The sequence below is a fragment of the Schistocerca nitens genome, chromosome 4 (genome assembly GCF_023898315.1).
Source record: "Schistocerca nitens isolate TAMUIC-IGC-003100 chromosome 4, iqSchNite1.1, whole genome shotgun sequence".
Taxonomy (NCBI): domain Eukaryota; kingdom Metazoa; phylum Arthropoda; class Insecta; order Orthoptera; family Acrididae; genus Schistocerca; species Schistocerca nitens.
This window is the reverse complement of record NC_064617.1, coordinates 980636905-980755717: the sequence shown is the minus strand read 5'-3', so window position 1 is coordinate 980755717 and position 118813 is coordinate 980636905. Positions and strand designations below refer to the sequence as shown.

The 118813-nt window shown below is 42.3% G+C and overlaps 1 protein-coding gene across 1 annotated transcript; it reads right to left on the bottom strand.

Moving 5' to 3' along the window:
* Positions 1–31384: 31384 nt before the first annotated feature.
* Positions 31385–86173, bottom strand: LOC126253691 (troponin C, isoallergen Bla g 6.0101-like). The gene is made up of 6 exons (XM_049955218.1): positions 86048–86173; positions 78299–78326; positions 69288–69431; positions 60343–60462; positions 54907–55038; positions 31385–31639 (listed from the first exon to the last, which is right to left on the bottom strand). Exons 1-6 carry the CDS (start codon positions 86048–86050, stop codon positions 31611–31613), a joined length of 456 nt encoding a protein of 151 aa, XP_049811175.1. The 5' UTR covers positions 86051–86173; the 3' UTR covers positions 31385–31610.
* Between the last annotated feature and the right edge of the window lie 32640 nt (positions 86174–118813).

Genomic DNA, 118813 nt, shown 5'->3' with positions numbered 1-118813 from the left:
AATAATTATCAAAATCTGAACTGTCAAGTCATCCAAAATTCTAGTTGGGAAACCACACTCTTTGTTATACTTCTCAATTGCTCACGATCCCACTTTGTTTATGAACTGGAAACTCTAATATTCACGAGAAACTGCTCTGAAATTAACCTGAACCGACAATATTGTGTATATATTCTCCGAAACTTCAAAAACATCAAAGACAATATCTGAAAGGAATTAGAAAAAGTGAAAAAAAAATTTCGTGAATCACACACAATACAGTTAATAATTGCATGAACACTGGGGGGTTGGGGGGGGTGTTCACCATACATCTACCCACTTTTGAGTATAACCAGTGTCTCTTAATACTACGACTCGTAGCAATACAATACCAAAAACTTTTATTACTGGGTAAACAGTCCCTACGTGATTTGACAGCTGACATTTATAAATCACGCTCACGTCAGGAAATGCACCAATACGGGAATAGCGGCTTTTACGTCATTGGCCAGAACGCAAGCAATTATGGCGGTCGCCGTAATTTTCGCGCGACGCCATATTTCGCGACAAAATACTCTTATTATCACATGTCTAGTCTCATAAAACTACATAAAATAACTACAATAATTTTGACATGCAAGGAGAATTAGTTCTAATGAGAGGAAGAAGTTTATATTTACTGGTGTTTCAACAATGACTACCAGGCAACTTTTAATTCACTGATTGTAGTTTTATTTTCGTTAGCAGAAAGCAAACATAAACTAAACAAAGAATTTATCTGAATAGTCTGTAATTCTTATACTTTTAATAGAGAAAGAAAGTTTCTAGGTCAGGGGATAGAGTTCGGCGAAATCTCTTAACTTTTTGTTGCACACGAAGCGTTGCGTTGGGCAGCACGATGTCGGCGGGTTACGATGATGAGAGCAGGATACGGGCAGTTCCGCTAGTTAATCTTCTCCGGCGAAACGCAAATAAAGTTCCGGCACAGCTGTATCATTAACCCCGTGGTGATTAACAAACCACAAGACGCTAGTATACGAACGCTGTTGACATGTCCTCTCTTTCAAAGCACATTACGTAGACATCGCTCGTTTTTACACTTTATGCACTGTCCGTGACGCTATCGTTCATAATTACACGTTTCGTCACATTCATATAGTGTTAGTTCATAGAATTGTTCTTGAGTGAGAAGCACACCGTAAAAAATGTCCACTCTGTTCTCGCATTTCACACTTCGACAACGTCACGATAGCCATTTATATTGCACAATTAATTAAAGTCTTCACTTTCACGACTTGATAGAATGTGATAGACAACAGTTCCACCAACCAAAACCAATAACAGCAAAGTTCATTCGCGTAAAAGCACTGTTCGTGTCGGCCACAACAAAGTATTGTTAGCGGTACTTTCACAGTCCGGTTTATTTGCTCTTAAAGTTCGCTGGCGATGGCATTACATACCGCAGTGGTAAAGAGAATTGACAATCTGATAGTTCGGTATCACTGTCCATACAATTACGTATGCTTTTCATGAAACGCAGTACTATTTTCCCGCGCACGCTTCACAGACACCATCCACCATCCTCTCTACTGCACAACAACATTTCGACTATCGATATCACTATCGCTGTCCCCTGTCTATAGATGTTATATCGTTATCGTAAATTACAGGGTGTTTCAAAAATGACCGGTATATTTGAAACGGCAGTAAAAACTAAACGAGCAGCGATAGAAATACACCGTTTGTTGCAATATGCTTGGGACAACAGTACATTTTCAGGCAGACAAACTTTCGAAATTACAGTAGTTACAATTTTCAACAACAGATGGCGCTGCAAGTGATGTGAAAGATATAGAAGACAACGCAGTCTGTGGGTGCGCCATTCTGTACGTCATCTTTCTGCTGTAAGCGTGTGCTGTTCACAACGTGCAAGTGTGCTGTAGACAACATGGTTTATTCCTTAGAACAGAGGATTTTTCTGGTGTTGGAATTCCACCGCCTAGAACACAGTGTTGTTGCAACAAGACGAAGTTTTCAACGGAGGTTTAATGTAACCAAAGGACCGAAAAGCGATACAATAAAGGATCTGTTTGAAAAATTTCAACGGACTGGGAACGTGACGGATGAACGTGCTGGAAAGGTAGGGCGACCGAGTACGGCAACCACAGAGGGCAACGCGCAGCTAGTGCAGCAGGTGATCCGACAGCGGCCTCGGGTTTCCGTTCGCCGTGTTGTAGCTGCGGTCCAAATGATGCCAACGTCCACGTATCGTCTCATGCGCCAGAGTTTACACCTCTATCCATACAAAATTCAAACGCGGCAACCCCTCAGCGCCGCTACCATTGCTGCACGAGAGACATTCGCTAACGATATAGTGCACAGCATTGATGTCGGCGATATGCATGTGGGCAGCATTTGGTTTACTGACGAAGCTTATTTTTACCTGGACGGCTTCGTCAATAAACAGAACTGGCGCATATGGGGAACCGAAAAGCCCCATGTTGCAGTCCCATCGTCCCTGCATCCTCAAAAAGTACTGGTCTTGGCCGCCATTTCTTCCAAAGGAATCATTGGCCCATTTTTCAGATCCGAAACGATTACTGCATCACGCTATCTGGACATTCTTCGTGAATTTGTGGCGGTACAAACTGCCTTAGACGACACTGCGAACACCTCGTGGTTTATGCAAGATGGTGCCCGGCCACATCGCACGGCCGACGTCTTTAATCTCCTGAATGAATATTTCGATGATCGTGTGATTGCTTTGGGCTATCCGAAACATACAGGAGGCGGCGTGGATTGGCCTCCCTATTCGCCAGACATGAACCCCTGTGACTTCTTTCTGTGGGGACTCTTGAAAGACCAGGTGTACCGCCAGAATCCAGAAACAATTGAACAGCTGAAGCAGTACATCTCATCTGCATGTGAAGCCATTCCGCCAGACACGTTGTCAAAGGTTTCGGGTAATTTCATTCAGAGACTACGCCATATTATTGCTACGCGTGGTGGATATGTGGAAAATATCGTACTATAGAGTTTCCCAGACCGCAGCGCCATCTGTTGTTGAAAATTGTAACTACTGTAATTTCGAAAGTTTGTCTGCCTGAAAATGTACTGTTGTCCCAAGCATATTGCAACAAACAGTGTATTTCTATCGCTGCTCGTTTAGTTTTTATTGCCGTTTCAAATATACCGGTCATTTTTGAAACACCCTGTACATAAACCTTTATAAATGTTATTGACTGCATTTTTCACAATTAATAATATTTCAAAAGAGAACTTTACAAACTTTACCACAGGTACAAAGCAAGAAACATATTTATCCATTGGCAAACGAAATAATCACAATTACAGCTTTACATTTTAAAAACCACAGTAGAATGTTACATAATCACAATTAGAAATACCCATATGAACAAAAGAAAAAGAATAGAAATCTAAAGAAATTCACGAAAAAAATGTTATATGCGTAATTAACAATGCCTTCACAGTACCCAGGCAGCTTTGGAAATTTTTTCGAAGTTTACGTGTGTACATAAACTTCCCCGTTTCTCTGTATGCAAAAATAATTAAGTTGAATGTCTGCAGATCCACATCAAAATAATGATATACAGGGCGTTTCCGCAAGACCGGGCAATAATTTAACAGCACATACAGGATGCTCCACTGAACAATTTAGGGTAGGGAACCTAGGGGTCGGAGAAGAGAGCTTAAGGAAATAATAGGAATAAATTTACATTAGTGCGTACTTTCTTATTTCCATTAATTAAAGTTAACTGTAAATACCATCACTGACACACTGAACATACCATTTGTACAGTATCTTACAAAATGTTCTGAAACTGACGGCTGTCAACCCCAATGCAAGCACGTCATCGGTGAAAAAATTTCTGATGCACCCTGCCACACATCCCTGTCGTGCTTCAAACCACATCACAGGCAGCTACAATTCTGTCAAATAATTCCATCTCCGTATCCAATGGAGTCCCATACACAAGTGACTGTAGATATCCCCATAGAAAATGATCAAGGGGATTCTGGGCAGGTGACCTCGCAGGCCTTCTAATAGGGTCTCCCCTTCAAATCCAGCGACCAGGAAATACAGCATTGAGATGGTTGAGGACATCCACACTGAAGTGAGGCGGTGCTCCATGGTGTTGAACGCAAATCCTCTCACGAGCAGAAAACGTTACGTTCTCCAACAACTCAGGTAGAACAGAGCCACCTTGGGGCCAAATAAAGTAAACAAAACCTGCAGCATGACTTTCTAGTAATCAGGCTCGACCGCCTTGTTTCTTTGCAGGAAATAAACAACGCACATGTAAATAAACAGCACACTGTGTGTAAACTTGCACGCATGTTAGTTGTAAATAAGCCGGAAAATAGTAATGCTAGACAAAGCGGTAGACGAGTATACTTCCATATCTCTTTAAGGGGCTCCGGAAAGGCTCAAAATCATGAAAAGTTCAATTTTTACTTTTTTGCGTTTTCTGAATCTGCAGACTATTACCTTTTAATAGATATATAATTTATTCAATTCCGAAGACTACAACATTTTTAAATTTTTCTTGAAATGTGTTCTACATGGGCGTGACCCACTGTGGCGCTGTTAAACTGCTGTCAAATGGTGTTATTATTAACGTCCGTGTTCATCAGGTACATTTTAGTGATGTGAGATAAAGTATGTGTTGTGGCTAACCTGTGATGGTTCAATATATATCGCTGGTGTGATTGTCGATTGTTTCATGTTTAATTACTCTGTCGTTATCTCGAAAATATTCGTAATTAATTCTGTTTCTTGAGTCTCTGTTTTGTTGAAGTGTAATAATGAGTAAAAGTAAAGTTATTAGAAATCCTCTGAAGGCTTTTAAGAAAGGGAGAAATGTTGGAAAGCCAAAGGTATGTGTTATTACTGTAAACAATAAAGACGATAACCAAGTGAGTGAAACTAACCTCTCAAGTACACCTGCCCATAGCAGTCAAAGTGCGAAAGAAAATACTTCACAGAAGAAGCTTGGTTCAATGAGTGAAAACTATGAATGTTTTATGGGCGAATCGGATGTGAATGAAATATTTGATATGTCGGTTCTCAAAGGAATGTTTTCAAACTGTGTAAGATGTATTAATTGTACTGAAGTTGGTCTGGAACTCTCCATAATAAAGCACGTAGGACTTGCTAGTGAAATACAACTGAAATGTGATAAGTGTTCATACATGACCACCTTTTGGAACAGTGTTGCAGTAACTGCAACTGAAGAAAATGGTAGCAAAATCTACGAACACAACAACGAGCGATGCTTGCTTTAGACAAGGAACGCCTTCGGGCTGCAGACAGGGCTGTAAAGAGTCTAGAAATACAAGCAAGAGTAAACAGGAGGAGGAACAAGAGGAAGCTGGAGGAGGCGTTTGCAGAGGATGAAGATAATCCATCCTATGGACCTGGAATGCACTAAAAAGTTAATCCAATCTTTGTCGCTCGATTCCCAAAACTTTTATTTTCTCATACTAATTACATGCTTTCTAAGGATCTTCCAAACATATTTGTTTCAAACTTTCAGTAAATGTTACACACTACCTTCTGCATAATTTAACACAGCCTTTTTCCAAAAAACTTTATATTTTTGAATATATAAATAAAAAATTGCAAAAAAATGCTGTGAATTTTCATTACAATTGAAAAAAAATCATCTTTAATAACTGAACTAAAATTTTGTAAAATCCCTGTGTTAAGTTGTAGCCCATATTCCAATAAATAATCCGTAAAAAGTTCAACTTCCTACCTCAAATACTTTGTGAGGAAAGATGTAATTTATAAGCGTTATTTTAACATTGCAAGTATAGGGCGTTCCGGAGCCCCTTAAGGTGGCTTCTACCACCCCAGCTTCCCTTCCTCAAATTTTTCAGTGAAGCATTCTTTGTGTCCTGTTACATTTTTGCACGCTCTTACGGAAACACCCTGTATATTGAAATGTGCGATTCCACTCTTCAGTATTCATTTCAAGATTTGAATGTAAGGTAAATTGTTCATTTGTGTGTCCGTATTGTCCGTAGTTGCTTTACAATATCCGAGGGTATTTTCGTTCTGTCGTTGCAACTTCAAGAAAATGCGTGTTTTTTTTCTCCAGACGCGTTTCGCTTTATTGAGGTAAAGCATCATCTGTGGTCTGAAATTAAAGATATTTACAATGTGATTTGTCTTTAAAATCGAAAAACAGTTTTTACTTACGGTATTTCCTCTTGGTTTCTCCGCTACATCGGGAAATGCCGTCTGCTAGCAAGTCTTTGATGTTTTTCTTCATGAGACACTGATACTTGTAGTCTAATTTTTAGTTGCTCAGCAGAACTATGCATTTCTTATGTTTTACACAGCTGCACAGATTGTGAAAAATATGCATTGGAATGACTGGCAGGACGTTAGAGACAAGATATAAAGAACATGTCGGAAGATTTAAATATAGTACAAACCATTCAACATTTGGAGATCATCTAAAACAAGAATATCATACACCAAGCAATATCGAAAGAGAAGTGAACATCGTAAGAATCTGTAAAGACAGACACGTCCTCTCTTTCCAAGAAAATTTCTAAATATACAAGTCATTAACACAAAATAAACAGTTGCTCAATGAGGAAATAAATATTGGAAACCAGACACCATATAAAATAACTGAAGAAATTACAGGACAAAGAAATGAGCCTTTTCAATCCTTCACCCTCTCCCAATTCCCCCCCATTTCACTTCACTTCTTGCTCCTTACCTTCTCCTCCAACTCACACTCCATCACACTACTATACACTTACGACACTCGTTATGTCTTCCTCCTCTCCCACCAAAAAAGTACCTCCCCATCACTACTTCACTTCTCATACACAATATTAAATAGAATTACATATATACAACTAACTAAAATAAAAAAGTATAGGTCGTAGATAAACCAGTGGCAATGTTATGTTGACAACACTACAAAACACAAACCACAATACACACTTAGTCGTATAAAAATTAACAGAAAACAATGGTGTGCGAAAAAGTGTTTGATTGGTCGACGTACTGCTATAGATGTGTGAAATCTTATGGGACCTAACTGCTAAGGTCATCAGTCCCTAAGCTTACACACTACTTAACCTAAATTATCCTAAGGACAAAAACACACACCCATGCCCGAAGGAGGACTCGAACCTCCGCCGGGACCAGCCGACGTACTGCTCTTGGCTACTCATAACAGATATGTCATATGGCATTTGTACATATTTGGATTTTCACAGGTTTACTCATTGCTAGCGTAAACTGCACCAATTCACACAGTCTTCAATTTCTTGTCTCAGCCAACGATAGGGCTACAAACATTTGATACGGTTTTCAAGTACATGACCATAATTTTAAGCGATGTTTAAAGGAAATATAATCGCATTTTCTTAGACTAGGTGACAATGGAGATATAAAAAAACTGGTAACTTTTGCTTACCATTACTCTTTGCTGACACGCGGTATCATACACTCCTGGAAATTGAAATAAGAACACCGTGAATTCATTGTCCCAGGAAGGGGAAACTTTATTGACACATTCCTGGGGTCAGATACATCACATGATCACACTGACAGAACCACAGGCACATAGACACAGGCAACAGAGCATGCACAATGTCGGCACTAGTACAGTGTATATCCACCTTTCGCAGCAATGCAGGCTGCTATTCTCCCATGGAGACGATCGTAGAGATGCTGGATGTAGTCCTGTGGAACGGCTTGCCATGCCATTTCCACCTGGCGCCTCAGTTGGACCAGCGTTCGTGCTGGACGTGCAGACCGCGTGAGACGACGCTTCATCCAGTCCCAAACATGCTCAATGGGGGACAGATCCGGAGATCTTGCTGGCCAGGGTAGTTGACTTACACCTTCTAGAGCACGTTGGGTGGCACGGGATACATGCGGACGTGCATTGTCCTGTTGGAACAGCAAGTTCCCTTGCCGGTCTAGGAATGGTAGAACGATGGGTTCGATGACGGTTTGGATGTACCGTGCACTATTCAGTGTCCCCTCGACGATCACCAGTGGTGTACGGCCAGTGTAGGAGATCGCTCCCCACACCATGATGCCGGGTGTTGGCCCTGTGTGCCTCGGTCGTATGCAGTCCTGATTGTGGCGCTCACCTGCACGGCGCCAAACACGCATACGACCATCATTGGCACCAAGGCAGAAGCGAATCTCATCGCTGAAGACGACACGTCTCCATTCGTCCCTCCATTCACGCCTGTCGCGACACCACTGGAGGCGGGCTGCACGATGTTGGGGCGTGAGCGGAAGAGGGCCTAACGGTGTGTGGGACCGTAGCCCAGCTTCATGGAGACGGTTGCGAATGGTCCTCGCCGATACCCCAGGAGCAACAGTGTCCCTTATTTGCTGGGAAGTGGCGGTGCGGTCCCCTACGGCACTGCGTAGGATCCTACGGTCTTGGCGTGCATCCGTGCGTCGCTGCGGTCCGGTCCCAGGTCGACGGGCACGTGCACCTTCCGCCGACCACTGGCGACAACATCGATGTACTGTGGAGACCTCACGCCCCACGTGTTGAGCAATTCGGCGGTACGTCCACCCGGCCTCCCGCATGCCCACTATACGCCCTCGCTCAAAGTCCGTCAACTGCACATACGGTTCACGTCCACGCTGTCGCGGCATGCTACCAGTGTTAAAGACTGCGATGGAGCTCCGTATGTCACGGCAAACTGGCTGACACTGACGGCGGCGGTGCACAAATGCTGCGCAGCTAGCGCCATTCGACGGCCAACACCGCGGTTCCTGGTGTGTCCGCTGTGCCGTGCGTGTGATCATTGCTTGTACAGCCCTCTCGCAGTGTCCGGAGCAAGTATGGTGGGTCTGACACACCGGTGTCAATGTGTTCTTTTTTCCATTTCCAGGAGTGTATTTTGTGGTAACTCCACAAACTTACAGGAAGTTGTTACGGAGCAGATGCATGTAACAAGACTCATTTGTGATGTAAATTCAGGAGAAACCTATTCAAAGAATTGTATATACTAACTACTGTTCCTCTGTATATTTACTTCTTAATAATGATTGTTTAAGTAACATGTCTCTTTTTGCAACTAATAGCTTAGTTCACAATTTCAATGCTGGGAATAAAAACAATCTACATAAAGACTTGAATTCGCCTACTTTGGTGCAAGAAGGGGCCTAATATTCAGTAACATATATTTTCAATGAGCAGCAAGCGTTTGTGATGTGCTTAGTGTCAGACGAAGCACAGTTTTAACAGTGCTCGAAAGACGTTTTGCTGGCCAGGTCCTGCTCCGTAGATGAATGACTTAACACAAACTGTTAGACGAATTTAGGCAACAATACCTAATAGATTACATTTTTTTATAAAATTTAGTTGCAGTAGTCAGGCAATTAGGTACTTTTGCATGTGATCGATATATTAAAAATGTATGTTTATGTTTCGTTCTGATATTATATTAATGATCACCATGCAAAGATAAGGGAAATTAGAGCTCGTACCGAGGCGTTCAGACAGTCGTTTTTCCCTCGCGCGATCCGCGAGTGGAACAGAGGGAAGGGGGGAAATGACTTCGGCGCGAATTGTGCCCTCCGCCACATACAGCTTAGTGGCTAGCGGTGTATATATGTAGATGTAGATGTAGAATTATGTAAATATTAGACATTTCAACTTAACAGCTTCGAACTAAAGATCAGCGAAACGAGTATTAGATAAAATTTCTAAAAGTGTTTGATTATGTTTTCTGACATGTTCCACAACTACGGGGATCCCTTCATCTTTGGGTCCATGAAATGCAAAATGCACCTAATCTAATGTAAACAATTGACTCACATTGAGAAATTTAAATAAAATGTGATAAATGTATTTAAACATGAAAGTCTCTGTAACCGGCTTTCGCGAGTCCTTGTTATTTCCATGTGTTATGGATATCATAGCTGCTGATCGGTACGAGGAGAGACCATCCATCGAGTTCATTGTACTGACTCGAGAAACAAGTAAACATTCCTCTAGACTTGTAGGCTATGTCATTCTCTCTCCGCGCTTCACATTCCCTTGAAGAAACCTGTCTTCTTTCCGTAGAAGCACGAATAGAAAAAAGACTGTATGTCGGCAATAGTATCGATTACTATACGAAGACTTTTCCAGATATGACGGCCGTGGAATTTCAGTTGTCAACAGTGATCAATGACGAGATATGTGGGACAAACAGGCAGTAAAAAGGAAGTTGGGGCATTTTTAAAAAATGCTATAACATGAGAGTCGCGGAATGTACAGGAGAGATGGTCGCCCTAGTCAACGACGTTTGGCAGACCGCTGTCACATCTGCGTTTAACATCTTTTTATCACTCAAAGTCCCCAGCCACTCCTTCTTTCCAGTTACTGCGAAAATTCATGACAGAAACTCCGCCATACGTGCGACGAATGTTCGATGTTGTGTGCGTGGAGGCGTCGTACAGTTTATTGTCTCCTATTTGTGTAGGAGAACGGCCTGCAGCTCTAAGTTTAGACAGATTAATGTCCGCTTCGCCCCATTGAGAAAGCGTCAGTCGGAAGCTGTGCAATGAGTTTGGTCAATACCTGGAGTACAGCCATGAGACGCGCCCCTCTATTTAGAGGCGGCTGTTGCTGTTCACGGACCACTCAGTCGGCAGCACTCGCTCCGTCAAGGTACCCATCAACACACTGCCACGCAACGAGCAGTATGTTGTTTCAGTAAATGGGTTGGTTGGGTTGTTTGGCGGAAGAGACCAAACAGCGAGGTCATCGGACATCGGATTAGGGAAGGACGGGGAAGGAAGTTGGCTGTGCCCTTTCAAAGGAACCATCCCGGCATTTGCCTGGAGCGATTTAGGGAAATCACGGAAAACCTACATCAGGATGGCCGGACGCGGGACTGAACCGTCGTTCTCCCGAATGCGAGTCCAGTGTGCTAACCACTGCGCCACCTCGCTCGGTGTGTTTCAGTAAATGACGACTTCCAGTGCAGTCAGAGATAGCAAAGTGAGTCCAGACAGTAGCATTTTTCGTGGATAAGCTATCGTCAGTCGTTCCGCCATTGCGTATCTCGTGCATCCGGAATGAAAATTTGTGGTCGGATTTCCTGCTTTTGGCAATCAGACGCCTTACCATTAGGCTAAGTACGTCAGTTGGCGTGGCATAAACTTTCAATGTAGAGATGGGCAAACTGAAACACTTAACTGTTTCGAAACAAATGAAACAGTACAATGTAATGTTTCGATACGCTGTTTCGAAACAGTGAAACAGTTTGTGTTTAGTAATCTAATAAACCTACACATTTTATCATCTCGAATGTCTACTGTATAAGTATGTCCACATAAACATAAATGAGGTGCGAGAGCGCTAATCATATCGCAGAAAGTGTGAAACTATCACTTGGGCGTCTTGGCAGTTTCGTATTTCCTGCAGCAAATGCGCTGCTTTCGTGTGGTGTGACTTTCATACTTTTCAATTGGCTGAGGACAGTCATAGCTGAAGGCAGAAGAACCACCACGAACGGAACTGGAGGTGGGAGCAAACTGCAGAAACAACGGATATGCTACTGGGATTCCCACATTCCGTTAGTATGGGTAATATACCCATCCTGCTAATTTCCATGCACACAAAGGGTATCGAATAAATCACAAAATATAACAGAAAAAAAATTTGTCTTTCATGGTGTTTCGAACCCAGCCCTTCCCGTTCACCACTACACTATCAGTGATATGTCAAACAGATTGCTTGCAATTATACCTACATCAGATTTATGTATATGTCTAATAACTGTCACTCTACGCCTTTTTTTATTCAGAATGTTGTAGGCTTACTTGCGTTTCTTAATACGATTACTGTACATGAAAAGAGAAGCGTATGTTATAAAAAAAGTGTAATTTAATCGAATGATTTTCACATATTTATTATTTTGAATATGAGTAGTATGCGTTGTTTTATTGTTTGGGTAGTGTTTATAAAGCAGATGTTACGCCATTTCGTAATAGGACAGTCAGCTAGAAACGAAGCTTTATTTTCGGATATATTAAGCTTCATTCTATTGCTTGTCAAAAATATTTCGCCACTCTTGAAAGTGTTTCATTAAGTGTTATGTTGTGTTTCAGTATCTGTGCCGAGCCCGAATCTCGTACGACACAGAGCGGAATGAAACATCACTGTTTCGATACAATTAGTCCATTCCAAGCGCAGATGGGACCGCTACGGTCGCAGGTTCGAATCCTGCCTCGGGCATGGATGTTTGTGATGTCCTTAGGTTAGTTAGGTTTAACTAGTTCTAAGTTCTAGGGGACTAATGACCTCAGCAGTTGAGTCCCATAGTGCTCAGAGCCATTTGAACCATTTGAACCAAGCGCAGATGGACTGAAACAGCCTTATTTTGAAACAACGATACAGTTCATGTGTCTGGCTCGAGATCGAATCTGGTGCGGTTATCCGAGACAGGGGCGGAATGAAACACTACTGTTTCGAAACAGTGAACCACAGCCGTTCCAAAACACTGAAACAGGTCCGCGTATCGATACACTGTATCGAAACATAGAAACAGTGGCCAAGTCTATTTCAATGTATAAGAATACCTACCAGTTGTACCGGAGACAGACATTCGCTGAGCGTTATCGTGTTGGCAATGCGACTCTTACAACTCAAGCGCGCGGAAGTTTCTCTAGTCAGCTGAGAACGGGAAATCGAGTGTGGAAGAGTGAGCCAGTACGTCACGTTGTGAGGAGAGATAGGCATAATACCAAGTATAAGAAAGTCATATTGAATACTGTGAATATTAAAAGTGAAATAAATATCCACGGGAAGTGAGAAGAATAGCAGGTAGAAGATTATTTAAGAATTTAGTGCAGAGGTATCATAAGAAGTCATTGAGAAACAGCGTTCACATTTAAGTGGCTCACGTGTTTGTGATTAATAATCGCGTGTGCGTGATGAGAAGCGGTCATTGTGCTGTAAGAGGTTTCAACTGTAACAATCGTCTTTTGTATTATTTATTTCTACATTGTTTGCAATTCGCCAGCACGTCTCAAAGACTATTCACTGTTTTCGTCTGCTAGGGAACTCACATCTCCAGTTGTATAGTCGAGCGTATCTTCAAAAAAATGGTTCAAATGGCTCTGAGCACTATGGGACTTAACTGCTGAGGTCATCAGTCCCCTAGAACTTAGAACTACTTAAACCTAACTAATCTAAGGACATCAAACACATCCATGCCCGAGGCAGGTTTCGAATCTGCGACCGTAGCGGTCGCGCGGTTCCAGACTGTAGCGCCTAGAACCGCTCGGCCACTCCGACCGGCTCAACTTACAACATGATAACTTACATTGCGTGGGCGAGGGCCACTTGTTAACTATTGTCGGGCCCGTGTGTGGCATCGCCGTTATATGTAAAATGGAGTAAGTTGGTTGTGTGAAGTTAACGTAAACAGTCTGGTCAGATGCATTCTAACACATGGCTCTGAGCACTATGGGACTTAACATCTATGGTCATCAGTCCCCTAGAACTTAGAACTACTTAAACCTAACTAACCTAAGGACATCACACAACACCCAGTCATCACGAGGCAGAGAGAAAATCCCTGACCCCGCCGGGAATCGAACCCGGGAACCCGGGCGTGGGAAGCGAGAACGCTACATGCATTCTAAGATCAAACAGCAAGATATAGCATTTCTTGTTGATAGAGTCAGAGCCCTGGCGTTACGCTCTTGCGTTGAAACTACTTCATGAAATCTTATATAAAGCTATGTGATACAGAAAACACAAATATCACTAAACGATGGCATATATCCGCCACTTTTTCGGGCGTTCACACATAAAAGTCTAAAAAACATACGCAGTTACAAAACTAATTTTAAAGGGACATAATAAATAAAATTACAAGTTATAAATGGCACATAAATCCGTAAAACACATGTTATGTAGATAACAGGTTATTAATAGCATTAAAACTTACCTATGATAACGTTATTAAACATAACATTTATTTGTGGTGGCACAGTTCCTCTTACATTTACGACTATTTGAGTGCACTGTGCAGAGAGGAAGGTGTTTACAAGATACAGCTCCATTTACAAAGCCCAAATTTGCTACATATACGTATTTTGTGCATCAAACTTTTTGTGCATCAAACTCTTTTGTACATATAACAAGGAATCACGGAGTAAAAATACATTGAATATAGGGATTTTTGTGCTGTTGCTGCCACTGTTGAATGATCCGCCGGGTTAAGGCGGAATGACATATTTCTCCATCAGACTTCACAAGGGTTTAAATGTGCTTCGTATCAAAGACCATTGGATTCTATGTACTTCTAGTAGCTACTAGAATATTTCAGTGCTTTCTAATTATACTAATGAAACTGACTACAATGCGAATGTTTGTTTTGTTTCTAGAGCTGATCATACAAAAATTATGCACCTTTCGTAAATGTTTGCACAAAACTTACTGCTTCACGAAAACAATGCAGAATAGTATACGTTTACAGATATTAAACTGTTGTAGACTTTTGGCTGCGATTTTCATTACGAATTAAATATGTTTCTCGATAAGTATCGGCGGTTTCATTTCAGATATTTAAGTTTCTGAGATAGACTAATTGGTCAAATTTGAAGCGCAATTAATTACCCGCAGTTAAGCATCTCGGATAACAGTTTTAGATAATGACAAACGAGTTGCAATAAACGATTTACATAAATCTCAGATTAGAATGACATTAATTACGACTTGAAATCTTCTTCGGCAAGATGACTATCGTGGTATATTAAAACCGAAACACGACAGCTAACTTAACTGATGGATAGCTGGAGTGTCAGATGCCAATACGTCATTCATATAAACGAAGTGTGAGGTCGTTATTGGGACGGAAGAGTGTGTAACTGCAGAACAAATCTACGACCACCTGCTGGAAGGAGGAACGAATTACACACCCACAAAACAACGAGAGTGGTACTACGTTTTACAGGGCTCAAGCGCAGTATTTCTACATCTACATCTACATGGTTACTCTGCAATTCACACTTAAGTGCCTGGCAGAGGGTACATCGCACCATTTTCATACTACTTCTCTACCATTCCACTCTTGAATGGCGAGTGGGAAAAAGGAACACCTAAATCTTTCCGTTCGAGCTTTGATTTCTCTTATTTTATTATGATGATCTTCTCTCCCAACGTAGGTGGGTGTCAACAAAATATTTACGCATTCGGAAGAGAAAATTGGTGATTGAAATTTCGTAAATAGATCTCGCCGCTAAGAAAACCGCCTTTTTTCAGTGACTGCCACCCCAAGTCGCCTATCGTATCAGTGACTCCTTTACCGCTATTGCGCGATAACACGAAACGAGCTGCCCTTCTTTGCACTTTTTCGATGTCCTCCGTCAATCCTACCTGGTAAAGATCCCACACCGCGCAGCAATATTCCAGCAGAGGACGGACAAGTGTAATGTAGGCTGTCTCTTTAGTGGGTTTGTCGCATCTTCTAAGTGTTCTACCAACAAAGCGCAGTATTTTTTTTGCCATCCGCACAACATTATCTATGTCGTCTTTCCAGCTTAAGTTGCTGATAATTTTAATTCCTAGGTATGAGTCGAGAGACATGGAAGGGAAGCAGTGGTTGGGAAGGGAGTGAGACAGGGTTGTAGCCTCTCCCCGATGTTATTCAATCTGTATATTGAGCAAGCAGTAAAGGAAACAAAAGAAAAATGCGGAGTAAGAATTAACATCCATGAAGAAGAAATAAAAACTTCGAGGTTCGCCGATGACATTGTAATTCTGTCAGAGACAGCAAAGGACTTGGAAGAGCGGTTGAACGGAATGGACAGTGTCTTGAAAGGAGGATATAAGATGAACATCAACAAAAGCAAAACGAGGATAATGGAATGTAGTCGAATTAAGTCGGGTAATGCTGAGGGAATTAGATTAGGAAATGAGACACTTAAAGTAGTAAAGAAGTTTTGCTACTTGGGGACAAAATAACTGATGATGGTCGAAGTAGACAGGATATGAAATGTAGACTGGCAATGGCAAGGAAAGCGTTTCTGAAGAAGAGAAATATGTTGACCTCGAGCATAGATTTAAGTGTCAGGAAGTCATTTCTGAAAGTATTTGTATGGAGTGTAGCCATGTACGGAAGTGAAACATGGACGATAAATAGTTTGGACAAGAAGAGGATAGAAGCTTTCGCAATGTGGTGTTACAGAAGAATGCTGAAGATTAGATGGGTAGATCACGTAACTAATGAGGAGGTATTGAATAGGATTGGAGAGAAGAGAAATTTGTGGCACAACTTGACTAGAAGAAGGGATCGGTTGGTAGGACATATTCTGAGGCATCAAGGGATCAGCAATTTAGTGTTGGATGGCAGTGTGGAGGGTAAAAATCGTAGAGGGAGACCAAGAGATGAATACACTAAACAGATTCAGAAGGATGTAGGCTGCAGTAAGTACTGGGAGATGAAGAAGCTTGCACAGGATAGAGTGGCATGGAGAGTTGCATCAAACCAGTCTCAGGACTGAAGACCACAACAAGAACAGGTATTTAGTCGAATTGACAGCCCTTAGACTTGTGCGATTTATCATATACCCAAAATTTATCGGATTCTATTAGCACCCATGTGGATGACCTCGCACTTTTCTTTGTTTAGTGCTTTTAGTGCCAATTGCCACTTTTCGCAAAATACAGAAATTCTCTCTAGATCATTTTGTAATTGGAATTGATCGGCTGATGATTTTACTAGACGGTAAATTACAGCGTCATTTGCAAACATTCTAAGGGGGCTGCTCAGATTATCACCTAGATCATTTATATAAATCAGGAACAGCAGAGGGCCTATGACACTACCTTGCGGAACGCCAGATATCACTTCTGTTCTGCTCGATGATAAACCGCCTATCACTACGAACTGTGATCTCACTGAGAGGAAATCACGAATCCAGTCACACAACTGAGACGATACTCCATATGCACGCAATTTGGTTAATAGTCGCTTGTGAGGAACGTTATCAAAAGCCTTCTGGAAATCTAGGAATATGGAATCGATCTGAGATCCCTTGTCGACAGCACTCATTACTTCATGGGAATAAAGAGCTAGCTGTGTTGCACAAGAACGATATTTTATGAATCCGTGTTGGTTATGTATCAATAAGTCATTTTCTTCAAGGTGATTCATAATGGCCGGCCACGGTGGTCGTGCGGTTCTAGGCGCTCCAGTCCGGAGCCGCGCTGCTGCTACGGTCGCAGGTTCGAATCCTGCCTCGGGCATGGATGTGTGTGATGTCCTTAGGTTAGTTAGGTTTAATTAGTTCTACGTTCTAGGGGACTGATGACCACAGCAGTTGAGTCCCATAGTGCTCCGAGCCATTTGAACCATTTGATTCATAATGTTCGAGTACAGTGTATGTTACAAAATGCTACTAAACATTGAGGTCAGTGATATGGCTCTGTAATTCAGTGGATTGCTCCTATTTCCTTTCCTGAATATTGGTGTGACCTGTGCTACTTTCCAGTCTTTAGGAACAGACCTTTCGTCAAGTGAGCGGTTGTATATGATTGTTAAGAAAGGCGCTATTGTGTCTGCATACTCTGAAAGGAACCTGATTGGTATACCATCTGGACCGGAAGACTTGCCTTTCTTAAGTGATTTGAGTTGTTTCGCAACATCTAATATATCTTCTTTTATGTCACGGATGCTAACAGGTTTTGTGGTTTCGAATTCTGGAATATTTACTTCGTCTTCTTTCGTGAAGGAATTACGGAAAACTGTGTTTAGTAACTCCGCTTTAGTGGCGCCATCATCGGTAACATTTCCATCACTATCGCGCAGTGACGGTATTGACTGTTTTTTGACACTGGTGTACTTTACATAAGACCAGAATGTCTTTGGGTTTTCTACGATATTTTGAGACCACATTTCATTGCGGAAAAACTATTAAAAACATCTCGCATTGATGTACACACTAAATTTCGAGCTTCCGTCATTTTGTTGAAACTTGCTATACACTTTGAACATTTTCTCCTGAATAATCCTACAGATTGATCTTGTGGAAAAGTAATATTGCCCTCTGTTGAACACTAAATGTCCTGCAGAATATTACTTGATTTTAGCTTTGATTATGGTACCACAGGTGGTGTGCATCAAATATGCTCCTAAATGACGTTTTTACAATTCACTTGTCATAGCAACCTGATTTGTAAATAGCATATACGAGGGCAGTTCAATAAGTAATGCAACACATTTTTTTTCTCGGCCAATTTTGGTTGAAAAAACCGGAAATTTCTTGTGGAATATTTTCAAACATTCCCGCTTTGTCTCGTATAGTTTCATTGACTTCCGACAGGTGGCAGCGCTGTACGGAGCTGTTAAAATGGCGTCTGTAACGGATGTGCGTTGCAAACAACGGGCAGTGATCGAGTTTCTTTTGGCGGAAAACCAGGGCATCTCAGATATTCATAGGCGCTTGCAGAATGTCTACGGTGATCTGGCAGTGGACAAAAGCACGGTGAGTCGTTGGGCAAAGCGTGTGTCATCATCGCCGCAAGGTCAAGCAAGACTGTCTGATCTCCCGGGTGCGGGCCGGCCGTGCACAGCTGTGACTCCTGCAATGGCGGAGCGTGCGAACACACTCGTTCGAGATGATCGGCGGATCACCATCAAACAACTCAGTGCTCAACTTGACATCTCTGTTGGTAGTGGTGTCACAATTGTTCACCAGTTGGGATATTCAAAGGTTTGTTCCCGCTGGGTCCCTCGTTGTCTAACCGAACACCATAAAGAGCAAAGGAGAACCATCTGTGCGGAATTGCTTGCTCGTCATGTGACTGAGGGTGACAAATTCTTGTCAAAGATTGTAACAGGCGATGAAACATGGGTTCATCACTTGGAACCTGAAACAAAACGGCAATCAATGGAGTGGCGCCACACCCACTCCCCTACCAAGAAAAAGTTTAAAGCCATATCCTCAGCCGGTAAAGTCATGGTTACAGTCTTCTGGGACGCTGAAGGGGTTATTCTGTTCGATGTCCTCCCCATGGTCAAACGATCAACTCTGAAGTGTATTGTGCTACTCTTCAGAAATTGAAGAAACGACTTCAGCGTGTTCGTAGGCACAAAAATCAGAACGAACTTCTCCTTCTTCATGACAACGCAAGACCTCACACAAGTCTTCGCACGCGAGAGGAGCTCACAAAACTTCAGTGGACTGTTCTTCCTCATGCACCCTACAGCCCCGATCTCGCACCGTCGGATTTCCATATGTTTGGCCCAATGAAGGACGCAATCCGTGGGACGCACTACGCGGATGATGAAGAAGTTATTGATGCAGTACGACGTTGGCTCCGACATCGACATCGACCAGTGGAATGGTACCGTGCAGGCATACAGGCCCTCATTTCAAGGTGGCGTAAGGCCGTAGCATTGAATGGAGATTACGTTGAAAAGTAGTGTTGTGTAGCTAAAAGATTGGGGAATAACCTGGTGTATTTCAATGCTGAATAAAACAACCCCTGTTTCAGAAAAAAATGTGTTGCATTACTTATTGAACTGCCCTCGTATTTGCGTCACAACGGAAAAAAGTTTTGATTCACAAGTCACTACCGTATTACGCCCTCCTCCAAATTTGTTCAGGTGGCTTTACAACACAACAATCTGCGTATGTGTACTAATACCACAACGTAGGTTAATTTTTGATACGTTCAGCATTCACGATATTGCTCATGATTCACTCTCCTTCTCCTTCTCTTCTCTCTTTCCGTTTCTCTCTGTCATCAAGCGAGAAGTTAAAGTGGATTCACCTTTATGTCGTCCATGATGCAACCAGGCGCCGTAACACTGTTTCAAAGCCGAGTTCCCACAGGAAGTGTCGTCATACCTTTCACAGTAGGACATTCGGCTCACACCCACTCACAAATGCTACATCCTGCAGTGATGTCGCAGAATGGCACGTTGAATTGCAGCATAATGAATTGAGATTGCCTGTAGCAGTGAATTCACGCACAGTTAAATTAATCATTTGGAGGCAATCGTGTGAATAAGACATACCAGCTTAACCATTTTCATAACTTCAGGTAGTAGGACCAACACATCTCGAACATTGCGTAGAATTGGTGAAATACGTACTTGCTCAGAATAGCAACTATTCTACATTAGTCACAGGTGCGATGATGAAGCTTATTTTACGGATGCTAGTTATTTTAGGAGGCATTTTAGTCAAACATTAAAATACACGACTTCGGGGGACGCTGGTTAGGGCGAGCAGGCTCTTTTGGGTGGCTAACGCATATTCCTGATTTACGCCCTTTACCCTTTCGCTTTGGGGTCATGTCAGGAGTGTGGCGTACATCATTCCGATTGCCACAACAGCAGACTTAATATTCCGGATCAACTATCCGTTTCATGACGTGAAACCGAAAACTTGCCATGTGTAACGCCGGAAATGCAAATGCATATCCTCCTATTTCCATCTATTGTACTATAATTTTTTTTCCTTGGTTTGCTACCTCAAGATATGACATTTCTGTCTCTTTATATATTGTAATTGTTTTACTGTTTGTATATATATATATATATATATATATATATATATATATATATATATATATATATATATATATATATATGCATTTATGTTGGTCTGTTTTGTGAATATTATTTGTATTTATACGCTGGGTCTGGCCTATGGAAAACTATGCTGTCGAACGAATACATCGATAGGTCGTGTGGAGAACCAAAGTGTTTAGGATCTTTGGTAGTGTTAACTCTGCCGCGTGGAGCGCGGGCAGAGCATGGGAGAGTCTGGCTGGAGTAGCGAGTGGAGCAGGTGTGTTGTGTGAAGCTTCCGCGAGTTGCCACGCTTTCGGGGTTTGGCAGCATGTAATTGCGCTCGACTTGCGATGATGGTTTCTGACATGGTGTCGCGGACGGGAAGCATTAGCTGGCGCACATCAAGAGCCCGTTTCGTCTGGTGACAGTGTCGAGAAGAAGGCGCGCCAACATCCAGCTTCTGCAACAGCGACGGCCGACAAAGAGTGACTGTCGCCACCTCCTCGATCGACGGCTTCAAACCTTCAATCAACCAACAAGGAAGACTGGAAGCACGTAAAGTTTTAGAACTGTATGGCAGACCTCAGCTTTTCAAACTTTTAAAATTGTTGCATCACAAAATTACAGCTACTTAGCATGAACCTTTGTTGCTCATTGTCCCAATTGCATTACCAAGCAGGGTCCCTTCCTTTTCCGGAATGAACCCGAGTGTCGTTCAAATTCAGACGCCAGCATTAAAATACAATCATTCCATTTCACTACTTTAATTTCAAAGTTCAGTTAAAGTATTCATAGCTGGCTACAATTCTTAGATTACAAAAGCACAAATTAAGAGTGCTAGTTTTGTTACCATATTTTAGCTTACCTGTGACTGCAGCTCAGCTTGGTACGTACTAAATTTTACCAATGTTAATTGTTCAGAATCATTTAATTCAAGTTCAAAGTTAAATCTCTTATTTCTAAATTGCGTAGATTCAAGTAGCTTTTGAAATGATTGTTGAGGTAGTGCAAGACTAACCGTATTTTACTGAATTTCGATGTGCTTGAGAAAGAAAGCTCACTATTAATTTCAGTCACTAAATTAACTTTCAATTTTCCGGTTTTATTAATTCTTTTGCTAAATTAAGTCAGAGTGTAGCGAAATTTATTACTTCTGACAAACTGTCAGTTTTCACACTACACGTGTCAACCTCCAGTTGCCACGCTTCTAGTGCTAATTATATGTGTAATAACCTTTCTTGTTCAGTTACTATAGTAATTGTCCATAGGACTGGCGACCGTAATTTTCCCCAAATATCTAATTACCGCTAGTTAATTGTTAACGTAACGGCCGCACATTTACTTCCTTTATTAACTTTACCCCTTTTCAAAATTAATTTCCACCAGTTTCATTTGTATTTTTCCTTTCATTTAGATGTAACCCTTTCCTCCCTCTTTACCGACAGATTAACTTCGGTGACGATTGCTATTCCCAAATTTCCATTAGGTACACGCGGTTTAATATTTTCACTGTCATTAAGGTCGATAAGTGAGGGGGAGGTTACACATGCTTGGCAGAGTGGAACTGTCATTGCTGTGAAGGTATCAGGTATGTAATGGCGCTCCAGGCAGACTGAATATCCGTTGCAAATTTATTCAAACAAGCGTGTACTAAAATGTAATACGTTCACAGTTGTTAATCATACCACCAGTGTAGTTTGGAGCCCACCTGGAATCTCTCTCCACCTTTTGACGTTGCCAGCGGTGTTCGTCAGAGCCGTCGCCCATCCCCTGTAAGGACGAGAGGTGGATCGTTCGCGAACGAAAGAGTCCAAAGGGGCTTTTCACTGAATTGAACGAAAAGACCGAGGCGCCTCCTGAGACTTAAGGTTCCTCTTAGTTTTCAAGTTTGGCTTCTTGTGGTGTACCCTAGTTTGGTTTCTTTGCACAAAAAATTAATTGTGCAAAATTTCGGATCAGTACGAAAAGTGGAAGTGGTGCCTCTCCATTTCAAAAATCGTGGAATGGCGTAAAATCGTATTTACTTTTTATCTCGAAAATATTGTTCAGAAGTAGCTTTATAACAAAATAATTTTTGTGATTTCAACTTAACTATTACTGTATTTGTGCATTAACTTCAGTAATACAACCTATAAAGCTACAATTTACTAACCGTGTCAGGCAAATACGATGTGAAAATCACATTTTATTTTAAGCATACTTATTCTTCGATAAAATTTCTTTGCTCTGGAACCTTGAGGGAATACTCAGATAAAACCTAAAATATATATACTGTAGCTTCTGTTCCTCGTTGTTTGTTGTAAATCATTTGTTACTGTTTTCCATGAGCTTGGCGCCTGTCTGAGCCGGATGATTTGCAACGTTTAGTTCAACAACTAGATGCAGGCCGTTAGTGACATCTTAATTTTCATGTCACCGTGAAGAATCTGTCTTAAGGAACTCATCATTCAACTTGAATCTGTTTAAACATGCCCTGTTATGTCACATAAGTCATAATGTTTGGGGTTTAATCGATACCTACTTGAATCCTTAAGTATTTACTTCTGTTGGTTCTGCTTAATGATTCAGTCTAGTGACAGTTTTCATTTTTAATTTAGAAGATTAAGGCGAGAGAACAGGAGACAGGAACCATAAACGATTTTTCAATTTCTCTAATGCCACAAGCCGCGTAACACTTTTTACGACCCTATACAGGGTGGTCAATTGATCGTGACCGGGCCAAATATCTCACGAAATAAGCGTCAAACGAAAAAACTACAAAGAACGAAACTTGTCTAGCTTGAAGGGGGAAACCAGATGGCGCTATGGTTGACCCGCTAGATAGCCCTTGCCATAGGTCAAACGGATATCAACTGCGTTTTTTTAAATAGGAACCCCCATTTTTTATTACATATTCGTTTAGTACGTAAAGAAATATGAATGTTTTAGTTGTACCATTTTTTCCGCTTTGTGATAGATGGCGCTGTAATAGTCACAAACGTATAAGTACGTGCTATCACGTAACATTCCGCCAGTGCGGACGGTATTTGCTTTGTGATACATTACCCGTGTTAAAATAGACCGTTTACCAATTGCGGAAAAGGTCGATATCGTGTTGATGTATGGCTATTGTGATCAAAATGCCCAACGGGCGTGTGCTATGTATGTTGCTCGGTATCCTGGACGACATCATCCAAGTGTCCGGACCGTTCGCCGGATAGTTACGTTATTTAAGGAAACAGGAAGTGTTCAGCCACATGTGAAAAGTCAACCACGACCTGCAGCAAATGATGATGCCCAAGTAGGTGTTTTAGCTGCTGTCGCAGCTAATCCGCACATCACTAGCAGACAATCGGGAATCTCAAAAACGTCGGTGTTGACAATGCTACATCAACATCGATTGCACCTGTACCATATTTCTACGCACCAGGAATTGCATGGCGACGACTTTCAACGTCGTGTACAGTTCTGCCACTGGGCACAAGAGAAGTTAAGGGACGATGACAGATTTTTTTGCACGCGTTCTATTTAGCGACGAAGCGCCATTCACCAACAGCGGTAACGTAAACAGGCATAATATGCACTATTGGCCAACGGAAAATCCACGATGGCTGCGACAAGTGGAACATCAGCGACCTTGGAGGGTTAATGTATGGTGCGGCATTATGGGAGGAAGGATAATTGGCCCCCATTTTATCGATGGCAATCTAAATGGTGCAATGTATGCTGATTTCCTACGTAATGTTCTACCGATGTTACTACAAGATGTTTCAGTGCATGACAGAATGGCGATGTACTTCCAACATGACGGATGTCCGGCACATAGCTCGCGTGCGGTTGAAGCGGTATTGAATAGCATATTTCATGACAGCTGGATTGGTCGTCGAAGCAGCATACCATGGCCCGCACGTTCACCGGATCTGACGTCCCCGGATTTCTTTCTGTGGGGAAAGTTGAAGGATGTTTGCTATCGTGATCCACCGACAACGCCTGTCAACATGCGTCAGCGCACTGTCAATGCATGTGCGAACGTTACGGAAGGCGAACTACTCGCTGTTGAGAGGAATGTCGTTACACGTACTGCCAAATGCATTGAGGTCGACGGACATCATTTTGAGCATTAATTTTATTAATGTGGTACTTAGAGGTAATCATGTTATGACAGCATGCGTTCTCAGAAATGATAAGTTGACAAAGGTACATGTATCACATTGGAACAACCGAAATAAAATGTTCAAACGTACCTACGTCCTGTATTTTAATTTAAGAAACCTGCCTGTTACCAACTGTTGGTCTAAAATTGTGAGCCGTATGTTTGTGCTATTACAGCGCCATCTATCACAAAGCGAAAAAAGTGGTCCAACTAAAACATTCATATTTCCTTACGTACTACACGAATATGTAATAAAAATGGGGGTTCCTATTTTTAAAAAACGCAGTTGATATCCATTTGAGCTATGGCAGCGCCATCTAGCGGGCCAACCATAGCGCCATCTGGTTTCCCCCTTCAAGCTAGACACAACGTAGTGTGTAGTTTTTGTAGTTTTTCTTTTGACGCTTATTTCGTGAGGTATTTGACCCGGTCACGATCAATGGACCACCCTGTATATTTGAAACAATCCTGAAATCCAAATATGGATCTCTGGCTTCTGTAGCGGCACATTATTATGTTTCGACGCACGTACCGGCAAGGAAAATACGAATAGAACAAAATGCAGTTTGTTCTCGTGGTCGTAATACAATTTGATAAGGCAACATAAACGTTTTCGATACATATACGTTTTCACCATCCACCTTGCATAATGGATCCCCTTGGAGTACGAAAAGATAGTCCATGAGATGGTTCTTGTTCGAGATAGTTCGCAGTTTTTTAAAAAAATATCGCAATCTATCAATATAATCATTTCATGCGTGTTATACCTGCAAAGTATGTATGAGAGATATTTTTCCAAAATGTTTCTAATTAAAACACACACATCTCTAAAAGTGGTCATATTTTATGGTGTTGTGAAAGAAAGTAATGATGGAACTAAAAAGCCACTCAGCGCGAGTTTCATGGATAGTTCCTGCTCTTTTCCGTAGTAAGTTAAACGATCGAAATATGAGTAAAATTATGAGCATGAACTAGTGAACTTTAATTGCCTCTTATTTTGAAATACATTTGTGTAACATTTCTATTTTAAGTACATTAATACGTATTTAGTAAATTGTTGAATTTCGTATTCGTTTCACTCTCGTCTGTTAATGGCTGCCTGCGACCGCTCAGAAGTTCTTTTTCTCTAAGAAATGATGGCTGATGGCATATCGTGGCGCCCCTTTCAGCTTGTGACTGATCAAAAAGTTATTACCTTTTTCGACTGCAGAGATCTTCAAAGTCATGATCTATGCTATGTCCCGATGGTTTTCGGAAAAAAAGAGCGTTGTTGCATTTCGCTTGAGGAGTTTCGACGATCTCCGAGCATATTTATGTAGTTGGCCCCGTTTCTTATACAATGCTTCTAATTTCAGTACGCAATTTCTTTGCTCTTGTGTCGGAAGTCGTGATTTTGTAAACCCTCACTTCACACGCAGATAGTATGACACTTTGATGTGTACCTAATTTACACACCCACACATTGTTAAAGAAAACTATTATTGTTGAATTGATAGATGACGTTTAACTTTCAGCTGTTTCACGCTAGTAAAGCAGACGCGACTATATAGTGCCTATTATTTTCTATAAACTAACGGAAAACGAAGACACTGGTACTTGCTACGATCACGAGCTTACCTCGAAAGTGAATGACGGCTGCGATGGTCAGTGCTGGGTCGTAAGCAAGTTCCATAATCCGTAATTTCCGTTCAGCCTGCTCTGGCCTCCCCTTTACTGTCTTTCGTTCACTAGCCCGTCGTGTCAGCCGATAAACTTGATACTTTCTAAAGATGCACTCTGCTAAGCAAATCGAAGTAAACAACCTGTCTATGTAATCTGTCGTGCAGAAGTAATAGTTGTAGGTATTCGATATTTTTTATGGAAATTTATCTAAAATCCATGTAGCGTGCATAATTAGATAAAAAAGAGCGGTGAACGAATTAAAATGAACGTCTTCAACTTTTGTAGTCCTGTCTTCCTCAGTTACGTGTAATATTACGGTATATTGATAATCTTTACTTATGGACCGTCTGACAGCAACTGAATAAAACACATTTTTAGTGCCATACGCGTTTCGCCTTTATTTTCTGTAAGGCATCATCAGTGGCCTGGAATATGTACATATGTTTGCTATTTAATTTACATTTTGGTCACTGTACCTATAGGTTATAAACAGTTCTGGTGGTTGGTATTGGTTGGTATTTTCTATTAAGTAGTAATATTTTGAACTGTACTTACAGGTTGCGTGGACGATTGCCTACATATTACGCTCCTGCTGCATTCTTGGTGTTGTTCTGCTTCTTATGAATGCCAATTCGCGGTTTTTCCCCACATTCCACAGCACTATCAACTGAACACTTCTTTCGATGCAAAAAAAAAAAAGAGTTATATGACAATTTCCCGCGCAGTACAACATCTGACCACTTTCACTTGCAAAGGTCCCACAAAACGATATGTACTACTCGACCAGTCCTCCAATTCAAGACGCACAATGGGGCTGCTTTCGTCTTCTGTCTGACGGCATGTCGCAGGTATACGTGGCCTCTCCGACTCCTTCACAGTGATATCTGAAAGTCTGACGCTGTCGACACTCCTTATAATCCCTACCAGGTTTGATACCAACGTTAAACAAGAGCAACACTAACGCATTCAGGTGGCTGTTCTATGTTTCACAGAGCACTGCAGCTCTAATCATTTATGTACAAGGTGTACAACTTTGCTTCCGCCGTTTGCCGATATGTGGCGACAGTGGTAAGTAGCGGTCGAAAGAAAAGGATCGCAATTAGCTTGGACCTCGGTCAACATAACCTCATTCAGACATTAGTTGATTTGTGTCTGCATCATAAAGTTGTTCTTGATTGAAATTGTCAGTTTACGAGCCTAATTCTCGTCATTTGCGAGAGGTGTTACTGTTTTGTTTCAGTATGAAGAAAACAGCGGCTGAGTCTCGTCGAACGCTCTCAAGTACGTATGGTGGTTGCTGTTGTGGTCTTCAGTCCTGAGACTGGTTTGATGCAGCTCTCCATGCTACTCTATCCTGTGCGAGCTTCTCCATCTCCCAGTACCTACTGCAACCTACATCCTTCTGAATCTGCTTAGTGTAGCACCACATTTCGAAAGCTTCTATTCTCTTCTTGTCCAAACTATTTATCGTCCATGTTTCACTTCCATACATGGCTACACTCCATACAAATACTTTCAGAAACGACTTCCTGACACTTAAATCTATACTCGATGTTAACAAATTTCTCTTCTTCAGAAACGCTTTCCTTGCCATTGCCAGTCTACATTTTATATCCTCTCTACTTCGACCATCATCAGTTATTTTGCTCCCCAAATAGCAAAACTCCTTAACTCCTTTACTACTTTAAGTGTCTCATTTCCTAATCTAATTCCCTCAGCATCACCCGACTTCATTCGACTACATTCCATTATCCTCGTTTTGCTTTTGTTGATGTTCGTCTTATGTCCTCCTTTCAAGACGCTATCCATTCCGTTCAACTGCTCTTCCAAGTCCTTTGCTGTCTCTGACAGAATTACAATGTCATCGGCGAACCTCAAAGTTTTTATTTCTTCTCCATGGATTTTAATACCTACTCCGAATTTTTCTTTTGTTTCCTTTACTGCTTGCTCAATATACAGATTGAATAACATCGGGGAGAGGCTACAACCCTGTCTCACTCCCTTCCCAACAACTGTTTCCCTTTCATGTCCCTCGACTCTTATAACTGCCATCTGGTTTCTGTACAAATTGTAAATAGCCTTTCGCTCCCTGTATTTTACCCCTGCCACCTTCAGAATTTGAAAGAGAGTATTCCAGACAACATTGTCAAAAGCTTTCTCTAAGTCTACAAATGCTAGAAACGTAGGTTTGCCTTTCCTTAATCTTTCTTCTAAGATAAGTCGTAAGGTCAGTATTCACTGACGTGTTCCAGTATTTCTACGGAATCCGAACTGATCTTCCCCGAAGTCGGCTTCTACTAGTTTTTCCATTCGTCTGTAAAGAATTCGCGTTAGTATTTTGCAGCTGTGGCTTATTAAACTGACTGTTCTGTAATTTTCACATCTGTCAACACCTGCTTACTTTGGGATTGGAATTATTGTATTCTTCTTGAGGTCTGAGGGTATTTCGCCTGTCTCATACATCTTGCTCACCAGATGGTAGAGTTTTGTCAGGACTGGCTCTCCCAAGGCCGTCAGTAGTTCCAATGGAATGTTGTCTACTCCGGGAGCCTTGTTTCGACTCAGGTCTTTCAGTGCTCTGTCAAACTCTTCACGCAGTATCGTATCTCCCATTTCATCTTCATCTACATCCTCTTCCATTTCCATAATATTGTCCTCAAGTACATCGCCCTTATATAGACCCTCTATATACTCCTTCCACCTTTCTGCTTTCCCTTCTTTGCTTAGAACTGGGTTTCCATCTGAGCTCTTGATGTTCATACAAGTGGTTCTCTTATCTCCAAAGGTCTCTTTAATTTTCCTGTAGGCAGTATTTATCTTACCCCTAGTGAGATAAGACTCTACATCCTTACATTTGTCCTCTAGCCATCCCTGCTTAGCCATTTTGCACTTCCCGTCGATCTCATTTTTGAGACGTTTGTATTCCTTTTTGCCTGCTTCATTTACTGAATTTTTATAATTTCTCCTTTCATCAATTAAATTCAATATTTCTTCTGTTACCCAAGGATTTCTACTAGCACTCGTCTTTTTACCTACTTGATCCTCTGCTGCCTTCAGTATTTCATTCCTCAAAGCTACCCATTCTTCTTCTACTGTATTTCTTTCCCCCATTCCTGTCAATTGTTCCCTTATGCTCTCCCTGAAACTCTGTACAACCTCTGGTTCTTTCAGTTTATCCAGGTCCCATCTCCTTAAGTTCCCACCTTTTTGCAGTTTCTTCAGTTTTAATCTACAGGTCATAACCAATAGATTGTGGTCAGAGTCCACATCTGCCCCTGGAAATGTCTTACAATTTAAAACCTGGTTCCTAAATCTCTGTATTACCATTATATAATGTGATACCTTTTAGTATCTCCAGGGTTCTTCCATGTATACAACCTTCTTTTATGATTCTTAAACCAAGTGTTAGCTATGATTAAGTTATGCTCTGTGCAAAATTCTACCAGACGGCTTCCTCTTTCATTTCTCTCCCCCAATCCATATTTACCCACTACGTTTCCTTCTCTCCCTTTTCCTACTCTCGACTTCCAGTCACCCATGACTATTAAATTTTCGTCTCCCTTCACTACCTGAATAATTTCTTTTATCTCGTCATACATTTCATCAATTTCTTCATCATCTGCAGAGCTAGTTGGCATATAAACTTGTTCTACTGTAGTAGGTGTGGGCTTCGTATCTATCTTGGCCACAATAATGCGTTCACTATGCTGTTTGTAGTAGCTTACCCGCATTCGTATTTTCCTATTCATTATTAAACCTACTCCTGCATTACCCCTATTTGATTTTGTGTTTATAACCCTGTAGTCACCTGACCAGAAGTCAGGTAAGGACGCTATTAGTGAAAGAACGTGTCGTGAGTGGTTTCAACGCTTGAAGAACGGTGATTTTAACATCGTAAACTGGCATAGTGGTGGAAGAGAGAATGTTTTGGAAGATGCAGAATTGGAGACATTACTGAGTGAAGACTCGCGTCAAACTCAAGAAGAATTGGCACGATTAGTGGGAGTGACACAGCGAGGCATTTCAAAACGTCTCAAGGCTATGGGCATGAACTTTAGTCACGTGTGAGCTGAAATCAAGAGACGTTCAACGGCGTTTACGTGTTTGTGAAAAGTTGCAGGCAATAACGGAAGGGATTTCTGCATCGCATTGTGACCGGAGACGAAAAATGGCTTAATTACGATAACCCTAAACGAAACAGTCATAGGGATATACCGACCATGCTTCCACGTCGTCGGCCAAACCGAATATTCGCGACTCCAAGATCACGCTCTGCATTTGGTGGGACCAGCTCGGCGTGGTGTACTATGAGGTGTTAAAACCAAGTCAAACAATCACAGGTGCTCGTTATCCAACGCAATTAATGCGTCTGAGCAGAGCATTTAAAGACGAACGGCCGCAGTACAGCGAGAGGCACGATAAAGTGATTTTGCAGCACGACAACGCTCGACCCCACGTTTCAAAAGAGGTCAAAACGTACTTGGAAACGTAAAATGAGAAGTCCTAACCCACCCGCCGTATTCTCCAGACATTACTCCCTGTGACTATCACCTGATTAGATCAATGACGCATGGCCTGGCTGACCAACACTTCCGATCTCATGAAGAAGTCACTGATTGGATCGATTCGTGGATCGCTTCAAAAGATGAACAAGTTTTTCGAAGCGGGATTCGTACACTGCCCGAAACATGGGAGAAGGTAGTGGTCAGCGATGGAAACAACTTTTAATGATACATGTGTAACCAGTCTGTTTCATTAAAGCCCCAAATGTTGGGGAAAAAACGGCGGAAGCAAAGTTGTACACCTTGTATACTGTCTGCTTCACGTCAGGCAGTATAGTCAGAAAACATCCCTGAATAACCTCCGAAATTTTGTCAGCGGAATTTTGGTTCAGCATGTGTATCGTTAACTAGATTACAGTGTTATCCCAACACACACATGTCCATTTTTTGTCGAGTCCTCGAAACAATCTGCCAGAATATTTTTTCCAAATACAAACTGGTGACAATACCCAAACTCGAAGCTTCACCCAATTTGGTCAAGAAATGAAACGAAGAGCAATTTAAATTTACAAAATTTATTTTAATAATGTTGTGAGTAATACAGCTGTACACCGGGGCACCGTGGTCACCGCAGAAGAGGTAGCTAAGAGGCTCACATGACATCCAAAACCAAGTGTTGAGAAGAGGACGGTAGCGACGCGGAGGGGGCCGAGCCACTGGTAGGCGGGGCGGGTCGTAACGTGGCGTGACGTGATTGGCGCTGCCCGCAGCGCCTCCAACACCTCCTACTCTCCGGTCATCACCTCCATGAACTCTGCAACAAAGCACAAAAAACATGAGCAGTAGTTCCGCGCTCACCACTACAATCCGTTCATCGTGCGAATAAACCTGATGTAAACATTGCACTGTGTATTCTTGCGCCATTGCTGGAACCTCATATGGATTTCCGTATCCCTGGCGACTGCAGCCAAGCTATCCTCGAGTGCTGTCAAGTAAGATAATAATGGTAAATTTTGTGCTGTGCGTTACGCGCACATCGACTTACGGGACAACTGTTTTACCGGCGGATTTAACTTGGACAGCACTGGCCGATCAGCCAGTACAGCTCACGGGGGTGAAAGCTATATGGGAGAAGAGGCAACAAGCCAGGTAGTTCCTTCCAGACCACTAGAGGCGCTATGGGTCAAACGAAGCTGCAATTGACCAATGACAAGTGTCGAATGGCGGTTATTGATATTATATCGTCTTGCTCTGTACTGAAGTCCACGGTTACAGTCGTCTTGGTATATGTTTCATATTTACATACTACTCATCTTCATTATAAACAGGTTTATTACTTTAAATTTCATAAAGTTCACTGTGGAACTGAAGAGATTTCCTGCAGAAAAAATGTCCGCAATTAATCCTAAGGTAAGACATCTAATTTTCAGTAAATAATCTCGTAGCCTATAAATGAAATGTATTCTCTTCTGTCGTGAATGGAGCTGTGTGATTTCTGTTGGCTTACTTAAATAACTTTGATATGTCAGTAGCAGTTTTATTTGATGAAGAATTTTATGTTTTTCAGAATATTCAGCACAACAAATTGACGTAGAAATACTCCTGTAAATTCCCTGGCTGTTCACCTGGACATTACGTCGGTTCAACGGAGAAAGTTAGGAACAAGCATTTCAACAGGTTTCCAAAACTATTTCAAGAATTGCTTCTGAAGCGGAAAAGTCTTTGTAAACTGTGACCTGATGTGAATTGTGCTACTTATTTTGTTTGTTAAGATCATTTTTTCGAGGAAGATTTTATGAATAAAACTAGGCATAGGCTAAACAGGGGTGAGTTTCCAAAACATGTGGCAGATGTTCCATGTGAAATTGTTAAAATCAGTAGTGAATCAGGTGAAACTGTTGCTCATAGTGAAATTTTTATTGTGTGCTTAACAAATAAAAAGTAAGTCTTGTTTTCATTTCAGTTTTTATCCACCTTTCCTATTTTTGGTACTTAATATTGATGTCTTCTTTTTTGTGTTGAAGCGTTTACAGTTATATGATGTAGGAACTTTTTTAAGAAATTACAGTCCTGAAACATAGTTGTAACAAGTTTTAGAGTTCGTCATTCATTAACACTGTGACAAAGATTTCTTAATTGAACCTCTTTAACTGCCGATTATTCTCTTCATAATAGTTTTTTTCTTCCATTGACCCCACAGCTTATAAGATGTCAAAGTATGACATTATTCAGGAATATTTGTGGTCCAATTTATATGCAACAATTTTATTTAGCTTCAGCTATTTAAACTACAAGTTTGTTTCGACTTACTGTCAGTTTCAAGTCTTGCGTCTAGTTTTTATGACGCACAAAACATCCTGGAGCTCTTATATGTTGATAGAAATCGATACAAGTGTGTCAGTTTGCAAGTCTATTCTTGACGTTTGCGCCTGACAGTCGCTGCTTCTATGGTCTTTTCTTGAGCAGCAACTGTCAGGCGCAAACATCAAGAATAGACTTGCAAACTGACACACTTATATTGATTTCTATCAACATATAAGAGCTCCAGGATGTTTTGTGCGTCATAAAAACTGGACGCAAGACTTGAAACTGACAGTAAGTCGAAACAAACTTGTAGCTTAAATAGCTGAAGCTAAATAAAATTGTTGCAGCTAAATTGGACTACAAATATTCGTGAATAATAGGTTATCACTGCCGTATTGCAGTGTGCTATAGCTGTGTTTAAATTATTTTATTATGATGCTAGCCAAAATAATTACATAGCACGCCCAGAAAACTGAGATAAGAAAATTAAAAAAAAAAAAAAAGAACAGCGTACATAAGCTAGGAGGGATGCAACCCGCAATGTTTATCCTTTTTTAGTTCATCTCCATACCACCAGAGGCGCTGCTATCGGTCAGTGTTGCCCTCTTTTAACACGGGAGTTGCGCTTCCGTTTTGTTGTTGTTCTGTGGTACAGCTAGCCTGCAGTGACGTGGCCAGCTGCAGCTCACAAGTAAAAAGAAATGAGCAGAGTAGCAATACAAAAATGAAATAATACATTACAAATCTCCCACAATATGCTCCTTAGACGAAAACCACAACACGTTATCGTTTTTAGCTAACGTACTATTGTAATTAAAAACAAGACTGATTCCTTACTTGATTATTGTTTTTCATTTTTCTGCGATATTTATCTACCTCTGTGGTATAAAATGATGGACGTAATCCAAGTAAAGAGGATTTGGTTTTTCATTTTTGCCTTAAAAATGAAATTGTTAAGTTTCCTTAATTTAAACAACCTTATGAAAAGTCTTTCATGAAAATTGATAATTAAGAATTTTTATTTGAAATGGAAACAGGAATTTCGCGTCCAATTTGTAATTAGAAACAAGAAGAATTTATAAAAAACTGATGACTTTTATAATTACGAGATGTAGGTATTTCAAATTGAAGAAGGAAGAAAGTTGATGTTGGAGGGATTTGAACCAACAAATGAAAACGGTACTTTGTACGCATACCAGTACGCTACCGACTGCGCTACACGTCAATCCCGGTTTTATAAAAACTGCGTTAGTTACATAGTGTATAACGCTGAGGAAAACTTCAAAGCCGATTATCTCCGTATATTTATGAAAAACATTAAGAATAGCATATGTCTCGGCTCTTTTTAACCGTGTTCCACGCATGTATTTCCCTACGGAACAGAAAGCAGCCACAGCCATTTTCATACTGCGCATTAACAGTACGACAATCAGCACAACGCTGTAGACGATTTTTGAAATAAAAACTACGTAGCTAAAACTTAATTAAGAAAAATGTTGATTGCTGTTAATTTGAATATCTTAAAGTTTGATTTAACGTAATTTAGTAATAAGATATCTAATACATACGTAGGACCTACTTCCAAGAGCGTAACAACACCAGTGTACGTGTGCCAAGGCTTCAGACCAATAATCGAGTTTGTGTTTGTTTACGCCAGATTTATTCTTATGCTGAACGGATTACAGTATTCCTCGACAAAGACAGCTGTAGACCCGACTGTAGCAAGAATCAACTTGGTCAAGGGACTGTTTACAGCCACGCGTCAGTTCAAAATAGTGCGCGTTGTCCTCTTGCACAGGAAACCCATCACGGAAAATGCTTTTACTCGTACCCAAGACGACTTCGTGTCAACATCGTTAAATTTATTGGTGATGAGACGCAGCAAGGGGAAACAGTGCTAAGGGAAAATGGGACAGAATACACTGAGGTGAGAAAAATCATGGGACAGCGATATGCACAAAATGGTTCAAATGGCTCTGAGCACTATGGGACTCAACATCTTAGGTCATAAGTCCCCTAGAACTTAGAACTACTTAAACCTAACTAACCTAAGGACATCACACACACCCATGCCCGAGGCAGGATTCGAACCTGCGACCGTAGCAGTCCCGCGGTTCCGGACTGCAGCGCCAGAACCGCTAGACCACCGCGGCCGGCTAGCGATATGCACATATACATATAGCGATAGTATCGCGTACACAAGGTATAAAAGAGCAGTGCACTGGCGAAGCTCTCATTTGTACTCAGGTGATTCGTGTGAAACCGTTTCCGACGCGATTATGACCGCACACAGGAATTAACAGAATTTGAACGCGAAATGGTAGTTGGAGCTAAGCGCATGGTGAAATACGTCAATAGAAAATCGAACAGGCCATTAAAAATATTTATAAGCTAAGATATATGTAAATAACAATTATAGTGTGTAAGAAAAATGTTTTGCAAAATTTATTTAAGTTCTTTGCATATCGATGGTGACAGTGAAGTATCCGTGCCAAGCTCTTTGTTACGGGAGAGCCCGCGCATTGATACATAGGGAGCAGGGAGAGAAGCGCGCAGCATTGTCGATAGAACAACACTCTTGAGTAGATTAGATTAGATTAGATTAATACAAGTTCCATGGATCATGAATACGATATTTCGTAATGATGTGGAACGAGTCGAATTTTCCAATACATGACATAATTAGGTTAATTTAACAACATACTTAAGTTAATATAACAACTTTATTTTTTTGTGTTTTTTGTTTTTCTTTATTTTTTATTTTTATTTTTTTTTTATTTTTTTTTTTTAAATATATTTTTTTCTTAATTTATATCTAAAAATTCCTCTATGGAGTAGAAGGAGTTGTCATTCAGAAATTCTTTTAATTTCTTCTTAAATACTTGTTGGTTATCTGTCAGACTTTTGATATTATTTGGTAAGTGACCAAAGACTTTAGTGCCAGTATAATTCACCCCTTTCTGTGCCAAAGTTAGATTTAATCTTGAATAGTGAATATCATCCTTTCTCCTAGTATTGTAGTTATGCACACTGCTATTACTTCTGAATTGGGTTTGGTTGTTAATAACAAATTTCATAAGAGAGTATATATACTGAGAAGCTACTGTGAATATCCCTAGATCCTTAAATAAATGTCTGCAGGATGATCTTGGGTGGACTCCAGCTATTATTCTGATTACACGCTTTTGTGCAATAAATACTTTATTCCTCAGTGATGAATTACCCCAAAATATGATGCCATATGAAAGCAATGAGTGAAAATAGGCGTAGTAAGCTAATTTACTAAGATGTTTATCACCAAAATTTGCAATGACCCTTATTGCATAAGTAGCTGAACTCAAACGTTTCAGCAGATCATCAATGTGTTTCTTCCAATTTAATCTCTCATCAATGGACACACCTGAAAATTTGGAATATTCTACCTTAGCTATATGCTTCTGATCAAGTTCTATATTTATTAATGGCGTCATACCATTCACTGTACGGAACTGTATGCACTGTGTCTTATCAAAATTCAGCGAGAGTCCGTTTACAAGGAACCACTTAGTAATTTTCTGAAAGACAGTATTGACAATTTCATCAGTTAATTCTTGTTTGTCAGGTGTGATTACTATACTTGTATCATCAGCAAAGAGAACTAACTTTGCCTCTTCATGAATATAGAATGGTAAGTCATTAATACATAATAAGAACAACAAAGGACCCAAGACTGACCCTTGTGGAACCCCATTCTTGATAGTTCCCCAGTTTGAGGAATGTGCTGATCTTTGCATGTTACGAGAACTACTTATTTCAACTTTCTGCACTCTTCCAGTTAGGTACGAATTAAACCATTTGTGCACTGTCCCACTCATGCCACAATACTTTGTGCAGTGAAGGTGTGTGTAGAGACAGAGCGGTGTGCCTGTTCGCGACCAGCTATATATTACTTCAAGAATACTATAATTACATAATGGGTAATTATTCATGAACTACTAAAAATTGACGTCATGAAGACATCAAATGTATCGGGTGATCAAAAAGTCAGTATAAATGTGAAAACTGAATAAATCACGGACGAATGTAGATAGAGAGGTACAAATTGACACACATGCTTGGAATGACATGGGGTTTTATTAGAACCAAAAAAATACAAAATTTCAAAAAATGTCCGACAGATGGCGCTTCATCTGATCAGAATAGCAATAATTAGCATAACAAAGTAAGACAAAGCAAAGATGATGTTCTTTACAGGAAATGCTCAATATGTCCACATCATTCCTCAACAATAGCTGTAGTCGAGGAATAATGCTGTGAACAGCACTGTAAAGCATTGCCCGGAGTTATGGTGAGGCATTGGAGTCGGATGTTGTCTTTCAGCATCCCTAGAGATGTCGGACGATCACGATACACTTGCGACTTCAGGTACCCCAAAGCCAATAATCGCACGGACCGAGGTCTAGGGACCTGGTAGGCCAGGCATGACGAAAATGGCGTCTGAGCACACGATCATCAACAAACGACGCGTGCAAGAGATCTTTCACGCGTCTAGCAATATGGGGTGGAGCGCCATCCTGCACAAACATCGTACGTTCCAGCAGGTGTTTATCATCCAGGCTGGGGATGACGCGATTCTGTAACATATCGACGTACCTCTCAACCGTCACGGTAGCAGTTACAAAACCAGAATCACGCATTTCCTCGAAGAAAAAAAGGCCCGATAACGGTAGATGTGGTAAATCCAACCCTTACCGTGACTTTCTCGTCGAGAAATGGAGTTTCCACGACAGTTCTAGGATTTTCGGTAGCCCAAATTCTGCAGTTGTGGGCATTGACAGACCCTCGGAGCGTGAATGAGTGAATGAGCTTCGTCGGTCCACAACACGTTACTCAACCAATCGCCATCTTCCGCCATCTTTTGAAGCCCACACCGCAAATGCCCTCCGCTTCACTAAATCGCCAGGTAACAGTTCATGATGCGGATGGATTTTGTACGGATAGCATCGGAGGGTACGCCTCAGTGCCAACCAAACAGTAGTGTATGGAATGCCGGTGCGACGTGCGACTGCACGAGCGCTGACTTCCCCGTGCATAGACGAACCCACTACCGTCTCCATTTCTTCCTGAACGGTCTCAGCAGCATTACGCTTTGCGCTCGGTCGGCCTCTACGGGGTCTATCGTCTAAACAACCCGTGGGTTCGAACTTCGAAATCATTCTCGACACAGCTGCATTTGTTCGAATCCCCTTCCTATGGCAATAGAATCGTAACGCTGAACTAGCACATTCCCCATTCTGATAATACAGCTTCACTAAAAGCTCCTTTTCAGGCAACGTCAACATGCTGCAACTGCTGGCGCATCTGATTCTGTCTCTCTCATTGCAGCTCCTTTTATACACGATTTCATGCGCAGTCACTGACGTTTTGCTGTCCAGCGCCATCTGTCGGACATTTTGTGAACTTTGTTTTTTTTGGTTCTAATAAAACTCCATGTCATTCCAAGCACGTGTGTCAAATTTTACCTCTCTATCTACATTATTCCGTGGTTTATTAAGTTTTCAAATTTATACTGACTTTTTGATCACCCGGTATTTAAGCGGTAACTGCATATTGTAAGTTCGTTGTTACATTTTTAATCAGTTTTATGTAAACGATCCCCAAACTAAAATTTTATAAATTGAATCATTATAAAGAACTAAACATTTATATTCAGTATATTCAGTCATTTTCAGAATAGATCAGTTTATCTCAGTCAATATCGTATTATTTTTCATTGAACCCAGAAACCACAAGATTTAACTTTTCTTGAATTTTCTCAATTTTTTAATTTAATAATGACATTGAATATTTCACCAGTAACTTCAATCAAAAAAGCAAATGAATAATAAGTACAGTTTTAACTAGCATATTTGCAATCCCAGTAAATGAATGCCAACCCGAAAAATTATCAACAATAGATGAGAGTGAGTGTATTCAGACATGCAGTCAGATAACGTTATCCAGAGGAGACGCAGTAAAATAAAAGGAAAATATATATGTATGTTTTCAGGTTCACTGCATAGATAACCAGTACTAAGGGTCACGGAGTAAGCTTACGTGTTCACGTCGAAATAATCTTCTTTTGATCAGTCACATGAATATTGTTACCAATAAAGGCACAAGGCATACAACATTGTGTACGCTAACGACTATCAGATCAGACACGTTGTCAAAAGCAGGTCCAGACAGGAAAGCTGCAAGGCACAAAAAGTTCAATTCTCTTTCTTTCTTTCATTAGACGGAAAGTAAGTTGAATTATTTTATTCTAGACGGGAAATTTATCGTCCAAACACATTAAGTTCAATCATTATTTCTTTTATTTATTCGACGGGAAGGTTTCGATGGGACACTCCATTTCGGAAATCGTTAGGGAATCCAATATTTCGAGATACACTGTGTTAAGAGTACGCTGAGAATACCAAATTTGAGGCACTGCCTCTCACCACGGCTAACGCAGTGGGCCGACGGCCTCCACTTATCCACTGAGAGCAGCGGCGTTTGCGTAGAGTTGTCAGTGCTCATAGACAAACAACACTGAGTGGAATAATCGTAGAAATGAGTGTGCGATGTACGACGAACGATCCTTTAGTACAGTGCGACGAAATGTGGCATTAATGGGCTATGGTAGCAGACGACCGACGCTGGTGTGTTTGCTAAAAGCACATCGCGTGCAGAGCCTCTCGGGGGCTGGCGTCCATATCGAATGGATTCTACAAGAGTGGAAAACCGTGGGCTGGTCAGATAACAGCCGATTTCAGTTGGGAAAGCAGGCCGGTGTGTCCGTGCGGTTCTAGGCGCTTCAGTCTGGAACCGCATGACCGCTACCGTCGCAGGTTCGAATCCTGCCTCGGGCATGGATGTGTGTCATGTCCTTAGGTTAGTTAGGTTGAAATAGTTCTAAGTTCTAGTGGACTGATGACCACAGGTGTCAAGTCCCATAGTGCTCAGAGCCATTTCTCAGTTGGTAAGAGCTGATGGTAGGATTCGAGTGTGGCGCATATCCAACAAAGCCATGGACCCAAGTCACTGTGCAAGCTGTTGGTGGCTCCATAATGGTGGGGGCTGTGTTTACATGGAATGGACAGGGTCTTCTCATCCAACTGAACCGATCATTACTGGAAATGGTTTCGTTAGGCTACTTGGAGAGCATTTCCAGCCATTCATGATCTTCATATTCCCAAATAATGATGGAATTTTTATGGGTGATGATGCGCCATGCCACCGGATCATTGTTGATCGCGATTGCTTTGAAGAACATTCTGGAAAGTTCGAGCGAATGATTTGGCCACTCTTATCGCCCGTTATGAGTTCCATCCAGCATTTTTGGGTTGTAATCGAGTGGTCAGTTGGTGTACAAAATCCTGCACCGGTGTTTCGCAATTATAGACGGCTATATAGAAGCATCCTAGCTCATTATTTCGGTAGGACACTTCTAACGACTTTTTGAGTCCATGCCAAGTCGGGCGCTGAACTACGCAGCGCAAAGGGCACGGTTTTAGGAGGCATCCAATGACTTCTGTCTCCTCAGTGCATACAGGCAAAATCTAGAAGTGTACACCAGGGTCACTCTTACTTTACTGTTTACTGTGCATACTCCACTGCACATACAGAGCCCTCTGCCACTAATGTAAATCCAGCACTGGGTGAGACACAGCAGAGGACAGACGTTCGAAGCTGTGAGTCATTGTTTAATTAATTTGACAGAAATATCTTTTGAAGGGTCAGTGTGACCCTGGAGTGCACATTGTGTAACTGTTCTTTCGCCAAGTGTGTAGTTCATTTACGTGGAAACAGCGCGTAGGAATGACATTTTGCTGATGGAAGATGCTGTACACGAAACATTGTGAGAAGAACTCAATCGTAAGAGTGAGGCAAGTGACTTCAGCGATGAAAATTATTCTGAAGGCGCTGCTCCTGGACCAGTATAAACAATGGCGAAACTGATCAGTCTGCCGATTCTTAAGACAGCGATGTCCACAGTGAGAATGGACATTGCTCGAACAGAGCTGTCTGCAACAGAACATTGGCTGTAACACTCCATGCTCCATACTCCAAGAGTGTGGAAATAATGAATGAAAGGATTTGTGAATAATTGAGAACACCGCAAAGTATTCGCGTAATATGTGCATTTCATCAAATGAATAGCATCTCCATCTAATTAAACTGCAAATAAAATCTTTAGATCTGGCTCACTTTCAAGTTTCTTCATTGAAAAGTTTTAGTGACAGTTTTTACTTACAAGGGAACCTCCCCATCGCACGCCCTCAGATTTAGTTAAAAGTTGGCACAGTGGATAGGCCTTGATTAACTGAACACAGATCAATTGAGAAAACAGGAAGAAGTTGTGTGGAACTGTGAAAAAATAAGTAAATATACAAACTGAGTAGTCCACGGGTTGCATAGGCAACATCATGGACAAAGTGAGCGCTGGAGCGTCGTGGTCCCGTGGTAGCGTGAGCAGCTGCTGAACGAGAGGTCCTTGGTTCAAGTCTTCCCTCGAGTGAAACTTTTATTTTCTTTATTTTTGCATACTTATTATCTGTCCGTTCATTCATTGACGTCTTTGTTCACTGTAATAAGTTTAGTGTCTGTGTTTTGCGACCGCATCGCAAAACCGTGCGATTAGTAGACGAAAGGACGTGCGTCTCCAATGGGAACCGAAAACATTTGATCGCAAGGGCATAGGTCAACCGATTCCTCCACAGGAAAACACATCTGATGTATTCTATACGACACTGGTGACGGCATGTGCGTCACATGACAGGAATATGTTGTCGACCCACCTAACTTGTACACTTGGCGAAGGGGTAAAAAGATTCTTCTACCTCACCCGATTTAGGTTTTCTTGTGGATGTGATAATCACTCCCAAAAAAGTGATGAAAACATAAGAGTTTGTCACATAAACTGAAAATAAAAAATTAAACTTTTCACTCGATGGAAGATTTGAACCAAGGACCTTTGGTTCCGCAGCTGCTCACGTTACCACGAGACCACGGCGCTCCTGCGTTCCCAGCGTCCTTGACGTTGCCTATCTTCCCGTGAACTGCTCAGTTTGTACATTTTGCTTATTTTTTCACAGTTCCACACAATTTCTTCCTGTTTTCTCAATTGATCTGTTTTCAGTTTTTCAAGGCTTATCCACTGTGCCAACTTATAACTAAATCTGAGGGGGTGCAATGGGGAGGTTCCCTTGTTAGTCTCGAATTGTAGATGTGTTAATGATTATGAAATGATTGAAAAAGTACTTACGAGAGGTTAAATAAACTTAGTTTACTACATGAGAGTCCAGATTCAATAAACATTATATCTTCTGGCAATTTCTCCAGCAAATAATTCAGGGTCACTGTGAGCCGAGCGTGCGTACACACTGTGTGGCAATTTCAGAGGTGTACGCTACTGGGGCTAAAGTTAAGTAAGACGACCGAGTGCAAACGAAGCAAGGAGGGGTACGATGCAAATCATTCAAATATCTGCCGCAAAGAAGAAGACACAGTGTGCACAGTAAATAAGCCATTGACCGTGTGGACAAATGTGTTACAGGGCAAGAATTTCGAAGAAACGCCAACTTTCGTTGCACGCAGTGGGCGTCAGGGCGATCAAGAAATTTCTAAAATAATTGTTCTCTGTCTGTCGGATATGATTTTGAGAGGTGCCAGAAGAAACAAATCATCATGTTCGGAACTAGACAATACAATATCAAAAAAGGCGCGTTTAATTTCCGGCGAAAGAAATAAAGTACCAGACGTGGCCTGCCTTTTATCCAAACACATTGCATTGTGAATAAATGTTGTCACAGTAATTAGTACCGGTGGAACATTTTCAAATAAAAGTGTCGGTCGATATTTAATTGTAGTGCTACGCACGGCATTTGTATATGGACATAGGTGTGGCAGGACTGCACGTGTAAGTATACTGGAGTCTATGCTGTAAGAATTATTGTATGTAAGGACTGCCTCAGCTGCTGTTACGAAATTAATTTAAAGTACATCTTCACAGCCGCCGAGGTGTTGTTTACACATAATTTAAAGTATCAACGGCTGCGGCAGAACAGTGTAGAACACGCATGAAGTTATTTGGAATGTAAAGAAGAGTTGGACAATTGTGCCCACACTGTTCCTGAATACTTTACTTTAGAAATTCTATTATTCAATAGAAAGCATGTATAGAAACCAACTGAAGACGCTATAACTTAAGCGAAATACGGCTGGGTATAAAAGAAGAAAAATTATGTTTGCTCAGGGGGAAAATTGTTCCAAAACAAAATTATTTCGTCGCATTTTGCCAACCGGGAATCAGGCATTTGTATAGAACGCAGTCATAAGCTTTGTCTTGGTGTTTGGTTACTGATATACTACCACGAGTAGAGGAACACAGTCTCAAAATTCGATAAAGCAAAGTAACAACCTTAAAAGAGGCCTCATCGGAACATTTGAGCTAATCTTCTGAACAAATACTTATAAAAAGGTAGCAAATTCATGTTTATTGGTCGCTAAACTTATCATTTGCCCAGAAAGTAGCTGTAAGTTGCTAACGTGACCTAAATACGTTGAAATCCTTTTTTTAAACATAGAAAAGTAACTAATAAAATTTATAAAATAATAGCAGTGATTGACTGCCTCTGAGCCAGTGAACAACGAGCAGTGAGAAAGTACATCAAGGGCTCAATGTACTTTTACTTCTTCAGGTTATCAACTCAGTATCATAAAATATCCTAGAATACAGAAACTCGTAATAGGGACGCGCACTTTACTTAAAATATTATTCCGTCACCACGCAGAAAGAAGAAACGCTGAAAGACCACACGGAACATGCATCAAACAATTATAGATCTGAAGAACCAAAAACCCATGTGAGCTACTGATTGATGAAACTAAAAGGTTTCAGCTGCAGGAAATAAGCCACATTTACGGAAGAGTTTTAACTGTTGGGCGTTTATGAGACTAAGATCAAATATCAAAACGAATGATGAAGGCTGTCAAAAAGCGCTCTCCGACCTTCCATTTGACGAAGTCGCAACAAACACCGATGTTTCATCTCAGAACTGCAATAACCGTAACTTCCTTGGCTCCATCAACATTATTCCTACTGCTATCAATGTCACGGCCGGTTCAACTGTAATTAAAATGAATGGAACGACGTAAAAATTCAAATGATATTGCCGTAAATTGCTCTGCCGTCACGTGTCCAGCTTCGACGGGCAACCTGTTTCCAACGCGATCATCACCTCTGCGAGTGGGTCCGGAAAGGTAGCACATTCGAGTAAATCCATCTGTTCGTCGTCTTTCTCACGAGTAATGCGTTCGCAAAACCTTCCAGACCACGAAATGGGCGAGCTGTCTGCCAGAAGGAGCTGTTTTACTGCCCGACAGAAATACTACTTATAGACGGCAATACAAAATTCGAACGAAGTAAATTTTTACTGTTTTTTGTTTTGTTTTTAAACATCGTTCACGTTTATGCCAGAGAGTAAGTAAATCTATGAACACTAACATTAACGCAAGGGAGGAAAACAGTTCCATGTCATTGTTGTTGTGGTCTTCAGTCCTGAGACTGGTTTGATGCAGCTCTCCATGCTACTCTATCCTGTGCAAGCTACTTCATCTCCCAGTACCTACTGCAACCTACATCCTTCTGAATCTGTTTAGTGCATTTATCTCTTGGTCTCCCTCTACGATTTTTACTCTCCACGCTGCCCTCCAATACTAAATTGGTGATCCCTTGATGCCTCAGAACATGTCCTACCAACCGATCCCTAGTCAAGTTGTGCCACAAATTTCTCTTCTCCCCAATTCTATTAAGTACCTCCTAATTAGTTATGTGATCTACCCATCTAATCTTCAGCATTCTTCTCTAGCACCACATTTGGAAACCTTCTATTCTCTTCTTATCCAAACTATTTATCGTCCATGTTTCACTTCCATACATGGCTACACTCCATACAAATACTTTCAGAAACGACTTCCTGACACTTAAATCTATACTCGATGTTAACAAATTTCTCTTCTTCAGAAACACTTTCCTTGCCATTGCCAGTCTTCATTTTGTATCCTCCCTACTTCGACCATCGCATCATCAGTTATTTTGTTCCCCAAATAGCAAAACTCCTTAACCACTTTAAGTGTCTCATTTCCGAATATAATTCCCTCAGCATCACCCGACTTAATTCGACTACATTCCATTATCCTTGTTTTGCTTTTGTTGATGTTCATCTTATATCCTCGTTACAAGACACTGTCCATTCCGTTCAACTGCTCTGCCATATGCTAGAGGAAATGCAAAGTTTTCCCTGGAGTAGGTGTTAGTCATTATATACCACAACGTTAGTAATGTTCCTAACAGGACAGAAACTCATCAACTTCCTTCCCCGTTTGTATCTGAAAACAGTGTCATGTATTATAGCTACTGATTCCTTGAGTTTCTCTTATGTGTACAGGTGTCTACGGAATAAACAGGCACAAATTTACATTCAGACTTCAGTTGCAGACTCATTTTGCCAAAGACAAGCATGGATAGAGTAATTAATTAGAACGATGCTGTATTGCATAAAATAAAAGTCTGTTACCTGCGCGCTGGTTTTGTCCAAGCAGCATACCTTGTGACTCTCTTCACCAGATGTGACTTACTTTTAGACTTACCGGGTCTCCCAGAATTCTCTCCCTGATTACAAACTTTCATAAGACATAAAATATACACATGGACAAATAATTTTTGTCTTGAATTTCTTGTGACACGTTCAAGTTTTTGTGTTCATACATACATACATACATACTGTTACTTCGTTTGTTGCAGGGCTCGGTGACGTAACAACAGCGCAATCGGACACCATTTGCAAGCAATATGTACTCAAACCAAAAATGCCCCATGTGTCCTCTGCTACCACGAGACACAATCACCAAAAGCGGTCCAGAGAACATTCCAGACAGTATACCATAGGCAGTCAGCATATATTGAAATCATCAAGATGTGGTACGCGAAGTTTAAGAAAACAGGTAACGTCTGAGATCTCCCTAGAACTGGCGGCCAGCGCTTACTTCCCAGACAATTCGTACAGTCAGAGAAGCCTTCGTGAGGAGTCCCAAGAAGTCAGTCCGCAGAGCCTCAAGTGAATTCCAAATTACGAAGAAACCAGTGCACCGCATCCTACATAAACAACTTCTTTTCCGTTCGTACAAAATCAAGATCGTGCAGTCGCTGCAACCAGCGGAACACAGTTTTCGTTACTAGTTTGCTGTGCCATGCTGGCTGACACAAAGATGATGACTATATTTCCTTTCATCAGGCGAGGCCACATTTTACTTAACGCAATCAGGGTTCCGAGAATCCACACGCTGTGTTTGAGACCGTCAGAGACAGCTCTAAGCTGAACGTGTGGCTCAGTATTACCCTGTATCCACAATAAAATCACAGCACCTTTTTCCTTCAATGAAATGACTATCTCAGCCCATACTCATCTTGATATGTTGCAGTTGTTTGTTGTGCCACAGATTTAGGACATTCTGGGCTTAATTTTCCAACAAGATGGTGCGCCACCTCGTTGGGGGTTAGAAGTTCGTGCCTACTTGGGTACAATACGAGTATATCGGACATGGTGGTCTTATCAACTGGCCTCCACGATCATCAGATGTAACACCAGATTTCTTACTTCGGGGCTATGTCAAGGAGCAGGTTTACCAAACATCAGTAGACGACATCGCAGAATTACGACGCTGAATTACTGACATCATAACATCAATTCCACAGGAGTTATTGACCAGTACATGGATGGAACTGAAATGTCGCCTGGATATCCTTCGGACGACGAAAGGAGCACACGACAGAATTTATTAACTGTGTGCTTGTACAAGAAACTTGTATATTTTACCTGCAATTCAAGATAAAAATATATGTCCATGTATAATATGTCTATGTATAATATTGTCTGCCTTATACATGTTTATAATCAGGGAAAGACTTCTAGGCCCCCCTGCATTTTGAAATATATCTAGTAAACGTCACGATTGGAAAAATTCCCATCTGCTGAACAGCTGAAAATACCCTAATTATTTTTTGACCAACTGCGTATTTCACGGTTGAATATCCAAAGGTTCGCTGTATGAAAACCATTATTTTTTTAGTGTCATCTCATAAGTTTCAACAGACACCGTGAACGTGTTTATAGCTTGTACACAAGAGAAACAACAATCACACATTTTACAAGGCAAAATGACTAACAATAGCAACAGGCGATAGCAGACACACATCTGGTTTGCAAGGCAGGTCAGCAACAACTGCCACCTCTTTCTGAGGCTGTTCCAATTTAAAAGTACCACTGCTGTATAAAACGATAGTACTCAGTATCTTAAAGGACATGAACACTTAATTGTGACATAGTTCGACAGTAGGTAAAGGGAGACAGGGGAAATAGGAAGAGATCATGGACAGCAGGAAGTGAATGACAGGGGTGTAGTATGATAGAATTCTGCGAAGAGCGCAAATAATCACTGCTAATACACTAATTAAGAATCAAGAAAGAATAGTTGAACAAATCTAGAAACACCGGAAGATTTTAGTTACATTATGTAATGTTGAGACAGATATAGAAATCGGATTACCGTGAGAAAATGTATACTCTGACCATAGTTTATTATTTTACAGGACAGATTAAAGCTAAAGAAATTGCATGTAGGTAGGGAATTAAAGACCCGGCTGCGCTGAAAGGACCAGATGTTCTGAGCGTTCCTAAGGTAGCCTAACTGATAGAGGTAAATGAAATTAAACAAATTAATGGGTAGTTTCGAGAGATGAAATAGTGGAAGCACCAGACAAATAAACTGGGAGAAAAAAAGATCAATAGAAATCCTTATATTAAAATATAATATATTAAATGTAGTTGATGAAAGGAGAAAATATGGAAATGCAGTAAGCTAAGAGGGAATAAGGGAACACAGACCTCTAAAACAGAGACTGTCAAAAACTACAAAATAGCACGGAAGAAACAGCTGGAGGAAATATGGAGAACTGTTGAAGCGTGCATTACAGTGGGACAAATAGATACAACGCACAGGAAAATTATAGAAAGCTTTTGAGGAAAGAGAAGCAGCAGAATGAGTTCCAGCTCACGTGACAAGCCAGTACTAAATGAAGAAGCGAAGGCTGAAAGATGAAAAACATACGTAGAACGGTTGTATAACTGGAAAAAAAACTTAAATCCAAAATTATGAAAGGCAACAGCAAATGGAGATGAGGTGGGGGATTCGATACTGCGATACGAATTTGACAGCACTGAAGGACCTAAGTCAAAACAAGGCACCTGGGGTAGGCGACGTTCCCCGGCATTACGCAGATCCTTGCGAGAATCTGTTCTGCTTGGTGCAGAAAATTTATCAGATAGGCGGAATACCCTCAGACTTCAAGAAGAATGTGAAAATCCCAATACCAAAAAAATCAGTTTCTGAGTATTACAGAACCATCACTTTAATATGTCGTGGTTGCAGACTACCCATACGAATTACCTGCAAAAGAATGGAATGGGTGATAGCAGTGACAGCTGGAGGAAAATCGGTTTGGGATCCTGATAAATGTGGGAAGACAGGAGACAATCCTGAGAGTTACAAGACTGATTTAAAAAAGGCGTAACCACATGTATAACATTTGTAGTTCTGGAAAAACTTTAGACGTTACTGACTTGCATATACTCCTCGAAATTCCAAAATTATGAGAGGTGAAATACAGGAATCGAAAAGCAGGCAGTAACTGAGCAAAAACTAAAGAATTCGCCAAGAAAAGTGAAACAGGTAGATGAATTTGTCTAATTAAATCAGGTGATGATGAAAGAATTAGTCCGGAAATGAGACAGTAAAAGTAGTAAGACGATTTTCGCTGTTTGTGCGGCGAAATTAACTGAGGAGGGCAGAAGCAAAGGGGGTAATGCAGTCTGGCAGTTGCTAGAAAATCTTTTCAGGAAAACAGAAATTTGTTAATGTTTAGTATGGAAATTAAAGTGTTAGGAAGTCTTTTATTTGTCTAGAGTGTAGCCTTACAGGGTATTGAAACTCAGATGACAGAATGAACACACAAGAAAATAATACAAGGTTTTTAAATATGAAGTTATAGATGAATTCGGAAGAATAGAAGGGTCGATCGAATAAGTAATGAACAGATAGTATACCGAACTGGAGAAATAAGAGATTTATGAGAGAACTGGAATATAAGGAGATACAGATTGACAGGATACTTTCAAAGGCATTGAGAAAATTTGAATTTGGTGTAGGAAGGAAGTCTGAGGGATTACAATTGTAGAGGTAGGGCAAGACATGATTACAATTAACAGTAAACGGATGTAGGCTCCAGTTATTGTACAGAAATGATGGACAGAACACAGTAGCACGGATAGCTGTATCAAACGAGTCTTCGTACTGAAGACAACAGCAGCAAGACACATGTATTTGTCAAAGGGCATATCAGCTGACATTATTTTTGGATGAAAATCAGATGTAAATATAAATAAGTAGATTACGATTTTATATTATATATTTCGCATTACGGTATGTCTTTTGGTAAGAAATAAATATGAATAAATATGTGATTCAACTAAATTTGTTAAGAAAAAGACTCTATGAGTGAAATATAAAATTAAAAACAACTACTTTTCCCCTAAAATTTAAATCTGTCACCATAATTTTCTGATTCACTTGCATTTTGTGTGTAACGATTGTTTCTTGCATTAAAATCTTCCTTTGACGAATGTTGGTGAAGTAATCAATGTTTTAATTTTGGTATGTTAAGTAATTCAGTTGTAATTAAAATTTAGGTTTTTACTTGCACTGGATCATTTGAACATCCAGCATCGTCAGTAATAATGCAACATCATTGACATGTGATATAATAACAATGATTTCAATACAACCTACACAAATCACTACACATCAGATGTAATCGATCAGTTTAATTGAGCAGTCCCCGACAAAGCGCATTATGTCACTATGTGCTGCTGTATTAAAATAAATGTCAGTATATGTTTAACAGGTATCAACAGGACTAAATGTTTTTCTTGTGTTTGGAATGAAAACAAGTCAGAATATTACAAAGACGATCAAAGTGTTGACAGAATTATATGTATTGTGAAACAGAAATGTAACCGAAACGTTACGTGAACGCAAATTATGAGCTAAAGGCATCCAGTCTGCAGGAATCATTTAGTTAATGATCTAGTACCTGCAACCGACATGTCACGCACGAAAGTCAGCAGATAAATGGAATCGTATCTCTGGCTCTTAAAGAAAATACGTTCTTAACAATTCGTGAGAGACATAATGAGACATTGTTTCGGATCTCAGTTTAGACAGACGTATCGCCTTGATGTCTCATAAAGTACAGGGTTTTTCAAAATGAATATGCGAGTTCTAAGGCTATCTCCGCAGGTGACGAAGACATTGATGAAATGTATGACGAGATAAAAGAAATTATTCAGATAGTGAAGGCAGACGAAAATTTAATAGTCATGGGTGACTGGATTTCGATAGCAGGAAAACGCAGAGAAGGAAACGTAATAGGCGAATAAGGAATGGGGAAAACGAATGAAAGAGGAAGCCGCCTAGTAGAATTTTGCATAGAGCATAACTTAATCATAGGTTCACTTGGTTCAAGAATCATGAAAGAAGGTTGTATACACGGAAAAGGAATCGAGATACTGGAAGGTTTCAGACAGATTATATAATGGTAAGAAAGAGATTTAGGAACCAGGTTTTAACTTGTAAGACATTTCCAGGGGCAGGTGTGGAATCTGACCTCAATCTATTGGTTATGAACTGTAGATTAAAACTGAAGAAACTGCAAAAGGGTGGCAATGTAAGGTGATGGGACCTGGATAAACTGACGGAACCAGAGGTTGTAGAGAGTTTCAGGGAGAACATTAGATAACGATTAACAAGAATGGGGGAAAGAAATACAGTAGAAGGAGAATGGGCAGCTTTGAGAGATGAAATAGTGAAGGCATCAGAAGATCAAGTAGGTATAAGACGAGGGCTTGTAGAAACCCTTGGGTAACAGAAGATATATTCAATTTAATTGATGAAAGGCGAAAAACAAAAATTCAGTAAATGAAGCAGGTAAAAAGGAATACAAACGGGCCGGCCGGAGTGGCCGAGCGGTTCTAGGCGCTACAGTCTGGAACCGCGCGACCGCTAGGGTCGCAGGTTCGATTCCTGCCTCGGGCATGGATGTGTGTGATGTCCTTAGGTTAGTTAGGTCTAAGTTGTTCTAAGTTCTAGGGGACTGATGACCTCAGCAGTTAAGTCCCATAGTGCTCAGAGCCATTTGAACCATTTTTTGAATACAAACGTCTCAAAAATGAGATCGACATAAAGTGCAAAATGACTGAGCAGGGATGGCTAGAGGACAAATGTAAGGATGTAGAGGCGTATATCACTAGGGGTAAGTTAGATACTGTCTACAGGAATATGAAAGAGACCTTTGGAAAAAATAGAATCACTTGTTTCAATAAGAAGAGCTCAGATGGAAACCAAGTCCTAAGCAAAGAAGGGAAACGAGAAAGGTGGAAAGGAGTATATAGAGGGTCTATACAAGGGCGATGTACTGGAGGACAATATTATGGAAATCGAAGAGGATGTAGATGAAGATGAAATGGGAGATATGATACTGCGTGAAGAGTTTGACAAAGCACTGAAAGACCTAAGTCGAAACAAGGCCCTGGTAGTAGACAACATTCCATTAGAACTACTGATAGCCTTGCGAGAGCCAGCGTTGGCAAAACTCTACCATCTGGTGAGCAAGATGTATGAGACAGGCGAAATACCTCAGACTTCAAGAAGTATATAATAATTCCAATCCCAAAGAAAGCAGGTGTTGACAGATGTGAAAATTACCGAACTATCAGTTTAATAAGTCACGGCTGCAAAATACTAATGCGAAATCCTTACAGACGAATGGAAAAACTGGTAGAAGCCGACCTCTGGGAAGATCAGTTTGGATTCCGTAGAAATGTTGGAACACGTGAGGCAATACTGACCCTTATCTTAGAAGCTAGATTAAGGAAAGGCAAACCTACGTTTCTAGCATTTGTAGACTTAGAGAAAGCTTTTGACAAAGTTGACTGGGATATTCTCTTTCAAATTCTGAAGGTGGCAGGGGTAAAATACAAGGAGCGAAAGGATATTTATAATTCTTAGAGAAACCAGATGGCAATTATAAGAGTCGAGGGGCATGAAAGGGAAGCAGTGGTTGGGAAGGGAGTGAGACAGGGTTGTAGTCTCTCGCCAATGTTATTCAATCTGTGTATTGAGCAAGCAGTGAAGGAAACAAAAGAAAAATGCGGAGTACGTATTAAAATCCATGGAGAAGAAATAAAAACTTTCAGGGTCGCCGATGACATTGTAATTCTGTCAGGGACAGCAAAGGACTTACAAAAGCAGTTGAACGGAACGGATAGTGTCTTGAAAGAGGATATAAGGTGAACATCAACAAAAGCGAAACGAGCATAATGGAATGTAGTCGAATTAAGTCGGGTGATGCTGAGGGAATTAGATTAGGAAATGAGACACTTAAAGTAGTAAATGAGTTTTGCTATTTGGGGAGCAAAATAACTGATGATGGTCGAAGTAGAGAGGATATAAAATGTAGACTGGCAATGGCAAGGAAAGCGTTTCTGAAGAAGAGAAATTTATTAACATCGAGTGTAGATTTAAGTGTCAGGAAGTCGTGTCTGAAAGTGTTTGTATGGAGTGTAGCCATGTATGAAAGTGAAAAGTGGACGATAAATAGTTTAGACAAGAAGAGAACAGAAGCTTTCGGAATGAGGTGCTAAAGAAAAATGCTGAAGATTAGATGAGTAGATCAAATACGTAACTAATGAGGAGGTATTGAATAGAATTGGGGAGAAGAGGAATTTGTGGCACTCCTTGACTGTACACATGCAAAGTATTGCCGTCAGTCCGTGGTGGAGAGTCTAGAAACCAAATTTCTAGAATCTGTGTGACATATAATGGAATTCATCACAAACCATGATATCTCAAAAGTTGATTTCGTAAAATTTCCGTATTAGGTGTACACATCTATAAGAAAGTCATAATGTACTCTCGACATTGTGTATTACAGAGACATAAATTAGCGTAGTATTTGAAGAAAAACATGGAAATGGTGTTAGAAATGCATGCTTCAAAATAAACACAGATGCTAGACTAGCCTGCAGGTTGAACTGTTCCATTTGACCACGAACGGCACCTGTGTGGTGTCCTCAATACTCACAAGTGTCAGTCGGGCTCAGAACAGTATTCTGTGTAGTTGTGAGTGCATTGTGTCGGAGATGAGTGAATTCAAACGTGAGCAAATTGCTGCTGCTCGTATGGTGGATTCTTCCGTAACCAAGTTGTTTGGTGTTCAAGGGACACCGTACTGAATTTGTGTACCACGTACAGGGAAAGCGGGGAAAAATCATCTGCTAAGTCTCAACGAGTAAGGAAAGTGTGTGTTGGATGATCGAGACTGACGGTCGTTGAAGAAGACTGACGAAAAATAAGAGAACGACAGCCGCGAAAGTCACTGCAGAGCTGAATGTCGTACCCCGTCAGCACTAAAACAACACGAACCGAGCTTCATAAGCTGGGAACTGCAGGGTGTGTTTGAATTCCAAACCACACATCAGAGGTACAAATTCCCGTAACAGGAAAACGTGGTGCCGAAGACTGAAAACCAATACTATGGAGAAATGGAAGAAAGTGGGATGAGTCTTGTTCGACACCGTTTCTACTTTCTGGCCGAGTTTACGTCTGACGTACGCCGCTCCAAGCCTACGGTGCAGGCCTCTCACTGCCAAGAGTGGAACCATGGTGAGGGAATCCAGTGACGATTTGGGCAGCCATATCGCACTATTCCATGGGCCCCGTGGTTGCTCGGCTACTCTGCAAGGCCGCAATACTGCCAAGGATTGTGTGAACAATTTGGGTGATCAGATCCATTCCATAGTAAAACGTGATGCTGTGTTCCAAGGCCACAGCGTCCTTGGAAAATGGAAATGAGCGTACGGAATTGTGGGCCGGGAGTCCTCCATTCAGGGAAGTTCGGCCGCCGAGGGCAAGTTCTTATTGCATTCGACGCCACTTTGCGCGTCGGGGATGGGGATGAAATGATGACGAGAACAACACAACGCCCAGTCCCTGAGCGAAGAACATCTCCTGCCCCAGCCGGGAATCGAACCCGGGCCCCTTGGCGTGGCATTTCGCCGCGCTGACCAATCAGGTAACGGGGGCGGACAACAGGTGCCATGTTCGCACAACTCGCTTCGACTGTTTTCGTGAGCACGAGGATGAATTGTCGCACCCCCCCCCCCCCCCCTGGCCAACAGTCACCAGACCTCAATATTATTGGGCTTTTTGGAGAGAAGGGTGTGTGATCACTATGTACGTCCATCTTCTCTACCTAAATATGTCGTTATTTTTCAGGAAGAATGCTGTAAGATTCCCTTCAAAACTATACAGGACTTTATTTATCCATTCGGAGACTACTGAAAGATTTCTGATAGCCAACTGTTTTCCTGCACGGAATTAGGAATGATCATGTGTTGTATTTTTGACTTCTCCATATTTTTGTCCACCCTCTGTATAAGCTCAGTTATGTGGCATGATTGTCCCTCAAACGAGACTGTAGCAGAAGGAGAGGGAGAAAATGAAATGCAAAATACGATCTTGTTGTATTACGTCTAATATCCTGGCTTATTCAGTATGACATGTTGGCGCAGTTGGTTACAAGGAATTGAACCGACTTACCATCAAAGTCGACGGTCCCGGAGCCGTCCGAGTCGATTTCCTCGATCATCATGTCGAGCTCCTCCTCCGTGATCTTGTCGTCCAGCTCTCGCAGGATCTCCCTCAGGACGCCAGTCGTGATGTACCCGTTACCTGGAACGGACATACATTGTCACATGTGCGCTCCACTACATGGTTGCCGGTTTCTACAGCGTTATGCGAGACTGCCAGTGACTTACTACCGACACATTCATGTTGTGAGACAGGGGAAAACAGAAGTTTCAGAAAAGCCTTAATAACCCTATTAATGTGATTCTTGAGTTTCTGCCGGCGTATTTGATAATCAAAATATCCACGGGTGTGCTGCCGGTCTATAGTGTCCAACGGGCACAATATTTCGGCGATCATACATGTCGCCATCATCAGGTGAACTGACGGACTGAGCTCCTGTGAACGTGCCGGCAAGGAGATCCGTACGCTATGGCTGCTCAGAGGGAACTGGGTTCGATCGCGGCGGCGGCCGATTTAAATACCCTCCGCCCGCGGCGCGCTCCCTCCGCCGTCCGCGCCCCGCGCCACGGTCGCGCGGTGGAACAGATTGCGACGGCGTCTGAGATGACGTCGGTGTGATGGCTCTGTCCGCCGTGGCCGTCACAACTATACATTTGCTTGATTTGCTCTCGATTAACCCAATCGCTGGTTCCCAAGCCTTGCTAAGATTATAGCCACAGTCACGGTTTATGAGGTCGTCATTGGTGCGAATTTCGATGGCTTCTGTAACAACGATGTCCCAGTATCTCGACGTCTGTACCAGAATCCTCGTGCGGTCATACTCCATAGCGATACTCTAGTACATAGGGCGCGCACTATCTCTGACGCAGAGAGTCTACCCCAGGAATTGGAACATCTGAGAACTGTATTTCGAAAAATGGGTACTCAGAGTGGCAGATTCAACGTGCTCTCCGCCCAACCACTGCAGCACAACCTGTTGAGATGGATGAAGTCACGAGGGAGGAGGTAGGCACTGCATTTATTCCATACACAGGCGCACTCTCGGGGAAAATCGCCCGCATTCTGAAGAAACACCGGGTCGGAACGGTGTTTTGTCGTCCGAATAAAACTCGTGCACTGGTGGGGAGCGCCAAAGACGACCTGGGTTTGAGGAAGGCCGGCGTGTACCAGATTCCGTGTCAATGTGGCAAGTCGTATATTGGTCAGACGATGCGTACCGTCGAGGATCGATGCCGTGAACACCAGAGGCACACTCGACTGATGTATCCGAGCAAGTCGGCGGTCCCTCAACATTGCTTGTCGGAAAATCACGCCATGGAGTATGACCGCACGAGGATTCTGGTACAGACGTCGAGATACTGGGACAGCGTTGTTAGAGAGGCCATCGAAATTCGCACCAATGACGACCTCATAAACCGTGACTGTGGCTATAATCTTAGCAAGGCTTGGGAACCAGCGATCGGGTTAATCAAGAGTACATCGAGCATACGTATAGTTGTGACGGCCACGGCGGACAGAGCCATCACACCGACGTCATCTCAGACGCCGTCGCAATCTGTTCCACCGCGCGACCGTGGCGCGGGGCGCGGACGGCGGAGGGAGCGCGCCGCGGGCGGAGGGTATTTAAATCGGCCGCCGCCGCGACCGAAGGTGAGCGCATCGCTGGTGTTGCGCGCTTCGCTCACTCGGCCGTTGAGAGCTCGTGAAGAGGTTTTCTGTGCTGTGGGCGCTGCGGAGAGCAAGTTGTCGTGCGTTGTTTTGACAACGCGTGCAAATTGTCGTGTTCCGCGCCTCGCAGCATGGGAAAGAAGCGTGCGCAGAGGAAACCTGCCGCTACGAAGGGTCCTTCGGTTGTGCAACTCACCGAGTCTGCCGACCGTGCAAGGAACTCTCGAGAAGACGAGTCGCGGCCTGTCCCCCCTTTGTACGTCAAGTGCAAAAGCGGGTGGACAGCGCTGTTCGACACCATGACGAGCTGCGCTCGGAGCGAGGTGGTCTACGAGTCTGTCGATACAGACTCGCTGATCTGCGTTCGAGCCGCAAACGTGGCCGACCACAGGGCGATCAAGGTCGCAGTGGCCGACCACATCGTCGACGCGCCGCCGGCGCGTGAGAAGGCACCTTCCGTAGGAAGGGTGAAGACGACTAAGGCACTCCTCAGGGGGTTGCCTTGGTGCTGTGATGAGGCAGCGGTCCGGGAAGGGCTGCTGCGAGCCGGGTTTGGTAGTGCAGCCGCAAGGTTGCACAACCGAACCAACAGGAAGAGGGCGCCGCTCTATGCCGTGACCGTGCAAACGGTCGACGGCGGGAGTGACATCTTCGACTTGCGGAAGCTGCTGGGCTTCCCGGTTACGACAGAGGCTCTCCCGACCGCCATGGATCCTCAGCCCCAGTGCTTCAGGTGCCAGGGCGAGGGCCATGTTGCGAAGTATTGCCGCAACGCGGCGCGGTGCGTCAAGTGCTCAGGTGAGCACGACAGCCGCGCCTGCGACCGCGGCAGCAACGCTCTGCCGACATGTGTCCGGTGTGGCGGCCCGCACGTCGCCAGTTGGCGCGGCTGTTCGGCTTTCTCAAGCCGCAGCCGTGCCGGGGGCGGCGAAGCGGCCGCGGCCGCACCGACGCAGCAGCAGAAGAGAAGACGACGCCGGAAACGGCGTAGGGCGCAGAACAGCCCGGCGCAGCTAAGGGACGGCGCAGCAGCAGATCCACCTGCCAGGGGCAGGGACGGCCGCTCGGAAACGGGCAGCCAGGACGCAGCTCGCCTTCCTGCGAAGAGATGTGACCTCCAACTCGGCACCGCCGTGAAGGAGGCCACAGCAGCCCTCAAAGCCGTCATGGCGGCGGAGAGGGCTGCCTTCGCAGCCGCCGTGGCTGCAGAGAAGGAAGAGGCCTTGAGGCAACTGCGAGCAGTTTTCGCCCAAGGCCTCAGCGCAGTCGTACCTGCGAACACTCCTGCGACCTCGCAGAAGGACGTTCGCGCGCCTATCCCAGCTCTTGTTCCAGCAGCAGCGCGGGTGAGAGGCGCAAAGAAGAAGAAGACAACCGCCGCCGCAGAGGAGCCGCTGGCGACGCCGACTGCTACGGGACCGGGCCCCGCAAGGGGTCGAGGAGCCAATAGGCCAGTCTTCATCGCAGAAGCGTCGCCGCCCTGCCGCGCCGAGTTTTTATGTTACAGGGAGTAAGCCACTGCGGCCGGCCCAGGAGACTACAAGCGAGCCCAGCCGCAGCACCGGACTGCCCCAGCTAACAACCACGCAGTACATAGGTAACGTTGCACGATACCTCACGCTAACCCCCCTCACCTTGCATGCTCTGTCGCAGCTAGCAAGCCGCTACTGCCCTTACCACCCGTCCTACTGTCGCAGAGGTTTTTTTCCCTTGGCGCTGGCCTTGGCACTTTTTTTCCTCTGCTCTTAAAACCGCTACCCTTCGATCGTTTTCGACCACTACTATCTCCTGATGGACCATGTTAATGAGTAGTCTTACCCAGACGCATGGATAACATCACAGCCTGCATCCTGTGACGCCTGATTCAAAACTAACATGCTTACGGAGGTGACAGTAAAACTTTTGTGTTGGTCACCACGTTGGTGCGGGCGTGGAGGGGCCCCATCCTTTAAAAAAAGACCGAACGCAGTTCCCTCTGAGCAGCCATAGCGTACGGATCTCCGTGCCGGCACGTTCACAGGAGCTCAGTCCGTCAGTTCACCTGATGATGGCGACATGTATGATCGCCGAAATATTGTGCCCGTTGGACACTATAGACCGGCAGCACACCCGTGGATATTTTGATAACCCTATTAATATTGATAACATTGGCCGTAACAACCGTTACCGCAACAAAGGCGTTAATAATAACAGGAAGACCGTTACACGTAAATAGTTTTAGGTACAATACATCTGATTGAAGTGCACATTTTTGAAGTACCTCGATTTTTATAGTCGCTGTGAGCGCAAAAAGTAGTATTTAAAAATCATAATAACTGTGACTGTCATTTAAGTGTTTGTATTTTGCATAACAGAAAATGTTATACATATTGCTGATACCGTGGGCTGAGTTACAGCCGATATGAACTCTTAGTACGACTGCAGTAGAAGGCATAAAAGCTGCGTATCTACAGGGCGACAATTATTGAACTATATGAGAAAAATACGTAAATTATCTACAAACTACGGCGTGCACACACATTATTCAGTATTTCAACGCCACTACAGATACTCGGACTCAGGAGTTCGATATGCCTGCCATCATTGGGGATGATGTGACGCAGACGAATAGCGAAGTTCTGCGTGACTCGCTGAAGTGCCGGAAAATCGATGCTGTAGATGTCCCTCTGAATGGCTGTTTTCAGCTCAGCAATGGTTTCGGCGTTGTTGTTGTACACATTGTTTAAAAAAGAGTTCCACAAAAAGGAGTCGCATGTGTTCGGATCCGGAGAACATGGCGGCCAATCCAGGCCCATGAGAGATGCCTTTGGGTACTCCACATCCAGAATGCGGTTCCCAAAGTGCTCCTCCATGACATCAAAAACTCTCCTGCTTCGATGGGGTCGAGATCTGTCTTGTGTGAACCACATCTTGTCGAAACCAGGGTCACTTTGGATAATGGCGATGAAAACATGTTCCAAAACCTTCACACACCGTTCTGTAGTCACCGAGCCATCAAGGAACATCGCACAGATTATTCCGTGACTGGACATTTCGCAGCACAAAGTCACCCATTGAGGGTGAAGAGACTTCTCGATCACGAAATACGGATTCACAGTCCCCCAAATACGACAATTTTGCTTATTGACGAACCATCCAAATGCAAATGGCCGACAACAACAAGGTTCGTGCGCATGCGCATAGTAATTCCGATTATGCCCCGCGCCCAACCGTGCACGGCGAACGTGCTAACGCAAACCGTTCAGAAGTTATGACGATTTTATTTCATATAGTTCAATAATTGTCACGCTGTATGTAATGTGTCAAATGTCCATGCATCTATCCTGTGAATCACTACAGCACACTGTAAATAACTGGTTCACTAAATTATGTAAAATAACGCTTTCTTCTTATATGACCTGCATGATCTTTCGATAAATGTAAGATAATTTATGAAATTAAATGGCAGTTTAATTTTTCGAATAACATGAAAAACTGAATAAGAAATTTATTTTACCATTGGAAAATATTTTAATTTACTAAATACTAATTTACTAAATACTACAGTTACGCTACTGTAGAGTCTGTGATAAGGTCTCGAACAGAGTGAAGACGTGGACTCACCATACAGTTACGCGATAGCCTCATTAAAGCACCGTTACGGAATGATGTGTTTAGAATAAATATGCAGTCAATTTAATATTATTGTGGCAGTGATTCCCTAGTTGCGTAAGACAGTGTAACACTGTTAACTGCGCCTCGGTCCAGCAAGCGCTGTTAACACCCTCCGCCTCTCACCTTCCTTGTCGTACAGACGGAAGGCCTCGCGGAGCTCCTGCTGCATCGCCTCAGCATCCTCCTCAACCAGGAACCTGGAGGCCAGGATCACGAACTCCTCAAACTCCAGCTGACCGGAACCTGAAACAGACCAACGTCTTGCTGACAAACGCAAGTAATTTCAACTATGCGAAACCGTACGTCCGGACGTAATCGAGTACATATGCTATACGTCGTATAGGGTCGATATTAACAAATATCCGTAACAAGACACCCACTTTAATATCTGAAAATACCCAATTTAGTATTTTAAAACAGAGCTGTGACGTTTTTACGTCCAGAGTAGTAGCTAACGGGACAAAAGAGTCAATACAATTAGTCAAGACATCTCACAAGAAATTTTTATCTAAAACTGAGCTCGTAATATCACCTGAATAGTGCGCCACGCAGTTGCTTCGCCGAGTTCGCACTGTTGACATCATGAATGATGGTAGAATAGATTTATCAGATGACCAGCTGTTATAACTAGAAAGAGGATAGTAGACAAAGCAGAATATAACACTGTTTCCCAGGATTTTAGGTTTTTATTTCCTGTGTAGAATTTTAAATACATTTTTCACCGTAACAGAGCAGTATAGGGTCAGTTCGGAGCAATTTTTCGTTAGCTGTTGACTGTCGTTGAGAAAGCATACAGAGTATAAATACGTATTTCACACATCGCGAGGTAAAAACATTATACGTGTTGGTCGGAAACAATCTGAAAAGGTGGTAAGGGTGTTACAGGGTAGGTTGTGCTGAGAAATAATTTTTAAGAAAAAGATTCGATACATTGCACCGTTTCCGAGTTAATTAGAGTGAAGCTAGCCAATCAGACCGTTGTACGCGCAAATTCAACTGGCCATCAGATACAAATAGTGTGAGTTGTTCTCATGGCGTAGATGATAGCGCAGGAGACTGCGCACATTTTGGCTCGGTTTCTACCCTTTCTACCGCCCCACCTCCAATTTTTTTTTATCTCTCTCTTGTTTGGTTTTAGGAAACCAACCGAAGAACACGTTTGGCGACACCGTGTCTGGCGTGTCGCTTGAATTTGCCCGCGCTACGAACTGTCTATCTTCAATGTTAATTAAATCGGAAAAGACGCAACGTATCGAATTGTTTTTGTTAATACACTGAAGAGCCAAAGAAACTGGTACACCTGCGTAACATCGATAGGGCCCCAGTGAGCACGCAGAAGTTCCGCAACACGACGCAGCATGGACTAAGCTAATGTCTGAAGTAGTTCTGGATGGAATTGACACCATGAATCCTGCAGGCCTGTCCATAAATCCGCAAGAGTACGAGATGGATGAGATCTCTTCTGAACAGCACGTTGCAAGGCTTTCCAGATGCAATAATGCTCATGCCTGGGGAGTTTGGTGGCTAGTGGAATTGTTTAAAATCAGAAGAGTGTTCTTGGAGCCACTCTGTAGCAATTCTGGACGTGTGGGGTGTCGCACTGTCCTGCTGGAATTGCGCAAGTCCATCGGATTGCACAACGGACGCGAATGGATGCAGGTGATCAGAAAGGATGCTTACGTACGTCTCACCTGTCAGAGTCGTATCTAGACGTATCAGGGGTCCCGTATCACTCCAACTGCAGACATCCCACACCATTACAGAGCGTCCACCTGTTTGAACAGTCCCCTGCTGACATGCAGGGTCCATGGATTCATGAGGTCGTCGCCATATCCGTACATGTCCATCCGCTCGATACAATTTGAAGCAAAACTCGTCCGAGCACGCGACATCTTTTCAATCATCAACAGTCCAACGTCGGTTCTGACGGGCCCAGGCAGGGCGTAAACCTTCATGTCGTGCAGTCATCAAGGGTACACGAGTGGGCCTTCGGTTCCGAAAGCCCATATCGACGATGTTTCGTTGAATGGTTCGCACATTGACACTTGTGGATGGCCCGGGACTGAAATCTGCAGCAATTTGCCGAATGGTAGGACTTCTGTCACGTTGAACGATTCTCTTGAGTCGTCGTTGGTCCCGTTCTTGCAGGATCTTTTTCTTACCGCAGCGACGTCAGAAATTTGTTTCACTGGTACAGACGTGAAAGGGTCGTACGGGAAAATCCCCACTTCATCGCTACCTCGGAGATGCTGTTTCCCATCGCTCATGCGCCGACTATAACACTACGTTCAAACTCACTTAAACCTCGATAACCAGCCATTGTAACAGCAGTAACCGATCTGACAACTGCAACAGACACTTGTTGTCTTATATGGGCGTTGCGGACCGCTGTGCCGTATCTTCCTGTTTACATATCTCTGTATTTGAATACGGATGCCTATACCAGTTTCTTTGGCGCTTCCGTGCAGTTATTTCTAGCATAACCCACCCGGCAATACCTTTACCAGCTTTTCGAACTGTTTCCGACCACCCTGTATATTCAAATCACCATTTACATCACGTCTGTTCCTTTAGTTTCCGCATAAACTGCAACGCTTTATTAAGAGAACGTAAATGAACATGAATGCGAGGGATATTGTAAACTATATTTGTTGAAAACTGAAAAATCTGAAATGTGTTGTCTTTTTGTTTCAGTATTGTCTTCAATGATGGGGTAAACGTGCCACTGAAGAGGATCATTGAAGTCTCTTCAATGACAAGAAAAACTGTTGCGATCTCGTATTGAGACTTGTCAGAAGACGTGTTTTTGAGCATCAGGTGAAACATCTATAAATACTCTTATCTTCTACATCTACATCTATACTCCGCGAGCCACCTTACGGTGTGTGGCGGAGGGTACTTATTGTACCACTATCTGATCCCCCCTTCCCTGTTCCATTCACGAATTGTGCGTGGGAAGAACGACTGCTTGTAAGTCTCCGTATTTGCTCTTATTTCTCGGATCTTTTCGTTGTGATCATTACGCGAGATATATGTGGGCGGTAGTAATATGTTGCCCATCTCTTCCCGGAATGTGCTCTCTCGTAATTTCGATAATAAACCTCTCCGTATTGCGTAACGCCTTTCTTGAAGTGTCCGCCACTGGAGCTTGTTCAGCATCTCCGTAACGCTCTCGCGCTGACTAAATGTCCCCATGACGAATCGCGCTGCTTTTCGCTGGATCATGTCTATCTCTTCTATCAATCCAACCTGGTAAGGGTCCCATACTGATGAGCAATACTCAAGAATCGGACGAACAAGCGTTTTGTAAGCTACTTCTTTCGTCGATGAGTCACATTTTCTTAGAATTCTTCCTATGAATCTCAACCTGGCGCCTGCTTTTCCCACTATTTGTTTTATGTGATCATTCCACTTCAGATCGCTCCGGATAGTAACTCCTAAGTATTTTACGGTCGTTACCGCTTCCAATGATTTACCACCTATGGCATAATCGTACTGGAATGGATTTCTGCCCCTATGTATGCGCATTATATTACATTTATCTACGTTTAGGGAAAGCTGCCAGCTGTCGCACCATTCATTAATCCTCTGCAGGTCTTCCTGGAGTACGTACGAGTCTTCTGATGTTGCTACTTTCTTGTAGACAGCCGTGTCATCTGCAAATAGCCTCACGGAGCTACCGATGTTGTCAACTAAGTCATTTATGTATATTGTAAACAATAAAGGTCCTATCACGCTTCCTTGCGTTACTCCCGAAATTACCTCTACATCTGCAGATTTTGAACCGTTAAGAATGACATGTTGTGTTCTTTCTTCTAGGAAATCCTGAATCCAATCACAAACCTGGTCCGATATTCCGTAAGCTCGTATTTTTCTTCACTAAACGTAAGTGCGGAACCGTATCAAATGCCTTCCTAAAGTCCAGGAATACGGCATCAATCTGCTCGCCAGTGTCTACGGCACTGTGAATTTCTTGGGCATCTTCAGAGACTTCATTTGTTTATACGACTCCCCGCCATATCAGATTACCTAGTGCTTCCTTAAGTTGAAACAATCACCTTGCTTATTTCAGGCTTCCTCTGGGAAGATGGCCCTGCTCACATTTAATAGTGCAGTTCACAAAGTCCTAGGTCAAGACCCCAATGCAGCTACAATGACAGTTCAATGAAACTCCGCTGGGTTTAATTTGTGTGCCTAGTCTGCAACTGAAAATGCCAATCTCCAATTCTATAGTGTCTCGATAAATTGTGGTAAAACTCAGAAACAAGGTGGCCGGAATCGCCTATTGCGACGTAAACTGCTCTCGTGCCAGCCTCCGTTGTCACATAAAGGATGAAGACAGACCTACAGTACTACGGTAAAACGTATTTCCTTTTGACCCTGCTTTATACGACATAAATGCGGATGCAACTACAACTGTAGTAAATAGGACTAAGCGGTTGGACAAAAATATAGGGAGACAACGAGAAATGTGTACCTGAATATAGACTTAATCCACAGCTGTCCCGGTAACTTCGATTACTACAACAGGACTCTTGAAGCCAAGCGCCGTAATACAATACTGGACATTAAAATTGCTTCACCAAGAAGAAATGCAGATGATAAACGGGTGTTCATTGGACGAATATATTATACTACAACTGACATGTGATTACATTTTCACGCAATTTGGGTGCATAGATCCTGGGAAACAAGTACCCAGAACAACCACCTCTGGCCGTAATAACGGCCTTGATACGTCTGGGCATTCAGTCAAACAGAGCTTGGATGGCGTGTCCAGGTACAGCTGCCCATGCAGCTTCAACACGATACCACAGTTCATCAATAGTAGTGACTGGCGTATTGTGACGAGCCAGTTGCTCGGCCACCATTGACCAGACTTTTCAATTGGTGAGAGATCAGGAGAATGTGCTGGCCAGGGCAGCAGTCGAACATTTTCTATATCCAGAAAGGCCCGTACAGGACCTGCAACATGCGCTCGTGCATTATCCTGCTGAAATGTAGGGTTTCGCAGGGATCGAATGAAGGGTAGAGCCACGGGTCGTAACACATCTAAAATGTAACGACCACTGTTCAAACTGCCGTCAATGCGAACAAGAGGTGACCGATACGTGTAACCAATGGCACCCCACACCATCACGCCGGGTGCTACGCCAGTATGGCGATGACGAATACTCGCTTCCAATGTGCGTTCACCGCGATGTCGCCAAACACGGATGCGACCATCATGATGCTGTAAACAGAACCTGGATTCATCCGAAAAAATGACGTTTTGCCACTCGTGCACCCAGGTTCGTCGTCGAGTACACCATCGCAGGCGCTCCTGTCTGTGACGCAGCGTCAAGGGGAACAGCAGCCATGGTCTCCGAGCTGATAGTCCATGCTGCTGCAAACGTCGTCGAACTGTTCGTGCAGATGGTTGTTGTCTTACAAACGTCCCCATCTGTTGACTCAGGGATCGAGACGTCGCTGCACGATACGCTACAGCCATGCGGATAAGATGCCTGTCATGTCGACTGCTAGTGATACGAGGCCGTTCGGATCCAGAACGGCGTTCCGTATTACCCTCCCGAACTCACCGATTCCATATTCTGTCAACAGTCATTGGATGTCGACCAACGCGAGCAGCAATGTCGCGATACGATAAACCGCAATCGCGATAGTCTACAGTCCGACCTTTATCGATGTCGGAAACGTGATGGTGCGCATTTCTCCTCCTTACACGCGGCACCACAACAACGTTTCACCAGGCAACGCCGGTCAACTGCTGTTTGTGTATGAGAAATCGGTTGGGAAGTTTCCTCATGTCAGCACGTTGTAGGTGTCGCCACCGGCGCCAACCTTGTGTGAATGTTCTGAAAAGCTAATCATTTGCATATCACAACATCTTCTTCCCGTCGGTTAAATTTCGCGTCTGTAGCACGTCATCTTCGTGGTGTGGCAGTTTTAATGGCCAGTAGTGTGTAATACTGTCCCCTCCGACCTGCGTCCGTGGCGTGGCACATGTTTCGAGCAGCCGATCGAATCGACGATGCTCTATCCGGACACGGTCATCGACCTAATGAGGCAGGAAACGTGATTCATCCGACGAAGTGTCACGCTTCCACTCTCGGTCCAGTCTCGATAGTCCTGTGCCCACTGCAATGGTTATTCACGACGTCATTGGCCTAACGTAGAAGTACATAAGGGGTTGTCTGCTGCGGAGCCCCATCTACAGCGAGCCTCCGACCTCCACATTAAGAGATGAGGAGCAGACGTCCAGCCCCCGTCAACTACTCGCGGCTCAACCGCCCTTCATCCACTTTCCATAGATGCTCATGACAGTACCACGTCGACAGCCGACAAAAATCGACTTTTCCGAGATGCTTGTTCTCGTGTGCACCACAGTAATCTGCTCAATGTTAAAGTCAGTCATGTCAATGGATTTCCCCACATCGTCGGTAAAACGATTCGGTATTCGTCTCTAGTCGACTTATACACTTTCTCTAAAACGTCACGTGCCCCCAAAGCCATTTTATGAATTCTCAACTTGTTTTCAGCCAGTTATTAGCCACTAATTATTCGGACATGTTTTAGACGTGACACGTGTGATGATGACTCGATTTGTCATTTCCTACTGATGCTACGATCAAAGCGCGTTGGTAATAACGTTAATTACACGTTACGTCACTTGCATACTGGTATCCTTTGGGCCACGAGTCAGTTGTTCCAAATGACGTCGTGATAAGCCGAAAACCTATTGGTAATAAGCAAAGGTTAGTGGAACAAAATACAGTCCATTTGCTTTTGAATCTTTTACACATTGTTGCTACAATGGCGGGTATTACTAGAACTTGTTACTGAGCCATGACGTTAGTATTGCTCCATAGTGTTGCAGTCAGTGTGTAGTAGGACTCAAAAACATTAGGCATACCGGAGAAAAAAATACTATCTGCCCATTGTAAATACACTATGTGATCAAAAGTATCCGGACACTCCTAAAAACATACGTTTTGTTCATATTAGGTGCATTGTGCTGCCACCTACTGCCAGGTACTCCATATCAGCGACCTCAGTAGTCATTAGACATTGTGAGAAAGCAGAATGGGGCGCTCCGCGGAACTCACAGGCTTCGAACGTTGTCAGGTGATTGGGTATCACTTGCGTCATATGTCTGTACGCGAGATTTCCTCACACCTAAACATCCGAAGTCCACTCTTTGCGATGTGATAGTGAAGTGGAAACGTAAAGGGACACGGTACGGCACAAAAGTGTACAGGTCGACCTCATCTGTTGACTGACATGGGTCGCCGACAGTTGAAGAGGCAGACTTCTATCCAGACCACCAAGCAGGAATTCCAAACTGCATCAGGATCCACTGCAAGTACTATGACAGGCGGGAGGTGAGAAAACTTGGATTTTATGACCGATCGGCTGCTCATAAGCCACACATCACGTCGGTAAATGCCAAACGACGCCTCGCTTGGTGTAAGGAGCGCATTGGACGATTGAACAGTGGAGAAACGCTGTGTGGAGTGACGAATCACGGTACACAATGTGGCGATCCGATGGCAGGGTGTGGGTATGCCAAACGTCCTGTGACCATCACCTGCCAGCGTGTGTAGGGCCAACAGTAAAATTCTGAGGCGGTGATGTTATGGTGTGGTCGTGTTTTTCATGAAGGGGGCTTTCACCTCTTGTTGTTTTGCGTGGCACTATCACATCACAGGCCGTCGTTGATGTTTTAAGCACCTTCTTGCTTTCCACTGTTGACGAGCAATACGGGAATGGTGACAGCACCTTTCAACATGATCGAATACCTGTTCATAATGCACAGGCCTGCGGCAGAGTGATTACACGACAATAACATTCCTGTAATGGACTGGCCTGCGCAGAGTCCTGACCTTAATTCTATAGAACACCTTTGGGATGTTTTAGAATGCCGACTTCGTGCCAGGCCTCACCGACCGACATCGATACCTCTCCTCAGTGCAGCACTCCATGAAGAATGGGCTGCCAAAACCATCCAGCACCTGATTGAACGTATGCCAGCGAGAGTGGAAGCTGTCATGAAGGCTAAGGGTGGGTCAACACCATATTAAATTCCAGCATTACCGATGGAGGGCGCCACGAACTTCTAAGCCATTTTCAGCCAGATGTCCGGATACTTTTTATCACGTAGTGTGTACTGCCAGTTTTACAATTGTATATTCTGTTATTGATTTATTTTTAGATATTCTGTACATGAGACTCACATCTGTGCTTATCGCCCTTAGAGCAAGAATTGAAAACAAAACGCTGTATGTTGACACCTCGCGATGGCCACTTTCGTAACAATGCTAACTGCATGTAAGTGGGACAATAAAAGGCGTCCGATGAGGCCGTCGTTCGGTTTCGTCATACATCGGATTTGTCCGGAACACTTCGTGTCCACTCCCTTCTTTCTTTTTCTTATTTTTTATTTGTGCCAACGCCAGCGACCTAGCAGCCGCAAAACTGCGTGCTGGGGTTAAACGTTGAAGTTTCTGTTGGTAGCGCCGAGCGGAGATTACGTCAGCATTTCCGCTCACAAGCCTCCGCCCACCGAAAAGACCAGTAGACTTTTTTCCATCAGTTTCAGTAACTGTTTTTGAAGAACGTCGATGTGAAGAAATGGTACAGTAGTTGCGTTAAAAATTATTTTTTTTACTGGTGCGTTATTTATTCACATCGGATATCTTGTTATTCCATTCACACCACCACCCCCAGTACAATCTTCTTCTTTCTATACTTGCCTCACATAGTCAAAGATAAAGAATGATCGTGATGAAAGCTCAAAAAGTAGTAAGACTCCTTCACACAGTGAAAGTGAAAGTAAAATTATGTTGTACTACAATTTAAAAAAAAAGCAAAAGTTCAAATATTTACCGAAATTCGCGAAGAAAATGTAAGACAAAATAAAAATATCGGTACTCGATATTTCCTTTTCGATATCGATACTGTGGGAGTAATGACGCCAATATAGATCGATGTTTTTTTTGTAAAGAAATATCGGCGTCTCGTTGTATCGATATTTTATGAATAGCCCAAGTGTGTCGGTGATGACTCACCGTCGACGTCCACCTCCTCGATGATGTCCTGGAGCGTGTCCGCGTCCATCTTGAGCCCCAGCATGTCCAAGATGGTGCGCACGATGTCGGTGGTGATGTAGCCCTGCTTGTCATGGTCGAAGGCGTCGAAAGCCTTCTTCAGCACTAGCCCAAAAAAATAACACAAGTTATCTCACTTTTCGTTTCTCATCGCAAGGTCAACCAGGTATAACTGCATTGTAAAGAGGATTATTTACACTGGCCTTAAGTTCAAATGGTTCAAATGGCTCTGAGCACTATGGGACTTAACATCTGTGGTCATCAGTCCCCTAGAACTTAGAACTACTTAAACCTAACTAACCTAAGGACATCACACACATCCATGCCCGAGGCAGGATTCGAACCTGCGGCCGTAGCAGTCGCGCGGCTCCGGACTGAGCGCCTACAACCGCTAGACCACCGCGGCCGGCTGGTCTTAAGTAAACATCTACAGTACTTCAAGGACTGGATAAGAAGGGGCACTGAAAAAACTATTATTAGTTACTATTGCATTTAGGGGAATGATTTTACGAGATAAAAAACTCATTAATTCAACGAACACGTAGCCCCCTCTAATTGACAGGTTTCAATTTTGTGGATGGCAATTCCTCCCATTCTCCTCGCTTACTGATATCATGACAACACATTGCCGCCGTTTCAGCTCCATCAGCTGTCACTTGCACATTGTAAGCTGAATATATATTTCCACCGTTAGAGATCACACATGTGGAAAAGTCAAAAACCAATCTACATTACGAGGACAATTTTTGTTGGTTCCTGAAAGGCAACAGATATTTTGTTTCACAATGTGCACTTTTAAGTTATTCGCCTTTTATTGGATATAGGTCCGCCTTTTATGTAAAAACAGTGTTTTTTCTTGTTACCTAAACATGTATCGGCACCTCTGTCCTTCCATCAGTGGGTTTTGTTTATTGAAAACTTTAAAACGTGAACATGTTTTAGGTTCTAACTGATCTAACAAAGTGAGGCCTAATGAAAGCCCGCATCTCGTGGTCGTGCGGAGCGTTCTCGCTTCCCACGCCCGGGTTCCCGGGTTCGATTCCCGGCGGGGTCAGGGATTTTCTCTGCCTCGTGATGGCTGGGTGTTGTGTGCTGTCCTTAGGTTAGTTAGGTTTAAGTAGTTCTAAGTTCTAGGGGACTTATGACCACAGCAGTTGAGTCCCATAGTGCTCAGAGCCATTTGAACCATTTGAGCCTAATGAAAGTTTTTGTTCGTATCTCTTCTTACCGTGATTTTACATTATATTGTTTTGCCGGACCATCTGTATGGCGTTCTTCACTGATAGCTTGCCATCTGCAAACTAAACCACACAAATGTAAATTTCATCTCCATCACTTTCTTAATTTTTTTTTAAAAAAGTCACGTGATTTTGATATGGCAAAACCCAACGCTGACCGGTTTAGGAAACACAACAACATACTGTTCAACGCGTTTTACGAAGTGAAAAGGCATTTTTAAAAACGAAATTACACAAATGATGTTAATATGTTTGTGTACTTCCCTCAGAACGCAAAAGAAGAAGGATCAATCACAACAAAACGTGAGCAGTAACAAATGTATACGCAAAACATTTTGCCACACTAAATCACGTTTTTGCTAAAAATCAAGGGATGTGTTAACTTGCCGATGAAATTCATATTTACATCGTTTGGTTTGCAGGTTACGAGCTACCTGTAATGTAAAATCACGGTAAGAAGAAAAACGGACAGAAACTTACTTTAGGCGTCACTTTGTTAGATCATTACAACCTAAAATATGTTTGCTTTTCACAGTTTTTAATAAACAAAGACTACTGAGGATGGCACAGAGATATCGAAACATGTTTGAGTAACAAGAAAAAAAACACAGTTTTTGCATGAAAGGCGGACCTACATCCAACAACTTAACGACAAATACGGAAAGAAAGACAAGAACTGCAGATCCAAAAGATCAATTATTCATCGTTGTCGTAATGGCTTTACGTGTAGCGTACAAGTGTCTTTGTTGAAAATAAAACAGCCCAATGATGAAATACCGTTTTCAATGAGACATGCTAATTCTTGAGATTTTTAGTGTGTTGAATCGTAAGATGACAAGAAAAGTCCCTTACCGCCACCTTTTTTTACACTTAATACAATATTTAAAAATTATATTTTTAGCGATTTAAATGACATTTATTTCATATACTATTTCAGTTAGGAATAATATGGAATATTTCAATGACACAGGTTAGAAATGTTAGTATACTTGAAAATTCCTAGGAGGAGCACTTTGCGTCCTCTTTTTGGGCAGAATCTTGTGGATCCGAAAAAGAAATTCTATTAACACATCTATACATTAAGCTGCTCCTAATGAAACAGTTCGCGGAAGTCTTACCGAAAGACACAGAATGTTTCAAGTACGTCTTCGAGGAGTTACCTCACGTAGGAGAAACGAAACTGAAAGAAAGAGTGTTTGTTGTACCCGGGGTTCGTAAAATGATGTTCAATTCCAACTTTGAGAAATAGTGAGTGAGAAGGAGGTTTCAGTATCACTCTTAGGCAATAAAAAGGGTACACAGTATATTTCTGCTGTAGCCAACACCCTGGAAACATTCAACAAACTAGGCTGTTTGATGCGCCTCACTTTTCACTTTTTCAACAGCCACCTTTCCCTTGTCCCTCAAACCTCGGAATCTAGATGAGCTCTTTCTTGAAGACGTCAGAGTAATGGAAAGATGGTACCAGCGTCGCTGGAATATCAATACAATGTGATGGTGGATCATTGTTGGTCACTTCACCGTTACGTGCAACGGGCCATTCATAGGAGAAAAAGCTGTGTTAGGGGTTTTAACAAGAAGAGAGAAAGGAAATATAAGCCGATGGACACAAAATTCCCATGTAATGAAGAGCGTTTTTCCTGTTTTTATTTCAATAAAACCTTTGTTGACATTTAAAATTAAATTACATATCATTTCTGTTACATGTGTTTTACTATCTTCCTAGTTTATAAGGGAGCTACGCTCTAACAAAACTGTTCGGAAAGAGAAAAAGAAAGGAAGAGTTCATATATGGATTCAGTCCCCAAAACACCACATTATTAAGATATTACCTAACAAAAAGAAATAGCGTTTGTTAGGCTGTGTTATTGAATTAGTTTGGTGAACCAAGTGGCCTGCATATGAAGACGAAAATGAAAAATAGCTTACGGAGAAATTGTTTTAGATGCATTGAAATGAATTAAATTGGGATGATGACCTATAGACGTACTATGATGGAAAAAGTACGAGCTGGAAATTGTGCTCTGTTAGAAGTACATCCCAACATTGGTTAGCGTCGTAGTGCAGCGTTGTGCAAATTTCGTCGGACACCGTTCGGATATAGGGAGACACACTTGTGCTTTAGAAATCAGTATCAATTTCAGGCGAGTGTGACCGGGTCACAAATGAGACCTTATTTTTAACCTTACACATCTTAATAAAACAAATTGCTGGTTTCAGCTGTTATAACATCATTGTTGGGACTCTCCTTTTTTCTGGTATATTTCCCAGAGGTTTACTGAATTTAGATTTGTAACTTTCCATGAAGTGACGAATGCATCATTTAAACAAAACTGATTTTTTTTGAGTATTTGAGTTAAACCAGAAGAGAACAAGTACTGACCCGCAGCTCAGACGCTGTAACCTTTGCGCATCACTGAACTACGATTTTTTTACGGTATGGGGAAGTGTGATGGTAACAGAAAGATTAATCATGTTCACATAAAGTAACTAGAAAGGCTCAATATACATACTGTCTGCAAAAGGCGCAAATAACTATTTGGTGCAGTTTCGTATAGGTATATTTGCTGACCAATTTGTTTACAACTGATAAAGTAGGCGTGATAAGAGAGAACACTAGCTTCTGAGTCTTTCAAACATCTCGAAAGAAGTGAAGGATGCCAACGTTGTTAACTCAGAGCCAGGTAACAGGCAAAGGAGCCAGATGTTTTTATGTAAAAACAGCAATAATTTTTCAGTAACACTTCAACAGTTAAGTGAAATTCGAAATTTTTGTTTAAGTAATACAATTGTTAACGCTCCTGAGATTCGTCAAGTGCATCATTTTAACAGGTTTTTTGTTGCTTCAACGTGTAGGTGACGTCGTTGCAAACAAACACCGTGGTCTGGAAGGATTTCGCGTCGAAGGAAGAACTATAAAGACGGGAAGAACACGGACAGAAGAGCAAAGGTAACAGCACAGCGACCGTATGAAGGACTACAGGAAACAGAGGAAAATCCATATAAAGAGGGCAAAATGAAGTTATAGTGTGTGAGCCCCACAAATTGTCCAACGGTATGAGGTAAGAAAGTCGCTGGGACTGAGAAATTACCCCTTCTCTAACGATCCACCGTCTTCGAAACTGTTGGTTAAGCGCAGTTGGCACTTTCAGTCTTCATTACGCACCCGACAGAGCGTAAACTGACTCGATTTTCTTGTAACCAGCTGTTGTGTGCGTAAATACACTCCTGGAAATTGAAATAAGAACACCGTGAATTCATTGTCCCAGGAAGGGGAAACTTTATTGACACATTCCTGGGGTCAGATACATCACATGATCACACTGACACAACCACAGGCACATAGACACAGGCAACAGAGCATGCACAATGTCGGCACTAGTACAGTGTATATCCACCTTTCGCAGCAATGCAGGCTGCTATTCTCCCATGGAGACGATCGTAGAGATGCTGGATGTAGTCCTGTGGAACGGCTTGCCATGCCATTTCCACCTGGCGCCTCAGTTGGACCAGCGTTCGTGCTGGACGTGCAGACCGCGTGAGACGACGCTTCATCCAGTCCCAAACATGCTCAATGGGGGACAGATCCGGAGATCTTGCTGGCCAGGGTAGTTGACTTACACCTTCTAGAGCGCTTTGGGTGGCACGGGATACATGCGGACGTGCATTGTCCTGTTGGAACAGCAAGTTCCCTTGCCGGTCTAGGAATGGTAGAACGATGGGTTCGATGACGGTTTGGATGTACCGTGCACTATTCAGTGTCCCCTCGACGATCACCAGTGGTGTACGGCCAGTGTAGGAGATCGCTCCCCACACCATGATGCCGGGTGTTGGCCCTGTGTGCCTCGGTCGTATGCAGTCCTGATTGTGGCGCTCACCTGCACGGCGCCAAACACGCATACGACCATCATTGGCACCAAGGCAGAAGCGACTCTCATCGCTGAAGACGACACGTCTCCATTCGTCCCTCCATTCACGCCTGTCGCGACACCACTGGAGGCGGGCTGCACGATGTTGGGGCGTGAGCGGAAGACGGCCTAACGGTGTGCGGGACCGTAGCCCAGCTTCGTGGAGACGGTTGCGAATGGTCCTCGCCGATACCCCAGGAGCAACAGTGTCCCTAATTTGCTGGGAAGTGGCGGTGCGGTCCCCTACGGCACTGCGTAGGATCCTACGGTCTTGGCGTGCATCCGTGCGTCGCTGCGGTCCGGTCCCAGGTCGACGGGCACGTGCACCTTCCGCCGACCACTGGCGACAACATCGATGTACTGTGGAGACCTCACGCCCCACGTGTTGAGCAATTCGGCGGTACGTCCACCCGGCCTCCCGCATGCCCACTATACGCCCTCGCTCAAAGTCCGTCAACTGCACATACGGTTCACGTCCACGCTGTCGCGGCATGCTACCAGTGTCAAAGACTGCGATGGAGCTCCGTATGCCACGGCAAACTGGCTGACACTGACGGCGGCGGTGCACAAATGCTGCGCAGCTAGCGCCATTCGACGGCCAACACCGCGGTTCCTGGTGTGTCCGCTGTGCCGTGCGTGTGATCATTGCTTGTACAGCCCTCTCGCAGTGTCCGGAGCAAGTATGGTGGGTCTGACACACCGGTGTCAATGTGTTCTTTTTTCCATTTCCAGGAGTGTAGCTTTTGGGCATCAGCTAGTACGGGGCACAATATGCTCTGTGCAGGTCAGTCCTCCCTTACACGTGCGCTTCAAACGAATCAAGGACAAATTCGGTTACGTTGCTTGGTTGACCCTTAAAGTTCCCTCGCTTGTGAAAATTATCCTTCTTATGTAACTTTCCGTCGTTCACCTTCCTTAGCACAAAGTTTACAATATCTGCACGATTAGCTTCTTCGATTTCAGTTTCGTAGAGGAAACGTTTGCAGTCTCCGCCTGCTACCGCAACAATTGATTTAGAAATAGCAAGCTGCAAACTATGGCTGGTGACAGACGTAATGGGACTTTTCTTATACGTCACCTCAACGGTACCCTGCCAGTCGACTCTCAATTAGAATTTTACATTCTTTATAATTACTACGAATATAAACTTCATAAACTGCCACGGTTACACGAAAACACACGAGTTCCTACGTCTATCGAAAAAACGTTACTGCATTTGTCATACTTCTCGAAAGCACTTTTAAACTGTAGTAATAATTTTATGCAAGGGTAAAAATGCCAACGGAAAGAACTGGGGACAATAGTCATTGTTCAAATGTGTGTTACGAAAATTATTTTCCGGCACAGTCACAAACAATTTAAAAAAATAAATGTGGTTTTCTCTAAAGACAGCAGTGACCTACTTATAAAAGTTAACCTAAATAGTATAGACCAGAGATGTTGTTGTTGTTGTGGTCTTCAGTCCTGAGACTGGTTTGATGCAGCTCTCCATGCTACTCTATCCTGTGCAAGCTTCTTCATCTCCCAGTACCTACTGCAACCTACATCCTTCTGAATCTGCTTAGTGTATTGATCTCTTGGTCTCCCTCTACGATTTTTACCCTCCACGCTGCCCTCCAATGCTAAATTTGTGATCCCTTGATGCCTCAAAACATGTCCTACCAACCGATCCCTTCTTCTAGTCAAGTTGTGCCACAAACTTCTCTTCTCCCCAATCCTATTCAATACCTCTTCATTAGTTACGTGATCTACCCACCTTATCTTCAGCATTCTTCTGTAGCACCACATTTCGAAAGCTTCTATTCTCTTCTTGTCCAAACTAGTTATCGTCCATGTCTCACTTCCATACATGGCTACACTCCATACAAATACTTTCAGAAACGACTTCCTGACACCTAAATCTATACTCGATGTTAACAAATTTCTCTTCTTCAGAAACGCTTTCCTTGCCATTGCCAGTCTACATTTTATATCCTCTCTACTTCGACCATCATCGGTTATTTTACTCCCTAAATAGCAAAACTCCTTTACTACTTTAAGTGTCTCATTACCTAATCTAATTCCCTCAGCATCACCCGACTTAATTTGACTACATTCCATTATCCTCGTTTTGGTTTTGTTGATGTTCATCTTATATCCTCCTTTCAAGACACTGTCCATTCCGTTCAACAGCTCTTCCAAGTCCTTTGCTGTCTCTGACAGAATTACAATGTCATCGGCGAACCTCAAAGTTTTTACTTCTTCTCCATGAATTTTAATACCTACTCCGAATTTTTCTTTTGTTTCCTTTACTGCTTGCTCAATATACAGATTGAATAACATCGGGGAGAGGCTACAACCCTGTCTCACTCCTTTCCCAACCACTGCTTCCCTTTCATGCCCCTCGACTCTTATAACTGCCATCTGGTTTCTGTACAAATTGTAAATAGCCTTTCGCTCCCTGTATTTTACCCCTGCCACCTTCAGAATTTGAAAGAGAGTATTCCAGTCAACATTGTCAAAAGCTTTCTCTAAGTCTACAAATGCTAGAAACGTAGGTTTGCCTTTTCTTAATCTTTCTTCCAAGATAAGTCGTAAGGTCAGTGTTGCCTCACGTGTTCCAACATTCCTACGGAATCCAAACTGATCTTCCCCGAGGTCAGCTTCTACCAGTTTTTCCATTCGTCTGTAAAGAATTCGCGTTAGTATTTTGCAGCTGTGACTTATTAAACTGATAGTTCGGTAATTTTCACATCTGTCAACACCTGCTTTCTTTGGGATTGGAATTATTATATTCTTCTTGAAGTCTGAGGGTATTTCGCCTGTCTCATACATCGTGCTCACCAGATGGTAGAGTTTTGTCATGACTGGCTCTCCCGAGGCCATCAGTAGTTCTAGTGGAATGTTGTCTACTCCCGGGGCCTTGTTTCGACTCAGGTCTTTCAGTGCTCTGTCAAACTCTTCACACAGTATCTTATCTCCCATTTCGTCTTCATCTACATCCTCTTCCATTTCCATAATATTGTCCTCAAGTACATCTCTCTTGTATAAACCCTCTATATACTCCTTCCACCTTTCTACCTTCCCTTCTTTGCTTAGAACTGGGTTTCCATCTGAGCTCTTGATATTCATACAAGTGGTTCTCTTCTCTCCAAAGGTCTCTTTAATTTTCCTGTAGGCAGTATCTATCTTACCCCTAGTGAGACAAGCCTCTACATCCTTACATTTGTCCTCTAGCCATCCCTGCTTAGCCATTTTGCACTTCCTGTCGATCTCATTTTTGAGACGTTTGTATTCCTTTTGGCCTGCTTCATTTACTGCATTTTTATATTTTCTCCTTTCATCAATTAAATTCAATATTTCTTCTGTTACCCAAGGATTTCTATTAGCCCTCGTCTTTTTACCTACTTGATCGTCTGCTGCCTTCACCACTTCATCCCTCAGAGCTACCCATTCTTCTTCTACTGTATTTCTTTCCCCCATTCCTGTCAATTGTTCCCTTATGCTCTCCCTGAAACTCTCTACAACCTCTGGTTCTTTCAGTTTATCCAGGTCCCATCTCCTTAAATTCCCACCTATTTGCAGTTTCTTCAGTTTCAATCTGCAGTTCATAACCAATGGATTGTGGTCAGAATCCACATCTGCCCCAGGAAATGTCTTACAATTTAAAACCTGGTTCCTAAATCTCTGTCTTACCATTATATAATCTATCTGAAACCTGTCAGTATCTCCTGGCTTCTTCCATGTATACAGCCTCCTTTCATGATTCTTGACCAGACCAGAGATATAAACTAAATAAAATAAAAGATACTTAAGTGAGATAAATCAAATTGAATAATCTACTTACGCTGTATCTGTTCCGCTGGAAGATCGTCCTGAAAAGTAAGAAAAGTGTTGAGTTAGACAACGGTTTATGGTAGAAAAAAACAGGTTTTAACATGACAATTAACTGTTTCCTGCAGGGTACATGTAGTTGATTTAAACACACGTGTCCTCTTCCGACTGTTCGGTGTTTCTCTATCGCCAGCAATTGGCTACATCTACTAACGAAGTTAGTAAGTTGTGGTGGTAGATCTCTATACTGGGTACCGACGCCAGTGAAATGCCAGACAAGCAAAGGTACATTCGTTCACCTAAATCGAAAATGAAAAACAATTATCTGTATTTATCAGCCTAGACAGCCCAAATAGTCTCAGCGCGTTAAGAATTGTGTAATTAATGAAATTAAGTTTTGTTGTAACAGAGAAATGTAAATATTCTAAAGTACGTTAGCATCAGATAAATAGCAAATGTATTGCTGATTTCGGAGCTGAAGATTGACTGTACTAGTGTTTGCACCACGGTACAGTCTCCGAAGTATGCGTAAGGATATAAACGTTATTCGTTCTTTCTACATTGTTCGATTTCGTTCTTTTATTTCAGCGGGGATATTGTGCAGGTCATTCAATGATGTGAAGGCCGTAAACGGAGGCTATAAGCTGCAATTATTATTTAGCGACACCGTTGTGATCAGTCATTGAAACAGTTCTTGTCTCGCAGGCTGTTTGATACTTTACAGCTAACTATGAACACGAGAAGATCTTGAAGAAGATCCCAGCAGAGTAATCGTGAGAAATAACTGAAGGGGAACATTACCCGGTCTAACAATCTATAAGATTTTACTTTCAGTTTGATAGCAAATTATTCATGCGTAGGGCCCACGTATTACACATATAGCAGCTTCTTAAAATAATCCTATACGTGCCCAGCAATACCCTTACCCCACTGCGATCCCTATTTTATTTTTATTTTTTATTTTGATTTTATCTGCGGAATTATCACCCTAGAATAAGTGAAATTTTAATCCATTGCAGCTATCGGATTACAGTCCAACTTAGAGGTTATGTCTCGTCATGTTTATACCGAATATATTGTCCGCATTACATTATAGTGTATTTCGAGGACAAATATCCTTGTCCGAGAGCAGAAACGAACTCAGGACCTCAGTTTTACAAAGCAACAACACTGTTCCGAAATCACGCGTCATCGCTTCTAAGCTGTAATTCTAGGCGCCAGTAATAAGCGTCAAGTCAGTCTTTAAGTCAACGGCAATGTATACATAAAAGGACAGATGGTGTTCTTAACACGGAGGCAAAATCTCTCGAAAGGGGAAACGAAATGAAATAACTTACCTGTGTCAGTAGACGCCAGTTTATTTCTATAAAATCCACCAATGTATTATAAATGCCGGAACTCATATACGTCAGATATCACATAATAGTTGACGAATCACATTGTATGTTTATACGCAGCCAAGGCTGCTTGTTTGGTTCTCAAACCCGCGTCCGGCCGTCCTGGTTTATCTTTTCCGTGTTTTCCCTAAATCGCTTCAGGCAAATGCCGGGATGGTTCCCTTGAAAGGGCACGGCCGCCCTCCTTCCCCACCCTTCTCTAATGCGACGTAATTGACGATCTCGCTGTCTGGTCTCTTCCCGCAAATCAATCAACCAACGATCTACATCTACGTGATTACTCTGCTACTCACAATAAAGTGCCTGGCAGAGGGTTCAATGAACCACCTACAAGCTGTGTCTCTACCGTCCCACTCTCGAACGGCACGCGGGAAAAACGAGCACTGAAATTTTTCTGTGCGAGCCCTGATTTCTCTTATTTTATCGTGATGATCATTTCTCCCTATGTAGGTGGGTGCCAACAGAATGTTTTCGCAATCGGAGGAGAAAACTGGTGATTGAAAATATCATGAGAAGATCCAGTCGCAACGAAAAACGCCTTTGTTTTAATGATTGCCACTCCAATTCGCGTATCATGTCTGTGGCGTTATCTCCCCTTCTTCGCGATAATACAAAACGAGCTGCCCTTCTTTGTACTTTTTCGATGTCATCCGTCAGTTGCATCTGATGTGAATCCAACACCGCGCAGCATTACTCCAGAATATGGCGGGCAAGCGTGGTGTAAGCAGTCTCTTTAGTAGACCTGTTGCACCTTCTAAGTGTTCTGCCAATGAGTCGCATTCTTTGGTTTGCTCTATCCACAACATTATCTATGTGATCGTTCTAATTTTGGGTATTTGTAATTGTAATCCCTAAGTATTTAGTTGAATTTACAGCCTTAAGATTTGTGTGACTTATTGCGCAATCGAAATTAAGCTGATTTCTTTTAGTACTCATGTGAATAACTTCATACTTTTCTTTAGTCAGGGTCAGTTGCCACTTTTCGCACCATGCAAATATGTTATCTAAATCATTTTGCAAGTTTTGATCATCTGATGACTTTACAAGACGTTAAATGATAGCATGATCTGCAAACAACCTAAGACGGCTACTGAGATTGTCTCCTATGTCGTTAACCCTTTGTTTCCTGACGTAAGATAAAATTTACTTTTTAACATTTTCTTTGCAGAATTTATGCTATTGTGGCCTCAAATGATGGTAGGATTTTTTGTAAAATTTTATTTTATTTTTCACAACTTTTTTCTCTCCTGGTACTCAGAAGTACCGTCAGACTCCATGGACAGAATCACAACATGCGCAGAAAAATGCTCCAATTTTTATAACTTGTACTTTATGCCACATAAATATTAAATATTTTTACATTAGAAAATTAATTAACATAAATATGATATTTCTGAATTTTTTTAAATTTCGCATAAATTTATTCTAGAGCAACTTCACAATACATAGTAACTTAGCTACACATTTTTGACGGTATATACATATCACACATTTAGTGATACCTCATGAAATTGTAGGAAACAGTTCTTTTTCTCATTGCAGCACACATACACTTTACGTGTACTACATTGTGAATGTGGTCTCGACTGAATTTTATTTTTCGCACACATTTCGCATCGTCCTCTTTTACAACTGAACACTACAAAATGGTTTCCTCGGTTGCCAAGACGTACATCCTTCGGAACAGAAAAGTAATCCTTCCTTCTCTTTGGGAGAGTTATTTCATCTTTAACAGAGTTTGTGAGATTTGGCACTTGCTGTTCATTCATTAGCCCTAGTGCCACAGCACGCCTGAATTCCAGCAGTGGCAGTGCCCCATGTGTTGTTGTTGTTGTGGTCTTCAGTCCTGAGACTGGTTTGATGCAGCGTGTAGATCACTGAAAATGACGTAAGCATTGACAAAAGCAATTTCTATTGCTCCCCAGAAGAGACGGTGCCACCATTTCTTTGATCGCTTGTCAAGACCATAAGTTGAACGTAATCTGTCTGCATGATCCACACCACCTATGTTTTTATTGTAATCACATACAATAACTAGACATGGTATAGTCATACTAGTTCCATCTTCCTGTTTTCTTGTCACTACGCTCTGTTCAGTGCCATGGAAGTTTGACGCAAAATACACTACTTTATTTTCCTTCCATTGAAATACTGTTAGGTCTAAAGATGACTCTCTGCGATTTGATTTAGACATTTTTCTTTAGGTAAATTCCCTGGCAAACCTTTCCTGTTTGTTCTAATTGTTCCACAGGCAAATGTATTTACGGGTTTCTGTGTGAGAAAAAGTGGACAGAACAACTAGTGAGAGGTAACGCATTGTAGCTACAATAAAGTGTTCGCACAACCTGACGGTACTAATAAGTCCGCCTTATATTTTCCACTTTATCTCATTCACTTGTAACGTAATGCTTCAAACTATTATAAAAAAACAAAGAAGGTAAGTACGTACAATGGAAAACTCAACGGAAGTTTCAATAAATTGCGCACAAATTCAGGCAACACCATGGAAACAAGCACATACATTCTTCTGTTTTCACAGCAGCGCGCGAAAAACAATTTCAAGCTCTGACCGCCAGAGAGGTCTATGTGTTGCACAATAACATCTATGAAACAGTAGAACAGAGTTACTGTTACGTACCGACAGGCTCTCAGATCACGAAACTGCACCACGAGAAAATAATGAGAGTCAAAACTTACTGGTACTTTTAAGTACCGTCAGGCAACAAAGGGTTAATATAGATAAGGACCAATAGAGGGCCTATAGCACTTCCTTGGGGAACGCCGGATATTATTTCTGTTTTACTCGATGACTTTCCGTCTGTTCTGTGACCTTTCTGAGAGGAAATCTCGAATCCAGTTGCACAACTGAGGCGATACTCCGTAGGCAGGCAGTTTGGTTAGACCTTCTGGAAATCTGAAAATATGGATGATGTTCAGATGTGTGTGAAATCTTATGCGACTTAACTGCTGGAAGGTCATCATTCCCTAAATTTACACACTGCTTAACCTAAATTATTCTAAGAACAAACACACACACATCCATGCCGGAGGGAGGACTCGAACGTCCGCCGGGACCAGCCGCACAGTCCATGACTGCAGCGCCTTGGACCGCTCGGCTAATCCCGTGCGGCTGAAAATATGGAATCAATTTGTTATCCCCTGTCGATAGGACTCATTACTTCATGAGTATAAAGAGCTAGTTGTGTTTCGTAAGAACGATATTTTCTGAATCCCTGCTGACTACGTGTCAGTAAAGCGTTTTCTTCGCGGTACTTCATAATGTTCGAATACAGCATAAGTCTCCAAAACCCTACTGCAAATCGACGTTAGTGATATGTGTCTGTAATTCAACGGATTACTCCTACTTTCCTTTTTAGGTATTGGTGTGACTTGAGCAATTTTCCAGTCTTCAGGTACGGATCTTTCTGTGAGCGGGCTGGTGTATATAATTGCTAAATATGGAGCTATTATATCAGCACACTCTGAGAGGTACGTGACTGGTATATAATCTAGACCGGAAGCCTTGCTTTTATTAAGTGATTTAAGCTGCTTTGCGACACCGAGGATATCTATTTCTATGTTTCGGATGCCACCGACGAAATTTCGGTGGTCGTTCAGGGACATTTTCCGAGTAGTTTGGTATAATGGTCTTGTGGTTTCCAGTGGCTTGTTACAAAATAATTGCGTTTAATTTTATTTATTAACCCCCAATTATCTTTACACCTGTAATGCACTGAAAATACTCTCACAACAGTGCACATGGCGACGCTATACGCTATACACTGTGTGTAGTGTTTGGAAACTAATCCGCCCGCGGTACTGTCTGTTCACAACAGCACGGCCACTGTACCCTTCGCCCATAAACTTGCGTTCAGTACTGGTTGGTTGAGTCTCGCATATTTTTTTCCGGCAGTGTACGTTGTACGTCAACAGCGGTACGAATAGGTCTCCCGAGGAAGAGCTGGCCATTACGCACCTTGTGTATGGATTCACTGAGTGCAGTCGAAGAGCGTCACAACGACATCAGGGCAAGTTGTTCCCACAGCAACGGGAACAAGAACACAGTGCTTTTGCTTCTGAGAGTTGGTGTAGTACACTGTGTTTTGTGTTGCACCTGTTGGTAATCGCATGTTATCGGCTATTTCGCTCTAGTGAAGGTTCGAAAAATTGTTAAAATGGCTCTGAGCGCTATGGGACTTTACATCTGTCATAAGTCCCATAGAGCTTAGAACTACTTAAACCTAAGTAACTTAAGGACATCACACACATCCATTCCCGAGGCAGGATTCGAACCTGCGACCGTAGCGGTAGCGCGGTTCCAGACTGAAGTGCCTAGAACCGCTCGGTCACTCTAGTCGACATCTATATCTACATACATACTCCGCAATCCACCATACGGTGCGTGGCGGAGGGTACCTCGTACCACAACTAGCATCTTCTCTCCCTGTTCCACGCCCAAACAGAAGGAGGGAGAAATGACTGCCTATATGCCTCTGTACGAGCCCTAATCTCTCTTATCTTATCTTTGTGATCTTTCCGCGAAATGTAAGTTGGCGGCAGTAAAATTGTTCTGCATTCAGCCTCAAATGCTGGGTCTCTAAATTTCCTCAGTAGCGATTCACGAAAAGAACGCCTCCTTTCCTCTAGAGGCTCCCACCCGAGTTCCTGAAGCATTTCCGTAACACTCGCGTGATGATCAAACCTACCAGTAACGAATCTAGCAGCCCGCCTCTGAATTGCTTCTATATCCTCCCTCAGTCCGACCTGATAGGGATCCCAAACGCTCGAGCAGTACTCAAGAATAGGTCGTATTAGTGTTTTATAAGCGGTCTGCTTCACAGATGAACCACATCTTCCCAAAATTCTACCAACGAACCGAAGACGACTATCCGCCTTCCGCACAACTCCCATTGCATGCTTGTCCCACTTCATGTCGCTCTGCAATGTTACGCCCAAATATTTAATCGACGTGACTGTGTCAAGCGCTACACTACTAATGGAGTATTCAAACATTATGGGATTCTTTTTCCTATTCATTTGCATTAATTTACTTTTATCAATATTTGCAGTTAGCTGCCATTCTTTACACCAATCACAAATCCTGTGCAAGTCATCTTGTATCCTCCTACAGTCACTCAACGACGACACCTTCCCGTACACCACAGCATCATCAGCAAACAGCCGCGCATTACTATCCACCCTATCCAAAAGATCATTTATGTAGATAGAAAACAACAGTGGACCTACCACACTTCCCTGGGGCACTCCAGATGATACCCTCACCTCCGATGAACACTCACCATCGAGGACAACGTGCTGGGTTCTATTACTTAAGAAGTCTTAAAGCCACTCACATACTTGGGAACCAATCCCATATGCTCGTACCTTAGTCAGGAGTCTGCAGTGGAGCACCGAGTCAAACACTTTCCTGCAGTCAAGGAATATGGCATCCGTCTGATACTCTTAATTCATGGTTCGCAAGATATCATGTGAAAAAAGGGCGAGTTGTGTTTCGCAGGAGCGATGCTTTCTAAAGCCCTGCTGATGCAGGGACAGCAACTTCTCTGTCTCAAGGAAATTCATTATATTCGAACTGAGAATATGTTCTAGAATCCTGCAACAAGCCGACGTTAAGGATATTGTTCTGTAATGTTGAGGATCCGTCCTTCTACCCTTCTTATATACAGGCGTCACCTGCGCTTTTTACCAGTCGCTCGGGACTTCATGTTGGGCAAGAGATTCGCGATAAATGCAACCTAAGTAAGGAGCCAATGCAGTAGAATGCTCTCTGTAAAACCGAATTGGAATCCCATCAGGACCTGGCGATTTATTTATTTTCAACCCACTCAGCTGCTTCACAACCCCAGGGATGTCTATCACTATGTCCTCCATACGGGAATCTGTACGAGACTCAAACGGCGGTATCTTTGTACGATCCTCCTCCGTGAAAGATTTCTCAAATGCTAAATTTAAAATTTCAGCTTTCGTTTTGCTGTCTTCCGTTGCTAGTAAATAAGGTAAATGAGGCAACACATTACACGAATCTTCTGTGAAGGGTCACTGGTGACCTCGGCTCCCTTATACCGAAATGCTCAGAAAATATTCCTGAAAAACCTCCGAAATTTTGTAGGTGGAGTTCTGGTTTACTCTGTAGACATGCAGTAATTCACAGCCTTCTTTGTTATCACAGAACTAAGTCACGTATTACGGTGAGTGGTCATTAGACACAGGTGCATTTACAATGCAGGTGCAGCGCAATGCCATCGACTAGCCACAACTCCACATAAACACCCGAGTAGCCGCTAACTGTGGATCACCCCAATAGACGCCACAGCCGCGGCAGGCACTCCCGCCTGTAGACGTACCATGGTGGCGGCTGCGGGGGCGGCGGCGGCGGCGGCGGCGGTGGCAGTGGTCCTGGTGCCTCCTGCGGCCTCCTGTCACTACTGAGGTTGCGGCGCGGGCGGCTCCTCTGCACTCCAATTTAGCGGGGGAGAACCGGCAGTAAGAGTCCGCGTGCGCTGCAATGGGCTGCATTGTACCTCTGACCTGTCCTTCGCCCGAATTAGCGGCCGGCAGACTGACATTTGACGGCGGCGAAAGTGGCCAACGGCGCGTCGCGCGCGCTCCGAAGAAGACTCTCCCGGCGGCCGCTCCACCTCCCGTGTGCAGACCGCGCGAAGGCGGTGCTACACACAGTCCACTTCTACTCTCTGAACTGAAACTTGTCTGAACGTTCCTGATTTCGCATATCTAGCCTTGCTATCGCCCACGAAGTTGTGCACATGCAAGTAAGCAGTTTTCAAATGGTTCAAATGGCTCTGAGCACTATGGGACTTAACTTCTAAGGTCATCAGTCCCCTTGAACTTAGAACTCCTTAAACCTAACTAACCTAAGAACATCACACACATCCGTGCCCGAGGCAGGATTCGAACCTGCGACCGCAGCGGTCGCGCGGTTCCAGACTCTACCGCCTAGAACCGCCCCTCCGCAGTTTTCCTGTATCGAAAGTTATTTTAACAACCACTAAGAATACCTCCGTTCTCTACTGTCACAACACAGTTGAAATGTATAGAAAAAGACTATCGAACGGAATTTAAATAACAAGACCAGATGTTGTTGCTATTGTCTCAGTCTGAAGACTGGTTCGTTACAAACCTCCAATTAGGGATGAGAAAAACCGGTTGGTTAAAACCGATGCAGGTATTTCAGTTCATAATAACCGATATTTTTCGGTACTTGTTTGGTCTCGGTTATATCAGGTGTTTTTTTTATTTTTTATTGATAACGGGGTAAAACAAACCAAAATTCAATAAGCCATAGCAGCAGTGCAAACATTTTTGGTTTTTAAATGAAACCTTTTTTTAAAAAAAGTAATTTCGATGATCATCAACAAAAGCAAAACGAGGATAATGGACTGAACTCAAATAGGGTGTTGCTGCGGGAATTAGATTAGGAAATGAGACGCTTAAAGTAGTAAATGAATTTTTCTATTTCGGGAGTAAAATAACTGATGATGGTCGAAGTAGAGAGGATATAAAATGTAGACTGGCAATGGCAAGGAAAGCGTTTCTGAAGAAGAGAACTTTGTTAACATCGAGTATAGATTTAAGTGTCAGGAAGTCGTTTCTGAAAGTATTTGTATGGAGTGTAGCCATGTATGGAAGTGAAACGTGGACGATAAATAGTTTAGACAAGAAGAGAATAGAAGATTTCGAAATGTGGTGCTACAGAAGAATGCCGAAGATTAGATGGGTAGATCACATAACTAATGAGGAGGTATTGAATAGAATTGGAGAGAAGAGAAATTTGTGGCGCATCTTGACCAGAAGAAGGGATCGGTTGGTAGGGCATATTCTGAGGCATCAAGGGATCACCAGTTTAGTATTGGAGGGCAGCGTGGAGGGTAAAAATCGTAGAGGGAGACCAAGAGATGAATACACTGAGCAGATGAAGAAGGTTGCACAGGATAGAGTAGCATGGAGAGCTGCATCAAACCAGTGTCTGGAATGAAGACCACAACAACAACAATTTTTATTCGTAAAATTTTTACTGTTTTCAAATATTGCGTTATTACAGTAAATCGGAAAAGCAATCAGTGCTATTTTAATAACAACGTAGACAGAAAAGAGCAACAAACGAATGGCATAAGAATTGGTTCAGCACTGCTGAAGGAGGATACAAGATGACTTGCACAGGATTTGCGATTGGTGTAAAGAATGGCAGCTAACTCTAAATATAGATAAATGTAAATTAATGCAGATGAATAGGAACAAGAATCCCGTAATTTTTGAATACTCCATTAGTAGTGTAGCGCTTGACACAGTCACGTCGATTAAATATTTGGGCGTAACATTGCAGAGCGATATGAAGTGGGACAAGCATGTAACGGGAGCTGTGGGGAAGGCGGACAGTCGTCTTCGGTTCATTGGTAGAATTTTGGGAAGCCGTGGTTCATCTGTAAAGGAGACCGCTTATAAAACACTAATACGACCTATTCTTGCGTACTGCTCGAGCGTTTGGGATCCCTATCAGGTCGGATTGAGGGAGGACATAGAAGCAATTCAGAGGCGGGCTGCTAGATTTGTTACTGGTAGGTTTGATCATCACGCGAGTGTTACGGAAATGCTTCAGGAACTCGGGTGGGAGTCTCTAGAGGAAAGGAGGCGTTCTTTTCGTGAATCGCTACTGAGGAAATTTAGAGAACCAGCATTTGAGGCTGACTGCAGTACAATTTTACTGCCACCAACTTATATTTCGCGGAAAGACCACAAAGATAAGCGAGATTAGGGCTCGTACAGAGGCATATAGGCAGTAATTTTTCCCTCGTTCTGTTTGGGAGTGGAACAGGGAGAGAAGATGCTAGTTGTGGTATGAGGTACCCTTCGCCACGCACCGTATGGTGGATTGCGGAGTATGTATGTAGATGTAGATTGTAGCGGGGCTTTGAATTTCGCCGCGCTACACTCGTTCCCTCAGATAAAAAATATCCCGTCGCAGCGGTATGAGCGCTCGACGGCAGAGAAAATACTAAAATGGTAACACTTTTTTTGTTTTCTATCCGTTTTTTGTTTGTCTCTTGTTAGCCGATCTGGAAGACGTAAAAACAAAATACTTATTAGCTAGTCTTTATCCGATTTTAATGTGTAGACATATTGTGAAAGTTGTTAAGAAATTCGGAGGATGGAAGTAGCAAAGTAAATTAAATTGCATACAGTATCAAGATTATTTTAATTGGTATAAATTAGAAATTCCTGGACAATGAAACTTATAGCAAGATTTCGGAGCCGACTTTTCATACAGAAATGAAGGAGATTTTTGAAGACCTGGACGCCGCCCGAAAGAAGACAAGTTAACCTGGTAAAGGATGATTTATCTACGCCACTTCCCCATGTCAGTTACATTTTGTTATTCTCTGTTTCTTTTCAGTAAGTTTTGTAGTGGAAATTGGTTTCACTTTTGCTCAAAAACGCCACAAGGACCATCCCAACAATAGCTTTTCCGAATAACGAAGTCCGATAGCTTTTCTGTAACACAAAGTCCGATTTGCTTTTCATTTTTCCCCTTTTTCACGGTCTCTCTTCTCCATTTATTTTTTTATTAACCACTACAAGATGTAGAAAAATAACGTACATTTTACCATGTGGCGTTGCCTATTGGATGGTGCGTGACATCGTCCTTTACATAGGAGTATTTTACGAAGTACAATGCCCCATTTGCTTTAAAAGTTTAAAAACGGGAGCAGCTACAACAAACTTGAGTGGTTATATAAGCAGAAAACTTAAAATTTTACAATTTTTGATTCTAATTCATAATTTACAATAAGAACGGAAAGTAGCTGACATGCTGACCGTGCCTATATCATGTAACCTTCATCTGCTTGTAGTCCTTGAAAACGGACACATTAACACAAATAAACGGAGTTCTACAAGCTCAGTTTTCACACTTTAGCACTCTCAATTTTTAATAGCTACAAAGCGGCGTGGGCCCCGATGACAGCATGATTTTTGAGCAGAGTTACAAAAAGTTAGAATCAATAGGAGAATACTAGGAGAATACTGCTGATTTTTTTGTAGTATACGACCACTTACCACTTTTCAAGAAAAGCAACGAACGGCGAACTATTTTTCTTTTATTTGTCTATTTTACCTAGTATTTTGATTCTGTGTATCTTGAAACTGAGGTAGCTAAAACTTTTCAGTGTTTGTTCGATTTGTCCGTTTATTGCAGGAAATAATAAGAACAAGAATCCTAGAATTGTTTATGTCAGAAACCAGTTATTTTGAGCGGTTTTATCAGTCAGGTTAAAGTGGCGCTAAAAAAATCGATGTAAGCGAAAACCGTTGTTCCAACGATAACAGCCATCCCTGCCTTCCATGCTAGCTTATCCTGTATGAGACTCTTCACCTCTGGATAGCTTCTATGATCGACGTTGATTTGAACCAGCTTACTGTAATCAAGCCTTGGGCCACTTTTTGAAATTTTTATCCCGAACCTTTACCTCTGTTACCAAACTGACTGTTCCCTTATGGCGCAGCAAGCGTTCTATCAACAGATTGCTTCTTTTGGTCAAGTTAGACCATGCATTTCTCTTACCACCCATTCGATTCAGTTTCACTCCATTAATTATACGATCTACCCATCTAATATTCAGCATTCTTCTGCAACACCACATTTCAAAAGATCCTATTCTCTTCTTGTCTGAACACTCTCTCTTCCACGTTTCACTTTCGTACAATGCAGATAAATACTTATTCCATGTTAAAAAAATTCTCTTTTTCAGAAACGATTTTCTTGCTATTCCAAGTATGCATGTTTTTCCTCTCTGATTCGGCCGTCGTCATATATTTTGCTCCAGAAATACAGATGCCTAACATTCCGTAACCTTATTCCTGATGATCGCTTCATTTAATTCAGCTACATTCCATTTCCTTTGTTTTATTCACCTTATAAACTCTTTTCCCGACAATACCGACTCTGCTGAAGTGTTCTTTTAAAATCCATTGCCGTGCCTGACAGAATTACGATGTCACTGGCAAATGTCAAAGTCTTCGTTTCTCCTTTCCTAAGGTGGATAAATGGCATAAAACTAACCAAAAAAAAAACTGATGTTCAGCCGAGATTCATCGGAAGAATCTTAAGAAAATTTACTCGACACTCGAAATAGGTAACTTACAAAACTCTCGTTCTATCGATAATTGGGTACGTGTCCTTACTATGGAACCCTTGTTAGGTAGGAATGACAGAGAAAATACAGATCGTCCACCTGCATAGCTGGATAGTAACGTGCTTGCCTCCAATGCAACCGGCCCAGGTTCGTTTCCCGGTCGGGTTGGAGATTTTCTCCGCCCGTGGACAGGGTGTTGTGTTGTCCTCATCTTCATTTAATCCTCATCACCGGCACACAGGTCGCCCAATGTGGCGTCGACTGAAATAAGACTTGTACTCGGCGGATGAACTTCCCGGCCAACAATGCCACACGCTCATTTCATTTCTCGTCATTTTTGTCTGTTTTCCGTCGTTCATTTCATTTACAGAAGATCGAAAGAAGAGCAGAGCGTTTCGTCACTTATTCTTTTAGTGTGTGTGGAAGTATCACAGAGATGTCCACCCATCTCCAGCGGCAGGGCACTAGGATACAACGCAAATCTTGCCCAAAACAGACAGCACCCGTATGAAAACCGTTGGCAGAGTAATAATAATTACAGGGAAAGATCACCTCTCCGCGGTAGTGACTATGACAGAGACAATCAGAGAAACAGACAATATGGGAACCGAAATAATTATTATCAAGGGAGATAGAATAACTTCAGACGCAACGGTCCACCACACAGTTACGATTCCGGGAGAAATTATCCACCACGTGACCGACAAGAAAGAAACCATGGAAACTACAGACAAGACGATAGACGATATAATCTTAACAACAGACCAGAATATAATCAGAACTGGCGGGATTCAGACAGGGCAGTACCCTCTCACCATGTCGAAATTGTAGAATTTAGGTCTCCAAATCCCAATAACGACGTGCGACAACAAAGAGACAGTAGACAATGACTCACACCGTTGGCAGCCACAAAACGTACTTATGAAGCTGACGACGTAGCTGCCGTGGCTATTAATTACGTAAAAATGGAAGACATTAGGGACATCTTACTCCAGAACAACATTGCATATCCTGTAATTCACATTACAGTACATGATGTAAAATTTACGGCAGTACTTGACTCTGGCAGTCCCACTTCATAATTAGTGAAACAGGTTTTAGCAAATGCAACAAATCGGACGATTGGCCCATACTTCCGTTACGTAAGATTAAATTACAAGGTGCAACCTTTGGAAAAAGTGTAGATGTACGCCAACAAACCAACTTAAAATTCTTTTGTCAAAGCCACTGATTCACTATGAACTTTCTTATCGTCCCATTATTGTCGACAGAAATTATATTGGGAGTAGACTTTTTGAATGAATACAAAGCAATCTTAAACTTTCACGATGCTGAAATAGGTTTAGGGAAAGAAGGTTAGTCAATAGATTTGAAATTTGAAGATTCGCTCTCAAACCATGACAAGGAAATTAATCGGCTTTACCTTTTATTAGACAACAGTTTGGAACTTTCGTCGGAACTTCACACTAACAATCACTCTGCAAGTATTGACAGGGATGATATCGACGGCGTATTTGATACTAATGAGTTAATTCAGAAAAAATTCAAACAATTGAGAAATGTAATGACACTGATAGGCAGGACATTTTTGAGTTTTTACAAGCACACTCCACAGTTTTTACTCACAAAACAGGAACAATAAAGGGATTTCAATACCAATTTCGTGTTCGTGAGCATACTAAATTTTGTGTTGGACCATACATAATTGCGGCACATTATAGGGACCGTGTTGAAACAGAAAGACAACCTATGCTTGACGAGGGCATTATTGAGCCTGCAGTAAGCTCATACAACAATCCATTACATGTTGTTGAGAAGAAAAATGGATCGATTGGGCTTGTCTTAGATTCGAGACAAATCAATACTATCATCATTCCTGAAACAAACAGACCGCAGAACTTCTTCAAAATTTTAATGGTGTAAACTGTGGTCTTCTATTGATCTCTGATCCAGCTTTTATCAGATCGAACTTCATCCAGAATGTGGAAAATACACAGCTTTTCTTTGTTTCGACGTTTGTTATCAATTTCAGAAACTTCCTTTTGATTTCAACATTTCTTCGGCAGCATTCATTCTTTGGCTAATTTCCATATTACCTGAGTTCTTAAAGCGTCATATCACCTTATATGTGGATGATATTCTAATAGCAGAAGCCTCATGGGAACAACACAATCGCATCCTGAACAACGTGTAACGTATTTTTTGCAGAATCTGGAATTACAGTTAGTCTGGAAAAGTCTGAATTCGGTAGGTCAAAGGTGAAGTTTTTGGGACACATTATTTCTTCTGAAGGCATTCAGCCAGACCCTGAAATGTTAGAATCAACCAGAGCCATTCCAGTTCCCTCCACAAAAAAAACGAGTCCACAGTTTTCTAGGTCTCGTAAATTTTTACCGTCGTTTTCTGAATACGCAAATTCTAGTACCACCAAAACGTTGTTCTCTCACTGGAAAAAATACTATTTGGAACTGGGACAGACAGGCACAGTTGGAATTCGATTATTTGAAAGAAACGCTACTTAACGCGCCAATACTAGCTCATCCTGTTCTGTCACAAGATTTCTGCCTTAGCACGGATTCTTCTGAAGTTGGTCTTGATGGCCATTTATTTCAAGAAGCCATAGAAAATGACACTGCTGTTCAGAAAAAAAATTGCTTCTGCTAGCCGCTTGCTAACAAAACCTGAAAAAAAAATTACGTTACTGAATTAGAAGCCTTAGCTTGGGCATTTTAGAAATTCCGTTTCTTTCTTTCTGGCAAGCACGTAAAAGTATACAGTGATCATCGTGCATTACAATTTCTTATGTCTTCAAAATTAAATCATGACAGGTTAAAACGTTGGGCATTGTTTCTGCAAGAATTCCACTTCACAATAGTCTACATTCCCGGCAAGGAGAACATTGTTGCGGACGCACTGTCACGCACACCGGCTGGGCTTGAGAAAAGTAACACAGAAGGCAACCTCGAGAAAAATTTCAGTATTTTTTACAATCAGAAAGTACCCTTTGAAAACTTCATCACTACATCTTTAAAGGACATTGCTCATGAACAAGATAAAGATACGATTTGGAAAGATATCAAAAGTAAATGACATGAAAAGACACACTCACAGATTCGGCATTATTATCTGATTAGAAACAACATACTCTTCAAACGTTGCACTGTTGATGACAATCCATGGGTACTTTGCATTCCTGAAGATTTTATTAATAAGCTCATCTGGTACATTCATTTCAGCTACACACATTTCGGTCCACGAAAATGTTATCATATTTTTTGGACGAGTTGTTATTTTAACAATATGGAAAGGAGAATTCGGAGAGTCTTGTCTATTTGTAAACTTTGTCAAAAAGGTAAACCATCTACCATCTGACATCGTGCTCCGTTGTTTCCTATCATTCCTTCTAAATTAAAAGAATTTGCTGCTGTTGATCTCTTGGGACCCCTTGTCAGAACATCGAATGGATTTTCATTCGTTCTAGTCGCTGCTGAACTTACTTCAAAATTTGTTTCTGTCACTCCGTTACGTAAAGCCACTGGACAGTCTGTATTCAACGCCTTTGCTAAAAATTTCTTACGTGAAGTTGGACACGTTAGTAAAGTCATTTAAGATAACGGACCGCAATTCAGATCTGCTGTTTGGTCACACATGCTTCAAACCTGTTTTTATTTCATTGTACTCACCACATTGTAACCCATCTGAACGGATTATGAGAGATATCAATGCGTTTTGCAGACTTTGTTGTTACATAAAGCATCAGTATTGGGACAGATATTTACACTTATTTCAAAACGTGCTGAATGAAATGCCTCATTACTCCATTGCTTTACAACCTATTCTTGTACTGAAGAATGAAGAACTACCAAACAGAATCAGAGAGCTTGTACCTTTTCCGAATGCACGTAAACTTCGACACAAAGACATAACTGATTTGGCTATTAAAAATATAAATTCTGCTGCAGACAAAAAGAGAAAACTACTCGGTAAAGCAAATGCAAAGAAACTATATATTGATCAGAAAGTTCTCATTAAAGCTGATTTATTGTCACATAAGAAGGAACACTTGAGTCACACATTCTTTCTGATTTACAATGGACCTTACAGGATCCGACGTATACCACATGATAATTGTGTTGAAGTTGAAATTCTGCGTACTAGGAAGAGTAAAAGTTTACAGCACATTTCACATGTAAAACGGTTTATTGAGAGATAATCTGCTTTTTAACTTAGTCTTTGCCATAAAATTTTTCACTTCACGTTACTAGTATGCTTTATCACGCTAAGAAACTGTTAACATGCAACAATGTTTTGAAGTCAACTATCCAGGCAAGAACCTAGGGAACTTACTTAGACAGTAACTACGAATGTATTGTTATAGTGAACAGACGACACAGTGTTATTGTGTGTACATTCTTGCTTGTTCATTCCACGATTATGTAATGACTATAAGGCTTATATATTTGGAACATATACTGCTAATGAAACTTTAATGCAACATTTTGGTTTATTTTAAAAGACATTCTGGATTTAAAGTACTTTCTGAGAGATACCAGATGACACAGTGGTTAGTTTATTTGACAGCTACACGATTATACCACGACGCTACTAATGAGTGACACAGTTTATATTAGTTCTTTATCGCTGTATCTATTTTATATATGCATAGTTTTTCTGTATTATTCTGGAAAGTAAAACATGTTTTAGTAGTAACTTTTATGATATAGTTACAATGAGACAGCCTTTTCCGTAGCACAACAATATGTTACAGTATAGCACTTTCTTGGTCACAGCAATAATTGTAATAACTATATCTATACGCATAGCATTTCACTTTTGCTTATGATGAGGTAAGTACATTTACTTCTGAAGAACTTTGCTTACGGAGGATGATAACTACGACACTTGGCACATTTTTACCGTCAAGTAATGACAGAAATTATTTTACAGCAAGATGCACAGTTTAGCACTACAGGAAACGCATTTGAGTGATTAAATTTTTGTACTTCGAACATTTTTAGAAAGATTCTTGAATTACATAGATACAAAGAAGGTTTTCGGTGAGACGTTTCACTCCGTTGCTGTAATTTGTAACCCATGAGGGTATAATTACATTAATCCTCGGTGGATACATACCTACTTTGTGTACTAAGCGTGTGGCAAGCGGTAGGAGTCCTAGCTAATATCGTATTTGCTTATACAACTTAACACATCGGTACCATATTTCTCTAACACAGAATTACACAGCTCTCTCATCATTTAAAAGAGGCACTTTTTTTTACTACGACAGTGAATTCACACTTACGAAATTGTATTTTGTCCATACTTTGTGTACTTTTCATATTTTTTCTGAAGCATTGGGATACTATGAGAGCCTTGAATGATGTATTTGGTATGGGATTATGATTTTTGAAGTACATTTGAGGTAGATGACTTTATTGAAATGAGCAGAGAGCCTTTTTAAAGGTTTTGAGATTATGGAAGGAAACTACGAAGATTTTGAGATTTGATTGATGTACTATGATGATATTATTATGATGATGATGTGTATTATGCTGTTGAGGTATGTTTATGATCAATGACATGATTCTATATGAGGAATTTGATTTTTATGCTACCTATTTATTATGATGAAATATTGAGAAAGTGTCAATGAATATGTATATGTGTAATAAGGTAAGGAATGATGACTAGTGGTTAGGGACTCTGATTTGTGAAAAGGATGTTAGAAACCAAGAACCGTACTTTAAGAGTTGTGACATGTGTGTACATGTGTGAATGTATCACAACACTGCTATTCATGAGATTTCGTTTCTACATATCTCTACTGTAATTTTTCGACCTGTGAAATTTTTTTTGTATGAGACTGTCACTGTAGCAGAAACTGCTGGCATAAATATTTTGATAAGGAAGGTAAGTGACCTTGACGTAATGCGCTGTAGGCGACCAGCTGCAGCAACAAGACAGTCGCCTGAAAAAAAAAGCGCCGTTAGTGTGGGCCTTTCTGAGGCACAGCTGGATAAAAAAGAGGCCATTAACCTGTCTATTGACATTTCTTTGTAGAAAGCACCGCAAATACGACATGCTCATACTTGCAGACATTCCACTATGTTTGTGTACCCTTGTGTATTTGTGTTGTTCCTGTCTTTATCTGTTTATCTGATAAGAGCTATGTTGTAGACTTTTTCTAATACTAAGCTACATTCACTATTATGAGGAATACTGTTATCCTCAAACAAAAAAATGCAAATTGGAGAGGAAGCAGCAGTATATCTAAATTAGAAAAGCAATTGCAATATTACAACTAATATAAAGCAATGTGCAGCAAACAAGAAAAATAAATCAGTAGTAAAACTAGCTTAACAGCGTAATACAAAGTGAAATTCAGTAGCACTATATCTGGCAAACAGCAGCAGCAAATGCAATAACTTATATCTAAACATGACAAACCCACAAGCAGAAAAAATAGTACACTACAGACAACAATGCAGATAAGGGTAATTTCTATTCACATCTTAATGTCTATGTCATTAAAGCGGTGCACCACAACAACTTATTCTACAAAAAAAATACCAAGTACTTGAAAAGACAATTATGTATGCAGTTACTGTTATTAGTTCCTTCTTATTGATCTTTCCTTTCAAGTGCTGCTTTTTTGAAGAATGTGGAACATAAAACTATTATTTAACAGATCTGTTGACCGTTACATTTAATTTTATTTTATAAAACCAATGCTGCAACACAGCTGGAAACCAGATATCAAATGAAATAAGCAACTATATACAAAGCAAAGCATAAAAACATCATTAAATAGCCATGCGGCATTTCATAAGTCAGTAGAATTTCTCTCAACTGCCATAGAAAGCCACTTGTCATAATCAGGTGTGCAGATGTAAGAAAATTTCCCATCAATTTATAAACATTTCAGTAAGTAGATCAAAGTACGAGCTCCACAATATAATCATGTTTCCAAGTAATAGCATGTCATATTTGCGATGCTTTCTACAAAGGAATGCGAATAGCGAGGTTAATTGCCTCTTTTTTCTCCACATAATGGGTTTTTCTCCAGGCGACTGGTGCAGCTGGGCGCCCACAATGCATTACGTTAAGGTCACTTAACTTTCTTACCGAAATATTTACGGCAGCAGTTTCTGTTACAGTGACAGTCTCATATAAAAATAATTTGACAGGTCGAAAAATTATAGTAGAAATGCGTAGAAACGAAATCTCATGAATAGCAGTGTTGTGATACATTCACACATGGACACACAAGTCATAACTCTTAAAGTACGATTCTTGGCTTCCAACATCCTTTTTCACAAACCAGAGTCATTAACCAATACTCATTATTCCTTACCTTATTACACATATACATATTCGTAGACACTTGTTCAATATTTCATCATAATAAATACGTGGCATAATCAAATTCCTCATATAGCATCAGCTTATTGATCATAAACATACCTCAACAGCATAATACACATCATCGTGGTAATAATAACATTATAGCACATCAATCAAATCTCAAAATCGTCATAGCTTCCTCCAATAATTTCAAAACCTAAAAAAATTCTCTTCCCATTTCAATAGTATCATCTACCTCAAACGTACTTTAAAAATCGTGATCCCATACCAAATACATCATTCAATGTTCTCATAGTATCACAATGGTTCCGAAAAAATGTGAAGGGTACAGACAAAATACAGTTTCATAAGTGTGAAGTTATCCAACTGTGTAACTGCGTAAACGTGTGTCACTGACGTAGTAAAAAAAAAAGTTTTGTCTCTCTCAGTTAAATGATCAGATAGCTGTGTAATTCTGTGTTAGAGAAATATGGTACCGATCTGTAAAGTTGTATAAGCAAATAGCATGTTAGCTAGGGCTCCTTGTACTTGCCACACACATGGTACCCAAAGTAAGTGTGTACCCCCCTGAGGATTAATGTAATTATACCCTCAGGTGTTACAGATTACAGCAATGGAATGGTATGTATCATGGAAAACCTTTGTATCTTTTTAATTCAAAAATCTTTAAAAATAAATGTTTTAAGTACAAAATTAATCACTCAAATACGTGTACTGCAACGCTAAACTGTACGTCTTGTTGTAAGATAATCTCTGTCACTACTTAAGGGTAAAAATGTGCCGAGTGTCGTAGTTATTGTCGTCCGTAAGCTAAGTTTTGCAGAAGTCAATGTACTTGCCCCATCATAAACAAAAGTGAAATGCTTTGCGTATAGATATCGTAGTTATTACGCTTATTGCCGTGATGAAGTAAGTACTGTACTGTAACGCATTGTTGTGCTACAGAAAAGGCTGTCTCATTGTAGCTATACCACAAAAGTTACTACTAAAACATGCTTTGCTTTCCAGAATAATTCAGAAAAACTGTGCAGATATAAATCAGATACACCGCAAAAGCAACAATGTAAATTGCGTCACACACTAGTAGCGTCGTGATATAGTCGTGTAGCTGTCAAATAAACTGTGTCATCTGGTATCTCTCAGAAAGTAGTTTCAATCCAGACTATATTTTCAAGTAAACCAAAATGTTGCATTACAATCTCATTAGCAGTACTAGTATGTGTTTTAAGTATATAGGGCTTATAGTCGTGTCATAATCGTGCAACGAACAAGGAAGAGTGTGCACACAATAACACCATGTCGTCTGTTCGCTATAACATTGCATTCGTAATTACTGTCTAAAATGTTCCCTAGGTTCTAGACTGGATAGTTAATTTGAAAACATTGTTGCATGTTAACAGTTTCTGAGTGTGACAAAGCGTACTAGTTACGTGAAGTGAAAAATTTTATGGCAAAGAATAAGTTAAAAAGCAGATTATCTCTCAATAAACGGTTTTACATGTGAAATGTGGTGCAATCCTTTACTCTTTCTAGTACTCTGAGCTTCAACTTGAACGCAATTATCATGCAGTATACGTCGGTAAAGATACTGGAATTTTCCCCAAGGTTGGCTTATGTTATTTTTCTCAAGCTCAGCCGGCACACGTGGCGGCCTGCGGTGCGAGTCATTGTCTGTCTCTGTTGTTGTGCGTCATTACTGGGATTTGGAGATCTAACTTCTACAAATTCACCTTGTCGAGAGAGCTCTGCCCTGTTTGAATCCCGCCAGTTCTGATGAAATTCAGGTCTATCGTTACGATTATATCGTCTGTCGTCATGTCGGTAGAATCCATAGTTTCTTTCTTGTCGGTCACATGGTGGAGAATTTCTCAGTGAGTCGTAACTGCACGGTGGACCGTTGTGTCTGAAGTTATTCTGTCTCCCTTGATATTAATTGTTTTGGTTCCGATATTGTCTGTTTCTCTGAATGTCTCTGTCGTAGTCATTACCACGGAGAGATGATCTTTCCCTGTGATTATTATTATTCTGCCACTGGTTGTCATATGGGTGGTGTCTGTTTTGGTCACGATTTTCGTTGCAATAATATCCTTGTCGTGTCCCGTTATTGTTTCTTTCATCGCGGAATTGTGACGGATGTGACCTGTAATTGTTGTGTTCCTGTTTTCGCGTTCGGCGATTGTCAGTGTCGATTTCCAATTCTTGTAACAATCCCTGAAAAGTTTCAATGTCGTCTTTGCAACGTCCTGCCAAAATAATATGTCGTTATTGTTCAGGCAATTTGATTAATCAAATGCGGATGAGTTCTGAGGGGCTGTATGGGTTTGACAGATACTGATTTTTAAGCAACATGTCTTCAAAATATTTCACAAGACTGGAGAATTCTGATTGTTCGAAATGTTTCATCATTATGATGGTATGTTTTACTCGGTCTTGTGTAGCTTGAGACCAATATGCTGAGAGGAAGCCATGATAAAATTCTCCTTCACTGTGACAATCGTTGATGATCGATCGCATTCTTACAGCTGGGTCATTCTCTAAGTAACCACACATAAATTCTAATCTGTGTTCCAATGACCTGTTGGGAGGAAAACAATGAGAGAATTGATGAAGCGACGCTTTTGGATGAATGTCGTTGCCAGAGTTCTTAAATGTTTTGAATTTACGTGTAGTAATGAACAGCTTTAGCCAAAGTCATCATGTCGGTGGGTCGCATATCGGTCATTGTTACGTCGGTTCGACAGTTCCACCTCAAAATTCGGCTCACCTTGCCAATTTCTTTCATAATTTCCGAAATACCCTGTGTTATTATTTTGCGTCTTTTCCGTATTTCTAAGTCCCTCTTCCCGTGTTGGAGCGCGAGTCTCCTCTGAAATATGTAAGTTTTGTATTACTTGTGCCAACTGATCTTGTACTTTCCGGATTTCTCTTTTGTGTTGCGTATTAATTTGATTCTTGCTTTGTTTGAATTTCCTAATTTTTTCGTACTCTTCTGTGTCATTAAAGACTACCGGTCTTGTGTCATTCAGATTATCATCTACCTCCGTAGATAAATTATTTAGTTGATCCGAAAGTGCGACTACTTTCTCTGATAAGAAATAATTTCCTCCATGTGTCTTTCTGAACCAATTTTCAGAGTATCTACTGTGCCCTTTAAGTTCCCCTGATTTTTTGCAAGTTGTGTAACAGAACTGGTAGATGCAACTGAGTCAATTTTAGCCCGCCAGGTCTCGTGATTTTCACGAACAACAGTTTGCAGTTATTTTATGGCTGCTTCGTGATTCTGTAATGTATTTTCATGCCGCGAAAAAATAGGTTGAAAATGCTCACAAATTTGTGTTTTTACGTCATTACAGACTTTTTGATATTCTCTTTTAAGTAACTCAGCAGTTAAGCTTCACGTATTTGTTGAAGTGTTTCTGTAATTTGTTTCTGATTTTGTTCCAGTTGTTGCTGTGAGCGTTTTTGATTTGTTTCATTTTTTGCAATCATTGCAATAATAATTTGTTAGTGTCTGGAACATCTTCCTTTGTGCCTATCGGCAGTGGATTTGCACCGGCAGCATTCGTATTTTGAAAAGCAGAAAATGTGTCTTGACTTAATTGAGAAAAAGGTGAGGACGAAAAACCTGAATCCACGGTATTTGCAAAATTTTGTCCTGTCATTTCGGATTCCTGAGGTGAGCTGTTGCCGATCGATCGATCTACAATGCTTCCCTGTTCACTAATTATTTCACTGTCTACACCATTATTTACTGCCTGATCCATTTCCCTATACACAGTTACCAAGTTACTATTCTGAATATTTGTTAATTCATTACACGGTGGCGCTAACACACTACTCTCCTCTTCCCTGCCATTTCTCAATTTACTTTGCAGCCTAGTATTAAGTTTTTCACACGCCATAATTATCACAATATTTCACACAATGACACAGAAAAGCACAATTTGAAGAATAAAATAAGAAAACACATTAACATAGCACTGAACACTCTTACGTTATTTGATTTTCAAACAGCTGAGCAGAACTGAACGTACTCAGACATGTTTCTCTTTACTTATTCTGATCATCACTAAACTGACACACAATATTTTTAGCACAAACCCAACTGACTTTCAACAATCCCTGCAAAAGAATGACCCTGAGTAACAATAACCTATAAATTTCATGAATCACATACCTCACAAAAATCTTCGTTACTCGAACTACTGCAGTACAGCGAGCGCCAATACTGCCAGCTAAATAAATGACTCTTAACTACTGAAGGCACTAACTACTGATAGGCATAGTTAGCAAATGAAAGATTTTGATAGAGAACAAACATTGTATTTACCTTAATAATGTTCAAAAGTCATCATATATATACCAGTTCATGATATCCAATATTACAAATTTACTCTTTCTGGCGGACACACGTCCAGATCGTCCGCTCAAAACTCCGCCATCTCTCTCCCCACATCCACCACGGCTGGCGGCCCACCTCCAACTACGCAACGCTACGCGCTGTTCACATCCAACTGCGCAACACTATAATAGTAAATATTCCAACAATGCAAACCAGCCACAGACTGCACACAGCACAGTCAGTGATTTCGATATAGAGCGCCACGCGGTGTTACCAACATAAAAACCTAAACAGCCTACTTACAAATGTATTTTGTACCTTTTTAATTGTAATCGTATGTTGTAAATTTATAACTGTATAGACACCAGTTCTTCAAGTTAAGTTTCATTTCATTGCACATGTTTCTGTTTGGTCATAGTATATGCATAATATGTGAGAAGTTAAAAAAAAAAGGACTGTTAGTGGTCGCACGTGAGTTGATAATTCTGCAAGGGACTGGTTAACAGCACTGCTGGTTCTAAGGACATTCCAAAAAGTTTGTGAGTGCACAAGTGGTGGTTTATGGATTTGCTATATTATCCGGAAGACTCTTCGATGGTGATTGTGCAGCCGTACAGTCGTAGCAGAGGGCTGCTGGCCATCTCTACAAGGACTACAGTGGGTCTGCACCTTTGGTGGCCCACCAATACCATTATCTCTACAAGGACTACAATGGGTCTGCACCTTTGGTGGCCCACCAATACTATAATCTCTACCAGGACTACAATGGGTCTACCTACCTGTATTCTTCAAAACTTCGACTGATTCTGCTGTGGGTTTGCTCTGTTGTGGCCCATTACCTGTCTGCGTGTCATGAATTAGCACTGTCTTTCCGTTGGAAGAACAACACTATTTCTTCAAGATTGCATGGAAATCCACTACTTCCATGTGCATTTTCATTTCCTGCTCAGACTTTGCACTACTGTGATGAATGATCAGGACTGTCTTTATGCACTGTGAGGACGATTCTTGCTTTTGACCAACAGTGCATTTGATGTATTTGTTATCGTTAATATAAAAAAAATAGCAAATAATTATTGGGCCTTACCCAAAACAATTTGTAAAATTTTTGTGGGACCATGGGGGCTATGTAACTAGGCTGTTTAGGTTTTTATGTTGGTAACTCCACGTAGCGCACTGTATAAAATCACTGACTGTGCTGTGAGCAGTCTGTGGCTGGTTGGACTCATTGTTGGAATATTCGCTTGTATAGTATTGGGCAGTTGGATGTGAACAGCGCTTAGCGTTGGGCTGTTGGTGGTGAGCCGCCAACACTGGTGGATGTGGAAAGACATATGCCAGAGTTTTGAGAAGTTACTATAAACGGACGATCTGGACGTGTGTCCGCCAGAAAAAGGAAATTTGTAAAGATGGATGTCATGAATTGATAGATCTATATATATGATGACTTTTGAACATTATTAAGATAAATACACTGTTTATTCTCTATCAAAATCTTTCATTTGCTAACTGTGCCTATCAGTAGTTAGTGCCTTCAGTAGTCAGAATCTTTTGTTCAGCTGGCAGTATTGGCGCTCGCTGTATTGCAGTAGTTCGAGTAACGAAGATTTTTGTGAGGTAAGTGATTCATGAAAGGTACAGGTTATTGTTAGTCAGGGCCATTCTTTTGTAGAGATTATTGAAAGTCAGATTGCGCTGCGCTAAAAATACTGTGTGTTAGTTTAGTGATGGCCAGACTAAGCTAAGAGAGAACTGCCTGAGTACGTTCAGTTTTACTCACCTGTCTTTGTATCAAATAACGGAGAAGTTTACTAGCACAGTCGTTCATAATTTTTCTAAGGGGACGTTACAATAGTATTAGTGATCCTGAAAAGAAATCTTGATATGGACGTGAGCCCAGTTCCGAATGGTTTCAGAGAAAGAACATTTAATATAACTTTTGTATGTTTTTCTTGAATAATGTTACGTAAATTTGTTACGTTATTTTATTTTTATTCTATTTTTAATTTATCAAATGAATTTTTCTTTTGTTAGAGCATGATTCTTTCTCTCAGGGTTATCTTTTCTTGTCACTTTTACTTACGTGCATAATATGGAATGGGTTCTTGAAGGACCGCTGTTATTCATGTACCAACTTTAGATTTTGAACGTGATGACTAAAATATAGTTGCCGTTGACTGAATTGAATGTAATTTTGTTAATTTCTATTTATTGATTGCAAAGCAAGACTCGAGAGAATTTCGATTGTTACCGTGGAGCGGCCAAGATAAAACTTATTGAACTCATGGAATCTGTATACTTTAAAGAATGAACTTCAACGTAAATTAATTATCTGTTGAAATTTAGAAAGGTTCCTACAACGAAATCTCTCTCATTTACAGTTACTCTTAACACTTTGAAAAATAAATTAATACTTCGGCGCGTAATGGCCGACCAGAGGCTGCATCGGAAGATGAGATGAGCTTCCCGCAGCGCAAATTACTGAAAAAATGCTTGTTAAAAATAATTAGCCGCTGCGACCATTTGAGGTGACAACTATTACAAAGAAATTCATTTTGTGATAACAATAATTAGTTTATTTTAGCAGAATACCGAATAACTCACATAAAATATGTGTAGCCGCTCAGTGACTGCCTTCCGTATCGCGAAACAAAACAGTGTGTGTACGTCTCTTACCGATCCTTTTTTATTTTCATAGACATGTTTTAAATAAAGATGCTTCTTTTAAATTATCGCTGCATATCAATTGTTTCAAGAACATTAACTGTACCTTTTATACTAATTATATTCATAAAAATCTAAATACATAAAATACAAATAATTTTTCGTTCATTCTTAACAATATTGTTCACTGTTGACAGCCGATAAAAAGTCAATATTTATGTGACGTACCGTCACAATAACTTGAAAACTCCAGCGAATATGTCCCACAATTAATCTAAGTTAAGTTTCCTGCAAAAGGGTTATATTCATTTCTTCTCAAGGACCAATAGTTTGAATGAAGAGAGCGCGAGAATGTTGAAAATCAAGCGCGATGCACATGCGCTGTCTAGCTTATGTAAATTTTGCAGGCCAGTTTTAGTTAGTTTCATATCTTGATACACCACAAGTGTCTTGCAGCAAATTGTTCATGTCTACTTCCTCTACACTACTGTGGGACATTGTAAGCCAAAAAAGCGAAGCACCCAGAAAGGGAGGAGGAAACGAAACGAACCTTCACGGTTTGAGGTATATGTTATGTTACTGCAGTGATTAAAAAGTCGACAAAAATTACAAAGAATTTGGCAGTGTGAGCCCAGTTATTGGTACGATGTTGTACCCCCTATGATCTGGGAGCATGCACTGATCCAGTTGGGAAGGCCTAACAATACCACCACTTGCAAAGTAGGTTAGAAATCAGATTAATAATGTTGCTCACGCAGCATATGTTCGCTTTATCGGGCAACAATAAAGTTATTGTCTGTGGATGGTATCGTCAGAATGGAAATAATGAAGTCACTGTAAAAAAAGTCATTAATTTTGGCACTTATCTAGAATGGATTCCCACGTAGATTTCGTCGAAGTTGTTATGGCTCATCTCGTTGATTCTAGGGTGATTCCACTTTGACTGCTAGAAGGTCCAGATCTGTATTTTAGCAATGATCAAACAATCCCAGATCAGAACAATGGTATGGCAGAAATAATTTTTAACTTGGTGTTCACGTTCCACATTCTTATTAAACTTCTTGTAAATTCACATATACTTCTTCTTAATTGTCACATCATCAAGAAAACAGTTTTGTATCAATCTTCATATACACTCCTGGAAATTGAAATAAGAACACCGTGAATTCATTGTCCCAGGAAGGGGAAACTTTATTGACACATTCCTGGGGTCAGATACATCACATGATCACACTGACACAACCACAGGCACATAGACACAGGCAACAGAGCATGCACAATGTCGGCACTAGTACAGTGTATATCCACCTTTCGCAGCAATGCAGGCTGCTATTCTCCCATGGAGACGATCGTAGAGATGCTGGATGTAGTCCTGTGGAACGGCTTGCCATGCCATTTCCACCTGGCGCCTCAGTTGGACCAGCGTTCGTGCTGGACGTGCAGACCGCGTGAGACGACGCTTCATCCAGTCCCAAACATGCTCAATGGGGGACAGATCCGGAGATCTTGCTGGCCAGGGTAGTTGACTTACACCTTCTAGAGCACGTTGGGTGGCACGGGATACATGCGGACGTGCATTGTCCTGTTGGAACAGCAAGTTCCCTTGCCGGTCTAGGAATGGTAGAACGATGGGTTCGATGACGGTTTGGATGTACCGTGCACTATTCAGTGTCCCCTCGACGATCACCAGTGGTGTACGGCCAGTGTAGGAGATCGCTCCCCACACAAAAAAATGGCTCTGAGCACTATGGGACTCAACTTCTGAGGTCATTAGTCCCCTAGAACTTAGAACTACTTAAACCTAACTAACCTAAGGACATCACACACATCCATGACCGAGGCAGGATTCGAACCTGCGACCGTAGCAGTCACGCGGTTCCGGACTGAGCGCCTAGAACCGCTAGACCACCGCGGCCGGCCGCTCCCCACACCATCATGCCAGGTGTTGGCCCTGTGTGCCTCGGTCGTATGCAGTCCTGATTGTGGCGCTCACCTGCACGGCGCCAAACACGCATACGACCATCATTGGCACCAAGGCAGAAGCGACTCTCATCGCTGAAGACGACACGTCTCCATTCGTCCCTCCATTCACGCCTGTCGCGACACCACTGGAGGCGGGCTGCACGATGTTGGGGCGTGAGCGGAAGACGGCCTAACGGTGTGCGGGACCGTAGCCCAGCTTCACGGAGACGGTTGCGAATGGTCCTCGCCGATACCCCAGGAGCAACAGTGTCCCTAATTTGCTGGGAAGTGGCGGTGCGGTCCCCTACGGCACTGCGTAGGATCCTACGGTCTTGGCGTGCATCCGTGCGTCGCTGCGGTCCGGTCCCAGGTCGACGGGCACGTGCACCTTCCGCCGACCACTGGCGACAACATCGATGTACTGTGGAGACCTCACGCCCCACGTGTTGAACAATTCGGCGGTACGTCCACCCGGCCTCCCGCATGCCCACTATACGCCCTCGCTCAAAGTCCGTCAACTGCACATACGGTTCACGTCCACGCTGTCGCGGCATGCTACCAGTGTTAAAGACTGCGATGGAGCTCCGTATTCCACGGCAAACTGGCTGACACTGACGGCGGCGGTGCACAAATGCTGCGCAGCTAGCGCCATTCGACGGCCAACACCGCGGTTCCTGGTGCGTCCGCTGTGCCGTGCGTGTGATCATTGCTTGTACAGCCCTCTCGCAGTGTCCGGAGCAAGTATGGTGGGTCTGACACACCGGTGTCAATGTGTTCTTTTTTCCATTTCCAGGAGTGTATTTAATTTCCACTTTAACCAAACAGAAGACTTGACTGTTCTTTTACAAAGCGAAATAACAAATTAACTTCTGCAAAGTGAAACAAAGACTGCTCTGTGCGCATTCGCGCCAAAACGGTTACAAGTAAGTCAAAGATTATGACAGTCTCACAGAAATGAATACACACAAGAACCATATCACTGTAATATATCGATACATCGGAGTACCTATACATTAATAAAACCAAATGTGAATATTGTCACAAAAATATGTCTGTTACTTCGCAGAAAAGTAGTACGATATTACTGGTATCGAGAACTGGGGTTGTAGTGCCGTGATGGTCACGTAAATAAGGAACCGTTAAAAACGGCGTCATAAAACTGTTGTATCCTGTCTTGAGGCAATTGACCCTCAAATGTTGTAACTAGTTCTTGATATATAGGATACTGAGCTGGGACGGAGCTGACTTCTGAGCTGGTACCCTCATGTTCTTTCAGGGACAGATCTGGTGATCTTACTGGTCCCATTAGTACCTCAACATGACGCTGATGAAGAACGGGGATATTAAAGTTTAATTTCCGTCCACAGGGAGGTCATTAGAGATGGAGCACAAGCTCGGATTACGAAAGGGAGGGAAGGAAATCACCCGTGCCTTTTTTCAACGTAACCTGAGTCTGAATGGCCTGATATGGACACGCAGATAGTTCATAGAGATTCGTGCCACATGTGGACAGTTATTGTCCTCCTGAAGAACGGCACCAGTATACTGTCGCTTTAGAGGTAGGATACTGCCGTAGTCTGGAACCGCGCGACTGCTACGGTCGCAGGTTCGAATCCTGCCTCGGGCATGGATGTGTGTGATGTTAGGTTTAAGTAGTTCTAAGTTCTAGGGGACTGATGACCTCAGATGTTAAGTCCCATAGTGCTCAGAGCCATTTGAAGCATTTGATACTGCCGTAGAATCGCATCTCAACAGTCCAGATGAAGATGATAGGGTGAAAGGTATAGTAACCTATCCTGATAACTTGCTAGTAGTAATAACTGCAAACTCTAGAATTCAAATCGAAACCAAGGCTACAAAACTCCTTATAAATATCAGTGACCAGTGCGGCTATAACAAGCTCACTATTGCGGCAAACAAGACAATACATTTACTGATCGAAGGGGCCTTGCAGATAAATCCCACCATTAGGCTGAACAACACTAGCGTACAGAGCATAATAACAATAAGATACCTAGGGATACACCTCGACAAACTACGAGGGCAGTTCAATAAGTAATGCAACACATTTTTTTTCTCGGCCAATTTTGGTTGAAAAAACCGGAAATTTCTTGTGGAATATTTTCAAACATTTCCGCTTCGTCTCGTGTAGTTTCATTGACTTCCGACAGGTGGCAGCGCTGTACGGAGCTGTTAAAATGGCGTCTGTGACGGATGTGCGTTGCAAACTACGGGCAGTGATCGAGTTTCTTTTGGCGGAAAACCAGGGCGTCTCAGATATTCATAGGCGCTTGCAGAATGTCTACGGTGATCTGGCAGTGGACAAAAGCACGGTGAGTCGTTGGGCAAAGCGTGTGTCATCATCGCCGCAAGGTCAAGCAAGACTGTCTGATCTCCCGCGTGCGGGCCGACCGTGCTCAGCTGTGACTCCTGCAATGGCGGAGCGTGCGAACACACTCGTTCGAGATGATCGACGGATCACCATCAAACAACTCAGTGCTCAACTTGACATCTCTGTTGGTAGTGCTGTCACAATTGTTCACCAGTTGGGATATTCAAAGGTTTGTTCCTGCTGGGTCCCTCGTTGTCTAACCGAACACCATAAAGAGCAAAGGAGAACCATCTGTGCGGAATTGCTTGCTCGTCGTGTGGCTGAGGGTGACAATTTCTTGTCAAAGATTGTTACAGGCGATGAAACATGGGTTCATCACTTCGAACCTGAAACAAAACGGCAATCAATGGAGTGGCGCCACACCCACTCCCCTACCAAGAAAAAGTTTAAAGCCATACCCTCAGCCGGTAAAGTCATGGTTACAGTCTTCTGGGACGCTGAAGGGGTTATTCTGTTCGATGTCCTTCCCCATGGTCAAACGATCAACTCTGAAGTGTATTGTGCTACTCTTCAGAAATTGAAGAAACGACTTCAGCGTGTTCATAGGCACAAAAATCAGAACGAACTTTTCCTTCTTCATGACAACGCAAGACCTCACACAAGTCTTCGCACCCGAGAGGAGCTCACAAAACTTCAGTGGACTGTTCTTCCTCATGCACCCTACAGCCCCGATCTCGCACCGTCAGATTTCCATATGTTTGGCCCAATGAAGGACGCAATCCGTGGGACGCACTACGCGGATGATGAAGAAGTTATTGATGCAGTACGACGTTGGCTCCGACATCGACCAGTGGAATGGTACCGTGCAGGCATACAGGCCCTCATTTCAAGGTGGCGTAAGGCCGTAGCATTGAATGGAGATTACGTTGAAAAATAGTGTTGTGTAGCTAAAAGATTGGGGAATAACCTGGTGTATTTCAATGCTGAATAAAACAACCCCTGTTTCAGAAAAAAAATGTGTTGCATTACTTATTGAACTGCCCTCGTACTTTCAACCAGCACATAAGATTTACAACTGAAAGAGCGTCAAGACTAATGCACAAACCCACTACGATAACCTCTGCTCACTACAGACGCCCTTGCATACAGCCCTCTTTTAATCTCTAATGTGTTTTGCAGCAACTGCTTGGACACGTCGACCCAGAAAACCATTTTGAGGCGTGGACAAATAGGTGCATTGTCCAGGGTGCCAAGAGCATTTGGCACCATGTCTATGCTAGCCACGTGCATTGTACTTTTAACATACCCTACTGTCATAACCATTAGACACAGAGCAGCACGTGCTGGCTCAAAAGGGGAGGGCTGGATAAGGTATGTGAGATAAGTGGGGAACATACCACAGAAAAACCATTGAATCTTTGGAAGGTTGAGACAGGTCAAAAAGACTGGGAAACATCCGACAAGAGCGTCGGGTTTTCTCCTTCTTCACGAACATCTGGGAATGGTTGAGGCGCAGACATGTTGACCCAAGTCACGGTATGGTACACTTCCTGACGGGCCATGTCCCTTACCCTACACACTGGCATCGCTTTGGCCTTATCCAGTGTGATATGTGTGATACATGGATATGCCGAACACATAGCACTAAAATGCTGCCCACACACACACGTAAGGCCGACGTCAGAAATCTAAGACATAGGGCAAGCTTTAAGAGACTCAGATAACTGGAGCGTGCTTAACTGCATCATTGATGAAATATCAAAGGCGCTACACAAGACTTGTAAGCAGCAATATACAAGCAGCGATATACAAGCAACAATATACAAGCAGCAATATACAAGATCAGCACCCAAAACACACCCTACACCACAACATGACGCATGGGATAATAGAGATTGAAACACTGGTATGGAAACCGATTAACATATAGACACAGATAACGAAGTGAAGACTCCAATGTCACCGGATATATATTTATTTTATATACCGAGTAGAAACAGGTCAGCCGCACAGGATTAGCCGCTGCGGTCAGGGACTGTGCGGCTGGTCCCGGCGGAGGTTCGAGTCCTCCCTCGGACACGTGTGTGTGTGTGTGTGTGTGTGTTTGTCCTTAGCATATCAGCCGCACAGGATTAGCCGCTGCGGTCAGGGACTGTGCGGCTGGTCCCGGCGGAGGTTCGAGTCCTCCCTCGGACACGTGTGTGTGTGTGTTTGTCCTTAGCATAATTTAAGTATTCTGTAAGCTTAGGGACTGAGGACCTTAGCAATTAACTCCCATAAGATTTCACACACATTTGAACATCTGAAGCAGGTCACACGACTGAACAATATTACAAGTAATATAAACATCGAATTTTGAAATAAATTAGTAATAAAAATAAACAACAAATTTTCCTGTTTGTACAAGTAACACAAGTAAAAAAAGTTACTTTTTTGGATCATTATTTTCAAACACGTAAATATGTAATTTGTGAAATTTGTAAGATTCAAACAGTAAAACATGTGAACTTCGTAAAACTGTGAACAGACACACACGTGTAGTATAGTAAGACATAAATACACAAACACAAGCGTACAACTTAGATAAGAAGCGTCCTTCTAGGAGACGAGCTTCGAGGTCACCTCCTGACCCTCCTCTCCCGCTTACGGCGCGGTTAAGGGGAGTTGGAACGGAAATTTTTTTTTCACATTTCCAGATTTTATCTCATTATAAAATTTTCAGTTTTCCAAAGAAAATTATATATATAAAAACTTCCATGGGAAGTAATTTATTTTATTTTTTAAAATATAATCTACACCGGTTGAAAATGTTGACATTTTTACGTGCATTACTTTAAAATCTAATAAAATAGATAATTTTTTATGTAGAAGGCTGTGGATTTCTATGTTATAAAGGTTAAATTACGTGTTTGTATTGGTAGCACTGTGAAGAACAGTATCGTGTCGTTTAATAGTATAAACACGCGTTGTATATCGAAGTGCTAACGCTTTTCTGACGAAAAGTGACGAACAGGTTGGTAAATCTCTCAAAAAGTAAAATCTGACGCCAAAACGAAGTGTTTTTAAAAAAAGTAGGTTTCATGGTAATACACTACTGGCCATTAAAATTGCTACATCAACAAAAAATGCAGATGATAAACGGGTATTCATTGGACAAATATATTACACTAAAAATGACATGTGATAACATTTTCACGCAATTTGGGTGCATAGATTTTGAGAAATCGGTACCCAGAACAACCACCTCTGATGATAATAACGGCCTTGATACGCCTTGGCATTGAGTCAAACAGAGCTTGGATGCCGTGTACAGGTACAGCTGCCCATGCAGCTTCAACACGATACCACATTTCATCAAGAGTAGTGACTGGCGTATTGTGACGAGCCAGTTGCTAGGCCACCATTGACCAGACGTTTTCAATTGGTGAGAGATCTGGAGAATGTGCTGGCCAGGACAGCAGCTGAACATTTTCTGTATCCAGAAAGGCCCGTACAGGACCTGCAACATGCGGTCGTGCATTATCCTGCTGAAATGTAGGGATTCGCAGGGATCGAATGAATGGTAGAGCCACGGGTCGTAACACATCTGAAATGTAACGTCCACTGTTCAAAGTGCCGTCAATGCGAACAAGAGGTGACCGAGACGTGTAACCAATGGCACCCCATACCATCACGCCGGGTGGTATGGCGATGACGAATACACGCTTCCAATTTGCATTCATCGCGATATCGCCAAAGACGGATCCGACCATCATGGTTCTGTAAAAAGAACCTGGATTCATCCGAAAAAATTACGTTTTGCCATTCGTGCACTCAGGTTCGTCGTTGAGTACACCATCGCAGGCGCTCCTGTCTGTGATGCAGCGTCAAGGGTAACCACAGCCATGGTCTCCGAGCTGATAGTCCATGCTGCTGCAAACGTCGTCGAAATGTTCGTGCAGATGGTTGTTGTCTTGCAAACGTCCCCATCTGTTCACTCAGGGATCGACACGTGGCTTCACGATCCGTTACAGCCATGCGGATAAGATGCCTGTCATCTCGACTGCTAGTGATACGAGGCCGTTGGGATCCAGCACGGCGGTCTGTATTACCCTCCTGAACCCACCGATTCCATATTCTGCTTACAGTCATTGGATGTCGACCAACACCAACAGCAATGTCGCAATACCATAAACCGCAATAGGCTACAATCCGACATTTATCAAAGTCGGAAACGTGATGGTACGCATTTCTCCTCCTTACACGAGGCATGACAACAACATTTCACCAGGCAACGCCGGTCAACTGCTGTTTGTGTATGAGAAATCGGTTGGAAACTCTCCTCATGTCAGCACGCTGTAGGTGTCGTCACCGGCGCCAACCTTGTGTGAGTGCTCTGAAAAGCTAATCATTTGCATATCACAGCATCTTCTTCCTGTCGGTTAAATTTCACGTCTGTAGCACGTCATCTTCGTGGTGTAGCAATGGCCAGCAGTGTAGATTTTCTAATAAAGTAAAACATTGTGTTCAACATGTGGCGTGTGAAGTTACAGACAGTGAAATACAGGCAAACTCATCAGCAACTAGAGAAACACCCATTAGTGCTTCGAAGATTAAAATAAAAAGTTGAAATACACAGTTTTCTCAAAACGGAAGTCATGTAAATGGTGAGCGAGGTTATATTCTGATAGATTTACACATCCTAACAAGGGTGTTGGGTGAATGATGAAGAAAATGAGGTATCAAATGGACTAGCCAGGAAACTTATCACTAATTGTGCCTGTTGTAAACATACTCATTCATTTTGGAATTCTGATAAGTGTAAAGATAATTCATTTGAAGTATATGTTAGGTGGTCTTATGGACTGAGAGCTATTGGTAAACGACACACTGCAGCAGAAACAATGTGTGCCGTGGTGAATATGCCACGCCCACCTTGTAAAATCGACAAGTATGCAGGATTTATTGGAGCTGCTGTGGAATCTGTTGCTTGTGAGTCAATGAAGGGTGCTGCAAACGAAGCTGTTGAAATAAATGATGGGGTGGTATGACTGACATACCAGTAGCTTTTGGTGGCACTTGGCAGAAGGGCGGCTGCAGTTCAAAGAATTCTGTCGCTGCAGAGGCCAGTGTAGATACTGGAAAGGTAACAGATTTCCAGATTTTAACCAAACATTGTTATAAGTGTAAATCAGGGAATGAAGAAAGGCGTATCTGTGAAAGAAATTATGAAGGAACAAGTGGTGCTATGGAGGATTCTGGAGCTACTGAAACTTTTAGTCGGTCTGTGAACGAAAGGGGAATGTGTTACACTATGTTTTTAGGTGATGGCGACTCTAAAACATATGACAGTGCAGTAGCCGGTCAGCCTTTGGTTAGAAGTTTATCGCAAAACTGGAATGTATTGGTCATGTCCAGAAGAGAATGGGCACCTGGCTGGGGAAGTTGAAACAAAATTTGAGAGACAAGAAACTGTCTGATGGGAAGACCGTATGAGGCAGGCTGACAGACAATGTGATTGATGAACTACAGCAGCATTATGGGATGGCCATTAGAAGTAATGCTGAGGATTTGTTGAAAATGGAGGAGGCAGTATGGGCTACCTTGTTCCACAGATTGTCAACTGATGAAAATCATTACCTTTGCCCTCCTGGACTTGATTCATGGTCAAATTACCTCAATGCCCAGTACTCAAACAGTTCATACAGCCATAAACATTCCATCCCAACAGCAGTCATGGATATCATAAAACAGAGACCAAGGAAATCCTGAATTACTGAAGAAGTGTCTGCATGCTCAGACTCAAAATCCCAATAAGTCGTTCAATAATCTTATATGAGCTCACTAACCAAAAACTGTTTTTGCTGGAATGAAGACAATAAAGTGGGGGTCAGTGATGCTGTTATCGCTTTTAATGATCGCAACAGTGGTTGGGAGAAAGTGCTACAGCATATGGGAATTAGTCCTGGAGCAAACTGCATCAGAGACCTTGAACGGATGTAAAAGGTTCGCATTGATAAAGCATAGTATGCAGCACAGTTGGGCACTGAGGAGTCCAGAAAGAAGAAAAGAAAAAAAACTTGGAAAAAGATCAAGAAGATGATATACAGCATGGTTCTGGGTGCTTCTGAGTGACTAGAAATAAAAAATTAAGCATATATTAAGTGAGTTACAGTCTTCTGAATCTTTAGAAGCCACTCCTCAAAATTTCTACACTCCTGGAAATGGAAAAAAGAACACATTGACACCGGTGTGTCAGACCCACCATACTTGCTCCGGACACTGCGAGAGGGCTGTACAAGCAATGATCACACGCACGGCACAGCGGACACACCAGGAACCGCGGTGTTGGCCGTCGAATGGCGCTAGCTGCGCAGCATTTGTGCACCGCCGCCGTCAGTGTCAGCCAGTTTGCCGTGGCATACGGAGCTCCATCGCAGTCTTTAACACTGGTAGCATGCCGCGACAGCGTGGACGCGAACCGTATGTGCAGTTGACGGACTTTGAGCGAGGGCGTATAGTGGGCATGCGGGAGGCCGGGTGGACGTACCGCCGAATTGCTCAACACGTGGGGCGTGAGGTCTCCACAGTACATCGATGTTGTCGCCAGTGGTCGGCGGAAGGTGCACGTGCCCGTCGACCTGGGACCGGACCGCAGCGACGCACGGATGCACGCCAAGACCGTAGGATCCTACGCAGTGCCGTAGGGGACCGCACCGCCACTTCCCAGCAAATTAGGGACACTGTTGCTCCTGGGGTATCGGCGAGGACCATTCGCAACCGTCTCCATGAACCTGGGCTACGGTCCCGCACACCGTTAGGCCGTCTTCCGCTCACGCCCCAACATCGTGCAGCCCGCCTCCAGTGGTGTCGCGACAGGCGTGAATGGAGGGACGAATGGAGACGTGTCGTCTTCAGCGATGAGAGTCGCTTCTGCCTTGGTGCCAATGATGGTCGTATGCGTGTTTGGCGCCGTGCAGGTGAGCGCCACAATCAGGACTGCATACGACCGAGGCACACAGGGCCAACACCCGACATCATGGTGTGGGGAGCGACCTCCTACACTGGCCGTACACCACTGGTGATCGTCGAGGGGACACTGAATAGTGCACGGTACATCCAAACCGTCATCGAACCCATCGTTCTACCATTCCTAGACCGGCAAGGGAACTTGCTGTTCCAACAGGACAATGCACGTCCGCATGTATCCCGTGCCACCCAACGTGCTCTAGAAGGTGTAAGTCAACTACTCTGGCCAGCAAGATCTCCGGATCTGTCCCCCATTGAGCATGTTTGGGACTGGATGAAGCGTCGTCTCACGCGGTCTGCACGTCCAGCACGAACGCTGGTCCAACTGAGGCGCCAGGTGGAAATGGCATGGCAAGCCGTTCCACAGGACTACATCCAGCATCTCTACGATCGTCTCCATGGGAGAATAGCAGCCTGCATTGCCGCGAAAGGTGGATATACACTGTACTAGTGCCGACATTGTGCATGCTCTGTTGCCTGTGTCTATGTGCCTGTGGTTCTGTCAGTGTGATCATGTGATGTATCTGACCCCAGGAATGTGTCAATAAAGTTTCCCTTTCCTGGGACAATGAATTCACGGTGTTCTTATTTCAATTTCCAGGAGTGTATTTTATGTTGCATTTTTCCCTCAGTCTCAGAAATCACTTCGAGTAGAGTGCTCAAATTTTCAGGGAGTAATAACATACGTATCCTGAGTCTACTGAACTAAAAGAAAAACATAATGTTACGTGTAATTAAAATTATTTAGGACAACGTACAAAAAAGAACACCAAATTTTAACCGTGTAGTTAAAAAAATGTATTTCTGAGAGCAGTGGCTGAAATGCAATTATTGTAGTTCAGTAGAGTGAGAACATATAGGTTAATGTCCTGCAAAAGTTTCATGTCAATGGCTACAGTGGTTCCTGCAATACAGGGAAGCTAATTCACAAAAATCAGCATTGTCGGGGTAGTGCGTTCCAACACCCCTTAAGTAGACGAAGCAATTGTAGTGACAAATAGTAAAGTCAAAACTTATACACAATAACGTAGAGTTAATATCACAACATACATACGTATAACAGTAGCTATAATACAACAGAATATTTTAATTCGCTGAGACAGGCTCGACGTGTTCACCGAAGCCCTCCTACGCGAAATAGTTTGGTAAAGAGACTTTTTTTGCTATGTAAATCTTTCCTTTCGTCTATTATTTTCTTCATAAGAATATAGTAAATTTTTTTCCAGTTTATTTTATATGTCTTTTGTTTCTGTTTTGTTTTTCTTTTTTAATCAACAATTTCATTGTATAGAAAACAAGAAAAGTACTAAAAGTCTGAAAATTGTCTAGTTTGTAGTGGCAAACGACCCACAAAAGTTACCAAGGTGGTGGGTAACTCTGTAATGTTAATACACTACTGGCCATTAAAATTGCTGCATCACGAAGATGACGTGCTACAGACGCGAAATTTAACCGACAGGAAGAAGGTGCTGTGATATGCAAATGATTTTTAGAGCATTCACACAAGGTTGGCGCTGGTGGCGACACCTACAACGTGCTGACATGAGGAAAGTTTCCAAACGATTTCTCATACACAAACAGCAGTTGACCGCGTTGGCTAGTGAAACGTTGTTGTGATGCCTCGTGTAAGGAGGAGAAATGCGTACCATCACGTTTCCGACTTTTATAAAGTAGCCTATCGCGATTGCGGTTTATCGTATCGCGACATTGCTGCTCGCGTTGGTCGGGATCCAATGACTGTAAGCAGAATATGGAATCGGTGGGTTCAGGAGGGTAATACAGACCGCCGTTCTGGATCCCAACGGCCTCGTATCACTAGCAGTCGAGATGACAGGCATCTTAGCCGCATGGCTGTAACGGATCGTGCAGCCACGTGTCGATCCCTGATTCAACAGATGGGGACGTTTGCAAGACAACAACCATCTGCACGAACAGTTCGACGACGTTTGCAGAAGCGTGGACTGTCAGCTCGGAGACCATGGCTGCGGTTACCCTTGACGATGCATCACAGATAGGAGCGCCTGCGATGGTGTACTCGACGACGAACCTGGGTGCACGAATGGCAAAACGTCATTTTTTCGGATGAATCTGTTTACAGCATTATGATGGGCGCATCCGTGTTTGGCGACATCGCGGTGAACGCACATTGAAAGCGTGTATTCGTCATCGCCATACTGGCGTATCACCCGGCGTGATGGTATGGGATGCCACTGGTTACACGTCTCGGGCACCTCTTGTTTGCATTGATGGCACTTTGAACGGTGGACGTTACATTTCAGATCTGTTTAGA

What these genes read in the sequence shown, in the direction of transcription:
- LOC126253691 (XM_049955218.1), bottom strand. An exon ending in CGAGGAGGTGGACGTCGACG is followed by an intron (nt 60,463 to 69,287) that starts GTGAGTCATCAC and finishes GGTCTGTTTCAG; the next exon opens with GTTCCGGTCAGCTGGAGTTT. An exon ending in CCGTCTGTACGACAAGGAAG is followed by an intron (nt 55,039 to 60,342) that starts GTGAGAGGCGGA and finishes TGTCCGTTCCAG; the next exon opens with GTAACGGGTACATCACGACT.